This window comes from Schistocerca piceifrons, chromosome 3, assembly GCF_021461385.2.
Source record: "Schistocerca piceifrons isolate TAMUIC-IGC-003096 chromosome 3, iqSchPice1.1, whole genome shotgun sequence".
NCBI classification, from domain to species: Eukaryota; Metazoa; Arthropoda; class Insecta; order Orthoptera; family Acrididae; genus Schistocerca; species Schistocerca piceifrons.
The window spans coordinates 66,961,983-67,106,161 of record NC_060140.1 but is presented as its reverse complement, the minus strand read 5'-3'; the positions used below and the strand labels follow the sequence as shown (position 1 = coordinate 67,106,161).

The window sequence follows — 144,179 nt, the reverse complement described above, 5'->3', positions numbered from 1 at the left end:
TACTAACAGTTAACTCGTCGAATGTGTACTTGGCAGGGTATGGACACCCAAATAGATCTGATGACGTCACAGTGTTACGCAAGTGCGGAAAATCAGTCCGCTTCGCCACAAAAATTCGCAAACACTATGGCAACGTGTGCACATAGACTTTGCGGGAACTTTTTGGAACACTCGTTGGTTGATTGTGTTGGACTCTTATAGCAAGTTTCCTTTTACAGTGCCAATGAACTCGACAACCTCACGTCCTTTATTCGGCGTTTTGCCTCGGAGGTTTGCCTGAAGTTATAGTGTCGGACAACGGACCTCAGTTCACGTCAAAAGAATTTGAAACAATCTGTGGACGCAATGGCATACAGCATCTAGCTAGTGCACCGTTCCATCCACAGTCAAACGGCGAAGCAGAACATTTTGTCAGAATTTTCAAGCAGCAGACGCCCAACTTCCTCACAAACCACATCGCGATCAATCACTGGAACTGTTTCTCGCCTCCTGTCGTTCGCATCCATTAGATGAACCATCGCTCCACGGTCGCCGCAATCGGACACTGCTCTACCTGCTCCAGCCTCTTCAGCATCCGACGTCGAATAAAGGCGGCAAGTGTCGCTTCGCGCCGCCTGCTATTGTGTTTTTTAGGGTCTTCAGCTGCAGCAGACGGCGGGCGCGAGGCGAGCTCCTTCGTCGACCTCGTGCTGGCATGTATCTCATTTCAGGCCCAGACGGACTGCGGCGCCGACATCACAATAAAATTCGCCACTCTGATGTACACGCTGATACTTCCCCCAGATTCACGGATCCTGAGGACAGCGCGACTTCCAACCTACTAGTTGCCTACTGGCTACCGACAGATGCACCCCTGTGTCCAGCAAAAACTGTGCTTCCAGCCTCTTACAACACCCATTGCACATTCCACCTCTGCATACGTACTTGATGCATCTAGTTTTAAGTGCAACACGTTTCCGCTGATTTTTGGTTCTCTCGTGCGTTTAAAGGCTTCTTCCTTCCTTCATGTTCACCCCTATCACCGTTACCATAATACTGATGCTGGTACGTACCCCATTTACTCCAGTAACGCTGGTGGCACTGCATCTGGATTCGCTGTGCAAGCCCACAGCTGTAACACCTCGCATTCACAGAGAATTCACCACGCGTGTCACCCACACCCACTGACACATCACTCCCTTCGCCTTCCATCCTCACCCTGACAGACGCAGACCTGTGCACTTACGTTTGACATATAAAGTGACAAGCCTCTTAAAAAGGCATTGAGTGCCCTTTACTCGGTCTCCTGAAGCAAAACTTAATTTTTTTCATGTCAGTTACCCAGCTCATATTCCAAAGATTCACTTTTCTTATTCTGTCAGCAAAATCCTCTGCGCCTTCCCCTTGCCTCTCCCAGAAGAACTTGGCAATGTTTTGCTTCTTCTACGTCTGCAGAAGCCCCTGTTTCAACTACTCATTCGTCTTCACCTTCCTCAGTACTTCTGTGTAACACAAAAAAGTTTTTGCCTCTCCTGCCAGGCATTATTTTGCTATCTACAACACATGGCTATCCTACAAACGAACAAAATCACCGACGTCGTCAGTTCTCCCACGAACGCCATGACATCCTCAGTGGACCTTCCAGAAAAGGGACTGACTAGGCTTGTGTCAGATGGATCTACTACAAGGTTTCGAGCCTGGAGCAGCGGTGTTCCCTCATTCTTATCCGCAAACTTGTTCTGCATATCAGTATTATCATTCACACAAAATATAAATATGTAACAATTAACAAACTGAAACACGAGTAGTGAATTATACTTTACATCTGATGATCATTCATGTAGATTCCTATATTGATTTGCAGCATGACCTAAATGGTGGGACATAAAACAAGTTGCACATACTGATTAAGCACATGGCACAGAATGCCCAAAGTAGGTTACACTGCGAACATCTGACATGTTCCAAAAAGTACTTCTTGACGTTGCCCTGAAACGCAGAATTAGCAACCAATTCGTCTGTCATAAACAAAGTAACACTCAAGTGACAATGACACTCTCTACTTGACTCTATGTCTGCCACGATTACCAATGGTAACCAAAAGTTTTTGCTCTCACTGCACTGTGTTGGCACTGCAAGCTGCGATCGAGACGTCGCGCTGCATGGACCAAGCACCCTCTACTGTCTACTATAGACGACGCCACCAGTTCGATTTGTAACAGACTCTATGGGTGGCTACCTTTGTCAGAATGTAGAATGGCTAAGAGTTGCTGGTTGATGAAGGCTCAGAGAAAAGCGGCTGTGCAAATCAGAATTTTACAATTTTCTTGTAAAACAGCACTGCGTCGATATGGGGAGACTAGCACAGCACCACCCCAGAGGCCCAGAAGCTGGCCAGGTGGCTGCTATCGACCGAACAGCTGGCTGTAACACATGTTCACTGCCTACTTTGCTGATACCTGCACCTGGTGGCAGCAGTAGCTTCACGTGGAGATGGACAGGAATCTTAGAGTGGTAACCAACTCCGTGATGAATGGCTGAATCTGGGTGGCCAAAGCGTGTAGTGAGTGGGCGCCCCAGTCGCATTGTGAGAAGGTGGCTGCTCTGCCTGGCATGCGACCCGCTGCCACTGGGCATGAGATTGGCTGCTGCTGGAGTGAGTATAGCAGGCCCACTAAACAATGGTCTGAATGAAGCCTTAGTGCACAAGACTGTTTACTGCAACAGAGACTCGAACCCATTGCTTCTGCTGGCAGCTCCATATCATCTCGTCTGGTGTAGCGCCTTCATCCCAGGACACTGTTGAGTTTCGAATGAATCTGCCACAAAATCGACAGCTGTTTATTCCAGATATGAGTGCACCTTTTGTGTAAATGCTCCGCTTCTGGTCACATACTGGGCCACTCCACCGAAACCACGATGCTGGAGACGTCCAAATGATGTCACGCCATATTCAAGCACCTTCTCACAGACTTCGACCTTGAAGTGGTGAAACAGTGATGTGAAGAGGAAAGAAGAAGCAACAGCCACAGATAAACCGAGACCAGGAAGACATTTTGTTCTGACAGAGAAGGACATGGAACATTGTGCAGGATGGTTGAAAAATCGTATGAAGTTAGAGGAAGGAATTACTTGTTGGTTCTTAAATGCTAACAGCAGTCCAGCTAACACGATGACTGCGTGCAGGGCGTATAAAAGAATCGGTACAATGGTCGATTAGATCCTCATAAGCCACATATTTCTGTTTTCGGTGCTAAGCGAATCTTAAAGTGGTGTAAAGAACGGACAGTGGATGACTGGAAATGAGTGGTTTCGAGTAATGTATCGTGATTTCCCATATGGCACTTCCAATGGAAAGGTTTGGGTCTGTTTAATACCTGGAGGACGTTACCTGTCATGTGTAGTGGCAACAGTGAAGTACAGCGGAGGTGGTATTAAGATATGGAGGTGTTTTCAGTGGTTAGGGTTTGGCCGCTTACTGAGGCGATGATTGTTCACAACCTAACGACAGGCGCCATCTCAACAAGCAGCATCTGTGAGGCATGGGCTGTGGACAAAGATATTCCTGAAAAGGTCTAGCCCCTCCATAGTCCCGACCTTAAACCAACGGAAGACGTTTGGGATGAGGTAGAACGTCTAATTCACTCCAGACCACCTCTAAATTTCAAGTTTCGAATCTTGAGGAAGAATGGGCTGCCTTCCCTTCACAAACATTCAGACACCTCATTGAAAGTGTTCCCAGAAAAGTTGGAACGGTTATCAGTGCCAAGGGTGGAATCATTTCATAAGAAAATTAACCAACAAATACCTGCATAGTTTTGTGTCTGATATTCCAGACGATATTAAGTTTACAATAGCAAACGGTAACTTTTCGAAATGGTTGCTTATTGTCGACATCCCGTACCACCAAAATATATATCTGAATAGCTCCAATGTGCCTGTTGTGGCTGTCATCAGCCTTTGTTCCATAGCATTATTTGATGCGGAAGAACAGTGGCAGATGACATTACACACTTGCAATCAGGCAAAAGGTCCACCTGTCACCGCCACACTCCGCCGTTACTCCATGACACTCTCACCTTAAGTTGAGGTACCCTGTGTTGTGATGGTGGCCTGTGACGCCATTGTTATGGCGTCTACCAGAGCACATGTCGGAACTTAGGAGAGGTGCAGTGTATCAAAGTGAATAGCGTGTACTCTGACAAATTGTCAGTTCTGTTCAGATGAAAAGCACGTTTATTATATGCTGACTGAAGCAGAGCAAGGTAGGTACAGAGGAAGTAAAAATGCAGAAAATAAATAAGAAACACTACAAACGTGCCAAAATAAAAATAGTACAGAATGTTGGTATTAAATGTAGCAAATAATTCCATTTGAATTCATCTTTTTCATCATCTTCTTAAATGGCGACCATTGTAGAGTTATGGGACAACTCTTCCAAAAGTGATCCCTGACCTTTTTAATAAACCATTACTCAGATGAAGAAATCCAATGGATTTAATTTAAATCATTAATACTACATAACAGTATGTACACAATTTAATCTAATATCAATGACTGCAAAACTAAGTACTTCTGTTTCTTTTTATTCTATGCAGTGACAGAACCTTGCAGTGTGTTTCTGGCGGCTGACCAGCTATGAGAATGAACATTAGCTCAGAGGGGAACGGTGTGCATCCCATAAAAATGCACCTGCTAAAAGCCAGGTTTTCTTTGAGGTACGCGCTGCGAACTGAACACTGTCAGATGCAAATCCCCAGGTGATCGTCATGGGAGTGGCAGACCGAGAGCGCCCAGCACACATAGTGAGAGGAATATCTGTCTTCTGCCCTACTCAAAAGAGAGTATTGGTTAATCACAGCAGTTTTGTTAGGAGAAGGGAAATTGTTCCAGTTGTTATCAAATTTTCATTGGTCAGAACTCGAATAGTATACTTCTAGGGCCTCCCGAGATTCCGGTGCTGGCGGAATCGGTTGGATTTTGTGGAGAAGAGAAACAAGGCACTTGGTCTCAGGACACGATATAATACAGACTTCATCTCAGATCTCCACGGGAAGAAGACTTCGTCTTGGGACTACAGAAGGAGGACTCTTCAGTACTGCAAATGGGGATGTCTTCGCTTTAGATCTCTTCACCGAAGCTGGACTAAGAATTCTCAGCCAATAGTGCAGGCATCCTATGGATCTGCATATCACCAGAGAGGTTACAATGGACCGCATTTGCCCATGTCGTATCCAGGGGACCACAAAGTATCGTTCTTCTGAAGTAATCCATAAGCCAGCTAGTTGAACTCAGTATACACTTAGGTGAGGAAGTGGTACTTGCACGTACCTTTCTCGGCCTTTTCTTTAACCTATGAGCTTATTCAACAATCATCAGGTTTTTTATTATTCCTATTTCAAATTCATCCACCTGTGCCAAGCCCTTGCATACATGTTTTTACACCCTCGCCCTTGTACCCTGTGTTGTTTATTCAGTAGGTAGAATCACATTAATGCATCTAGCAACATATCAGTTTGTTACAGTGACCTTTAGTTTCATGTAGTAGCTTGATGGAAGGTCTTAAAATTATATCTATGGTATCCACATATTGTATGTTTAATTGGGCCACCTCTATTTTGATGCACATGTTTAATTAATTATCTGTTTCGTGACTTTGCTTGTTTATTTCACATGGTTCATGAGGAGCTATCTGTTTATTGTACAGATCACTAGGTGCAGTCTCTTTTAGGGCCTCAGGGGTGTGCCATATGCTCAGCAGACACCTTGCAATCTATATCACACTTGCTTATAGTAAAAAGTCCCTTGCTTGTTTGTGACGTCCGTGATGGTAGTCTTTTTCCTTGTCCTCCTTTACCAAGTATATTTTCTTGAAGAATGTTCTGCAGCAGTTTAGACTGTTTCCGTTCCTCAACACATGGTCGAGATATTGCAGTTTTCTAGGTTTCGGTCTTTTTTTTTTCATTCTTCATTTAGGGGAGAATGTCGATGCAAGTAGCTTTATTTGTCCATTCCAGTCTTAGCATTGTCCTGTACAGCCAAATTTCAAATGCCTGATGAATTTGCTCTCCGTATTGGTCAACGACCAGGTCTCAGCTCCATAGAAAAGAGTGGGAAATAAATAAGAAAGTAAAAGTCTTCACTTTGTTTCGGTCGACTGGTTGTAGCTCTTGAGCGCGTTAGACATAATAAAAATGAGGTCCTTGGATTCCTCAATAGGGTCTTTAATTACTTACGAGTAAACCTATTGCATGCTACTATTATTTCCCAGATAATTCCCTTTGCTTACTTGTTCAAGTGGCAGTTTGGCAGGTCTTTCATCCCGATAACCATTCTTTCGATTTCTAGGCCATAAGGCTCACTACTTTTGTTGGTTCGGGTTACAAGATGTTGTAGACTATTCAAGCTGTCAGCAGATATTAATCTTCGTCAGCGTGGCGGATATTGTTCGCCTTGTCCCCATTCGAGACGATTTCGTCTTCAGATTTTCCAAGTCGATGTGGTTTTAAAGTTATCGATGTATTTCGATGGATTCTTAATTACTAGTGATTAAAACATCATCTTTTAGCTGAAAATAAGTATCCATAAGTATCCGAAATAATGTATATGGACCTTGTGCTTCGACTGATCTTTGTCTCAATGGCTTCAAAATGCTCTTGAAAGATAGTTAAAAAACCTCAGCAATAAGTACGCTCGTACTAGGTTTGATGGAACTAGCTCAAGGACGTTAATTCACCACATAACACTCTCTATCACTGCCTTTACGAAATCGTTCTGACTTTCAATAAATATTGATAATAATTGGCAAAATTTCTAAAGCAAAAGCTCAAATTACGTGATCAGACCTGATAGGGTGAAGCTTGTGTGAAACAGATGGGTTAATTCTAAACAACGCTGTAGCTTCCCTGGCGGAGTGAAAATTCATTCCGGAAGCAATTTTGTCTTCTAGTCGAAAGTGTCTTTCGTATTGTACACAGTTTTTATCACTCCAATGTTCAGACTGATGAAGTCAGGAAAAACAGATCAGATGTACAGCGGGAGTCTATAGTTGGTTCTACAAAAGTTGCGCAGTTTTGAACAGAATAACATCACAGCGCTTCGCAGGGGAGGTAGATATATTCGAATATTGTTTAAGCGCACTCAAATGAGTGGATAATACGAAACACTTGTGCGTAAGAGTAGTGAGGACTACAAACAGGTGTTATCGTCGAATCCGTCTCTATGGCTTGTTGGGTTAGCTCACTTGACCATCCGTCCGTTACGTGTGACACTGATTCTGATCATAGAAAATGTGTGACAGACAATGTTTCACAGTACACCGGAATAAGGTCGGTTATGTAAGTATTTATTACCTCCTGTATGACTACAATCTCTCCATCTCAAGTGGTTGCAGATAACATTTATCACAGAATGCTGTCGACGTGTCGGCGTCGCGGCGATAAGCTACCTGAATTTAACTGAAGTGTCACTTACTGTGATCTGTTATATCTTGATCTTTTGGAGCTTGTTCCTAATTGACTGTGTTGACTGTCTTACTTTATAAAGACCTGATGAGATGAAAATAAATTACATAAGGTCCCCATGAAGAATGTGACGTTACGTAATCATATCATTTCAGCTTCGTGTTCTGTAATCAACGACAAGATAAAATCTGGAGAACAGCGGGAAAAAGCCAGATTCTCCTTGAAATGTTATACAGTTACTGTGTGATTACTACGAGCCTCCGAAAGAAAATTACAGTAGGAAACTTAATTCAGCTGCAATGGTAAAACTTCAATGTTCGAGGTTATTATAAGACAGTCATTAATTGGTGAAGATAATCTGTAAAATGTCATGAAATTATCGTCTGGTTAGATTCTTTGACCCTGCACAATTTCGTCCATTACCCATCCTTTTCTCTTTGTTTGGTACTAACTTGTCATTTGAATTCTTCATGTTTGCGCAGCAGCTTCTCTTTCTCAAAAGATTTCTACGATTTTCCTGTGTACGATTCATATTTTACGCTATAGTTATGCATATATCTACAGGTTGTATTTTTCCTCCGGCTGTATCCACATGGCACGGTAAAATTAATCTTTCAAGTGCCTCTAACGCCTTCTGATTGCTACATCTCAACTTGTTATATTCTCTGCTTTCATCAATAAACTTAATATCTATGTGTTTTCAAGGATTTATGATGAACCTTGTCCGTTTACCTAGTTTTCTCTCCTGCTGCCTTCAGTTATGACACGTCACAAAACTACCAACATATGATTTACTGTACTTCCTTCCCCTATTTGAATTAGTCATTGTCAAAAGTGTCCACCGAATTTCTCAACAATTTCTGTTTAAACTTATCGCGTTCTCGTCTCATTAATGACAGAGTGATAAGTATGTTAGCAGTTACAAGGAGAGACAGAGAAACCTGTTGGGACGAGGACGTGGCTGTGAGCTAACGATAATGAGAGCAGGAAATGTCGCTAAATGCTTGTTAGGTCCGAAGAATGAACCCATGTGTAATATCAAATGACCTCGATGGGTTATCGTGTACGAGATTAGAGTATTGTGAACAGTTAAGTAGTATTTCTGTTGGCTCTTATGTACTATGAACTTGTGGTACATCTGCACCTGAAGGAGAGGAACCTACAGAGTTGCTTGGGAGTGTAAAACGCGTGAATAAGTCACTCGGAACTTTCTCTCTCATTATACATAAACAGTCGCAAAAACTTCGAGCGTTCGCTGCTATAAGCTCACAACTGAAGGCTCTTGTAAACAGAGGTCATTATTACTTGGCGATTTAAACCGAACTGAATTCACGTGAAAGAGCTTGTGGAGGCCCAGTTTCGCTCCTTTCTTTTATGAATGAGTGCATAGTGTTTCCTTCGATGTATGTTTGTCGTGACTACGGAAGAGTTAGAACTGAAACTACAAATAAGTAAGAGCAAATACTCCCCCGTATTGAATTCATAAAATACTCATTGTAGGAAATGCAAGAAGCATTACTGGATGTTCTGAATATACGATAGAAGACGCCAAAACAGCCCTACGAATAGAAAAAAAGCCATAATTCAACCGTCATCCCATAAAGAAGACCGTGATAATTTCAACAGCTACAGAGGTACAAGCCCCCTAGTGGCTCAGCAAAACTTGTGCTAAAATACTAACAAAGCATATAGAGAAGTATTGTCGAACGGAGTCTTTACAGAGAAAACAAGCAGTACAAAAGCGAAGAGAGTACAGTCAGCAGATATGTTTTGTTTATTGACTTTGTTCAGGAGTAACTTTCTATATACATAAATGATCTGGCGGGAAGTGTGGTCAGCAATTGTGGTTCTTTGCTGGAAATGGTGTCATGTACGGGAAGTTGTCTAAGTTGAGTGACTGTAGGAGGATACAAGATGAATTAGACAAAATTTTTAGTTGGTGTAATGAATGACGGCTAGCTCTGAACGTAGAAAAAACGTAATTTTGGGCAAGTGTGCTTGAACTCTAAAGGAAACAGCATACAGAACGCTGGTGCGACCTATTCTTCAGTACTGTTTGAGTGTTTGGTGTCCGTACGAGGTCGGATTGAAGGAGGACATCAACACAATCCAGAGACGAGATTTGTTACCGGTAGGTTCGAACAACACGTAAGTGTTACGGAGATGTTTTTATAACTCAAATAGGATTCCGTGGAGAGAAGCCGACGTTATTTTAGAACAACACAATTCCGAAAATATATAGACTGCCTTTTGAAACTGACTGCAGAATGATTCTTACTGTCGCTAATAGACATTCCGCGTAAGGACCACGAAGATAATATACAAGAAATTTGGACTCATGCGGACGCATACAGACGTTTTTCGCTCACTACATTTGTGAGTGGAAGAGGGAAGGAACTTTCACGTAATGGTACAGGGTACCTTCCGCTACGCACCGTACAGTGGCTTCTGGAGTAGCTATCTTCTTGCTACGATCTGCTATGAAAGAGAATGATATAACGGTTAGAAAAGTTTGCGTTATTTTGCGTCTATAGCGACGTAATAGTTTGCAAAATAATTTGTTTAGTGAAGACCAAGTAATCTTCGCAGAAAACCTTCCTAAAATTCACACACAAAAAAACAAAAATAGAGTTCAAAAGTAGTAATTTTAAAATTTAAAGTCGTGATCTACAGAGGAAAATATTCAGCCACATCAAAGACAAAGAGTAAGTAATACGATAACGTAACAAGCATTTGGGATGCCTAATTTTTTAAGACGAGGTGGATCATCTATAATATATATTACGCATATTTGAGCAGACAGTCGGGTGCTGTTTTGTAGAGCTATTAAGAGAAAATGACAGGAAACAAAATACAGTAAAATTACGCAAATTTCTAGATATACATTTTCTCATGTACAAAAGTGAAAGCTGGACACTCTTCAAAGCATGAAAATGAAAAAATTACCCAGCAGATATGAAATTTTTAAAGTGTACCAAAGGATACAGCTTGACACATCATATTAGAACACATAAGGTAACAACGGGGAAACTGTAATTAGAAGAAGAGAAAATATATGGTAAACATTATTCCGTAGAAATCCAACGAATGGATGGTTCTTGACTAAACAAAAAATTTCTGTAATCAAGGATGTAAAGCCGTAGAACATCAAAAATCTCTATGGGAAGGTAAAGAGCGTTCGGACAGTCATTAAAGAAGGAGAACATACGTTCAATTCTTCTGAGTTGTCTTATTACTATCAAATCTCACAGGTGTTTCCTATGATTTCATTGATATGGCTGCTAAATGTTCACAGGACTGATCTTTCCTTTACATGAGGTTGTTGCGTTATCGAATTGTAGCCTCTCTTTTGAAGTATATTTTCCTATAAGAACAGAACATAGAATTTACATGCATGACACAGGTTCTATGACAGGTCACATGGGAAGTTGCAGCAGCAGTCCATCTGGACACTTGTAACTAATTTCTTGTGATTATTCTAGTATAGTTCGTATTTCTTTACTTCCAATCTGTCTAGAAGCGTTGTGCTGGTTCTTTACGGGTGTATTCAACTTAAATGTTAGACTTGGGTAGTGGTTAGCATTTTTCCACTACTTTTCCTTCTTGAACTGCTCTCTACACACATTCCCGATGAAACTAAACTCCATCCGAGCAGGCCATGGAGGCCCAACGATACCGACCGGCCGCCGTGTTATCCTTAGCCTACAGGCGTCACTGGATTGCATGTTGTCAGCACAACTCCCACCCACTCCCACCTCCCCCAGCCGTAAGTCAGTTCACGAGATCGGAGTAGCCGCTATATTTCAGTCAAATAGCCACACAGTTTGCCTCACAAGGGCTGAGTGCACCCTGCTAGCCAACAGCCCTCGGCAGACCTGATAGCAATGTAATATTTGGCCGTGCACATAGGCGTGTCCTCTTCACGGCGCTTTACTGTGTCAAAGTATGAAAAAGTAATGAGACAAAGTGATAACCAAATCGTTAAATAGCAGCAATGAAAATAACTGAAAGAACAACTACATGATCTACTATTAAAGAAATTTTGTAAATATTAGAAAAGTTTGCCAGACTGCTGTTCTTCACGAGATGTGAAGGGCTTATTTCAATAGTGGTACAAGTCCACTACCTCCACTTTTCTGTCTATAATGCTTCTGAAATTAATGAGCCAAATAAACAGAAAGAAAGGTTCATCTCTAGCAAGAAGCCATATGCTTGAATATTTCTGATATCTCAACTGCAGATTTCTCAACGCTTATTTAACTTTAGGACTCTGTATCTCAATATGAACAAAAATGTACCACTATTGAAATAAGCCCTTCATATGCTCTAAAAAATTACAGACTGTTCTTGGATGGCACAACACGCAAGGTCGACTACGAAACTTCCCTTGCTAGTGGAAAGGTCTTTCACGTAAATTTCTTTCATCACTTACTAAACATGCTAGCTATCCTGTCAGTGTAATTATTCTGTTAAACAATACTTTACTAACAGTGATTTGAAAATATTTTTTCGACACTATAATGTACATTCTTTAAAATTATCTATTGTCGACGTAAATTTTCAACAATTTGTTCAGTCATTTCTCTCCAGTATTTACTTAACTTCTACCACTATGAGTACTGCGTGGGGTAGCCGCGCAGTGTGAGGTGCCTTGTCACGGACCGCGCGGCTCCCCCTGTCGGAGGTTCGAGTCCTCCCTGGGGCAGGGGTGTGTGTGTTTTCCCTCGCATAAGTTCGTTTAAGTTAGATTAAGTAGTGCGTATGCTTAGGGATGACCTTAGCAGTCTGGTCCCACAAAACGTTACCACAAAATTTTAAATTCCCACTATGAGTACCACAGTTTTGGTGCTTGGCAAATCATTATTTTGTTAATCTGCATATTAACACTTTTCATCACTCTCGTCTGTTGTGGACTGAGCCCCAGGCAGGCCATCACAAGCAACCAGGTGATAGGCGGGCCAAGCAGGAGAAAGCTCTGCAGCCGGGCGCTCTAGCATCCTTCAGTGTGGTATTCTATTGTCGATGGTGGAATGTGTTGCCAAAATATTGATTCAAAAGGCGTCTTTTCCGCAGCTGGGTACGTGACGGGACCCCACCTGCTGTCACAACGCGCCCTCTCACAGGAGGTACAAATGCTTGCATCTCAGCCAGTGTCATCAATCCTCCGGTGCCGTGCATTTGGCAGGAGCAGTCCCCGCTCAAGGCATCGGTCGGATATACAGCTTAGCTACTCCGACCTCGTCGAGTGACGACTTCACCAGCTGGGCACAGCCGCTGACGTGCGAGCTGTCAGCTAGCCATGATAGTTCCAGTCATTAAATTGGATCTGCCTAGTCGCCCACAAGCTGCTATCGCTTGGCACTCCTGCCAGAGTGCCGGCGGTTTCGAACGACAGCCCGAACTGGCCGTAAGACATCAAGCCGACAAGAAGACTTGCATTGGTAGGGTCACTGCCACGTGCCGGACGCCGATGTCTCAGCACACTGCCGGTGATGGCACTTGCTGCCCACCAGGCGTTGAGGCGAAGCAATAGATGTTGCCCATAGTGAATCTCACAGAAGCTTTCTTGCTACATGCAATGACTTTTACCTAAGAAAACACCCTTATGTTCGCACTTTAATAAGACAGTCATCAAGCTATGCATATGAAGTGAAGAATGATCGAATATTACATACGTTGCTATGAATTCTTAGTGATGTTTCTAAAAGCCCAATCATTGTGAAACTTTTTTAAAGAGTGTAGTTAACAATAATATAAATAATGGCTATTTATGTAAAGTAGCTTTTGTAATATTAAAAATTATTAACAATACGGAATTTATGACTTTCTTCGAGAAATAATTTCCTGACATATTAATATGTCATGTGTACGAGTCAGTGAACGATGTTAGCTAAACGTTTAGTATTTCAATAATGGAGTAAACAACATTTTGATGAAAACACTGAAAGTTTACGTAATAATTTCAGTACCAGGTTCTTGCTGATATTTCTACTGGACCGTACAATTTTCATTTGTTTTCTTGTCTGAGTGAATGAGGAAATGAATGCAGCGTGTATCTGAACCATAAATCGTTCATATTGTAAATGATAAGTATGAATGGGACTGGGAATGAGGCTATGCAACTGTGATGTGAGTCGTATATATGAGGGAAAATGATAATTATGAATTTGCCAGTTTCCAGTAGTTTAGAAATGTAAAATATACTTCAGTTCCGTCTCAGGATTAATGATACGGATAATCTGTTTCCATTTGCTAATTGCATTCGCTTTTTAAAATGTGTCTTTTACCATTTCGTGTTAACTGGTTTCTGAATACCGATCAGCCCAAGGAGGCAAAATACCGGGCTTAGTAAATGAAAATATGAAAATGACTGGATCTGCGCTACTGTGGCAATCAACAAAGAAATCTTTCGCGTACTTTCGTACTGGGATAGGAATTTTGTGTGAGTGTCGAGATGGGTCCGTGATCAGCTCTTGTGGCGTGGGGTAAAATAGGCCGGAGCTCTAGAAATTATGGTTAAAATTTATTAATGCTCTCCAGAGGACCGAGGCGTTTCCATATGGCTTTGTTAACATGTGCTTGATTTTCTTGGGATTTCAACTTTAATTGGTCTCACTTGCTCCACATAACCTCTACGCAGGCTTCCTACAGGTCCACAAAGTTTGGGAAGTTATACATACATCTGATGATTACTTCAATTGCCAAGGTACTCACCTAGAACCCCAGACGTTTCTGATGTCATGTTTGTGTAGCAGCTTCTCGTATATCTTTTAATACAGTCTGTGTATTACTCGAGGGGTCTGTCTGAAAGTTGGCATTTCACACTGACTGTCAAATGTTGTTCTTATTTTTCCACATCCAATTCGGCTATCACTCAAACTCTAGCAACATCACTGGGTTACGATTTATCATGCGTAATTCGCTTCCTGCACTCCCGCAATGAAGAGGCAGGCATGTGCTTCCGTTAGACGTCAGTAGACGTTTTTTATATTGTGTTCACAACAAAATGTAGTCGTTAAACCATTATTCAGATTTCCGGCACTGACGTTGGTTACTATAGTGTTATATGGTAGACTTAGAGAATGTGCAGGAGGTTCCTAATTCTTCTCGTTTGCATAATTATTATTACAGCTTTGTTTGAAGGATCTGTTGGTTGTAACGTCATAGCCAATGGCGAATGTTTCTGGAAGGAAGTCTGTCTGATCGCAAGCTCTTACTGTTACTCATGCGGAGTACACAAACAGACAGAATGTTAGGAGGTGCTTGCTTTTGACTGGGTGGTGGTTCGAAGCAACATCTAAATACCAGTTTATGATGGTAGGCTTGATGGAGGCTCTGCCCTCTAGAGTGCTGTCGCATTTTTTGTAGATGTACACATCTCAGAATGGGAGCCAGACTTAATTTTCCATCTCCATGGTAAAGAAGTTGTTCTTATGAATGATGTATGACAACAAACGTGACTCAGCTACCACTGGTGACAAAGGTGAACTCGTACTAAACCTGTCACAATGTTTGATAAATTCTCCGTTGTATTTAAGGTATCTCTACCACAAGCATGATTGGAGCAGGTCAGACACACTTGGAGCAATTTTATCGCCAGTAATCTCTACACAACAAGTTATTGGCATGTTAGTAAATAAAGATTTGATGTTGACTAATATATTAGTCGCGGATATCTTCAAGGTGTGTTGCATTTCGATAAAATCTTGTGAATCTTTCACAACAGTGTCCATTTTTCTGAAAAGATGATTCAGTTTCCTTTATAACTGACAAGCTAAAAAGCACGTTGGAGGGTCAATCCCATTCACTCTGGGTCTCAGTGACATCCTTCTTCGTGAATCTTCAGTACATTCGTATATTCGAAGCGACGAAGGTAGATATAGGATTGGACTAATTGTAATGGAGCTATCGTTTTTGTATTTTAATAACAGATTTTCACTTCTCTTACATTCTTGTTCAGCAGATCACAGAGTATGAGGTATAACCGTAACAGGCTTCTGTACAAGTACCTCTTAACACTCCTAGAATGAAAAAGCATGTAATTAGCCATACATTAAACATTCTACGTACGTTCAGAAATATCTAGTGTAGGTGGACTGAACTATAATCAAATAAGGTCTTGCTTGCAATATCGTGTTGTTTGATGTTCTGTGTCACACCGACTGTGGTGCCTTGTAACACTATCTGGCTAAATCATACATGGTTAGTGCACAATGGAAATTGCCACTGCTTACAATTTATGAATGACTCTCAAAGGTGAGGCGTTACTCCTTACAAGTACTTGGCAACCAGAATTTATTCTGTAACGCACCAGAATACCCGAACGTCTGTATAGAGAATGGTTTTTAGAGCAGGCATAATGGTATGTAAGATAATTACGAGAAATCAAGTGTTACATGTCAAGATTCTTGACTAAAAACTGTTCACTAAACACTGTAGGATTCTATGGAAGAATACTAATAAATAAGAACCTGTCAAATATGTAGCCGAAGGTTATTATCAAAGACCGCAGCATGGAGCGTACAAACTGTACAGGAAGTATATTCTTATCATAGAGACTTGTGCAATGCACTTCGTATCTACAGTAGTGGCAATGAATTATACAGTGCAGTACAGCAGCATTTACAAATCGTCTCACTCACAAGCTAGGCCTCCTACAATCATGATGGTCTTTTCCAATTGCCCCAATTGCCAAGCCTGAAATCATGAAATGAACTGTACAACCTCAATTACCAACATCTTATTTGTTCAGAAGTGGCTCTAAGCACTATGGGACTTAACATCTGAGGTTATCAGTCCCCTAGACTTAGAACTACTTAAACCTAACCAACCTAAGGAGATCACGCACATCCATGCCTGAAGCAGGATTCGAACCTGCGATCGCAGCAGCAGCGAGGTTCCAGACTGAAGCGCCTAGAACCGATCGGCCACATCTTATTTGTTGTTACAATGGCAGTCATACATGGATGTCTGAAAGAACAAACGTTATAATAATAATAAGTATTACAATTTATTGACAAAATGATGATAGCACTGACATTCACTATGTTCGTCTCATTGATCTTGTCGCGGGAATCCTGGTAAGCTGCAAGCAATGTGGAGGTGGAAACTGTGGAATATGTAGGTTTGGATCGGTCCTGAAAGCATGCACACACAGCCAAAATGGTGAAGGCAACCGCTCGCGATAAGCAGGAAATCCCGTTTAGAGTCATGGTCCGGCATAATTTTAATGTGTCATCAACAAGTGTAATTACCACGCCTAATACAGCTGATGTCCAAAATATTTACAATTGCGACAAAATTTCATAAGATCATATTTGTTGTCATGCTGTTTAGTGCTGTGCGTGGCCTGATCTTCAGTCGAGAAGTACTCAACAGTTGCTGAAACTTCCGCGTGAGGATGTGGTTTCAACAAGATAATGCATGATGCTACATGGATAACAACAACATAGACCTACGTCTTAAGGCAGGAAGCGCAGGTGCTGCCCCACGGCAAACACGGTCGCCTTATCTCACATGCGATGTAGTTACATTGAACCCCAGTAATATGAACTGACCGTATCCGAGCTGAATGTAAAAGAAGCACCAGGATTGCTTGGAACGGTACTGTAAAATCTTGTACGTCTTCGTATTGCATGAACTGAGAATGTCGACCATCACTTGCTATGACCTTAAGCTTTTGCTACAAGTTAGTAGTTTTGGATCTGAATAAGAAGTTGAATATTCATTTCCAGTCATTAGCAAGTAACCTCAATATACTATGATAAGGACCCTATGCATCAGATTTTGGATATTGTGGGGATTGCAACGGATATGAATAAGAAGCTGAATATTCATTTCCAGTCATTAGCAAGTAATCGCTATATACTATGTTAAGGATACTATGAATCATATTCCTGACATTTTGGTGGTTGCAACAGATCAACACGATCAGAAAAAAAGGATTTTCTTTACTCTTTACGCTGACTTTTGTTTTGCGTCCTTGCTACCTGTTTTGTTGCCAAATACCATCATCACATCATACTATAATTAAAAAATATCACGGTCCATAGTTTAAAAAATTCTATAACTCAGATTACGAAATATTTTTCCTCTTTGATAGGAAAAGCACGGTATTCAGCGCAGCATGAAAATATGGGTAGGCCCTTATCCCTACTGTGCAATAGCCAAGCTCCCTTCCCATGTAGGGGTGGCGTGTACTAAAAGCAAAGGTCAGTGATATGCTGTAAATAGATGTAAACTACAGCCAGAAGTGATAAGAGTAGCCTAGACCGTAGACGACTAGAAAACTGTGGACTGGTCTTATGAATCCCTGTTTCATTTGGTAAAAGCTGATGGTAGAGTTCTGGCCATGGGCTCACCTCGTAAACGAGGCACTTTGCTGGTCGCTTGTGGTTCTACAATGATGTGGGCTGTGTTTACATGGAACAGACTGAATTCCCTAGTCCAATTGAACCTATCTTTGGTTAGAAATGGCTATGTTTGGCTGCAGCCATTTCAGTACTTCATGTTCTCAAAGAACGATGGAATCATTAAATTTTTATGGATGACAGTTGGTCATATCACCGAGTCGCAACTGTTAGCGAACGTTTTGAAGAATATTTTGGACAATTTGAGCCAATGATTTGGCCACCCAGATCACCCAGCTTGAATTCCATCGAAAATTTATGGGACATAATCGAGAGATCAGTTCGTGCACTAAATCCTGCACCGGCAACACTTTGGCAGTTATGGATAGCTATAGAGACAGAGTGGCTCAGTATTTCTGCAGGGGACTGCCAATGATTTGTTGAGTCCATTCCATAAGCACTTGCTGCAATATACTGTGTAAAACGAGATCCAACATGATATTAAGAGGTATCGAGTGACTTTTGATGATGAAAGTGATGATATTTGGTTTGTGGGGCGCTCAACTGCGCGTTTACCTTTACACAGTCCAATCTCGTCACTTTCACGGGTGATGAACAAACGATGCGGACAACACAAACACCCAGTCCCCGAGCGGATAAAATCCCCGACCAGGCCAGGCATCGAACCCGTGATTTCGAGGCAGCAATGCTAGCGACTTTTTTTTTAAACTAATTTTGATCTACACTCCTGGAAATGGAAAAAAGAACACATTGACACCGGTGTGTCAGACCCACCATACTTGCTCCGGACACTGCGAGAGGGCTGTACAAGCAATGATCACACGCACGGCACAGCGGACACACCAGGAACCGCGGTGTTGGCCGTCGAATGGCGCTACCTGCGCAGCATTTGTGCACCGCCGCCGTTAGTGTCAGCCAGTTTGCCGTGGCATACGGAGCCCCTTCGCAGTCTTTAACACTGGTAGCATGCCGCGACAGCGTGGACGTGAACCGTATGTGCAGTTGACGGACTTTGAGCGAGGGCGTATAGTGGGCATGCGGGAGGCCGGGTGGACGTACCGCCGAATTGCTCAACACGTGGGGCGTGAGGTCTCCACAGTACAACGATGTTGTCGCCAGTGGTCGGCGGAAGGTGCACGTGCCCGTCGACCTGGGACCGGACCGCAGCGACGCACGGATGCACGCCAAGACCGTAGGATCCTACGCAGTGCCGTAGGGGACCGCACCGCCACTTCCCAGCAAATTAGTGACACTGGGGTATCGGCGAGGACCATTCGCAACCGTCTCCATGAAGCTGGGCTACGGTCCCGCACACCGTTAGGCCGTCTTCCGCTCACGCCCCAACATCGTGCAGCCCGCCTCCAGTGGTGTCGCGACAGGCGTGAATGGAGGGACGAATGGAGACGTGTCGTCTTCAGCGATGAGAGTCGCTTCTGCCTTGGTGCCAATGATGGTCGTATGCGTGTTTGGCGCCGTGCAGGTGAGCGCCACAATCAGGACTGCATACGACCGAGGCACACAGGGCCAACACCCGGCATCATGGTGTGGGGAGCGATCTCCTACACTGGCCGTACACCACTGGTGATCGTCGAGGGGACACTGAATAGTGCACGGTACATCCCAACCGTCATCGAACCCATCGTTCTACCATTCCTAGACCGGCAAGGGAACTTGCTGTTCCAACAGGACAATGCACGTCCGCATGTATCCCGTGCCACCCAACGTGCTCTAGAAGGTGTAAGTCAACTACCCTGGCCAGCAAGATATCCGGATCTGTCCCCCATTGAGCATGTTTGGGACTGGATGAAGCGTCGTCTCACGCGGTCTGCACGTCCAGCACGAACGCTGGTCCAACTGAGGCGCCAGGTGGAAATGGCATGGCAAGCCGTTCCACAGGACTACATCCAGCATCTCTACGGTCGTCTCCATGGGAGAATAGCAGCCTGCATTGCTGCGAAAGGTGGATATACACTGTACTAGTGCCGACATTGTGCATGCTCTGTTGCCTGTGTCTATGTGCCTGTGGTTCTGTCAGTGTGATCATGTGATGTATCTGACCCCAGGAATGTGTCAATAAAGGTTCCCCTTTCTTGGGACAATGAAATCACGGTGTTCTTATTTCAATTTCCAGGAGTGTATATTGTTCGTTGAATTTGTTTGTGGCAGATGTCCGATGACACCTGTTCAGGTTGTTCGTTGATCGTTCACTCAGTTATTTTATTAGAGAGGGTAGATAAACCCTCTGACCGAACACGATGGGCTACCGTGCCGGTAAATGATTATGAAGGACGCACAACACTCAGTCTTCTGCCGGGAATCGAATCCGCGCCCTCCGCATGATTGCCGGTAAAGTTCGTTATGGCTCATTGCATTTGCTCATACCGGACGTCACATTACATTGTTGAAGTTCGTTGTTGATCGTTTTACTCAGGGTTTTTTTTTATTTTATTTTATTTTTTTTTATTACAGAGAGCATCCAGCTCTCTAACCGGACACGCTGAGCTACCGTGCCGGCAACCACTAGACCACGAGCTGCGAAACTAGAAAACTTTTATCACTGCAGTGTATACATAGTCTACAAGGTATGACTGCCGCTATAACTTCAGTACGGATGCACAACAGGGCCAGAGCATCTTGCGGGAATACGGGACGCACTGCGAGCAAGTAGGTGAACGAATAGAGGGTGTCACCAGCGAGTGTAAAGTAAAAATTTGGGTCGGGCAGAAGCACGTTCATATGGCAGAGGCGGCTAAGGCAACCGCCAACCCTGAACTTGAGATGTGGGTTAGAGATCCGGTCCGCCACAAATTTTCAACTTTCACTATCGAATTATTTCAACGCTCAATTGCAGCTGGACTTGGTCTCTTCTTGGAAACTAGGTATTTACGGCAACTGTATCAAAAAAAGTCTGATGTCTGTTCTGTCGGTCATTTACAAAAGGGTAGCTATCACACATATGTTAAGTATGCAGTGTACTTGCAATATGTGCTAAGAACCGAAATTATTCGTGCAGAAATGACGTCCAGCTTCGAAAGGGAACAACGACACGGTGTGCCTACTTACTACTCTTCAACTATCAGTTGACGAGCTTTGGTCGTATTTCCAGTTTCATGTTTAATCCAGCAATGTTCATGTGTACAATGTTTCTCTAGGGTGCACCTCATCGCAGTTCCTCAATGTCGTGTCCTATTTCACGTGGACACTACTAGGTTGCACAGGAAACTGAAAATGTGGCAAAAATCGTTTGCTGATAGTTTCAGAGTGATACCAACCCACACTGTTGCACTACCCGCTCTGACTACTGAATATCTTTGCTGTCTAAATAATTTTGGTTTTTAGCATATAACACTATTATTATAATCAACACACGCATTATTAGATGATTCGTGGTCAGATGGCCATTTTATAGTAGTATATACCACATACAAACGGTCAATCGAAACATATGAACCATTAATTGTGGCAATACTGGCTACGTTTGGCAATCCTGACTATATGGAATAATTATTTATTTGTATTTGCTGCTACCACTACCTTTTGTTTTACTTCTAATTTAACATTATGCAACGCGTTTCGAACATGGTCTGCCCATCTTTAGGTTTCTGTGAATACAAATAATTGTCCTACACTAGACGAACATAAAAATTTTTGTTTGTTGTTTGCTGCTAGAGGTGTATTTGGGTTATTTGGAAGGAGAAGCGTGCACTGGATGGCCAGAAATTGATATCAAAAACTCAAAACTCTTCAGGCTTGTTAATACAGTTCTAATGCAATAGATTTAAGGTGTGTCTATGCAAACAAACGACGACCAGGCTGTCAATACCGTGAATATCGCAGTAAAATCCGATAACCGATAATCACACATGACTGCCATGATGTATTAAGTGTACGGTGTTAACATATATATATATATATATATCGAGTTTGAGAACTGCTCAGCAACGGTAATGGGTACCTATGTTTTAAGGTTACACTCTTTACCGTGCGTATTCTGTCGTGGAGAGAAAATACTCTGTAAACGTTACGTAAAGAGATTTTTTAGTCATTTTGATCATAAGATGGCTTGATGATGATACTTGGTACGGAATCTGGTAGGCACTAAGAAAAATAAAAGGACTAATACAGACTAATACAGTTTTTTTCCATCCAACACAATGTTTGTCATTTTGAACGTATACCTTTGGGACAATTTACTTGTAAAATCTCATACTCCAAGAACCTGAAGATGAGTGTCTTTCCCCAAAAACTTTGTTACATGTTGTGTTGTATGTAGGCAGCATCAAAAAAGAGTATGAGATCAATATTCTGATTTATTTGATGCGGTACGGCAGGACTGTTTCGCCTTATCTCAGAGTACCACTACAGCTTCTCAGCCATTTGTGGGATCTGTCTCTCCCTATCGTTCTTACCCTCTACGGCTCCCTCTACTGCCATGGAAGTTGTTCACTGATGTATTTACATATTTCCTATCTTCCTGCCCTTCTTATCAGTAATCGTTGAAAATACCGCTTCAGTTGTAAATTACGTTATTTTCATTCGACCAGTTTCGGACTGTTATAAGCCCATCCTCAGGTGTCGTAGCTGAGCTGTGGTCCCCAAGCGTCGCGTGTACCAGGCGCGGTGTTCTGCCTATGAGCGCAGAACAGTGAGTCCATCAGTGTTTTCCACATTTCAGTTTCCACGCCGATTCTCCGGAGAAACTCTTCTTCTATTTTTCAACATAATTCCCTAACACCACATTTCAAAGGTACCGATTCGTTTCCTACGTACTTTCCCACACCCCACGGATCAGTTCTATACAAAATTTTGCATCAAACGTAGATTCTCAGAAATTTCTTCTTTAAATTAACGATGTTTTATAATAGCAGCCTTCATTTGGTAAGGAATGCCCTCTTTGTCTGCACCACTCTGTTCTTTGCATCATTCTTGCGTCGTTTGATATGTGTTATTTTGCTTCCAAGATAGCAGTCCTAATTCGCTTTGTCTGATTCGTGGTCCCCACATTGAGATGTTAAGTTTATGCTATTCTTATTCCAACTGTTCTACATGACTTTCCTATTCCTTCAGTTTCATCCCCATCCATACTCTATATTCATTAGGCTGTTCATTCCTCTCAACGAATATTGTAATTCTTTCTTCTTTCACTGAAGATAGCACTAAGAACATTGTTGCCTGCAATGACATAAATCCCGCGTTCTATACAATAATCAAAGGAGAGCTGTAATCTACGTTCTGCCTGCAGTAATCCAGATACTGTATTGATGGCACTCTGCCGGTCTTCCAGCAAACCTGGTGAATGAGAGCCTTCGTGCAGTCAAAGCTGTTATGTCTCTCCTCTCTAGAAACGTAATTTTCTTCCTCCTGCTGTAAATCCTTTTGGGTACAAAACCTCGGAGATATTAGCGGTTCCCGTGTTAATTCAGATCGTTCAGGGACGCTTCTTGTGACGAACGGACCGATCCATTCACAAGGTCGTTATAGGGATGAGTCGGAGTATTAAAGAGGTTTTAGATGCCCCCAGAGAACATCTTTACCTGCCGCCCTCGCTGCGTTTTGCTACAAACGTTCCATCGAGAAGGGAATACTTCATTGTGCCACTCACTAGAAAGAATCACAGAAAATCGGCAAGACACTTCTAATTGTAGACTCTTACAGTGAAGACCAATACACGTAATGTTTTTATGGATTTACTCCCAACATGCAAGCAATAAAGGAAAGAAAAGAAAAATTCGGAGTAGGAATTAAAATCCATGGAGAAGAAATAAAAACTTTGAGGTTCGCCGATGACATTGTAACTCTGTCAGAGACAGCAAAGGACTTGGAAGAGCAGTTGAACGGAAAGGACAGTGTCTTGAAAGGAGGATATAAGATGAACATCAACAAAAGCAAAACGAGGATAAGGGAATGTAATCGAATTAAATCGGTTGATGCTGAGGGAATTAGATAAGGAAATGAGACGCTTAAAGTAGTAAATGAGTTTTGCTATTTGGGGAGCAAAATAACTGATGATGGTCGAAGTAGAGAGTACATAAAATGTAGACTGGCAGTGGCAAGGAAAGTGTTTCTGAAGAAGAGAAATTTGTTAACATCGAGTATAGATTTAAATGTCAGGAAGTCGTTACTGAAAGTATTTGTATGGAGTGTAGCCATGTAGGGAAGTGAAACGTGGACCATAAATAGTTAAGACAAGAAGAGAATAGGAGCTTTCGAAACCTGGTGTTACAGAAGAATTCTGAAGATTAGATGGGTAGACCACATAACTAATGAGGAGGTATTTAAAAGAATTGGAGAGAAGAGAAATTTGTGACACAACTTGAATAGAAGAAGAGACCGCTTGGTAGGACATATTCTGAGGCATCAAGGAATCACCAATTTAGTACTGGAGGGCAGCGTGGAGCGTAAAAATCGTAGAGACAGACCAAGAGATGAATGTACTAAACAGATTCAGAAGGATGTAGGTTGCAGTAATCACTGGGAGATGAAGAAGCTTGCACAGGATAGAGTAGCATGGAGAGCTGCATCAGACCAATCTCTGGACTGAAGAGCACAACAACAACAACAACAACACCCTACATCCAACATTACCAATGGACTCGAATAAGTTCGGAAATGAAATATATTTAATGAAAAACTTTCTGCCTATGTTTCACTATCTGTGGACATAAGTAAGATACAGTAGGATATATACAGGTTGAGTTTGTGGTCAGGAATAAATAAATAGGTGAAAGTTGCCTATACTGTAACACCTCCTAATTTACACCACTATTATAAAATTTGTACCACTTGTACTGTACGAAATTTACTGGGGTCCGCGTGTACTATGTGCACACTGGAGCCATACTGTCAGTTTGGTGTGTCGAGCATCAGATCGTCTGAAGACAGCGTTGATTTTGTTGTAGTTTTCATATAACGTGTTGCGTACATTACGGATAGAATTGCTATTAGAAGGTAAATGATAACATAATTCATTATTTGTGGTTGAATAACCTCACTCAAGAATCTGTATTCGTTGTGGTTAGCTTGCTTGGAACTGACAAAGAGAAAATGGTGACGTTGCATATAATGTACCGCTGTAACTTTCCGATACCGTAAGTTTCAGATACAAGACATTTGCTCATATAATGAACTTGAAGATATGCATTTAACATTGTTAGGGCAGCACAATGTTTATAAATGATGTGGTGAATTTGCTAATGCGTTCTTTATGCTTTATGTGTGTTACAGTAATGCAAAAGAAAGGTGTTATGGGAAGTGGAGCACAGATGAACCGTATTTAATAGTAACAGTTTATCTAAACGTGAATCATGAAATAAATCAATGTTCGTGTCTATAAACAATGTGCCTAAGTTAACAACTAAGTGGTACACTGAAAATAAAACCAAAACCTCAAACGGACATTAAAAAGCATTTGACAGGAGTGAAGTGTTTTCCGATGAAGCTGAAAACGATTTACAAGAGTGTGCTCTTACGTCTGCAGAGAAGATGTTCGGTTTAAGGTCAGGCGTAAGAACATATCCGTGTGACATTGCAGAAAGGAATTGATAGCCCTGTTATTTCAGTGCATAAGAAACCTCGTCAGGCGAAATGTGGCCTAAGGATGTCCGACCAGAAAGTGTCGCCGAATCCAAGGGAACGAACGGAAATGATGAGAACTCCAAGCAAAACTCCAAGGCCTATATAAGAACCCGGCAAACTAAGGATAAGAGGAGTACCCTACGACAGTAAATTAATGGCAATAATAATAATAAAGTTAACAGAAGTAAAGGAGAACAAATCTAGAGCTACAACTTCACATGTTACAAACAAATGTATTTGAGACTGCGGGTAAGCCACTACAGAAACTCATTCGTAAAGAAGAGGAATCGTGTTGCAAATTGTGAGAGAATGATCGAATGGGTAAAACGATTAGATGGAACACTGAAAAATGTGAATTCGTGGAAACTGTGCAGGGATGGGGAAAGGAGTCTTCTGACTAGGTTCACGCGGTAAAATTTCCTCTCCTGTGCCAACCTCTTCATCTCGGAGTAGTAATTATCTGCCGGGTGTATTTAAATCTCTATTTTCCTCTACAGTTCTTACCTTCTACACCTCCCTACCGTATCATGGAAGGTATTCCGTGATGTCTTAACAGATGTACTATTATACTGTCCATTCTTGTTGTTAGTGTTTCCCATATATTCCATTCTTTGCCGATTCGCCGGGGACCCTCATGCTACCTTACTTTATCAGTCCACCTAATTTTCATCATTCTTCCGTAACACTACATCTCAAATTCTTTGATTCTCTTTTCTCTGGTATTTCCACAGTCCATGATTCACTACGGTACAATTCTGTGCTCCAAACGTACAGTCCTCGGAAATTTCTCCCTCGAACTAAGGCCTGTGTTTGATACCAGTAGATTTCTCTTGGCCAGGAATGCCCTTTTTGCCAGTGCTAGTCTACTTTTAATCTTCCTTGCTCCTTTCGCCATGGGTTATTTTGCTGCCTTGGTTGCAGAATTCTGATGATTTTCCTTGCTGTCCTCATTTCTGCTTCTTCCAGTTACTTTCATCTTTCTTCGATTTACTCTCAGTCCATATTCTGCACTCATTAGACTGTTCATTCCATTGAGCATAACCTGTAATTTTTTTCATTTTTCACCACTTTCACTGAGAATATCAATGTTATCAGCAAATATATCGTTGGTATCCTTTCACCTTGAATTTTAATCTCACTCTTGAACCTTTTATTTCCGTAACTGTTTCTTCGATGTACAGATCGAACAGTAGGGGCGAATGACTACATCCATGTATTACATCCTTTTTAACCTGAGCGCTTCTACCTTCGTCTCTCATTCATATAACTCTCTCTTGGTTGTTGTACATACTGTATGTTACTCGTCTTTCTCTACACCTTACCCCTATTTTTCCGAGAATTTCGAACATCTCGCACCATTTTACACTGTCGAAGGCTTTTTCTAGTTCAACATATCCTGTGGCCGTAACACTAGTTTTCTTCATTCTTCCTTCGATTACGAACCACAGTATCGGAAATGCCTCTCTGGTGCCATCACCTTCCCTAAAGCCAGACTGATCGTCATCTAACGCATCCTTAAATTTCCTTTCCATTCTTCTGTGTATTGTTCTGGTCAGAAAATTGGATGCATAAGTTGTTAAGCTCATCGTGCGATAATTCTAGCACTTGTCACCTCTTGCAGTATCATGTCCAAAGATGTAAACGGGTAAAGTTTTCGTGGGGCTCTCAGTTTTACTCGGGTGATTCAAATGAAAACAACATGATTATGGGCCAACGACGGCTGTTAACACACTTTGAAAACAGAGCTAGAGGCATGGGCTATTCCATTTCGGAAACTGTTAGGGATTAAATATATCGAGATCTACAGTGCCAAGAATGTGCCGAGAATAACAAATTTCCAGCATTACCTCTCATCATAGGCAACGCGATGGCCGACAGCCTTCACATAACGACCGAGGGCAGCGTAGAGTTGTAAGTGCAAGCAGACAAAGAATATTACCTGAGATAACCACAGAAATCAATTAGGGACGTCATACGAACGTATCGGCTAGGACAGTGTCTCAAAATTTGGAGTTAACAGGCTTAACAGCAGACGGCCGTCGCGAGTGCCTTTGCTAACAGCGTGACATCGACTACAGCCTCTTCTCTGGGCTCGTGACCATACAGATTGGACCCCTGACGATGAAAAACCGTGGACTGGTCAAATGAGTCCCGACTTGAGGTGGTAAGAGCCGTTGACAGGGTTCAAGTGTGGCCCAGACCCCACGAAGCCATGGACCCAATTTGTCAACAAGGCACTGCGCAAACTGGTGGTGGCTTCATAAGGGTGTGGGCTGTCTTTACATGGAACTCGCTGGGTCTCCTGGTCCATCTGAACCTCTCATTGACTATAAATGGTTATGTTCAGCTAATTGGAGAGCATTTGCAACCGTTCATGGACTTCATGTTCCAAAACAACTATGCGCCACGTCCTTGGGACACTCGTGTTCGCGATTCGTTTGAATAACATTCTGCACATTGATGCCTATGTTTGAGCCAGCCACATCACCTGAGATGATCCAATAGAAAATTTGTGCGACATATTCGAGACATGAGTTCATACCCTAAATCGTGCACCGAAAACACTTTCGCAATTACAGACGGCTCTAGAGGCAGCCGTGCTTACTACATCTGCAGGGGACTTGCAACTACTTCTTCATGTCACGTCGATTTGCTGGGCTAAGCAGGGCAAAAGGACGTCCACTACGATGTTAGTAGGTATTCCTTTACTTTTGTCACGTCATTGTCTTATAGTGCTTGCAAGTAGTGATTAATGAACTAAGCATAAAAAGGGAAATGGATAGGTTGAAGTTAGATATAGTGGGAATTAGTGACGTTCGGTGGCAGGAGGAACAAGACTTCTGGTCAGGTGACTACAGGATTATAAACACAAAATCAAATAGGGGTAATGCAGGAGTAGGTTTAATAATGAATAGGAAAATAGGAATGCGGGTAAGCTACTACAAACAGCATAGTGAACGCATTGTTGTGGCCAAGACAGATACGAAGCCTACACCTACTACAGTAGTACAAGTTTATATGCCAACTAGCTCTGCAGATGACGAAGAAATTGAAGAAATGTATGATGAAATAAAAGAAATTATTCAGATTGTAAAGGGAGACGAAAATTTAATAGCCATGGGTGACTGGAATTCGAGTGTAGGAAAAGGGAGAGAAGGAAACATAGTAGGTGAATATGGATTGGGGCTAAGAAATGAAAGAGGAAGCCGCCTGGTAGAATTTTGCACAGAGCACAACATAATCATAACCAACACTTAGTTTAAGAATCATGAAAGAGGGTTGTACACATGGAAGAACCCTGGAGATACTAAAAGGTATCAGATAGATTATATAATGGTAAGACAGAGGTTTAGGAACCAGGTTTTAAATTGTAAGACATTTCCAGGGGCAGATGTGGACTCTGACCACAATCTATTGGTTATGACCGGTAGATTAAAACTGAAGAAACTGCAAAAAGGTGGGAATTTAAGGAGATGGGACCTGGATAAACTGAAAGAACCAGAGGTTGTACAGAGTTTCAGGGAGAGCATAAGGGAACAATTGACAGGAATGGGGGAAAGAAATACAGTAGAAGAAGAATGGGTAGCTTTGAGGGATGAAGTAGTGAAGGCAGCAGACGATCAAGTAGGTAAAAAGACGAGGGCTAGTAGAAATCCTTGGGTAACAGAAGAAATATTGAATATAATTGATGAAAGGAGAAAATATAAAAATGCAGTAAATGAAGCAGGCAAAAAGGAATACAAACGTCTCAAAAATGAGATCGACAGGAAGTGCAAAATGGCTAAGCAGGGATAGATAGAGGACAAATGTAAGGATGTAGAGGAATATCTCACTAGGGGTAAGATAGATACTGCCTACAGGAAAATTAAAGAGACCTTTGGAGATAAGAGAACGACTTGTATGAATATCAAGAGCTCAGATGGAAACCCAGTTCTAAGCAACGAAGGGAAAGTGGAAAGGTGGAAGGAGTATATAGAGGGTCTATACAAGGGCGATGTACTTGAGGATAATATTATGGAAATGGAAGAGGTGTAGATGAAGATGAAATGGGAGATATGATACTGCGTGAAGAGTTTGACAGAGCACTGAAAGACCTGAGTCGAAACAAGGCCCCCGGAGTAGACAACATTCCATTGGAACTACTGACGGCCTTGGGAGAGCCAGTCCTGACAAAACTCTACCATCTGGTGAGCAAGATGTATGAAACAGGCTTCAAGAAGAATATAATAATTCCAATCCCAAAGAAAGCAGGTGTTGACGGATGTGAAAATTACCGAACTATCAGTTTAATAAGTCACAGCTGCTAAATACTAACACGAATTCTTTACAGACGAATGGAAAAACTAGTAGAAGCCAACCTCGGGGAAGATCAGTTTGGATTCCGTAGAAATGTTGGAACATGTGAGGCAATACTGACCCAAGGAGTTATCTTAGAAGAAAGATTAAGGAAAGGCAAACCTACGTTTCTAGCATTTGTAGACTTAGAGAAAGCTTTTGACAATGTTGACTGGAATACTCTCTTTCAAATTCTAAAGGTGGCAGGGGTAAAATACAGGGAGCGAAAGGCTATTTACAATTTGTACAGAAACCAGATGGCACTTATAAGAGTCGAGGGACATGAAAGGGAAGCAGTGGTTGGGAAGGGAGTAAGAAAGGGTTGTAGCCTCTCCCCGATGTTGATCAATCTGTATAATGAGCAAGCAGTAAAGGAAACAAAAGGAAAATTCGGAGTAGGTATTAAAATTCATGGAGAAGAAATAAAAACTTTGAGGTTCGCCGATGACATTGTAATTCTGTCAGAGACAGCATAGGACTTGGAAGAGCAGTTGAATGGAATGGACAGTGTCTTGAAAGGAGGATATAAGATGAACATCAACAAAAGCAAAACAAGGATAATGGAATGTAGTCTAATTAAGTCAGGTGATGCTGAGGGAATTAGATTAGGAAATGAGGCACTTAAAGTAGTAAAGGAATTTTGCTATTTGCGGAGCAAAATAACTGATGATGGTCGAAGTAGAGAGGATATAAAATGTAGGCTGGCAATGGCAAGGAAAGCGTTTCTGAAGAAGAGAAATTTGTTAACATCCAGTGTTGATTTAAGTGTCAGGAAGTCATTTCTGAAAGTATTCGTATGGAGTGTAGCCATGTATGGAAGTGAAACATGGACGATAACTAGTTTGGACAAGAAGAGAATAGAAGCTTTCGAAATGTGGTGCTAGAGAAGAATTCTGAAGATTAGATGGGTAGATCACATAACTAATGGGGAAGTATTGAATAGGATTGGGGAGAAGAGAAGTTTGTGGCACAACTTGACCAGAAGAAGGGATCGGTTGGTAGGACATGTTCTGAGGCATCAAGGGATCACCAATTTAGTATTGGAGGGCAGCGTGGAGGGTAAAAGTCGTAGAGGGAGACCAAGAGATGAATACACTAAGCAGATTCAGAAGGATGTAGGTTGCAGTAGGTACTGGGAGATGAAAAAGGTTGCACAGGATAGAGTAGCATGGAGAGCTGCATCAAACCAGTCTCAGGACTGAACACCATAACAACAACAACAGGGCATATCTTTCAGCTCAAGGACATAGCTTTCAAGGTTGGTTCAATTTATGCACCCACTGATACAAATTGCGAAACCAGGTTACTAATTTGTACCACTTGCAAGTGCTTAGATAATACAATACAGGGTCTTTATTTTTTTCAGGATTTCCTTTCTTTAAACAAAATGCCATAATTAACATCTTATAGTTGACAATAACATCCTTTAAATAATTCTATATCTTTCTGATTAGGCCATTAAATAAAATCTCAAAAGTTGTACATTTAGGCAACCCTTCCCTATGTAATAGTTTTTCAAGAAATCCATAGGTACTTGTGCAAATGCAAATGAAAGGAAAATGAAATCAAAACTACAATTCCAGTACCTAAAACTTACTTTAAACGAATTCCAGGTATATCATAGTAATTCAGGGATTACATACAAAGCGATGTGAGCTGTGTCAACAAATTTTTAATTTCAGTGAGTATGCCATAATCCAATAAATGTTCCAAAGATTTTGATATGTCAGACACAGCTTATATGATGTTAACATCCCAATGCAAATATGAGTATTTCGTCCAAAACTGAACTCCAAACGTCATATGTAAAACTCAGTAATGGAAGGAACTCCCAGAAATGATAAACTAAACACTTCTCTAAAATATCTCAGGTGTCTACATCAAATTAACTAGTGAAGGGTAAATTCGTATGCGGGTCGGAAATATTATCCACTAGGGGCTTGTTATTGTGTTGTGCATCATTTCATCATGCCACATCATCATTTCATTTCTTTAAACCTGCTAGGATAATTAACAAGACAAAGATGAAAATTAAACACAAAGGTACAGGAAGGAATGTGTTGAAATGAACAACTAATAAAACCTGGATGATAAAGAAAATTCTTAAAACAAGTAACAATAAAGGCATTTTCTTTTACTGGAAAATTTAACTGGTTTCAACTATAAAGACTAAACAAAACACGAAAAAAGTACTTTCGGTTACTTTTTTTCGGTAATAGCTTAGTCATGTGAGCTTTTTATAGCTGGATTCAAAGCTGACTTCACTTTTCTCTGTTACGTCCACTTCTGTGATAAAGTGCCTGCTTTACAAACAAAACAAAAAACATCATAGAGGGTATAATTTGTATCAATACTAATTCAATTATTGATTACGATGTTTTGTTGAGACATAAACATGGAAACCTACCTTCCTCATGGATAAGGCCAAGACAATGTTATATCTATTGCTGCAGACTCGAGAAATCCTTTTCACAGCTAATAGCACTATTTATAAAACAAGGTAAGACTCGTTCTGAAGAAGGGCTCATTCTGAAGGAGGGCTTATTCTGAAGAAGGGCTCATTCTGATAACAGCTTCAGAGTTCTCCACGAATAAGTCAGCTGCTAACGGGGATACGGCAGAAACCATCGCTACACCGTCTGTCTCTTCTTAGTATTTTCCTTGATATCTGGAGTATATCGAAGACAAACATAGCTCAACAAGGTCGCACATATCCGGCGGGACATGGTCCTGCAGCTTGCGAACAGCTTCGTCTACTGGTACGTTTCTTCGTATTCTACAAGAGCGTGTCCAGCCAGACATATCCGAGCTCGCTGAGCTACGTTTGTTTGGACATACATCAAGTGGGAGGAAAAACAATAGGAGCTGACAGGCGGTGCAGCCAAAGAGTCTGCGCTTCCCCTGGTAGCAGCCATGTCGTCTTGAAAGTAACTGTACCTTGTTCCGCAGAACACGATGCTGGATCAGGCAGGTGGACGATACTTGGCTATATGGCCTCAGGTACTTGCCAGGCAGTCGCATTTAATAAAGTGGTAAAACAGAGAAGCCATCAAAATACTAAAACACCCTAAAACGATGGAGAGAGGATGGATAAAGTCTTGCCCCCATCCTGGCTCGCAGCCCTGAAGGGTTCTACAGGCGACACCAACAGCACGTGACGCAAGCACTACCGGCGAGTAATAACAAAATATAACTGACTTCCCCTGCTAAAACACACCAGTAGACTCAGAAGTAGGACGTTGTCACCGTGGCCGCAACGTTGGTTTCTCCAGTATATACATACACTCCTGCAAATGGAAAAAAGAACACATTGACACCGGTGTGTCAGACCCACCATACTTGCTCCGGACACTGCGAGAGGGCTGTACAAGCAATGATCACACGCACGGCACAGCGGACGCACCAGGAACCGCGGTGTTGGCCGTCGAATGGCGCTAGCTGCGCAGCATTTGTGCACCGCCGCCGTCAGTGTCAACCAGTATGCCGTGGCATACGGAGCTCCATCGCAGTCTTTAACACTGGTAGCATGCCGCGACAGCGTGGACGTGAACCGTATGTGCAGTTGACGGACTTTGAGCGAGGGCGTATAGTGGGCATGCGGGAGGCCGGGTGGACGTACCGCCGAATTGCTCAACACGTGGGGCGTGAGGTCTCCACAGTACATCGATGTTGTCGCCAGTGGTCGGCGGAAGGTGCACGTGCCCGTCGACCTGGGACCGGACCGCAGCGACGCACGGATGCACGCCAAGACCGTAGGATCCTACGCAGTGCCGTAGGGGACCGCACCGCACCGCCACTTCCCAGCAAATTAGGGACACTGTTGCTCCTGGGGTATCGGCGAGGACCATTCGCAACCGTCTCCATGAAGCTGGGCTACGGTCCCGCACACCGTTAGGCCGTCTTCCGCTCACGCCCCAACATCGTGCAGCCCGCCTCCAGTGGTGTCGCGACAGGCGTGAATGGAGGGACGAATGGAGACGTGTCGTCTTCAGCGATGAGAGTCGCTTCTGCCTTGGTGCCAATGATGGTCGTATGCGTGTTTGGCGCCGTGCAGGTGAGCGCCACAATCAGGACTGCATACGACCGAGGCACACAGGGCCCACACCCGGCATCATGGTGTGGGGAGCGATCTCCTACACTGGCCGTACACCACTGGTGATCGTCGAGGGGACACTGAATAGTGCACGGTACATCCAAACCATCATCGAACCCATTGTTCTACCATTCCTAGACCGGCAAGGGAACTTGCTGTTCCAACAGGACAATGCACGTCCGCATGTATCCCGTGCCACCCAACGTGCTCTAGAAGGTGTAAGTCAACTACCCTGGCCAGCAAGATCTCCGGATCTGTCCCCCATTGAGCATGTTTGGGACTGGATGAAGCGTCGTCTCACGCGGTCTGCACGTCCAGCACGAACGCTGGTCCAGCTGAGGGGCCAGGTGGAAATGGCATGGCAAGCCGTTCCACAGGACTACATCCAGCATCTCTACGATCGTCTCCATGGGAGAATAGCAGCCTACATTGCTGCGAAAGGTGGATATACACTGTACTAGTGTCGACATTGTGCATGCTCTGTTGCCTGTGTCTATGTGCCTGTGGTTCTGTCAGTGTGATCATGTGATGTATCTGACCCCAGGAATGTGTCAATAAAGTTTCCCCTTCCGGGGACAATGAATTCACGGTGTTCTTATTTCAATTTCCAGGAGTGTATATTTTTTGCAAGTCTTCAAGAAATGTTTCTACACTTTGTTGTGTATTTTGAAAACAGCAGTACATGATTTAACGGCTAGGTCAACAATGTTTATCATGTTAATATAATATGTAAAATAATACTAACGGAACGAGATGCTTTAAGCCTTATTCTACCCCAACAGGCGACATAAAATCGGAAGGAAGCTGTGATGAGTTGCGTTGCTTACAGTAATTAATAATTTGATGAAGATTTGCAGCTACGATGTGTCAATCATCATTCGACTCTATTACAGAATAGGTAAGTATTGCAGTTACACAGGACAAATTCCATTTCATTTTCTACCAGTTTTCCGTTGTAAAGATGTCATCGAAGTATTTTTGCGCATTCTCAGAAACTGATACACCACACTCTGCATCGTTACAGAGGTGATATGTAAATCCTTAATCATTCACCGGTCAGCCTGTAGGAACATAAACCTCTCGTTACAGCCAATTGTACGAGTATATATCCAGGAAGTTAGGTGATGGCAAAAATGTGTTAAATCACTTCGCCAAAGGCGGTGCATAGCTCAGGGCTATACACAAAAACTGTCTTTTCTCCTGTAGAGAGAAGCTCGCATTTTATTATTGACAACAATAGTGCACAGAATACAGTAGCTCTAAAGCAACATAAACGACATCATTGAAAGGAATACGCCATAGTACTCTATACACTATATTTAATTCACAACACAATTCGTTTTAGGCAAATATTTATTTGCAGCTTTACTCATTTCCCGTATCATTTTCCCGTCACCCATTAAGTTAAATATAACTCACCACCTTAAGCAACACATGTCCTTGCTTGGTGCTAATGACACAGGTGTTTTATACACTAGACTAAGAGGGCGAACCAGTGTTAGGAATTTTTGGTCGCATCCTCTGCTTGTTCCTGAGGGAAGCGTGGGACACTGCAGAACGCTGGAAGTTCCAAGTCGCACATTGCTGCATGGCTGATGGTAGACTGCGGAGCAAGATGAAAATAGGAGAGCCTACTCAAACTTCTTCGTCATAAGAAGCGACGACGCCACCACGCGTAACACCAATTGAACTAATTTATTTAGGTATAATGCACTAGATTAAGTTCGCCACCTCTAAAGTAGTACAATGACGCAAAACAGTTAGGACCCGTATCACCATCACATTCACCGAGTACCCATTCCACTGTAGTAAAAGAATTGTTAGTGTCATCTGATCGCAATGATGATAATGTAACTGCTACTGGTGCTTTTCCAAGAAAAGCGAAAACCACCATGTGATGAGATTTTCTATTTTCAGTATGCCTGCGACAGACAGAATCCAAAATGACAATAGGAGAGTAACCAAACCGAGCTAAAGGCAGAGTCTGCACAGATGGCCTCGAATACATGCAGTTTCATCTTAATTTAGTTGCTGATAATTTCACATTAACGCTGCGTTAGGCTAACAGAACTTTAGTATGAGAATTATCGGACTGTAAATGTTAGAACATACTAGTTTTTAATTACGTAAAACTATATTTGGCGTTGAAAATGACTCGGAAACTGTCCTTAACTTGACTTTTAGACTATCTCCATACCTCGTGAATTTTGTAAAGTCTTGTGACAGGTGGTAGTCAGTACCGAATGTAGACATCTGGTGGTCGTTTGATTTGGGGGAAAGGGACCAAGCGGCAAGGTCATCCTCCATCGGCACAGGTGAGGATGGGGAAGGAAGTCGGGCATATCCTTCCCTACAGTTGCGTGAAACGATTTGGGGAAATCAGGGAAAGCACAAATCAGGATGGCTGGACGAGGGTTTGAACCACTGTCCTCCCGATTACGTGTTCAGTGTGCTAACCACTGTGCCACCTCTTCGGTAAGACATCTGTAAAAAATTCGTTGTTTTAGGGGGTAACTCGCCTTTGCTGCATGTTCCCACACAGTAATTTCTAAAACAACATAGAGCTCATTCTCTTTCGAAATTTAATATCTGTAAGTCCTTCAATAGCCATCTGCAAGCGACAGGAAAGCATGAATGGAATGAGGCTGTTCTATGGTAGCCTCTCATAACATTTTCATTCAAAACAACAATAATAGTCTGGTGCAATTATTATGCCTCAGTATTCTGAAATGTTTATTTTCGCACCACATTATAGAACAAGTGCTATGACACAGGAGGAGGAGATGAATTATACGCGTATAAGAAATCTTATTTACTTGTACACTACTTTCGAGCGAAGAAAAGTATCTTAGTTCCTTTTTGTGTGCTGCATAAATTTCAGTATCGTCCCATCTTACTGTATGAGAAGAATTTTTCTTGGGATCTAAATAGAGTGTACATTGATTAATTGCTTGCTCTATTAGACCAGTGACTGGAGTCTCACATTTGCAACGCAAAGACCATGCAGAAATTTGTGGTGTCACCGCCAGACACCACACTTGCTAGGTGGTAGATTAAATCGGCCGCGGTCCATTTAGTACATGTCGGACCCGCGTGTCGCCACTGTGTAATCGCAGACCTAGCGCCACCACAAGGCAGGTCTCGTGATATGAACAAGCACTCGCCCCAGTTGTACGGACGACCTAGCTAGCGACTAGATGTACGAAGCCTTTCTCTCTCATTAGCCGAGAGACAGAATAGCCTTCACCTAAGTTAATGGCTACCAACTAGCAAGGCGCCATTAGCCTTACAGTGATTGTAATTAAAGTCTCCTGTGTATAGTCAAGAGCGATGTACCACAATGATTGATTAAAGATAAGTATTAATCCAGCTACGTACTTTTCTTCATAGCATTAATTACGTAGCCTGTTCCAGACTTGACGCCCGTCGGCGTGTGTGCACGCGTGCCTTTCCTTCGGCTACCTCCAGTGGCGTAACAGTCTTGTTACGTCACTACAGATTGGCGACGAGTCTACAAAGGATCTTGTGTTTTACTTTGCCCTAATTTATTTGTGTCATGGCTTCGCCACATTCTCCAGATGTACTGTCCGAATTTTATCGCTTGCAGAATCAGCAGACGCAGGCGTTATTGGATGCTCTTGGACAACTCGTCCAGGGTCAACGTGCCATTCAAACCGATGCGGCCGCCGCCGCTTCACCGCTACCGCAGCCACAACTCGCAGTTGCACCGCCTTTTAGGCACTACGACCCGAACCACGAGACTTGGCAGGAATGGTCCCGCCAGTTTGCCTTCCACCTCGCCGCCTACAGAATTCAAGGTAATGAGCGGCAGCCGTTTTTTCTTTCTTGTGTCAGTGTGTCCACCTACCGTGTGATAGTGAAATTGTTTCCCCGACGCGACGTAGCAACTCTGTCCTACGAGGAAATTTTGTCTGCTTTAGATGCCTATTTCAAAGAAACAGTTAATGTGGTTGCAAAACGGTATACGTTTTTTCGTACAAAACGTACGGCCGGTCAAACTAATAGGGAGTGGGTAGCAACATTGCAAGGACTTCCTAGGGAGTGTTCTTTTGACTGTGACTGTGGTCTTTCTTATTCAGATACAATGGTACGTGATGCAATTGCACAGAACGTTTCTGATGTTCGCATACGGGAGCAAATATTGAAACTAGTTAATCCCTCCCTTCAACAAGTGATCGACATATTAGATAGACAAGACACACTTGACTGTGCTCGGGAATCTTTTGAAACTTCGCCAGCAGTGTGTAACATTAACCGGCCCGCCGGGCGAGCTGCGCGGCCCGGTCAACTGCCCTCGCGCAAACAAACGCAGCTGCCGCCGCGTTATAAACCAGGTGTGCCGCGCCAGCCCACACATGCAGTGAAATCGTGCTCGCGGTGTGCTACTAGACATTCGCGTGAACATTGCCCGTCACGCCAAGCTATTTGCTTTCTCTGCAATAGGAAAGGACATGTTCAAAGTGTTTGCCAGAAAAAGCTCCGATCAGACAATCACAATCATTCCAGGCCCTTTGCTTCGCGCCGGAATCGAACCAAGGACACTCAGGATCGTGGACCTTCGCCCATGGACATTCATGTAGTTAATTCCGATTCGTCCAGTGCCACTTTCTCTAACAGTGACTGTGTTCGTCCCACAAAAACTGTGCGTCGACGTCGCCGGAAATCACGTCAATTAGCAAGTGATTCTGTACCGGTGTCTATTCCTATTGCACAACACAGTCGCTCTTGTCGTCAGCAGGACAATAAACTTTTTGTGGACTTAGACTTTGAAGGCAAAGTGATACCATTCCAGCTCGATACCGGAGCTGCAGTTTCATTGCTCAATCACGACACGTACAAACAACTGGGCACCCCTCCGTTGCGTGCCACAAATGTTCAGTTAAAAAGTTATTCCGGACAGACAATTCCTGTGTTAGGACAGTGCACTCTTTTTGCAACATATAAAGGACAATCAAAACTTGTGTCATTTTACGTTCTTCGTTCTTCTACTGCAGTGAACTTTTTTGGTTTAGATTTATTTCAGTTGTTTAACATGTCTATTGTAAATAAGATCCTATCAGTCAACCAGACTGTGCCTTCAGACAGTGTTTCTCGTTTATGTGACGAATTTGCAGACATTTTTGCACCGGGCTTAGGTTGCGCTAAAAACTATGAAGCACATTTAGAAGTGAAGGTCAACGCGCAACCGAAATTTTTCAGAACGCGCAATGTTCCCCACGCATTGCGTGATGAGGTCGCAAGAACATTAAACGATCTAGAATCACAGGGTGTAATTGAACGTGTGCAAGCTGCTCTCTGGGCCTCACCCTTAGTAATTTTGCCAAAACCTTCCGGCAAATTGAGACTTTGCGTGGACTTCAAGGCCACAGTGAATCCACAACTAGTGACTGCTACTTTTCCTTTGCCCCGCCCGGAAGATCTTTTTGCTAAACTGTGCCCGGGAAAATATTTTTCGAAGTTGGATCTAGCCGATGCGTACTTGCAAATACCTGTGGACGACGAATCCCAGCGCGTATTGGTGGTTAACACGCATCTTGGATTGTACAGGTTCAAAAGACTGCCGTTCGGGTGTGCATCCGCCCCTGCATTGTTTCAGCAGTATTTACAAACTATTTGTGCGTCGGTCCCTACTGCAGCAAACTATCTGGACGATATAGTGATCTCCGGACAGACAGAAGATCATCTTGCGAACCTACGAACGTCATTTCAGGTCTTGCGACACAATGGTCTTCGCTTGAGGAAGGACAAATGTGTTTTTTGCTCGTGACTTACCATACCTGGGCCATGTCATCAATGCCCAAGGCATACATCCGAGTCCAGAGCACCTCCGTGCCATACAAGATTTACCTTCCCCTCGCAATGTGAAACAGCTACAGAGTGTGTTGGGTAAAATTAACTATCACAAATATATGCGCAATGCCTCTTCCATTTCAGCTCCGCTTCATCGCTTACGCCGTAAAGGTGTTCCGTTCGTCTGGACGACGGAATGCGAACGCGCCTTTCGCCAGTTGAAATCGGCGTTGCTTTCTAATACTTGCCTCACGCCTTTCGATCCCCAGAAACCCCTTTTGTTGATGGTAGATGCATCGGATTTCGGGATCGGTGCTGTGCTTGCGCACAATGTTGGTTCCCATGATCGCCCTATTGCCTTTGCGTCCAAATTGCTCTCGTCTGCGCAAAGAAATTACTCGCAGATAGAGAAAGAAGCTTTGGCTCTCGTGTTTGGTGTTACTAAGTTCCATGATTTCTTGTATGGTCGTCACTTCACCATCATCACAGACCACAAACCTTTGACATCGCTTTTTCATCCGCACAAGCCTGTACCTCCGCGTACAGCGCAGAAATTCATTCGCTGGTCTATTTTCCTCTCGCAGAACCACTACGATATCTTGTATCGGTCCACGGCTAAGCACGGAAACGCCGATGCGTTGTCCCGTTTGCCGGTTGCTGAGGATAAAGCATTCGATTCTTCCGAACTTGCTTGCCTGTTCATTGATTCGGAAACCGATGAAGTGGTCGAATCGTTTCCGATTGATTTTCGTCGTGTAGCTACAGCCACCGCTGCTGACCCTGTCCTTGCTACTGTTTTGCGTTTTGTTGCTACGCAATGGCCTTTTTCAAAGTCTCGGATCGAGGATCCGTTGGTTCGCCGATTTTTTGCTCCCAAGGAGAGACTTTTTGTTCGACGTGGTGTTTTGTTATTGCGTTCTGATAATGATCAGTCAAGAGTCGTGGTCCCACGTTCGTTACAGTCCTCTGTCTTACGGCTTCTTCACCAAGGACATTGGGGTATAGTGCGAACGAAGCACTGCACTTGGTTCGGAATCGATGCTGCGATTACGAATATGTGTTCTTCTTGCATGGCGTGTGCCGAACAACAATCCGCACCGCCGCGGAAAGTCTTTGCATGGCCAAAAGCCACTTACCCTTGGCAACGCTTGCACATTGATTTTGCTGGTCCATTCTGGACTGCTCGATGGTTGGTTCTGGTCGACGCCTTCAGTAATTTTCCATTTGTTGTCCGGATGTCTTCCACGACGTCCTCCGCCACCATCCAAGCGTTGTCTGCTATCTTTTGTATTGAAGGTCTTCCGCAGACTATTGTTTCCGACAATGGCCCACAATTCATGTCCGCAGAATTTCAGTCATTCTGCCAGGCCAATGGTATTCAACATCTGACATCCGCGCCGTTTTCGCCTCAGTCAAACGGTGCCGCTGAACGATTGGTCCGGACTTTCAAGTCACAGATGTTGAAATTGAAAGAGTCGCATTCTCGGGAGGACGCATTGTTGCTCTTTTTGTCTTCGTATCGCTCTCAGCCTCGAGATGGTCGCTCGCCGGCTGAGTTGCTCCATGGTCGTCCTCATCGCACCTTGATGTCTTTGCTGCATCCGCCGCTTCAGTTTCCTGTGCAGCGGCAGACTCCTGCTTTTGCTCCAGGCGACGTTGTATTTTATCGCAACTATCGAGGTTCACGGCGTTGGCTCACAGGGCGCATTCTTCGCTGCCTCGGCCGCGCGATGTATTTGGTTTTGGGGGCCTCTGGTGAGGTGCGTCGGCATCTCAATCAGCTGCGCCTCTGTCGTCGCACGGGTTCTGCCGCTCCCCGTCTGCTTTCAGCGACGGTGCCGTCCGGTCAGCGCCCTGGGTTCCCATCTACTGGCTCGCCTCATCCCCAGGTGTTACCGACGATGCCTTCCATTTTGCCCCATGGCGGCGCTCCGCCGCAGCAGCCGCCGCCGCCGCCGCAGCCGCCGGTACTCCCGCCGGCGCCGCCCGCATTCGACGCTTCGCTGCAGCCGCCAAGCGCCTCCCAGGGTCACGCGCCGCCGATCGCTTCCCGTGACCAGCTGTCCTCCGCCATGGAACTCCCGCCCGCTCCGGACCACATGACGTCATCGCGCGTCGGCTACCCCGACGCAATGGAGGTCGACCCTTCGGCCCCTCCTGTTTCTTTACGGGCGCATACACCGCATGTTGACGTGCACCCTGGACTAGGTTTTCAGGCGTTTCCTAGCTCCCCTCGGACCGAATGGCCGGGTGCGGGTGGCACAGCCTCGCCTGTTGTTAGGCTCCCCACCTCAACGCATACGTCAACATGGGGTCCTCCCCACGGCGGGTGGAAGCCTTATCTCACGACCGTTCGCCGATTTGCGGGGGAGGAATGTGGTGTCACCGCCAGACAGCACACTTGCTAGGTGGTAGATTAAATCGGCCGCGGTCCATTTAGTACATGTCGGACCCGCGTGTCGCCACTGTGTAATCGCAGACCTAGCGCCACCACAAGGCAGGTCTCGTGATACGAACAAGCACTCGCCCCAGTTGTACGGACGACCTAGCTAGCGACTAGATGTACGAAGCCTTTCTCTCTCATTAGCCGAGAGACAGAATAGCCTTCAGCTAAGTTAATGGCTACCAACTAGCAAGGCGCCATTAGCCTTACAGTGATTGTAATTAAAGTCTCCTGTGTATAGTCAAGAGCGATGTACCACAATGATTGATTAAAGATAAGTATTAATCCAGCTACGTACTTTTCTTCATAGCATTAATTACGTAGCCTGTTCCAGACTTGACGCCCGTCGGCGTGTGTGCACGCGTGCCTTTCCTTCGGCTACCTCCAGTGGCGTAACAGTCTTGTTACGTCACTACAAAATTGATGTTCGCATCTTACATTAAGAGCAAAGATAATTTCTTCGCCTTTAAATTTTGGAGTCTAACGCAATATTCCATCGTCAGTCGGCGTAAACAGATCCCGGTGGCATTGTAAACTTCACTTGCTACAAGTCGTGACGATAAGATCACGGAGTCTGGGATAAATACGAGAATCCTGAAAACAGTAGAAATATACGTTTTAAGTTTCTGCCGCAATAAAATGCTTCACTATGAAATTTAGTGCGACTTTCATTGTTTCATTTCTTTTAAGTCTGAATGTTATTCATCATATTAACACACTTTGTTTCAGATATCATTAAGTACCTCCGAAGCTTTTAGTTTTTCAATTAATATTTTTGAGTTCCTCTGTTCAGTAATAAATGGCCCCCTATGCAAACGGTGCTTTACATAAAAACATATCTGTTCAGTGCTGGAGCCATTTATTCTATGTCAGCCAAGTTCGTTTTTACCGACATGGTTGGCCCATGGGTTGTATGCTGTCATTAACTGATTTGGTAGTAGAGGAGATAAAATCTAAGGTAACTCTTGTTAGCACCAGCGCTGGGCCACTGTGTACAGCATTAGACAAGTCTTTGGTCATTGCAGTGGCCATACATGAGACGACGGGTGAATTTTTGGTTATCAGTGTGACTGCCATAAGAAGTGTTGGTGTCAACACTGTTCCATATCGACATAAGGTGGGCGGCTACTGTTGCCACTGGGACAGGCAGCTGCACTTTGCAGAGAGAGGTGGAACCGGCCGTCGAAAGTAGAAGCACCCAGAAAGTTTGTGCTGGAGTGTGGGTGTCTGGAGACAAAGCTGAAAGGATGGGGAGCGGTAAGGAAGTTGGCCTCAGGGCTCGTTCCTGGTTTATGCTTTTTCATGCGTATGTTCTGGTTTATTTTGATGCTTCTATTGTTTAAAAAATTGGGTTGTATTTGGTTAAGAGTCTATGTCTGTACAACCCCCAGCAACTTTCACTCACATCACCTTTCTCAACCACAACTGATAGCATTCGTTCTGAGTTGTGTTGGGACACTGCTAGTACCAGAATTAAGGTATTGGTATTTTGGTTATGTACCCTATTTTGACGTGAAGTGTTTTAGATGTGGTCCAAGATCTGCTGGCTGAGAAAGGATGAGCTGACATACGAAGTGGCCACTCATGGGAAGGCCTTACTGGTAGTGTCTCTGACTTAACCATTGGGAAAACTCCATGATTAACATCACTGGAGTAGCAGGACGTGTATAAAAAGTTTGCCGCCATACCGTCGGCATTGATTGAGACTGAAACATTTCTCAAGATTTTCAATGGTGAGGCTCAATTCACGCACAATTAAGAACGTTGCAGTGTAAGTTGACTCACTGTATGTACCAGTTGAGTTTGAAAGTACTGACTAAGGAGCAGATATCAATGAGATGGAAGAAGTTCATGGTAGGATTGTTCAACTAGATTTATAATGAAGTGATACTTCCTCAAATACACTACTGGCCATTAAAGTTGCCACATCAAGAAGAAATGCAGATCATAAACGGGTATTCATTGGAGAAATATATTATACTAGAACTGACATGTGATTACATTTTCAGCAATTTGGGTGCATAGGTCCTGAGAAATCAGTACCCAGAACAACCACCTCTGGCCGTAATAACGTCCTTTATACCCCTGGGCATTGAGTCAAACAGAGCGCGAATGGTGTGTACAGGTACAGCTGCCCATGCAGCCTCAACACGTTAGTACAGCTCATCAAGAGTAGTGACTGGCGTACTGCGACGAGCCACTTGCTCGGCCGCCATTGACCAGACGTTTTCAGTTGGTGAGATATCTGGAGAATGTGCTGGCCAGGACAGTAGTCGAGCATTTTCTGTATCCAGAAAGGTCCGTACAGGACCTGCAACATGCGGTCGTGCATTATCCTGCTGACATGTATGTTTTCGCAGGGATGCCGTCAATGCGAACAAGAGGCGACCGAGACGAGTAACCAATGGCGCCCCATACCATCACGCCAGATGATACGCCAATATGGTGATGAAGAATACACGCTTCCAACATGCGTTCACCACGATGTCGCGAAACACGGATGCGACCATCATGAAGCTGTAAACAGAGCCTGGATTCATCCGAAAAAATGACGTTTTTACTTTCGTGCATCCAGGTTCGTCTTTGCGTACACCATCGCAGGCGCTCCTGTCTGTGATGCAGCGTCAAGGGTAACCGCAGCCATGGTCTCCGAGCTGATAGTCCATACTGCTGCAAACGTCGTCGAACTTTTCGTGCAGATGGTTGTTGTCTTGCAAACGTCGCCATCTGTTGCCTCAGGGATCGAGACGTGGCTGCACGATCCGTTACAGCCATGCGGATAAGATGCCTGTCATCTCGACTGCTAGTGACACGAGGCCGTTAGGATCCAGCACGGCGTCCCGTATTACCCTCCTGAACCGATTCCATATTCTGCTAACAGCCATTGGATGTCGACTAAGGCGAGGAGCAATGTCGCGATACGACAAACCGCAATCGCGATAGGCTACAACCCGACCTTTATCAAAGTCGGAAACGTGATGGTACGCATTCCTCCTCCTTACACGAAAATCACAGCAACGTCTCACCAGGTAACGCCGGTCAACTGCTTTTTGTGTATGAGAAATCGGTTGGAAACTTTCATCATGTCAGCACGTTGTAGGTGTCGCCACCGGGGCCAACCTTGTGTGAATCCTCTGAAAAGCTAATCATTTGCATATCACAGCATCATCTTCCTGTCGGTTAAATTTCGCGTCTGTAGCACGTCATTTCGTGGTGTAGCAATTTTAATGGCCAGTAGTGTAGTTACTTACAATGTAGTACGATAAAGCCAGACATGGTGCAGGAAGAGAATTGTAGCCAAAGGACGGAAATAAGAGTCTCAAGTGGTGAGACTGGACCATGGAGTGAACAGTTCATCCGGTTACCCTCATCTTCTATTAGAGATGGTGAAAGAATGAGAATTTTCTACAGATTCAATTCTGGAAACGGTATTGTTTTGAAACTACCTGGTATCATTATACGTACAGGAGGACGCGTTTGCAATAGAAGAGATCGATATTATTAGCTGTGCGGTTTGTTAGAGCGTGGTGTGCGATGTTCGTTGGGTCACTGCTCTAGGCAACAACAAAAAAGCGCTAGGACGAGCTGGCACTTAAGCACACCGAGACTTTTGTACCGTCTATTCCTCTATCGTAGTTATTGGCATTTCGTCTTGTAGTGTTAACTTCGGTTTTTTACAGTGTTATCGCACTTTCTTGAGCTTTGGGAAGATTAGTAATATCGTGCTGTATTTGAATTGCAGCTTTCTTAGCAGCTTGTCCAGCAGGCTCTCCAGTGAGTGAATAAACGTACCAGTCGTCAAGCGCAGCACTGTGTTTAGGTGATAAGCGCTGTGCTGTCTGGGCAGGTTACAGTCTGGCAGCAGGACCTGCGATGGCACAATCAACTTCAGTCAAAGCCGTGCCATCGTAGATAGCAACGGAAAAGACTTCGGTGCTACTGCCAAATGCGACTTGCTTTCACCGATGAGTGCCCCATGGGATGGTTGCTGTCTCATGCGATGGGACACTCGTCGAGATAGTCTGACATACCGAACGCAAGCGGCAGTTTCTCTTGGTGTCAGCGGTGGGCTACTGTAGTAACATCTGAGAGGTCTTCAGTGCGTCTCTGGGGCCATACCTGGCGCAATGGTTAAGAAAGTTTGGGTGTCTATTTGTTTGGCCCAGGAAGTGCCTGTATCACCGCAGTTCCGTATAGATGGGGGACGGGCTGCTGCTGTCGCCATCGGGGGAGTTATCTGTGATGGAACAGTGTAGGCTGGGAAAGAGAAATCAGCCAGGGAATGTAAGCTCGACAGCGGAGATCGAACTGGAAGCGTGGAGAGCAGCAAGGCAGATGGCCAACACTCGCCGTGTCATCTGTCAACACGAGGCTTTGTTCTGCTTGGAACAGCAGGCAGTGTTTGCCTTCGTAAGTCCAAGGGACACAGCGAAGCGAGGAGAAAGTCAGTACTAATTAAACTGAGGTTTCCTTTGCGGCAAATGGAAGACAGTCTGTAGTGGAGACTCGAGCTATATAAAGTAATATGTTGCCGACTACAATATTACACATATGCAGACATGGTGCTGTAAGAGGATAGTAATCAGTCATTACTAGGTGGTAATAAGCGTCCCTGACATAGAGAAAAATGTGAATGAGTTGAACACAAGTAAGTCGCCAGGTCCGGATGGGATTCCAGTCACAAAGTACACAGCATCCGCCCCTTACTTAGTTTGCATTTGTCGGGAGTCTCTCACCCAGCACAAAGCCCCAAACGACTGGGAAACAGCACGGGTGACTCTTGTATGTAAAAAGGATGAAAGAACGGAATCGCAAAATTACCGACCAATATCCTTACGAACGGTTTGCTGAAGAATTCTTGCACATATTCTCAGTTGGAATATAATAAAATGAATGAGCACGGTTTTAGAAGGCGTAGGTCATGCGAAACACAACTTGTCTTCCCTTCACTTATTATATTCACTAAGGTGAAAAAGGTCATAGGATGACGATACGCACATGTACAGATGACAGCAGTATCACGTACACAAGGTATAAAAGGACAGTGCGTGACCGACCGGTCATTTGTAGCCAGGTGATTCGCGTGATAAGGTTTCCGACGTGATTCTGGCCGCACAGATGTGAATTAACAAACTTTGAAGGCTGAATGGTGTTTGGAGATAGACGCATAGAACTTTATATTTCGGACATTGATAGGAAATTCAATATTCCGAGATCTTCAGTGTCAAAAGAACGCCGAGAATACTAAATTTCAAGCATTACCTCTCACCACGGGCAACGCAGTGGCCGACTGCCTTCACTTAACGAGCGAGAGCAGCAGTGTTTGGGTAGAGTTGTCAGTGCTCACACACAAGCAACACTGCGTGAAATAAGCGCCGAAATGAATGTGGGACGTATCCGTTAGGACAATGCGGAGAGATATGGCGTTAAATGGCCTATGGCAGCTGGCGACCTACGCGAGTGCCTTTTCTATCACAACGACATTGCCTGCGGCGCCTCTCCTGGATTCGTGACCATATCGTTGGATCCAGAGACAACTCGAAAGCCGTGGCCTTTTTCAGATGAGTCCCGATGTAAGTTGGTGAGAGCTAGGGTTCAGCTGTGGCACATACTGCACGAGGACATGGATCGAAGTTGTCAACAAGGTACTGTGTAAGCTGGTGGTGGCTCCATAATGATGTAGACTGTGTTTGCGTGGAATGGACTCGGCCCTCTTGTCCAACTGCTACTTGGAGACTACTTGTAGCCATCCACGGACTTCATATTCCCAGACAGTGATGGAACTTTTATGGATGACAGTGCGCTTTGTCACCGGGCCACAACCGTTCGCAGTTGGCTCGAAGAGAGTTGTGGACAGTTATATGGAATGATTTGCCGTTTAGATCACCCGATTTATGGAACGTAATCCTGAGATCAGTACGTGTACAAACTCTTGCACCAAAAACACTTCGGTAATTATGGACACCTACGGAGGCAACTTGTCTCAATATTTCTGCATGGGACTTCGATCGACTTTTTGAGTCCATGACACGTCCAGTTGGTGCACTCCATCTGGCAAAAGGAGGTCGACACAATATTAAGAGTGATCTCATGACATCTGTCACTACAGGGTACTATGACTTATGGTTCAGGGACAGCACGGAGATTCCATATTTACAGATATCCGAAAAGCATTTGACATAGTGCCCCGTTGCAGACTGTACATATTTCAATAATTTGAACACCTATTAAGTACATTGTTCTTGACGGCGAGTGTTCATCAGAGACAATGATACCGTCAGGAGTGCCCTATGGAAGTGTGATAGGACCGCTATTATTTTCTTTATACGCATATGATCTGTCGGAAGAATGGGCAGCAATCGTCGGATATTTTCTGACGATGCTATGGTGCACGGGAATGTATTGTCGTTGAGTGACTGTATAAGAACACAAGATGCCTTATACAAGATTTCTACACTGGTGTCCTAAATTAAAGCAACAGATAACTAATTTCCGCATCATTTGTGTAACAATCAACACATGTCCGTTCGATCTTGTTCTGCACGGAAGATGGCATTCCAGTAAACAAAAAACCAAGCCAGCGTTGACGTCGGGGCACTCATCAAACGCGGTAGTATTTGTCAGGTACACTAGCTGTGTACACATTCACAGAGGGTGCAGCATGGCACAGGAAGACACCTACCAGACTCTCTGCAGTGGAGAGCCCTTGGAAGAATGGGAGCAGGACAGTCGCAAACTGACATGGCTCGATCCTTTAATGTGAATCGTTCTGTTGTTTCTCGGATGTGGCGATAGTTTGTGGAGACCGAAACTGTATCACAAAGATCATGGCAGGGCCGACCACTCCGACATCAGAAACACACGACCCTTATTTCCCTGTAAGGAGACGACGTGGCAGCGTTGGTACAGCACGGCAACTGGCATCTTACCTCGCAGCCTCCACTGGACGTGTAGTATCGAGGCAAACTGTGTATAGAAGGCTCCGGCACAATGGCCTTTATTCTCTGAGACTGGTTGTGTGTGTACCTCTGACCCATCTTCACAGAATGGAACGTCTAGAGTGAGCTCGTCAACATGCCACCTGGACTGTCGAACTGTGGGCCAATGTTCTTTACACAGATGAGTCCCGATTTGATCTGGAAAGTGATTCTCGACGGATTGGAATATGAATGGAACTTGGAACACGGGTCCCAAATATTGTGGGAAGAGACCGATATCGAGGAGGATCCCTAGTTGTGTCGGCAGGGATTATGCTGACGACTCGAACAGCTCTTCATGAAATTGTACTACTGTCAGGTATAGTGATGAAATCTTGTGACCTCATCTATTTTTGTTACCAAGCGCTGTGGGCCCAAACTTCCTACTGATGGACAACAATGTTCACAAAGGTGATTGATGTTTTTTTGGAAAAGGAAGATATTACACTCATGGCGTGGCCTGCTCGCTGTTCCGACGAATCCCATTGCGCATGCCTGGGATGCACCGCGGAGACTTCCTCCACCACGTCAGCATCCACCAACAACGCCCCAAGTGTTGCGAGCAGCTCTGCGGGAAGAATGGGCGTTATTGCCACACCATGAGACGATATCATCACTTACTGCATGCCCCGTCGTTTTCAGGCCTGTATTGCTGCCAGAGGTGGCCACACACTGAACTGAGCGCATTAATCTGTTGTCGGAATGTTTGTGTAAATCCGTTAAGTTGGAAAAAAACGAAGAACATTTTTGTCTACCGTTATGCATGTTTAAGTTGTTTATGTTCAGTATTCTTTACACTGTTTCTACAGTACTATCACGGTTTGTGCTCTTCTGTGGCAAACTAATCGCAACCTTGAAAATTTTCCGTTTGTTGCTTCAATTTTGGACATCATTGTAGTTGGTGTAACGAATGATGGCTAGCTCTATGTTTAGGAGAATGTAAGTTTCTGAAGCTGAGTAGGAAAAAAGCACCAGTAACATAGTGACACTTCTTAAATATCTGGAAGTAACGTTGTGAAGCGGTATGAAATGGAACGAGTATACGAGGAGTGTGGCAGTGAAGGCGGATAGTAGTTTCGGTTTATTTGGAGGCTTTTGAGAAAGTGTGGTTCATCCTAAAGAGATCACCTATTTTTGAATACTACTCGAGTGTTTGGGATTTGCAACAGGCCACATTAACCGAAGACATCGAAGTAATTCAGAGGTGGCATGTTCCATACTGTTGATGTTCGGAGAACATGCTGGCCACTCTATTCGAGCGATGTCGTTATCCTGAATAAAGTCATGCACAATATGTGCACAATGGGCGAGCGAATATTCGTCCATGAAGACAAATGCCTCGAAAATATGCTGCCGATATGGTTGCGTTATCGGGCGGAGAATGATATTCACGCATCCTACAGCCGTTACGGCGCCTTCCACGACCACCAGTGGCTTACGTCGGCCCCACATAATGCCACCCCAAAACAACAGGGAACCTCCACTTTGCTGCACTCGCTGGACGGTGTGTATAAGGTGTTCAGCCTGACCGGGTTGCCTCCAAACACGTCTCTGACGATTGCCTAGTTCGAGGCATATGCGACACTCATGTGTGAAGAGAACGTGGCGCCGTTTCTGAGAGGTCCATTCGGCATGTTGTTGGGCCCATCTATACCTCGCTGCATGGTGTCGTCTCTGCAAAGATGGACCTCGCCATGGATTTCGGGAGTGAAGTTGCGTATCATTCAGCCTACTGCGCACAGTTTGAGTCTTAACCGACGTCCTGTGGCTGCACGAAAAGCATTATTCAACATGGTGGTGTTGCTGTCAGGGTTCCTCAGAGCCATAATCCGTAGGTAGCAGTCATCCACTGCAGTAGTAGCCCTTGGGAGGCCTGAGCGAGGCATGTCATCGACAGTATCTGTCTCTCTGTATGTCCTCCATGTCCAAACGACATCGCTTTGGTTCACTCCTAGATGCTTGAACACTTGCCTTGTTGAGAGACCTTCCTGACACAAAGCAACAATGCGGACGCGATCGAACAGCGGTATCGACCGTCTAGCCATGGCTGAACTACAGACAACACGAACCGTGTACCTCCTTACTGGTGGAATGACTGGAACTGATCGGCTGTCGGACCCCTCTGTCTATTAGGCGCTGCTCATGCATGGTTGTTTACATCCTCGGGCGGGTTTAGTGACATATTTGTTATCAAGTGAAGTCCTGTGTAATCTCATATATTCTTCATAACTTTTCCATTCTGGACCATCAACAATTGTTGACCTATCACATTTATTACTCTCCTTTAGTTTTTGTTGATTACGAAGCTGTTGCTGCACTTCATCCTTTTCCATTTAAACTGAAACCTTATTTCGATTTACGTTCATGAAAGCATGGAAAGATCCTCAAAAGTCCTGCAGGTATTCTACCATTAACATTACTAACAACTTCCATAATTAATTGTGAGAGGATCTCTCTGGTACGGTATGATGTTTTAGTACAATTTATCTTCGTTCAGTACCTCTAAATGATCAGATAACTTCGGACACCATCCACCATCGAAACCGATCTTGTAATTGCTTTCTTTATGAGTGCTCTGTTATTAACGCAAACAAGTATTTTCAGAAACAATGAAAATCGATCCTAATCAGATTTGGGAAAACCTCCTCGTTTCAACAGACACTTTAATTCACTCATCATTAGTAACGTCAGCTCATGATCACGTGAAGAATCAGTGGAATTACGCAACTGCCGTTTTTCAGTGTGATGTACAATAGTAATGACTGCGTCAGTTTCTCCGTTGTTTAAGAGCAGCTGGGGCGACCTTCAGTCTCACACAGAACGTGTCGAATGAAGGACAAATTCTCTTTAAATGCAATGGGACTTTAGATTTTGTAATATTTCTGATGTTCAGAAATGTTCTTCTACGCGTTCACGTTCGAACTAATCCATATTAATTCACATTCGTATCATTCAGCTTCTGAGACATTTACTGCAAACTGACAGGGATGTGGTAATACTATTTTATCAGGCAGATTATAGTGGTTGTCAGTGAAAGAGGTATGTAAACCATGTGGCGTTTGGTAGTTGCAGAGTGTTTAAAACTGGTGCTTCCCCATAGTTTCTGCATGTAATCATCATGTATGAAATCGCTGCTGTCCTGTTTTAAAATACGGGCTTCCAATAAAACTTACAGCAGTAACACAGGAGGATAATGGGACATCGATATGATTGTAGAGAAACAGATGCAACTTCTAAGTATTGCACTGTGATTTATTTTTGTTGGTAGCCCTAATTATAACTGGACAGCTAAGCTTTTTACTGTTTTTATATACAGGGTGTTAAAAAAGGTACGGTCAAATTTCAAGAAAAATTTCTCACACACAAATAAAGAAAATATGTTATGTGGACATGTGTCTGGAAACGCTTATTATCCATGTTAGAGCTCATTTTATTACTTCTCTTCAAATCACATTAATCATGGAATGGAAACACACAGCAACAGAACGTACCAGCGTGACTTCAAACACTTTGTTACAGGAGATGTTCAAAATGTCCTCCGTTAGCGAGGATACATGTATCCACCCTCCGTCGCATGGAATCCCTGATACGCTGATGCAGCCCTGGAGAATGGCGTATTGTATCAGAGCTGTCCACAATACGAGCACGAAGAGTCTCTACATTTGGTACCGGGGTTGCGTAGACAAGAGCTTTCAAATACCCCCATAATTGAAAGTCAAGAGGGTTGAGGTCAGGAGAGCGTGGAGGCCATGGAATTGGTCCGCCTCTACCAATCCATCGGTCACCGAATCTGTTGTTAAGAAGCGTACGAAAACTTCGACTGAAATGTGCAGGAGCTCCATCGTGCATGAACCACATGTTGTGTCATAAAGGCACATGTTCTATCCCGTATGAAATCATGATAACGAGCTCTATTGAGCGTAGGTGGAAGTTCAAATGGTTCAAATGGCTCTGAGCACTATGAGACTCAACTTCTGAGGTCATTAGTCCCCTAGAACTTAGAACTACTTAAACCTAACTAACCTAAAGACATCACACACATCCATGTCCGAGGCAGGATTCGAACCTGCGACCGTAGCGGTCGCGCGGTTCCAGACTGTAGCGCCTAGAACCGCTCGGCCACCCCGGCCGGCGTAGGTGGAAGAACATGGGGCCCCATCAAGACATCACCAACAATGTCTGCCCAAACGTTCACAGAAAATCTGTGTTGATGACGTGATTGCACAACTGCTTGCGGATTCTCGTCAGCCCACACTTGGTGATTGTGAAAATTTACAATTTGATCACGTTGGAATGAAGCCTCATCCGTAAAGAGATTTGCACTGAAATGAGCATTGACACATTGTTGGATGAACCATTCGCACAAGTGTACCCGTGGAGGCCAATCAGCTGCTGATAGTGCCTGCACACGCTGTACATGGTACGGAAACAACTGGTTCTCCCGTAGCACTCTCCATACAGTGACGTGGTCAATGTTACCTTGTACAGCAGCAACTTCTCTGACGCTGGCTTTACGGTTATCGTCAACTGCACGAAGAATTGCCTCGTCCATAGCAGGTGTCCTCGTCGTTCTAGGTCTTCCCCAGTCGCGAGTCATAGGCTGGAATGTTCCGTGCTCCCTAAGACGCTGATCAATTGCTTCGAACGTCTTCCAGTCGGGACACTTTCGTTCTGGAATTCTGTCTCGACACATACAGCGCCACGGCTACTGCCCCATACTAATCCATACATCAAATGGACATCTTCCATTTCCGCATTTGTAAACATTGCACTGACTGCAAAACCACGTTCGTGATGAACAGTAACCTGTTGATGCGAGGTACAGATGTGCTTGATGCTAGTACTGTAGAGCAATGAGTCGCATGTCAACACAAGCACCGAAGTCAACATTACCTTCTTTCAATTGGGCCAACTGGCGGTGAATCGAGGAAGTACAGTACATACTGATGAAACTAAAAAGAGCTCTAACATGGAAATTAAGCGTTTCCGGGCACATGTCCCCATAACATCTTTTCTTTATTTGTGTGTGAGGAATGTTTCCTGAAAGTTTGGCCGTACCTTTTTGTAACACCCTGTAGATGTGCTTTGAATTCAACAGTACGGAATAAGCGCTAAACACATGTTCTAGAGTAATACGTACTTTTGTTTTTGTCACTGTTCGTCACACTTGCAAGGAAACTACTTCCACTACATCCTTTTTAACTTTCTGACTGTGCACGTTTTACATTGAACACCTTTTGCAAATTAGCACAGAAGACCAGCCTGTGACCACACGTAAGAAGCATGTAATTTGCGATATCTAGTTCCGTTGCTGTCTTGATAAAACCCGTATCTCAAGTGAAACCAGTTTTCTACATCGTTGTACCTTGACTCAGAGATAACCAAACGCTCGCTGTGCCCTGCTCACAACCAGACGGCAGCACAGGCCTGGTCGAACCCACAGGAAACGCGCAGTGGCCGTTGTGAACTGTAAGTAGTCAGTAATGGCGACATTGAGTTTTTCCCCTTCGAGCACCGAGCGGGAAGGTTCTTGTTTATTTCACTTGTCGCAGCGCCGCTTGTGTGCAGCTTTTCTCGTTACCACCTTGTGTTCATCTACTTGCAGTGGCAGTCGGCCGCTCCGCTATGGCTACCATGGTATCCACGTGTATTCTACGAAAAGGTACTGTGAGCTTTACTTACAATAAAACAACGCGACGCGTGCAGCCCGGGTCTCTAGAAATGCACGATTAACTTGTCAACGGAAAACCAAGCCAACGTTGACGTTGGGGCACTCATCAAACGCGGTACTATTTGTCAGGTACACTAGCTGTGTACACATTCACAGACGGCGCAGCATGGCACAGGAAGACACCTACCAGACTCTCAGCAGTGGAGAGCCCTTGGAAGAATAGGAGCAGGACAGTCGCAAACTGATATGGCTCGATCCTTTAATGTGAATCGTTCTGTTGTTTCTCGGATGTGGCGATAGTTTGTGGAGACCGAAACTGTATCACAAAGATCATGGCAGGGCCGACCACTCCGACATCAGAAACACACGACCCTTATTTCCCTGTAAGGAGACGACGTTGCCGCGTTGGTACAGCACGGCCACCAGCATCTGACCCCGCAGCATCCACTGGACATATAGTATCGAGGCAAACTGTTTACAGAAGGCTCCGGCACAATGGCCTTTATTGACTGAGACTTGCTGTGTGTGAACCTCTGATGCGTCTTCACGGAACGGAACGTCTAGACCGAACTCGTCAACATGCCACTTGGACTATCGAACAGTGGGCCAATGTTCTTTTCAGAGATGAGTCCCGATTTGGTCTGGAGAGTGATTCTCGACGGATTCGAATGTGGAGGGAACTTGGAGCACGGGTCCCAAACATTGTGGGAAGAGACCGATATCGAGGAGAATCCCTAGTTGTGTCGGCAGGGATTATGCTGACTACACGAACAGCTCTTCATGAAATTGTACGCGTGAATCGGCAAAGTTTGTCAGGTATAGTGACGAGATCTTGTGACCTGATGCATTTTTGTTGCGAGGCGCAGTGGGCCCAGACTTCCTATTGATGGACAACAATGTTCACAAAGGTGATTGATGTTTTCTTGGAAGAGGAAAATATTGCACTCATGGCGTGGCCTGCTCGCTGTTCCATTCCATGCTGCATGCCTGGGATGCACTGCGGAGACTTGTTGCACCACGGCAGCATCCACTAACAACGCCCCAAGGGTTGCGAGCAGCTCTGCAGGAAGAATGGGCGTTATTGCCACACCATGAGACGATATCATCACTTACTGCATGCCCCGTCGTTTTCAGGCCTGTATTACTGCCAGAGGTGGCCATACACTGAACTGAGCGCATTAATCTGTTGTCGGAATGTTTGTGTAAATCCGTTAAGTTGGAAAAAAACGAAGAACATTTTTGTCTACCGTTATGCATGTTGAAGTTGTTTATTTTCTGTATTCTTTACACTGTTTTTACAATACTATCACGGTTTGTGCTCTTCTGTGGCAAACTAATCGCAACCTTGAAAATTTTCCGTTTGTTGCTTCAATTTTGGACATCATTGTAGTTGGTGTGACGAATGATGGCTAGCTCTATGTTTAGGAAAATGTAAGTTTCTGAAGCTGAGTAGGAAAAAGGCACCAGTAACATAGTGACACTTCTTAAATATCTGGGAGTAACGTTGTGAAGCGGTATGAAATGGAACGAGTATACGAGGAGTGTGGCAGTGAAGGCGGATAGTAGTTTCGGTTTATTTGGAGGCTTTTGAGAAAGTGTGGTTCATCCTAAAGAGATCACCTATTTTTGAATACTACTCGAGTGTTTGGGATTTGCAACAGGCCACATTAACCGAAGACATCGAAGTAATTCAGAGGTGGCATGTTCCATACTGTTGATGTTCGGAGAACATGCTGGCCACTCTATTCGAGCGATGTCGTTATCCTGAATAAAGTCATGCACAATATGTGCACAATGGGCGAGCGAATATTCGTCCATGAAGACAAATGCCTCGAAAATATGCTGCCGATGTGGTTGCGTTATCGGGCGGAGAATGATATTCACGCATCCTACAGCCGTTACGGCGCCTTCCACGACCACCAGCGGCTTACGTCGGCCCCACATAATGCCACCCCAAAACAACAGGGAACCTCCACTTTGCTGCACTCGCTGGACGGTGTGTATAAGGTGTTCAGCCTGACCGGGTTGCCTCCAAACACGTCTCTGACGATTGCCTAGTTCGAAGCATATGCGACACTCATGTGTGAAGAGAACGTGGCGCCGTTTCTGAGAGGTCCATTCGGCATGTTGTTGGGCCCATCTATACCGCGCTGCATGGTGTCGTCTCTGCAAAGATGGACCTCGCCATGGATTTCGGGAGTGAAGTTGTGTATCATTCAGCCTACTGCGCACAGTTTGAGTCTTAACCGACGCCCTGTGGCTGCACGAAAAGCATTATTCAACATGGTGGTGTTGCTGTCAGGGTTCCTCAGAGCCATAATCCGTAGGTAGCAGTCATCCACTGCAGTAGTAGCCCTTGGGAGGCCTGAGCGAGGCATGTCATCGACAGTATCTGTCTCTCTGTATGTCCTCCATGTCCAAACGACATCGCTTTGGTTCACTCCTAGATGCCTGAACACTTGCCTTGTTGAGAGACCTTCCTGACACAAAGCAACAATGCGGACGCGATCGAACAGCGGTATCGACCGTCTAGCCATGGTTGAACTACAGACAACACGAACCGTGTACCTCCTTACTGGTGGAATGACTGGAACTGATCGGCTGTCGGACCCCTCTGTCTATTAGGCGCTGCTCATGCATGGTTGTTTACATCCTCGGGCGGGTTTAGTAACATATTTGTTATCAAGTGAAGTCCTGTGTAATCTCATATATTCTTCATAACTTTTCCATTCTGGACCATCAACAATTGTTGACCTATCACATTTATTACTCTCCTTTAGTTTTTGTTGATTACGAAGCTGTTGCTGCACTTCATCCTTTTCCATTTAAACTGAAACCTTATTTCGATTTACGTTCATGAAAGCATGGAAAGATCCTCAAAAGTCCTGCAGGTATTCTACCATTAACATTACTAACATCTTCCATAATTAATTGTGAGAGGATCTCTCTGGTACGGTATGACGTTTTAGTACAATTTATCTTCGTTCAGTACCTCTAAATGATCAGATAACTTCGGACACCATCCACCATCGAAACCGGTCTTGTAATTGCTTTCTTTATGAGTGCTCTGTTATGAACGCAAACAAGTATTTTCAGAAACAATGAAAATCGATCCTAATCAGATTTGGGAAAACCTCCTCGTTTCAACAGACACTTTAATTCACTCATCATTAGTAACGTCAGCTCATGATCACGTGAAGAATCAGTGGAATTACGCAACTGCCGTTTTTCAGTGTGATGTACAATAGTAATGACTGCGTCAGTTTCTCCGTTGTTTAAGAGCAGCTGGGGCGACCTTCAGTCTCACACAGAACGTGTCGAATGAAGGACAAATTCTCTTTAAATGCAATGGGACTTTAGATTTTGTAATATTTCTGATGTTCAGAAATGTTCTTCTACGCGTTCACGTTCGAACTAATCCATATTAATTCACATTCGTATCATTCAGCTTCTGAGACATTTACTGCAAACTGACAGGGATGTGGTAATACTATTTTATCAGGCAGATTATAGTGGTTGTCAGTGAAAGAAGTACGTAAACCATGTGGCGTTTGGTAGTTGCAGAGTGTTTAAAATTGGTGCTTCTCCATAGTTTCTGCATGTAATCATCATGTATGAAATCGCTGCTGTCCTGTTTTAAAATACGGGCTTCCAATAAAACTTACAGCAGTAACACAGGAGGATAATGGGACATCGATATGATTGTAGAGAAACAGATGCAACTTCTAAGTATTGCTCTGTGATTTATTTTTGTTGGTAGCCCTAATTATGACTGGACAGCTAAGCTTTTTACTGTTTTTATATACAGGGTGTTAAAAAAGGTACGGTCAAATTTCAAGAAAAATTTCTCACACACAAATAAAGAAAATATGTTATGTGGACATGTGTCTGGAAACGCTTATTATCCATGTTAGTGCTCATTTTATTACTTCTCTTCAAATCACATTAATCATGGAATGGAAACACACAGCAACAGAACGTACCAGCGTGACTTGAAACACTTTGTTACAGGAAATGTTCAAAATGTCCTCCGTTAGCGAGGATACATGTATCCACCCTCCGTCGCATGGAATCCCTGATACGCTGATGCACCCCTGGAGAATGGCGTATTGTATCAGAGCTGTCCACAATACGAGCACGAAGAGTCTCTACATTTGGTACCGGGGTTGCGTAGACAAGAGCTTTCAAATACCCCCATAATTGAAAGTCAAGAGGGTTGAGGTCAGGAGAGCGTGGAGGCCATGGAATTGGTCCGCCTCTACCAATCCATCGGTCACCGAATCTATTGTTAAGAAGCGTACGAACACTTCGACTGAAATGTGCAGGAGCTCCATCGTGCATGAACCACATGTTGTGTCGTAAAGGCACATGTTCTATCCCGTATGAAATCATGATAACGAGCTCTATTGAGCGTAGGTGGAAGTTCAAATGATTCAAATGGCTCTGAGCACTATGAGACTCAACTTCTGAGGTCATTAGTCCCCTAGAACTTAGAACTACTTAAACCTAACTAACCTAAAGACATCACACACATCCATGTCCGAGGCAGGATTCGAACCTGCGACCGTAGCGGTCGCGCGGTTCCAGACTGTAGCGCCTAGAACCGCTGGGCCACCCCGGCCGGCGTAGGTGGAAGAACATGCCCAATCAAGACATCACCAACAATGCCTGCCCAAACGTTCACAGAAAATCTGTGTTGATGACGTGATTGCACAACTGCTTGCGGATTCTCGTCAGCCCACACTTGGTGATTGTGAAAATTTACAATTTGATCACGTTGGAATGAAGCCTCATCCGTAAAGAGATTTGCACTGAAATGAGCATTGACACATTGTTGGATGAACCATTCGCACAAGTGTACCCGTGGAGGCCAATCAGCTGCTGACAATGCCTGCACACGCTGTACATGGTACGGAAACAACTGGTTCTCCCGTAGCACTCTCCATACAGTGACGTGGTCAACGTTACCTTGTACAGCAGCAACTTCTCTGACGCTGGGTTTACGGTTATCGTCAACTGCACGAAGAATTGCCTCGTCCATAGCAGGTGTCCTCGTCGTTCTTGGTCTTCCCCAGTCGCGAGTCATAGGCTGGAATGTTCCGTGCTCCCTAAGACGCCGATCAATTGCTTCGAACGTCTTCCAGTCGGGACACTTTCGTTCTGGAACTCTGTCTCGACACATACAGCGCCACGGCTATTGCCCCATGCTAATCCATACATCAAATGGGCATCTTCCATTTCCGCATTTGTAAACATTGCACTGACTGCAAAACCACGTTCGTGATGAACAGTAACCTGTTGATGCGAGGTACAGATGTGCTTGATGTACTGTAGAGCAATGAGTCGCATGTCAACACAAGCACCGAAGTCAACATTACCTTCTTTCAATTGGGCCAACTGGCGGTGAATCGAGGAAGTACAGTACATACTGATGAAACTAAAATGAGCTCTAAGATGGAAATTAAGCGTTTCCGGGCACATGTCCCCATAACATCTTTTCTTTATTTGTGTGTGAGGAATGTTTCCTGAAAGTTTGGCCGTACCTTTTTGTAACACCCTGTAGATGTGCTTTGAATTCAACAGTACGGAATAAGCGCTAAACACATGTTCTAGAGTAATACGTACTTTTGTTTTTGTCACTGTTCGTCACACTTGCAAGGAAACTACTTCCACTACATCCTTTTTAACTTTCTGACTGTGCACGTTTTACATTGAACACCTTTTGCAAATTAGCACAGAAGACCAGCCTGTGACCACACGTAAGAGGCATGTAATTTGCGATATCTAGTTCCGTTGCTGTCTTGATAAAACCCGTATCTCAAGTGAAACCAGTTTTCTACATCGTTGTACCTTGACTCAGAGATAACCAAACGCTCGCTGTTCCCTGCTCACAACCAGACGGCAGCACAGGCCTGGTCGAACCCACAGGAAACGCGCAGTGGCCGTTGTGAACTGTAAGTAGTCAGTAATGGCGACATTGAGTTTTTCCCCTTCGAGCACCGAGCGGGAAGGTTCTTGTTTATTTCACTTGTCGCAGCGCCGCTTGTGTGCAGCTTTTCTCGTTACCGCCTTGTGTTCATCTACTTGCAGTGGCAGTCGGCCGCTCCGCTATGGCTACCATGGTATCCACGTGTATTCTACGAAAAGGTACTGTGAGCTTTACTTACAATAAAACAACGCGACGCGTGCAGCCCGGGTCTCTAGAAATGCACGATTAACTTGTCTATACAATTCATGTGAACCCTGACCAGGTCCACATCGCTTATTTTGACGCAGACGAGTTCTTGTTTTACGTAAGATTTACAGATCCCCTTCACGTTGAAAGATTACTGTCACGACGTGGTTCTCAAGACCCGTTCAAGCATCGGGTAGTATGGTGTCACTCGTGTATGCTGAAATTGACGATACCAATGTTCCAGTGTTCAACCTTCCGCCGGAGGTCGATGACATCTTTCTAAAGGTCGTATTGAATCATTGTCGTGAACGCTGGTCTACGCAACACAGATTACAGTGTTGTACTGGAATTCGTTCGGTGGAAATGCATGTCAAACGCAATATTCCATCGCATTTACATGTGTGTGGTTTCCGCGTTCGTGTCATGTATACTGGTCAAGAGCGATCCTGCTTCCTATGTAATGAAATTGTATACTTTTGGTCTAATTGCCACCGGAGCGTTTTCGTATTAAAGCCGTCATTAAAACAGCGTCACAAATTGACGGATGTTCCTACCACTCCCGACGTCGGACCTACTTCTGCTCAGATCATAATGAACAAAAAGTCAGTGCTGACAATCGAGTAAATGAATTTCCGCCTCCACCTCCGCGACAGTTTCAGAATGATATTGCCCCCAGGATAGAACCTGTAACAGTGACAAACAAGAGACGCCGCACTCAAGATGTGAGTAGGGATTTGGCTGTGCCTTCTGCCCCGACCTCGTTCGAATCGATTGTTTCTACTGCTCCTCTCCATGCTACGATAACTCCAATCCATGATACGGTGAGTGGCGAAGACGTTATCCCCAGCATCCCTCCTGCTCGCGAAGTGGCTCCTCCTCAATTGCCTGTGTGTGTGTGTGAGTGTGTGTGTGTGTGTGTGTGTGTGTGGAGACGGAGCCCCCCTTCGTCTCTGTGTCCTCCGTTGTAGTCTGAGACGATGTAATGTCCTCCTGCTCCTTCGTCTTCAGACGCCGACGGTTTCCCGAATTTGACGCCTACAGAAACTCCTGTGGAGAATAAAATTAGCGACCAAGTATCACCTGTTGCTTTCGTAGTTCCACAGAATGCTTCCGCCTCAGTGACTGGACCTGCATTATATGTCCCTCGTTCTAACGGGCACGAAGCTGTGCCTACGTCCCCTTCCACACCTCAATCAACAGATGCTGCCATGCCACGTAGCCGACAGAAGCAGCGTATACAACCTGAATGTGTGGTGGCACGTAAGAAATCTAAGAAAAAAGATTGCAATGACGTTGGTTCTGGTCCACCGATGTCTAATTCATCTCTGGACACCGCAATGGACCTTCATGCTCAGTAGTGTACCTAATTGTGCTCGATACGTCTCGTACATCCCTGTATAGCTGTGATCAATGACCCAAGCCTACACATGCCGATTCTTAAATGTAAATCGTATGGAATCAGAACTGCGATTGGCTTCGTTGCGACAGTTCATTTATTATTCATGTGCGGGAATAGTGTTCTTACAGGAGGTGTTTTTTAGGAATTTCTCCTTACCTCGTTTTCGTATGATCTTTAATGTAGCGCCCGAATATTCTTTGGCGGTGGCACTCCTTATTGCTAAGGTGTAAATGTTGAATTCTGTCAGGGGCATAGGTTGTCAATGTTTTAATCTTACCTTGGTTCTTTTATATGCCCCTTCTCGCACTGGACGCCCAGTAGATCGTTAGCGATTTTACAAACAAGAAATTGTTTACTATTGCGTAAGAGTCCTCTGGGTATTCTGTTGCGTGACGATTTTTAACTGTGTATTGCGTTCTGCATGTCAATCTCCACATTTTAATTTCTCTCGTGAATTACATCAATTCGCCCTGGCCGCTCCTTACGCCTGAAAAACGTCTGGATACGTAAATACCCGACGTTAGTTAAATTTACTCACTTTACTGCGACTTCTAGTAGCAGGTTAGATAGGTTTTACTTATCAGACTGCCTGAGCGATACTATTCTTGATGTTGAAGTCATCACAGCTTCCTTTACTACTTCCTGTGCTGTGACTGCAATTCTCAGTCTTGAACGACAGCCAAAAGAATGGTTCAAATGGGTCTAAATACTATGGGGCGTAACATCTGAGGTCACCAGACCCCTAGACTTAGAACTACTTAAAACTAACTAACCTAAGTACATCTCACACATCCATGCCCGAGGCAGGATTCGAACCTGCGACCGCAGCAGCAGCGCGGTTCCGGACTGAAGCTCCTAGAACCACTCGGCCACAGCGGCCGTCCGACCGACAACCAATCAAATTATTTCGCACTCCATGGATGTTAAACGTCGCCCACTGAGCTGACCCCTCTCTCGATGAAGTGGTACGAGCCGTGTGGGAGCGTACTCTACGGTCCGCTGGGAAATACTCTTCCACCCTTGACCGGTGGACACAGCTAGGAAAAGCGAGGCTCAGGCAAATTTTGATACTTTTCTGTGGTGCCAAAGCGTGAAACTTTCGGAGAACTTATGAATATTACTGTTCCATCCTGCGTGAACTTTATGCTGCCTCAGATCACGCTCTTCGGCGAATTGCGGATGGTTGGCGTTTAAAGCCAGAATTATTGACCATGAAGAGAATGCGAATGGAAGGTTTGAATATCCGATCCAAGGCGCACTCATTGATAACGGAAGAACTGACTTCCTTATATCATTTGCTTCGGCATCAGACACGTCGCCGACGCGCTTGTACTCATTCACTCAAGAGAAATAACGGACGTATCGTATCGGAGCAAGCTGATATAGTGCGTATTTATTTATCTATTTATTGCTCCGTGGGACCACATTAAGGAGAAGTCTCCATGGTCATGGAACGAGTCAATATATGAAATCATAACACGATTGTAGAAACAAATAAAATGAGATATAAAAACATATTCAGGCGACTACGTCGTAAGTTTAAATAAAGAAAATCAACATTGTAACACTGGAATTTGCTTAATTTTTTAGCTGTTCCAGGAGCTCCTCGACAGAATAGAAGGAGTTAGCTATGAGGAAACTTTTCAGTTTAGACTTAAAAGTGTTTGGGCTACTGCTAAGATTTTTCAGTTGTTGTGGTAGCTTATTGAAACTGGATGCAACAGAATACTGCACTCCTTTCTGCACAAGAGTCAAGGAAGTGCATTCCACATGCAGATTTGATTTCTGCCTAGTATTAACTGAGTGAAAGCTTCTAACTCTTGGGAATAAGCTAATATTGCTAACAACAGACATTAAAGAAAATATATACGGTGAGGGCAATGTCAAAATTCCCAGACTATTGAATAGGGGTCGACAAGAGGTTTTCCAACTTACACCACACATAGCTCGAACAGCATATTTTTGAGCCAAAAATACCTTTTTGGAATCAGAAGAATTACCCCAAAAAATAATACCATATGACATAAGCGTATGAAAATATGCGAAGTAGACTCCTTTTCGTGTTGAAATGTCACTTATTTCAGATACTGTATCTTACACCAGTACTATGTACATATCTACGATAACGGTGAATCCCGTTAAACATTTTACGACCCACCAGTCAGCATCATGGATACGACAATTACACCTTAACATAACGCAGCCGCTGTGACGGAGCAGTTCTAGGCGCTTCAGTCTGGAACCACGTGACCACTACGGTTGCAGGTTCGAATCCTGCCTCGGGCATGGATGTGTGTGATGTCCTTAGGTTAGTTAGGTTGGAGTAGTTCTAAGTTCTAGGGGACTGATGACCTCAGATGATAAGTCCCATAGTGCTCAGAGCCATTTGAACCATTTGAGGAAGTTTACAAACTTATAGTCAGATCGCCTTCTCAAAAGTCCCCAGGTCTGGATGGACTTCCCAAGGAATTTTATGTGTGCTTTTGGCAGTTGTTGAGTGCTACCTTTACGTCAGTTTTGAATAAAGTGTTACAGGGTAGAAAAGTGCCGACCTAGTTCAATGTGGGAAAACTTGTTTTAATCCCGAAGCGCCCTGGAGCGGCAGCCCCTAATAGCTTTCGCCAAATTACTTTGTTAAACTTTGATTATAAGACCTTGGTGAGGGCAGTTAATAGTAGCATGTCAACTCTGATGGAGACGATTGTTGAAAACATCAAAGCTGCGTACCTGGTCATACCATTCTTAACCGCACAGTGAAGTGTCGGGACGTGGTTTCGGTTGCTGCTGTAATGTCCGTACCTCGTACTCTTGCTTTTCTAGACTTTGATAAGGCATCTGATCGTGTTGAACCTTTTGATTCGGATTCTGAAGACTGTTGGTTTTATTATTGACACACAGCGAGTGCTCTCAAATCTGAAACTTCCTGGCAGATTAAAACAGTGTGTAGAGCACTTGCCCGCGAAACTGTGTGTAGAGCACTTGCCCGCGAAAGGCAAAGGTCGTGAGTTCGAGTCTCGGTCCGGCACACAGTTTTAATCTGCTAGGAAGTTTCATATCAGCGCACAGGTTCGCAGGAGAGCTTCTGTAACGTTTGGAAGATAGGAGACGAGGTACTGACAGAAATGAAGCTGTGAGGACGGGGCGTGAGTCGTGGTTGGGTAGCTCAGTTGGTAGAGCACTTGCCCGCGAAATGCAAAGGTTCCGAGTTCGAGTCTCGGTCCGGTACACAGTTTTAATCTGCCAGGAAGTTTCATATCGGCGCACACTCCGCTGCAGGGTGAAAATCTCATTCTGCTCTCAAATCTGTTTACGGGTATTCCAGCTCCGTTGGTTGTTATGCAGTGGATCGGCATACGTCTCTCGGTATCATGAGCGATCATTGTCCACTCAAAATGGCGACGCTCAACTTATCCACGTGCGCAAGTTTGTGGCAGTATATGTTTGCAACATCATTGTCTTGCAGCATCTCTCTCTCTCTCTCTCTCTCCCTCTCACCCTTAAAACTATGGTAAAAAATCAAATAATAATAATTTTGGGTCTCGTCAAATGATTATGTAATTTATAAACTTGCTTAACGTGTGTTCTGAAGTACTGTATTTGTCGATATGATTTTACCAATTCTGTACTCCTGTTTTTAACATTGTAATATTCCTTTGTCACATTGTGCATAGACGTACTCATTACGATGAAGTATTCCCTTTGTCACTATGTACGATCACGTGGTACCGTCCACACACATTAGCACTAGGTTGCCTTATGAGACGTTGTCCTGTCTCCTTGTATTGTTTGTTTCGAAAGAAAGGCACCCATTCAATTTAGCAATGCGTGCGCCAATTACCTTTTTGAGCGTTTTCCAAATGTCGAGCTTGAAATAGCAGCTTGACTAAATTGAGTTTCACTGAATCAGCTCAATCTTCGTTGGACTTTCAAGTTATAAACCGTACGAATGGGAAGCACATGTGCCCCCACGAGCTTAGTCTATAAGTCGATGTTCATTAACGTTTTGTCTCTGGTTATCGCGTATGTGTGTTCCATATTTTAGTCTGTGTCCTATAATGAAATATTTCACAGTTGGAAATTTTTGCCGTCGTCACTAAAGACTTTTCCGAGATAGATTGCGTTACCAGGGATCAATGTTTGACTGTTTGGAGAACAAATCAGGCAATGCATGTGCGAACATTACGGAAGGCGAACTACTCGCTGTTGAGAGAAATGTCGTTACACGTATTGACAAATGCATTGAGGTTGACCGACATGATTATGAGCATTTATTGCATTAATGTGGTATTTACAGGTAATCACGCTGTCACAGCATGCGTTGCCAAATGGTTCAAATGGCTCTGAGCACTATGCGACTTAAATTCTGAGGTCATGAGTCGCCTAGACCTTAGAACTAATTAAACCTAACTAACCTAAGGATATCACACACATCCGTGCCCGAGGCAGGATTCGAACCTGCGACCGTAGCGGTCGCTCGGTTCCAGACTGTAGCTCCTAGAACTGGACGGCCACTCCGGCCGGCATGCGTTCTCAGAAATGATAAGTTCACAAAGGTACATGTATCACATTGGAACAACCGAAATAAAATGGTCAAACGTACCTACGTTCTGTATTTTAATTTAAGAAACCTACTTGTTACCAACTGTTCGTCTAAAATTTTGAGCCGTATGTTTGTGACTATTACAGCGCCATCTATCACAAAGCCAAGAAAGTGGTCCAACTAAAACATTCATATTTCTTTAAGTACTACACGAATGTTTAATAAAAAATGGGGATTCCTATTTTAAAAAAACGCACTTGATATCCGTTTGACCTACGGCAGCGCCACCTAGCAGGCCAACCATAGCGCCATCTGGTTTCCCCCTTCTTTCTTTGCAAAGTTATCGTTTGACGCTTATTTCGTGAGATATTTGGCCCGGTCACTATCAGTGGACCACCCTGTATACAGTGGCAACAGTATGCCGAGGATACTGTATTTCAGGCATTACCTCTCACTAAGAACAACGAAGTGACCGATGGCCTTCATTTTATGAGCGAGAGCATCACCGTTTGCGCATAGTTGCCAGTGATTACACGCAAGCAACACTGCGTGAAATAATCACAGAAATCACTGTGCGACGTACGACGAACGTATCCGTTAGGACAGTGTGGTGAAATCTGGTGTCAGTGGGGTATGACAGCAGACGACCCACGCGAGTACCTTTGCTAAGATCATGTCACCGCCTGCAGCACCCCTCCTGAGCTCGTGACCATATCGGTCGGACGCTCGACGACTGGAAACCCGTGGACTGGTCAGATGAGTCACGATTTTAGCTGGTTACCGATGGTGGTAGGGTCCGACAGAGCCATGGATCCAAGTTGTCAACAAAACACTGGGAATGTTTGTTGTTGCTCCATAGTGGTGTGGTGTAAGCCGATCATTGACTGTAAATAGTTATATTCGATTACACTGAAACAATTTGCAGCCATTCATGGACTTAACGTTCCCAAACAACCATGGAACTGTCACATGAATCCCATCGAACAATTATCAGATAGTTCGCGCACGAAATCCTGCTCCGGCAAATCTTCCGCAAATATGGACGGCTGTAGAGGCGCTAGAGCTCACAATTTCTCAATGGGACATCCAACGACTTGTTGAATCCCTGCCACGTCGATTTTCTGCTTTACGACGGACAAAAAGAAGCCCCTACACGACATTATGGGGTATCCAAGTGTGTATCTGGTTAGTAGCTTGCAACATGAGTCTCATTCCTTCGGTACTGTAAATCGTAGCTGACAGTTTTCTTTGGCACTCAAATACGTTTCCATGATAAACTGCTCAACCACTGCTAATGAAGTGTTTCCTTTTGATAACGGTAGACGCAGAATAAGGAAGTAGATCAAGGTTGATAAACAGACGGGCGCTAATATCTCACAACAAACAATTAAACAATAATAAGACCGAATTTATTTTTATTTTGTCAGTCTTCGCACACTTTGCTGATGTCAAGTTGTGTGCACTATCTCTATGCCGCTAATGAATTTTGTCTTCTGCATTTTAGAGATACATACGTGTGTCATAGACTCAATCAAAATTTTGTGATTGCGTTGTACTGCTCGGCTTCTTTTAAAGTTGCAAACTGTTAAAGTCGATGTTATATCCTTCGTAACTTATTTTACTGTTTATATGCGTGTTTAATACTGATCATATTGAGGTACATTACACACGCCGTAAGGTTATCTAACAGTTGCTTAGTTTATGAATCAATTTACTGCCTTTCCTAGCTTCAGGGTCATTAATTTCTCTTTGCGGTTTGTTATTTCGAGTTTTGTGTTTGAGATAGATTATGTGAGTGTGTGCATGTGCGCGTATTATGTGCTCTATCGATAAAGCTGTACGCAAGTTTTACTCAACTTCGGCTAATCAACTTGGTGACTTAACACAAAGGAATTTATAACGTTACCAAAATTTCAGTGACTACCTTCAGAAAAAGCCCCATTACAATAAAATTTATATTGCATACTGCCATGTTTCTCTCTTTGAGAAACATTTTTCAAGTTACCGTCGCTGCCGTTCGACTGATCATCTATGTGTTAATTTTTTTATACCTTGGCCCTTAATTGTAATTCATTTCCCACATTTCACTTTGGTTTTCTGTCCTCTTTTCTGCTTGAATAATATGGCAGATAAGCTGCAGCCCTGACTAATATTTTCTCAATTATTGTTTCCCTTTCATGTTCTATTGCTCTTATAACCACAGTTGTTTCAGTACATGTTGTGCAAAACCTTTTACTTAATGTGGAATAACAATTAACACAGAATCAATCAGAGTACAATGTTTCGGTGCTCATTATTTCATCATGTTCCGTAAATGGTAAGTATTCTGTGTTATCTTATTTCTTTAAATTTCATTAGCTTTTCAGCAAGGTTATTTGGTTCTTCACTTCGCGCATTTGGAGTATGTTATTTCATTATCATTTCATTCGGCAGAATTTGTAGAAATTATAATTCTAAATATCCAGCTACACTATTAGTGCATGAGCCAACGCTACTAATCACTTCTTCGTAGCAAATCCGAACTTTCACTGAAATCATAAATGAATTTTCTTTGCACTGTTTGTTCCCAGTACACCACTTGTCGACCATGTATACGCTATTAGCGACAGCATGGCTGCTGGCGGCCTCAGAATACGCGGCGGTAATGGCTATCTCAAGGGATTCCGTAACAACGCCGCCAAACATCATCTTCATAGTGGCTGATGATCTGGTAAGTACCACACTTTCACTCTCGAGCCTTCAGTTTCGCACAACGAAGCTGAACAGCGTTTGAATTCTTAGGTGACGGACGAGTAATTATGTGAACTCACCATTTTATTCATAGCTATCATTTTTCCTTTTCTCCCATAGTCCAAGTTTCACTACCGTGCGATACTGCATTCCAAAAGAAGATTCTCAGAAATTTCTTTCTCAAATTAAAGGCTCTGTTTGATGTTAGTAGACTTCTCTTGGTCAGAAATGCTCTTTTTTCTACTTCTATTCTACTTTTTTATGTCTTGCTTCGTCCGTCATGGGTTGTTTTGCTGCCTAGGTAGCAAAATTCCTTAACTTTTTCTACTTCGTGGTTATCAACCCTGATGTTAAGTTTCTCGGTTTTCTCATTTCTGCTTTCTCCTTACATTCGTCTTTCTTGGATTTACTCTCAGTCATTTTCTCTACTCGTTAGACTAATCACTCCATTCAGAATATCCTACTGGACATGAATTCTTCTCCATTTTAACTGACGACAGCAATATTATCGGCGAATCTTATCACTGATAGCCATTCACCTTGAATTAATTTCGCTCTTGAACCTTTCTTTTACTCTCGTAATTGCTTCTTCGTTGTTCAAATTCAGCAATAGGTGTGAGAACTCCATTCCTGTCTTACACTCTTTGAATCCTTGCACCTCGTTCTTGATCTTCCACTAGTACTTTTCCCTCTTCGCTGTTGTACATATTACCCGTCGTTCCCTACAGCTTAGCCATATTTTCCTCAGAATTTCGAACATCTTGCACCATTTTACGTTGTCGAACGCTTCCAGGTCGACAAAATTGACGAACCTGTCTTGATATGTCTTCAATATTTCCATTATTGTCAACCGCAACGTCAGAATTGCCTCTCTAGTGCTTTTACCTTTCATAAAGCAAAACAGACCGTCATCCAACATATTCTCATCTTTATTTTCCAGTCTCGTGCACATTATTCTCGTCAGCAACTTGGATGTATGAGCTGTTAAGCTGATTGTACAATAATTCTCGCACTTGTCAGTTATTGCAATCTTCGTAATTGTGTAGATGATGTTTTTCCGAAAATCAGACGGTGTTAGCCAAAGAAACTGGTATAGGCATGCGCACTCAAACAAAGAGATACGTAAACAGGCATAATACGGCGCTGTGGACGGCATCGCCTATATAAGACAATAAGTGTCTTAGAACCGTTACTGCTGTTACAATGACAGGTTATCAAAATTTTGGTGAGTTTGGACGTGGTGTTACAGTCGGCGCACGAGCGATAGGATACAACACCCTCCAAATAGCCGTATAGTGTGGATTTCCCCGTACGACCATTTCACGAGTTTACCGTAAATATCAGGAAACAGGTAAAACATCAAATCAGCAACATCGTTGCAGCTGGGAAAAGATCCTACAAGAACGGGACCAAAGACGACTAAAGAGAATCGATGAACGTGACAGAAGACAAGCCTTCCGCAAGTTACTGCGGATTTCAATGCTGGGCCATCAACAAGTGTCAGCGTGGGAACCATTTCGCAAAACATCATCGATATGGGCTTTCAGAGCCGAAAGTCCACTTGTGTACCCTTGATGAATTCACGAGGCAAAGCTTTACGCCTCGCCTGGGTCCATCAGTTGATGACTGGAAACATGTTGCCTGGTCGGACAAGTCTCGTTTCAGTTTGTATCGAGCAGATGGACGTTTACGGGTATGGAAACAACCTCGCCAATCCATGGACCCTGCTTGTCAGCAGGGGACTGTTCAAGCTGGTGGAGGCTCTGTAATGGTTTGGGGCGTGCGGGGAGTGTGCAGTTGGAGTAATATGCTACCCCTGATACCTATAGATACAGGAAAACTCTTCTGAGTTTAAACACTTCTGCTGGCCACCAAGCTCCCCAGACATGAACATTATTGAGCATATCTGGGATGCCTTGCAACGTGCTGTTCAGAAGAGATCCCCAACCTCTCTTACTCTTACGGATTTATGGAGAGCTCTGCAGGATTCTTGGCGTCAGTTCCCTCCAGAACTACTTCCAACACTAGTCTAGTCCATGCCACGCCGTGTTGCAACACTTCAGCGGGCTCGCGGCGGTCCTACGCGATATCAGGCAGGTGTACCACTTTCTTTGTTTCCTCAGTGTACATTCTGTACACCAATGTGAATAGCTTTTTTGTTGACACTTCTCTCAATGATTTTAGAAATTATGATGGAAGGTTATCTATCCCTTCGGCCTTATTCGATCTCAAGTCTTCCAAGGCTCCTTCAGATGCTGATTCTAATAAATGCCCCATCTCTGTGGTATCGACTCCTGTTTGTGCTTCTATCACGTCATCGGACAAGTCTTCCCCCTCATCTAGGCCTTCAATGTACTCATTCCACCTATCCGCTCTCTCCTCTGTATTTAACAGTGGAATTCCAGTAACGCCTTTAATGTTACCACACTTGCTTTTAATTTCATCGAAATGCGTCATGACTTTTTGGTGCAGTCCTTCCGAGACTAATTTTTCTTTCGATTTCTTCACATTAACATGCAGCCATTTCGCCTTGGCTTCCCTGCAATTCCCAGTTACTTTATTCCTATGTGACTTGTATTTCTGCCTTCGTGAATGCCCTTAAACATTTTTGTACTTCCTTCTTTCATCGACCTACTCAAGTATTTCTTCTGTTACCCATGGTTACTTCGCAGCTACCTTCTTTGTGCCTATGTTTTTCTTCTAAGCTGCTGTGATTGCCATTTTTAGAGACGTCCATTCCTCTTCATCTGAACTGCCTATTGAATTATTCCTTATCACTCTATAGCCTCAGAGAACCTCGAGCATATCTATTCATTCGTTAGTATATCCGCTTCCCACTTCTTTGCACATTGATTCTTTCTGACTACTCGCTCAAACTTCAGCCTGATCTTCGTCACTACTAAATAATGATCATAATGATCTGAGTCTATATTGCCGCTGGGTATGCCTTACAGTCCGATATCTGATTCCGGCATCTCCTCCTGACCGTGGTGTAATCCAACTGAGTGTTCGTTATTACTATCTCAAATTTATTGTAGAACTCAATTAGTCTCTTCTTGTCTCATTCCTAGTACTAAGATCATATTCTTCCATGACCCTTCTTTCTAGTTCTTCCCTCACAATTATATTTCATTCCATCACGACTATTAGATTTTCATCACCTTTACGTGTTGAATTATCCATTGAATATCCTCATTTACTTTCTCCATCTCTTTATCTTCGGCGTGCAACGTAGTCACGTATACCTGAACTGTTGTTGACGGTGTTGGTGTGCACTCGATTGTTATGAGAGCAACCCTTTCACCGAACTGTACACGGTAACTTACTGTCTGCCCCATCTTCCTATATATAACGAAGCCTACTCTCATTATACTATTTTCTGCAGACGGTTATATTGGCCTATACTCATGTGACCAGAAATCCTTGTCTTCTTAGCATTTCACTTCACTGAGCACTGCTATACGTAGACTGAACTCATGCACTTCCATTTTCTCATTTTCTAGCTTCCTTACCTCTGAAATCCCACGCTCCGACCCGTTGAATGTTATCCTTTCATTGGTTATGTAGTCTTTTTCTGCTGAACACCTGCCCCTTAGCAGTTTCCTCCCGAAGATCCGAATGGGGGATGTGTCTGGAGTCCTTTGCCAAAGGAGAGATTATCATGGCGATTTTTCAGTTACAGGCTACATGATGTCGTCACATATGATGTGCCTTTAATGCAGTAGCTTCCATTGCCATCTGCATCCTCACGGCATTGATCACTGCTGGTTCTTCCGCCTTTGGGGGCAGCTTCCCACGGCAAGGACAAGAGTGTGCCCTGAACCTCTGTTCGAACTTCCACCCTCTTTGGCAAGGGCGTTTGCTGAATAAGGATGACTTCTTATGGCGGAAGTCTTCGGCCGCCATTACAGATAATTTTTATTCAGAAATTAAGCGGGTGGAGGGGGTGGGGATGTTCGAACACGTGACAGAGAACCTTTTGATTAGGAAGGAGAGACGCTACCCCTAGACCACGGGTGCACCCTCCTGCAGCTAACTTTCTTTAAAACAATCAGATAAACACGGATATTGCAATATGTGCACAATATCTGTTGTGCGTATTTCTGCCTATATAAATTTAGCACAGTAGACACTTCTGACAATGTGCATTATTGTGTCTGTCACAGCCAATGCGTTTCAGGAGTATTTGATTTACCCAGGCTAGTTAATTCTCGCTTTTCCTCAGTAACGCCTAACACTGAGTACCCCACACCTGAAACAACAACAACAACAACAAAATACACAGTTAATAGCATGTCCACCATGGTAACCCTTCGTTAATAAATCTTTGTGTATGCTACATTCTTGTGTGATCTTCCTTTTTATTGTCGAGCACCTTAGCTTTTCTGCATAGCGGCTTATATGAAATGTTTACAGTGTTTTCCCTTGGTGTTTACTGTGAAGAACATCCCCATAAAATAGATATTTTTCGCTTCGTATCAGCAGCGTGGCAGAACCGGGGCTCTTGTCTCTCTGTTTCGAGCCCACTTACTCTCTTATGCTATTTTGTTTTGTTCATTATCTTCCGTTTTCAGTTTACATGATTATTACTATATACTATTTAGAGAATGTACTTAGACATTTTAGTTTACAAGCTTTCCAATAAATATCTATTGATTTCTTGCCCTCTATCCCTATCACTCAGTGGAACATTCGGCATAGCCGCTTCAATATTGTTTTTCTTCTATACTTAGAATTTATCTGATTAATTTCTGTGTTAGTATTTATATTTTCCTTTTACTGAATAACAGGCACTGTTCATAATTACAATTTCATTTTTTTACTTAGTTTCTCGTGAACTCCTTAGTACAAGAATTATTATGAGTATCTGCAACGTGTACTTCAACTTATGATCGTCTTTCTGGACTGTAGTTGTTCGTAACGTTTCTGCCACTTACGTTAATCTCTCTACAACCATAACGGTGTTCGTGTTTCCTTCGAAGTGTTCTATGTAAACGCTGCATCTACTAACAAGAATCTGAGTCTGTTTAGATACCTTGCTTACCATTTCTGTTTCTCAAATGTCACAGCGTTTGCTTGGAACCTGTTGTTGATGGCAGAGGACACTTTTTATAGTTTCGACTCGCAATCAGTCGCTTTTCTCGCTGTTCATTGCCACCATACTCGGACAGCGTTGAATTTTATTTGAGCCCTAAACATTCAGTAAGAAACCTGTAGAATGTTACTACAATAGTGTAAAGTTGCGTAACATTTTTTGCTGAACAGTAAGTTGTTTATCTCATCCACAGACTTTTTTGGGTAAGCACTGATTGAGATGTAGCTCAATTATTATTTTATTGACACCTGGTATACATTCCATCCAACAAGAAACTAATTACTTCAATGTCTGACGATTAAAAGCAATTATGAAAAGAGGTACAGAACACAAAACAGCAGATAACAGATCGTAATAACACTCAATGTCAAATGTCAAAAAGTACAGTTCTCCTGAGTCACTGAATGTAGATATTCACTATTTTTTATGATGTAAAACTAAGTCATTAAAAGACGGAAACATTGCTTTTTTTTATACGAATCTCTTCCAGGGCTGGAATGACGTTAGTTTCCACGGCTCCGATCAGATTCCTACGCCCAACATCGACGCCTTGGCATACCACGGCGTCATCCTCAACAGTCATTACGTGCAGCCTGTGTGTACACCTTCGAGATCAGCTCTCATGACTGGGAAGTACCCTATCCGCACAGGTCAGTACTATGAATGAAATGGTTCCAGTGCATGACAATTTCTTTCGATTGCGGTAGATGTTATGAACCTATTCGTGACGACGATGTCACCTTAGCCATTTATAAATTATGATTTATGAGTCTTAATCACGCATTTCCTCCCAAAAACCAACGACATCAACAGTCAGCCAGAAACGTTCTCTGAGTTATGACCAAGTACTTGCTGAATCATTCCATTTTTCATATTTCCTTTCATCATAAACATGTTCCTTTATGTGGCCCTGGGAGGGTGTATGGGAAAGCTGAATTTGATGAAAGGACGTAACAATTAGAAATGGATAATTAGATCTTTTACTAACTGAAAACTGAGATTTACTTGCAGAGATACATTAACATCGACTTGCGGAGCAAATAACTGTGTTTTCAAAGAGGCACAGTTACCTTTCGGACACTGTTCTTCAGTATATCTGTATTATTAATATCATCAGTAATTTGGCATTCACTGCTAGCTTAAGAGCTCCTCCAGACTTTCCTGTGCTCTGGGATCTTTAACGATTCTGTACCATGTTGATCCTGTAAATTTCATAAAATCATATATTTATCGAATGAATTTTTTGTTCCATCTATTATCAAGTCACCTAACTCCATATACATCTCAACTCCATTTTTAATACAGGCATAGTTATGCCTTCAATTCCAGTCTATTCTCTGATCAATGTATTTGTTTGCTAATTTGCTCTAATAATTCTTGACTTGCAGCTCTCCGTTCCTAGCTATGCAACTTTCCGCTTTGGAAATCCAAGTCCCATGCTTAAAAGTTAAAACTGGTAATAAATATTGGATATAAACTTTTTGGTCAAATAGATAAATGTCTTGGTTTTCAAACGTCAATTTAGTCCTCGGTGCTGCTGTTAGGTTCCGAATGCCCTCAATTAAAAAGGGTGGCCTCTTGCGGGGTGGCCAGCAATAGTTTGAAAAACATGTAAAGGTTTGCAGGGTAGGTTGTGCTGAGAAGTAATAGTTGAGGAAAAATTAAATAGGTCGCGCCGTTTCCTCGTTAATTAGCATTGAAGTTAGCCAATCAGGCCATCGCGTGTGAAAATTCATGCGCCACGCCAGAGACGCTGACGCCAAACTTCTTTGTTTGGTTTCCTGAAGGAGAACAGGAAAGCGCAACAAAAATTGGACGTTGGAGGACAGCAAGGATCGAGCCGGAGCCAAAGACTGAGCAGTCTCGTGCGCTATTATAACTGGTTCCTGTATGTCAGATACAGTTTCCTTAACTGACGCTCTCTCATTTCGCAGTGTCATACCAACCTGATAAATTTTCCTGGAAGCTGATGTACCCAGTAAAATTGTTGTACGGCTTGAATGAAAACTTCTTTCTCGAATGCACTCGGTATATATTTTGCTGAAACATAATAATAATCTCTGAATCTCATATAAAATAATAATTCATTCTAATAGTTCCATACTACAATTTCGTTTACAAACTGTAAGTGGTTCTTTGAGCTATACCAACGTTTAAGGCAGGTTGTGTCGTAGACTGATGTAAAAAGAAGTACAACATTTTCCTTTTCTTTTACAGTGTTCATATCTAAGCCTGTGTCTGCCTTCCTTCTGCACTCCGCTGAAGCCTCATGCGGAGAAGTAAATCACAATTCACCTGCTGCAACACACCACATGATATGGCTTTCCTACACTATGTACTACGTTGAAGTAATTACGAAGGTATTGTTAACGTTGTGTGAGCAGTCTGTGTGGCCAGCTAGATTTAACGTTGTGTTTTGTTCAAATGGGATTTTAAGGCATTTTTCACACAGATTCAATTGATTAACAGGTTTGGACATTATAGTGTGAAAACGTGCGTATTCAAGCGATTCTCAGTGTCAGATCGATACTGGTGGTGAAATAAGAGAAATTCACTTAGGAATTTTTCATCCGTTTATGGATTACGAGCCTGAGAAACACTGACCATTGATGAAAATTGTGAAACACAAAAACATCTGCCAGAATTAAACAGATAAGTCTTAATGATACTTAAAGCAGCAAATGAATCGGTTCAAACAATAAAATGGAAGAATAGTATGAAGGCTTTCACGACCGATGACATATCTTCTGATAAACCTTCCGGGATGTAAGGTCGTGGTCCATGAAACTCTTCAGCTCCTAACGTTTCGTCCAGAGCTGCGCTGGACATCTTCAGGGGGGTGTTTCTCCTCCGGTGGGTCTTGCCGACTGACGGGTCGGACGTCTGAGAGCGACTTATATATCGTAGAAAGTGGGTGTGACCAGAGTTACGGGACGAAACGTTAGGAGTTGAAGAGTTTCATGGACCACGACCTTACATCCCGGAAGGTTTACCAGAAGAAAATGGAAGAATTTCGATGTCCAAAAAGAAAATGTCAGAGAGATGACCACTACTAGAATGTAAAAGTCTGATCAGCGGATTTGGTTAGTAAATGTAACATAACAGTTTGAAGCTAGTGTTATGGAAAAGCTCTCTTCAAATCTCACACTTAAATACAGGGATTATTAGAATACGACGAATATAGTGCGAAAAGAGGACAAAGTGGCTGAATGGCCTTTGATTATCGCCTCCAAGCGAAAGGTATTCCTTGGTACTACACACATCAAAAAAATTTTGCATCACCCCAGTGCACAGAACTCCTGAAGATAGACATTGACTGGATATTATATCACAGACACAGGTCTTTTGACTGTTCAGAGATGTCACTAAACCCGCCAAAAGATGTAAACAACTATGCATGAGCAGCGCCTATTAGACAGAGGAGATCCGGCAGCTGGTCAGTTCCAGTCATTCCACCAGGAAGGAGGTGCATGGCTCGTGTTGTCTGTAGTTCAACCATGCCTACACGGTCAGTACCGTGGTTCGATAGCATCCACATTGTTATTTTCTGCCAGGAAGGGCTCTCAACACGGGAAGTGTCCAGGCGTCTCGGAGTGAACGAAAGCGATGGAGGAGATACAGAGAGATTGGAACAGTCGATGACATGCCTCGCTCAGACCTCCCAAGGGCTACATACTACTGCAGTGGATGACCACTACTTACGGATTATGGCTCGGAGGAACCGTGATAGCAACGCCACCATGTTGAATAATGCTTTTCGTGCAGCCACAGGACGTCGTGTTACGACTCAAACTGTACACAATAGGCTCCATGATGCTCAACTTGACTCCCGACGTCCATGGGGAGGTCGATGTTTGCAACCACGGAACCATGCAGCGCGGTACAGATGGGTCCAACAAAATGCCGAATGGACAACTCAGGATTGGCATCAAGTTCTCTTCACCGATGAGTGTCGCATATGCTTCCAACCAGACAATCGTCGGAGACGTTTTTGGAGGCAATCCGGTCAAGTTGAACGCCTTACACATAGTGTCCAGCGAGTGCAGCAAGATGGAGGTTCCCAGTTGTTTTGGGGTGGCATTGTGTGGGGCCGACGTACGCCACTGGTGGTCATGGAAGGCGCCGTAATGGCTGTACGATACGATAGTGAACCAAATTGGTAGCATACTGGCGAGGCCTTCGTCTTCATGGACGACAATTCACGCCCCCATCGTGCGCATCTTGTGAATGACGTGACCCACAACCGCTCTGTGGGATCTACATCGAATCACCGATGAGGAGTGGGACAATCTGGGCAAACAGCGCCTTGACGAGGCATGCATCAATGCAAAAAAAACGTGCTACTGGTTATTAGAGGTACCGGTGTGTACAGCAGTCTGAGCCGCCAGCTCTGAAGGTCTCGCTGTATGGTGGTACAACATTACATGCGTGGTTTTCACGTGCAATAAAAAGTGCGGAAATGATGTTTATGTTGATCTCTATTCAGATTTTCTATACAGGTTCCGGAAGTCACGGAACCGAGATGATACAAATCTGTATTTGATGTGTTTATATTCGAACTGCCACTACAGAGCAAAATCCAGAACGGAGGGAAATTTGATCGGCATGTGTTTATTTTTGTCTTGCTTTCTCGTGAGAAACTTACCTGCTTTTGTGTTGGCCTGCACTTCCTGTGGATTTGTGTTTGTCAAATGGTTCAAATGGCTCTGAGCACTATGGGACTTGACAGCTGTGGTCATCAGTCCCCTAGAACTTAGAACTACTTAAACCTAACTAACCTAAGGACATCACACACATCCATGCCCGAGGCAGGATTCGAACCTGCGACCGTAGCAGTCGCGCGGTTCCGGACTGAGCGCCTAGAACCGTGAGACCACCGCGGCCGGCGTGCGTTTGTCGAAGACTACACTGAAATATGGATGTCGTTATGTTAGTCGAAGAGTACACTGAAATATGCATATCGTTGTGTTAGATAAACTAAGGCGATAAAAGCGTAGCAAACGCGCAGGAACAAACCACTAGTCAAGAGAACACGAAAACACTATTCGTAGTTAGAAGTCTAATTGTAACGGTTGCAGCTATCATACGTATACGTAATGTGACTACGTTGAGCATCATATGGTATGCTGAAACTCGGTTATTTGTGACGAAACCGATAATTTAGACTCAGAAGTAGGTGCCAGTCCTACAAAACAATAATAGCTTAATGTAATGAAAACAAAATGATTTCCGAAAACTCTATAATAAAAATTAATATCATTGTCTCCATAAAGAAGACATACTCAGCATTCACACTAACTAACAAGAATTTTCTTTTGTACTGAATATATTGCAATAATTCTCCACATTGGAAGACTGTACATCTGCTAAACCATTGTCGAGAAATGGTCGTCTGTCAACAGGTATGCAGGGGCAGCCCATTTCTCCCGCTCAGCTTCGCGCGCTGCCCGAGGGCAAGATCCTGCCGCAGTACCTCAAGGACCTGGGCTACGTCACCAGAGCTGTGGGCAAGTGGCACCTCGGCCACCACTCAAAGAAGTACACGCCAACGTACCGCGGGTTCGACTCACACCTCGGCTACTGGAGTGGTCTGGTTGGCTACTATGACTTCATAATCCAATCTGGAGTAAGTCTGTATACGTATCGGGGAAGAGTCCCAGTGACATTTTACTCTTGCAACTGGGAATGGTGGTAGCAAGAAGTAACACGTAAGGTAAACTTCCGAACGCCTGGCCAACTTTTGGTACTCATATCTGGAAAAAAATCTGCTGTCGACCAGGTCAAACCTAACAATCATAGAGTGGGAAATGGATGCGACTAGAGGAGAGACGGTGATGATATGTAAGAAACGCAATTGAAAATTGGAGTATGAAGATGACTGAACAGTACAGAAAGAAATGTTACGGGATTACGACGCGTCTAACGCCTTCAGGAAGTGTTTCGTTGTGGGAACGTGTTGGCATGTAAAATGATAAGGACTAAGACATACGTTCCTTTCTCCATGTAATAACAGTTTCGAATAAACGAAGATCTAGGCCAAAACAATACCACAAGAGTCAGAATTCAGTGTTATTTCAACCAAATATTAGATTTCTAATAGGTCTACATTAATCACTGTTATTATTTATCGAAAAGTACAATAAATAAAACGAATAAGTCACATCAAGCAGTTCAGTGTATTCCTGATTTCGTTAATGTATTTATCAATTAGGTTTTATTTCCCCGGTTTGCTTTATAGCTGGATCACGTAGTGATGGTTTTTGATCAGTATAGCAGACAGAGCTCTGTATAAACATTAGATCAACATCAGAGCAGGCGGAGGCGTCTTGGACATCTCACGCTTTAATGCCAAGTGTAAAACCCGGAACGAAGCAGGACCATATCTGTATTGCCAGACATTAACGCTGTACCACAGTGAGACAAACGTCAGGTTGTCATGGGGTATACCACACGTTTGAATACGCAAATCAGCAGCATTTCAGCGAAATCGCATGCGATAAGTAGCACTAACATCGTCGTCATTCTAAACATAGGGAAAGATTACGCAGCGGATATCTCATTCAGATATCGCATTTGAGTGTTGATTTTAGAGACCATGTTATGCCAAGTCAAACGAAGACATGCCTACCAAGACGTGTCTCCATTCGAGAGCATCAGGATCGTACTATGTAAGGACTGCGGGTAACGGATCAGAGACGTAGCCGTTAGCGTAGGTCCGGTTGGTGCCGCTGTCATGTTATCATGGAATTGATGGGTTCAGGAGAACCCTATTGAACGCCATGCGTGATTCCAACGCATCATTTGGGTTGTCCTTCCTTTCCATCAATGAACAATCGCTTAGTAGTGCGAAGTCACCAGGACCAGATGGCAGACCTAGAAAAATCCCGCCTTATATCGTTGGGGCAACGAAGGATACCCATCAACTGGAAAAAAACACAGTTATTCGAGTTTTCAAGAAAGGTCGTAAAAAAGAAGCATACAGTTATAGAGCTTTATTGTTCTCGTCAGTGTGTTGTGGAATTACGGGCAAAGTTTTATTCTCGAGAATTATGACTTTTTTGGAGAACGAAATTCTCATCTTTCAAAATGAATATGGGTTCTGCAAACAAAACCTGCGAAACTCAGTTTGTTCTGTTTCTCCATGAGATCCACAGCGCAGTAGACAACGGTGCTCGGGTTGATGCCGTGTTCCTTGAGTTCATGAGGGCGTCTGACATAGTCTTGAACTACCGTTTAGTGATAAAAATACGAGCTTATCGAGTATCGCAGCAGATTTGCTACTGGATTCGATACATCCTTGCAGACAGAGCTCAACTCACTGCTCTTAACGGAACAAAATGGGCAGATGTAAAGGTAATTTCCGAAGTACCCCAACGAAGTGAAATAGGACCGTTACTGTTTACAATACATGTAAATGATCTAGTAAAAAGCATGGATGATGCGGTTGTCTATAACAAAGTAGCAACGCCAGAAGAGAGTAGTGATCTTCAGAATTGCGGAGGATTGATGAATGGTACAGACTCTGGCTGTCGACCCTGAACGTAAATAAATGTAATATATTGCTCACGCACAGGAAAAGAAAGCAACTACTTTACGACAACACTATTGATGAGAAACTGATGGAAACCGTATCCATCGTAAAATATCTAGAAGTATCTATTCAGATTGACCTTAAGTGGAATCACCACATGAAACAATCAGTATCAAAAGCCATTGCCAGACTGAGATTTATAGAAAGAAACTTAAACAAATATAGTTCATCGACGAAGGAAGTGGCTTATGTGGCACTTGTTTGACCGATATCGGAGTATTTTTCATCAATATGTGATCGTTACCAGGTAGGATTGACAGAAGGGGTAGAGAAGATCCAACGAAGAGCAGCTCATTTCGTCACGGGATCATTTAGTCGACGTGAGAGCGTTACCGACATGCTCAAGAAACCCCAGTGGAAATTTAGAAATTCGTGGTAAGTTCCTATGGGACCAAACTGCTGAGGTCGTCAGTCCCTAGGTTTACACACTACTTAATCTGACTTAAACTGACTTACGCTAAGGACCACACAAACACCCATGCCCGAGCGAGGACTCGGACCTCTGACGAAACGCCGGTGGCAGAGGCACTGTGCACCACGGAGAGGTTTACTAATGAAATTTGGAGAGAGGACTATCCGGGAAGATTCGGAAAAGATACACTACTGGCCATTAAAATTGCTACACCACGAAGATGGCGTGCTACAGACGCAAAATTTAACCGACAGGAAGAAGACGCTGTGATATGCAAATGATTAGCTCTTCCGAGCATTCACACATGGTTGGCGCCGGTGGCGACACGAACAACGTGCTGGTATGAGGAAAGTTTCCAACCGATTTCTCATACACAAACAGCAGTTGACCGGCGTTGCCTGGCGAAACGTTGTTGTGATGCCTCGTGTAAGGAGGACAAATGCGTACTATCATGTTTCAAACTTTGATGAAGGTCGGATTGTAGCCTATCGCGATTGCGGTTTATCGTATCGCAACATTGCTGCTCTCGTCGGTCGAGATCCAATGACTGTTAGCAGAATATGGAATCGGTGGGTTCAGGAGGGTACTACGGAACGCAGTGCTGGATCCCAACTAGCAGTCGAGACGACAGGCATCTTATCCGCGTGGCTGTAGCGGATCGTGCAGATGGGTAGATCACGTAACTAATGAGGACGTACTGAATATAATTGCGGAGAAGAGGACTTTATGGATGGCACAACTCGACTAGAAGAGGGGATCGGTTGGTAGGACACGTTTTGAGTGATCAGGGCATCACCAGTTAGGTACTGGATGGCAGCGTGGAGGGTAAAGGGATGAATACAGTAAGCAGATTGAGAAGGACTTAGGTTGCAGTACTTACTTGGAGATGAAGAAGCTTGCACAGGATAGAATAGCATGGAGAGCTGCATCAAAGCAGTCTCTGGACTGAAGACCACAACAACAACAATATCTTTTGTTGGATCTTAATGATTAGTGTCACATGTTTCTCCTAATGCCTTTAGTTCCTTTCCTTTCACAGCAGCATTTTTGTGTAACCTGTGACCTTCATCGGCTCTAATAATGTCTTCCTTTACTTCGTATTTCGTGCAGTTGTCGTGAAATGCATTAACATGTAAATAGCCGTTCGAAACTCTTTTCCTACTTACTGACAATAGTTTTTTCTGATGTCGATTCGAGAGCGAGGAATGATTCGTCTGCGGCACTGAGGATTTCCTCTTCTTCCATTCTCTTACTCCTAGCGGCCGTAATTATTTTCTTATTATTACTCTACATATTATTGGGACTGAAGACCACAACATCGACAACAGAATACTCTAATTATTGGACTGAAGGTCACAACAATAGCAACAGTATAACCATGGCAGCACGCAAATTGCCTACCATTATAGACGTTTCGGTAATACTTCCATCGTTAGCCCGAAAGCCAACGAGGACGTCCTGATGGACGCAAATAAATCGCTCCCTTTGATCAGTACGACAACGACTGCACTGTTGACCACATCCCCTCGACACGCTTTGCATTCCTCCCACTGCTGCTTCAACCACCCGTCGTGTGTACGTGGTTATTGCACGTTGACGCAGTTTTCTATATCAAACCTGCAGAGAATTTATGATTGGTGCAGCCACTGGCAGTAGACTCTGAACGTAAATAAATGTAAGATATTGCGCATACATAGGAAAATAAATCCACTACTCTACAGCTACACTATTGATGGCATACAGCCGGAGACATGGTCTGCCGTAAAATATTTAGGCGTAACTATCCAGAGTAACCTTAAGTGGAATGATCATATAAAACAGATAGTGGGAAAACCAGACACCAGAGTCAGATTCATCGGAAGAATCTTAAGGAAATGTAACTCATCCGCAAAAGAAGTGGCTTACAAGGCGCTTGTTCGCCCGATTCTTGTGTATTGTTCATCTGTCTGGGATCCTTATCAGGTAAGACTGATAGAGGAGGTAGAGGATATATAACGAAGAGGGGCGCGTTTCGTCACGGGATCCTTTAACTGGCGAGAGAGACTTACGGAGATGCTAAACAAATTCCAATGACAGACGTTGCAAGAGAGTCGTTGTGCATCACGGAGAGAGTTACTATCGAAATTTCGGGACAGCACTTTTCAGGAGGCCAACAGTATTGCCGCCATGGTAACACCGATTCACGTCAGTTAAGCGCTGTCGGGCTGGGCACTCAGCCCTTGTGATTTATAACTGAGGAGCTACTTGATTTAGAAGTAGCGGATCAGGTCTCGGAAACTGATATACGGCCGGGAGAGCGGTGTGCTGACCACACGCCCCTCCATATCCGCATCCATTGACGTCTATGGACTGAGGATGACCAGTCGGTACCGCTGGTCCTTCGTTGCCTGTTCGGGAGGGTTTACTTTCCAGGAATAGTCAGACAACATATTACTTCCCACCACATACATCTGGCGTGTTGACCACGAGGAGAAAATCCGAGAAATTAGAGCCAATACAGAGGCTTACCGACAATCATTCTTCACAGTGTTGGAGAGATCAGATAGTGATACCGAAAGTATCCTCTGCCACACCCATTATGTGGCTTGTCTAATATGGAGTAGATATAGACGTAGATTTACCATAGGTGGTATTCAAATTACTGTGACTGACCCGTGTATCTCCCAAACATTCATAGAAACTGGTTCCTATTTGGTATGACAATTCTTCGAATGTACGTCACTGTGATGCTACGAATAGGTGTTACTGTAACTTGTTGTAGTAAGACGTCTGGAACACTTCAATACTAGAATTTCCTCGTGAGAAACGTGATCGCCAGCGCTTTTTACTGACGCTTTTCCGTGATATCATTGCAGAACATGAGCGGCTACGACATGCGAGACAACATGCGGACGGCGTGGGAGTACTCTGGCCGCTACGTGACGGACGTGTTCACGGAGGAGGCGGAGAGGCTGATAGCTGAGCACGACACTGGGAGGCCGCTCTTCCTTTACCTGGCGCACCTCGGCTGCCACGCCGGAGTGGCCGCCAAGTGGCTGGACGCTCCGCAGCAGGTGGTCAATGCCTTCGGCCACGTCTCGGACCCCAACCGCCGGCTCTACGCAGGTACGCCCACTCTCCTCTCCATCCCAACCTTATCTCACCTGTTCAGGGCGCCGGCAAGCTAATACGGTTTTGGAAATACCACTGGTAGACGGTGGATAGCTGCCCCTCCGGTCGCCATCCGTTCCGAAGTCTGACAGCATTTCTGTATCCCACATACCCGCGTCTGGCGTTGTCCCATGTGGAAATGTGAGAAAGTTTTGAAGATGTTTACGAATAGTACAACTGAGGTGGAATGTGGGTACCAGTGCAGTATTCTCCTAGTCGAATGTGGGAAACTGCCTAAAAACCACATCCAGACTGGCCGACACACTAACCCTCCACGTTAATCAGGCGGAAGGATACGATCCGAATCCCACAAGATGCGTGCTAATGCGCGCTGCTATCCAGGCAGATCGCTGTGTGCCTACTCTCATAACGTCCTATTCTCAACAGGGTTACATACGAAAGCTTTCTGAAATAAAAAACATATATTTTGTTTATTCATTTATTTTGTTAGTCGGCCAACATGTATCACGTTAGCTTACCATAGTTATGACAGTAGTTATCGGTATTCCTTCATTCAAGCTCTATGTGTAGAAGTGCCTTCATCTCACCCTTTTGTGTCGAGCTGTTCTAGGCGCTTCAGTCCTGAACCACGCGGCTGCTACGGTCGCATGTTCGAATAGTGCCTCGGGCTTGGATGTGTGTGATGTCCTTAGGTTAGTTCACATCTGACCTCAGATGTTAAGTACCATAGTGCTTAGAGCCATTTGAACCAATTTCAACCTTTTGCAGCAGCTCGTTTCTCGTCTCATAAAGTCCCAAACGTCACTGTAGCTGCTTTGAAGGTATTTCAGTTTTGTGTGGTTTTTGTTTGCTTACTTATCTACTCTAGGTTTAAGTATTGAGGTATTTAGGGTTCGAAACTATAAAACCGAAAATATCTTTAGTTGGAAAATGACGTAGACTATTTATAAGGAGTCTCCACACTCACTGCTGTGCGATATTAATTTTTATTTCTTTCCTTTCACTACAGATGTGTTACGGCTGTTATCGAGTGACGTATGCATTGTCAAGGTGGAATGACATATATGTAATATCATTGGCAGCTGCATTTTAATTGTTTTACTCTATTTGGTTTATGAGTTATAATTTTTCTTACAGTAATTTGATGAATCAGCAGGTACGGTGCCGTACGACTATGCATTAGGAGCTATGGAACACAAATGAATCTTAGTCCATATGGTGTCATTCATTCTTCTCGTACGACCATACAATCGATTGCTGCGTTTGGAAATTGTGTCTGTAGCTTTTTTTTCTATTTTAGAATACATTTGACGTTTCGACTTTTTTTATACACATGGCATTCTTTTTCATAATTTGGGCGCAATGTGGGCTTACCCCGCAATATTTTTGTCTCCTTCATTTATGTTTATGCAAGTAAACGTCTCTGAGAGAGGGTAAGAGTTCTAGGTCCACTGATCTGTAAGGATACATTTTGGTCTTTGCGAGTTAGCACTTCTTGCTGCAAATGAGTTGCGTAGTCTGGAAGGTAATTTAAATTTAGTTAGTTTTTGCTTTCAAGGCTCCATTACGTAGTAGGCTAGATATTTAAAGCACATTCAAGAGATTCATTGTTTCGTATATCGTGATTAGATTGATTGAATTAACCTTGATATTCGATATTACTGCCCTTTTTTCAAAACAAAATAGCAAGTCAGTTCACTTGTGGCACGTCTTTCAGTACAATAATTTGCTCTGCTACTACCTCACAGTCTTTAGTCTTTAAGCGTGTATCTGTAACAACTAGACTGAAAGGTGCGCCTGTTTAAGTATTAGCAATAATCACTTTTCCAAGGAGTGATGTGCAAGCCCTGATGTTACATCGATATGCAAAACGAAAACTACAATGCCCATGAAAAGATAATTGATGCTAACTGGCTCACCATAATGCCTCAAGAATACTTACACAGCACTAAATATCATATAACCGAGCACCACAGATAATAATGGACCTACATGGCTCAGTATAGTATAGACTACATGATTAAACAGATTCGTGAAAGCAACAGGTAATCCCAACTGGTGTTAGCTTTACACCTGTAGCGATGGTCAGAGCAAGGGGGCTGTCTTCCCAAGCATGAGTTCATCTATTTACAGTGAAGGTAATAGCTAACATCTAAGGGCCATTCGACAGGACTCACACGCTTTTGATACATATTAGGTTGATGCAAAAGTTCGTAACATTCTCGTTTTACTTGTTTTTCCGGTTGCTATAGGGATAAATTTATCGATTTTCTCTAGTTGTACTTGACTGTTGCTATTTGAGTTCACATATCGTCATATTGTCATCTGGAGATAGTGAGTGGAACTGTGGACGCTAGAAAATGAAGTGCCAAATGGAGAAATCGGATCATTTACCGCATATCCTTCTGTTAGAGTTCAACAGAGAGATGACAGCAGCGGAGACAGCGTGAAACATTTACGCCGTGTATGAGAATAATGCCATTGGACAGAGCATGAGAAGAAAATGGCTTTCTCGTTTCAGGGAGGATATTTTTGACATTCGACTCTCTCCACGTTCAGGAAGATCTTCAAAGTTTGATGAAGATCATTTTAACGCATTAATTCACAATTATGCACTTCATTGTACTCAATAACTTGCTAATGTGATGAATTATGATCATCCCACAATAATGCGACATTTGAATGCATTGAGGAACGTTAAAAAATTGGGTGTATGGATACCGCACGCTCTGAGTCAAAATCACATAAATCAGCTGGTGGCCGTTTGTGCATCTCTGCTTGCTCGTCATAAACCGGATCGTGAACAGAACCGGCCATTGCTATCCTCTACCGTTACTGGTGACGAGAAATGGTGTCTTTATGCTGACATAAGGAAAAGAAAGGAGTGGCTGAGTACAAACAGCAACTCCCCGTCCAAGGATCTGAACGCATCTACTAAATGTAATATCATACATGTGGTGGAGCAGTGACCGTTTAGTGTACCAGGAATTGCTTCCGAGAGTTGTAACCATCACTGATGATATTTATTGTCGACAACTGAGACGTCATGCAGACACAATCCAAGAACAACGAGCAGGAAGACTGAATGAATTGATCCTAGTCCACGGTATCGACCGCCAGCAAAAACACTATAGGTAACAGGAGTCGGATTGGGAAGTCACTCCACACCCACCTTATTGACCTGATGTTACATCGTCGGATTTTCACCTTTCTTGCTCTCTATCGAGAACTTCCTTTCCGAACGAAAAATGCGCTGCGAACGTATCTGAAGGAATTCTTCCCGTCAAAGCCACGTGATTTCTACGTTCGCGGAATCGTAAATGTTGGCAATGCAAGGGGACGGCGTAGGTTATCTTCAGTCAGAAAGATTCCCAACAATTAGTAATAAAATGGTATTTATTAAATATGAAGAAATACTCAACTTAAATAATGCTTCTTTTTGTGAAATGTCCGACACAAGTAGACGTTTGAAATTATTACAAGTTCTCTAAAATATTAAAGTCCAGTCACTGTGACTCTCAGTTATGCCTACGGAGAGTCCAGAGCTGGCCTACAATGCCGGAGTCTTTGAGACGAGGCACGAACACTGCAGCTTGTAGACTCGCCAGTAACTGGAGACTACGCGTTCGTCCGCCGTTGCTCGGTGTTCCGGTATTTAACGAGCCATCGAGCAATTGCTTTCCGCAAACGTGATGGCAGCTGTAGCCCCTGGCTTTCCTCAGTATTGTTCGTACTGCCAATCCATACAGCTGCTGCGCTTTGAGTGTTTCGAACGCGGTTTATCGATTGTGTTGCAGTACTCTCTGGTGTCGTGAGTACCGTCGCTACAGAGAAGTTACCACAGCGTATCTGTTGTATTTATTAAACTTACGGAAAATCGCTACGAAATTTTGCACACGTAGCAACCTGATGTCAACAATCATTAACCCACGTCGTCTTACCTTGTTTGAAGACCGAAAATAACTTACACGCAGAGGTAACGGGCCAAAATCTGTCGTTTCACTCCAACCTTGCTTCACAATACAGAATGTATTGAGAATACGTTTCTTTTGAACCACTCTTCGCCTAACATCATGTTAACCTGATAAATACAGCCAATGTTCAGTACACTTAAGCAAAACATGACTGAAAGAAATAGTCTAGCTAGAAGTGACTGAGCAAAATACGTTATGTTAACAACGAATATATTGCTCCTCAAAAACACAGACACAAATTACAAGTTGACAATGTATGCATATTCAGCATTACTAAACAAGCTTAGAGCGTGGGGAGCAACAATACGATGTCTGTTAGCAAGACGACCTACTCTTTCTCATACCCGCCCGGTTAGCCGTTCGATATAACGCACGGCTTTCCGGACTGGGAAGGCGCGCCTGGTCCCCGGCACGAATCCGCCCGGCGGCCTTGTGTCGAGGTCCGGTGAGCAGGCCAGTCTGTGGACGGTTTTTAGGCGGTTTTCCATCTGCCTCGGCGAATGCGGGCTGGATATCCTTATTCCGCCTCAATGTTATTATTTTCTTAAGCTCCCACATATACTGTGCAGTCACTGGATGATGATGTTGATGATGATGTTGGTTTGTAGGGCGCTCAACATCGTGGACATCAGCGCCCGTACAGGTTTGAATCTTTCCATTTACAGTCTAGTCACTATACGAATGATGATTAGATGATGAGGACAACACAGACACCCAGTCCCCGGACGGAGAAATTCCGCGACCCGGCCGGGAATCGAACCCGGGACCTCGTGATCCAGAAGCAGCAACGCTAGCCACTAGACCACGAGCTGCGGACTGCAGGCACTCGAGAGAGTGTGGTTCTTGTAGAAGAAGTGATCCAAATTTGGGCTACCATTTACTGTCTGAGACGTAACTCAACTTACGTTGGAAATTAGTTCATGAACGTTACAGTAAACAATACTTTCAAGTAGCCTGCTTTAACCCATTAAAGAAAATGTCACACAATCTCACTTTTTTTAAATTCTGGATTTAAAAAAATGCTAGGATAGCACTCCTGTCGAGGTTTGTGATTTGGGATAATCACGGGTGTAAGAGTTTTTAGCAACACCACAATTATTCCAGAATGAGATTTCACTCTGCAGCGGAGTGTGCGCTGATATGAAACTTCCTGGCAGATTAAAACTGTGTGCCCGACCGAGACTCGAACTCGGGACCTTTTCCAGTTTAGTGGAAGGCTGGTGGCACTGGTGGCGTAGTTTCCAGTGGCTGCTAAAGTGGCGGCGATGCAATAATGGCAGTACTGTTAGCCTCGTCCTGCTACAGATCATCTTGGCGTCAGAAAACTATACTTTTACTGGGCCAGACACATGCCATGATAATAGTATCACCTAATGCAGCATCCGAGGCCGGTAAATACTGCTCTCAAGCTCCTCTGGCCACAAAACTCCAAGAATATGAGCCAAAATAATCCGCTGCTGCTAGTGAGATGTTAACCACAGCACTACTCAGCCCACACCCCTACCAATCACAACGGACGAGTTCCCACTTGCGTGTCAACCACACCTTTTCCACTACGCCAGGCTGCTTCCGCAGGTGCGTGGCTTCCTCCGTCTTTTACATTCAACCCTACGTTCCCTAACTATGGACCAAGTCGTTTACAGTACATTATATAACAATCATTCCAGTAGTCACTAAAATCCACGGGCACAGTTAAACAACTTCGTTCAGAATGTTCATATAACTAAAACATAAATACGTGGTCAAAGAATTTCCATGACAGTTAGGGCCTGCAACACTCTACATATGCAACACCACAAATTGACTTATAAATATCGATACAGATACAAAATAGGTCGAAACACTTGTTACAATGTGACTTGAAGATTTCGCTTGACCAAAACTGGTTGTTTACAGCACAGTAGCGTATTGTTGTCACAACATACCGTAACAGAGATTGCCATAGAGTCTAACTCAGGTCTTTTGTAGTAAACGTAATTGTCCACATTCCAGTCAATTCATGTGCCACATAGCCTTTTTATGTTTCATTTCCCGAATATGTGTTTGGCAAGTTCTGCTTGCATGACCGACGAAGCGAACAGAACCTCTGGATGGACGAAAAGGAGCATGGTAAGGAATGTGAGCTATATGGCTCTTCGTTAGCTGTACGTACCAAACAATTCAATGTACTTATATGTGATAAAAATGTGTTACTTTAAATACAACTTAGCAGCTACATACACCCATTCCAGAATTTCTGAAGTTCTCTAGGGGTGTGCAGTCCCTAAATTAAGGAGTGTTACATGAAGCAGAGCTCTGGTCTTGTGTGGCGAGATGGAGGCCAGACTTACACTTGACATTTTCCTAGAAAGTATCTAGACTCATTGTATTGATTTGAGAAGTCGTGTAAAAACCCAACCGAGCAAGCTTCGGCCGGAAATTGGACCACAGTACTTCAATGATAGGGAGCAATGTCTTAGTGCTGTATCTCACTCACTGACTTCGAAGGTATTTGATACGAATATCTAGCAGGTAACAATGTTTCAAGAAATATCATACATGTCCAGACCAACCACCGAACATTTCATCTGTTGGCAGCCGTGATGTCAAAGGTGGACGAGTCGGTTGGACGTGTGGCGGCGGCGCTGCAGCAGCGCGGCATGCTGGAGAACTCCATCATTGTCTTCATTGCCGATAATGGCGCCCCTTCGTCAGGCCAGTACAACAACTGGGGCTCCAACTATCCACTGAGAGGGGTGAGTCTAAATTCCAATAAATGGTAAGAACAACCTCCATCAAGCTTTTCTCAAAACAGATGGAACGCTTCTCGTATACACTTCATGAACGGATGAAGACAACGTTCGTTTTATAATATTTATATGAAGGCAAGGCAAAATAAAAGTACAATTTCTCTAAAAGAAACCTTTTATTGGGAAATAGCCGTGTGAGTAACTACTTTATACGATATAATCACCATCATACTCATATTGACTCGGTACAGTTCTTAACAGATTTCCTAATATCGTCCTGAAGTACAGTTTGTGCCTTCGTGCTCGCTCATTCTTCATGGTATGGCGAGTTCCTTACCTGTTAGACTTGTAGTATCCTTGGTATTTGTTCTGTCAACAGTGTGAGCTACTTCAAACCTTAGGGGGGCCTAGTTGTAATTACTGATTCAAAGGGAACCATACAAACCTGTAGATAAACTGGAAAAATGAAATCCTCTGCACATAAACAATTTTTGTTAACCGTTATTACTCCCCGACTTCGCATTTACTCTGACTGATCAGATGATATTGCGTGTAAAACCTCCTTGCACTAACCCCTTCTGATGAAAAATTCAAGAAAGTCAAGGAATAATCCACTTGCTCAGAATGTAGTTAATCAAATACAACTTGTGAAAAAATCAGTAATTCAGGCATCATAATTAAAGGCACCAGAGCATCACAGAAAAATCTTCACGTAACACATCACACTGCTTATCCATTTTAATTAAAACTTTCTAAGCTACTTAATCACATCCAACAGCAATTAATGATAACACTCTCTGTATATCCTCTTAAATCACACAAGGTTGCACCAACAATCCCTGACTACCTATGATGTTCAGCAATCACAATCAAATTTCGGTTGACTAATTTTCTAGCTAGTATTAGAACATTAAACTAATTATGACATAACGGATCAGATTTCAAATTTTTTATGGTTATTTGATGAGTTTGTGCTCACATTAATTTTTCAGCACAGTTTCATCGGCAACGGTTTTAAAGATGACAAGGAGATGATGCTATTTGGCAGTTAATTGGTAAACTGCCACGCAACATGTTTTATAATGTACTATGAACATTCCAATAGTCAATATGGACGATCCTTTAACGCTGCATCATAGCTGCAGACAGTATTCAGTACTGTTAATGACTTCTTCTCTTCCTTTCTTTTTAATATGGTGAGGTGGACTTGTTGGTTCCTGCAGCACTGAGAACTCTTTTTAGCTGGCTTGCACAATGCGGAAGTTTACTTAAACGGACCAGAAGGGGTCATAAATTGGTTCAGCGCTTAAAGCTGTTCACCAGAGCAGGTAGGAAATGCAGAATTAGCTACGTCCCATCTCAGATCAGCAGGTCACTCAGGGTGATCTATATTGTAGTATTGTGTGAGACACTTCAAGAAATCCATTTTGAAAGACAACATGTGAAGCCAGGTGCAGCCACCAGAATGTGTGAGACTGCCTATTTCCCTGCTGTCGCGCAATAAATGAATGTTCATTTGAATTCCTAGTAACGAACACTCAGAGTGGGTCACAATAACTATTTCTCTAGAAGGCACATTTTCCAGTGGCGATCTATGGTGAGAAGTCTGTCACAGACTGGGAGACTTTTTTGTTTCCTCCCAACAGCACATCACCATATAGGTTAACCACAGCAAATTCGTGAGAATTGGAGTTTCTTAAACTTATTTATAAACTTAGTACTGATCGGAACTCGCTAGGCCTAATGCAGTTGCCCAGCAAGATTCCTACATTGACAGAAACAGCCAAGTCTCAAAGACTTGAGTCAGGCAACAGTTGCTACTACACCACATAGGAGTGGTACTGATGAAACAGTGGGAATACAAGATTAGTTAACTTCAGCCAGGGTTTAACAGCACAATTTTAACTTTCACACTGGGTCAGTTGCTTCCACCACGCACTTTGGCAAGTCTACTGATACACTTATCTTTCATATATCCACCCACCTGCATCAAGGCTAGATTTCAGAATTACAATCGTTTAGTTAACTTATTAAATGTTTCCATACTCATTTTAGTGGATAATTCATTAGTTTATGGTAAAGGAACAATGCTTATAGCGACTGCTAGTTTCTTTTATAGTCAGAAGAGCTGCTTCATTAATGTACCCACATGTAGTGTGTTATCCATCCTTGGAGCTTCCCTTCCCTGGGGATCACCAGGTATTGGGCTTGTAGATCTCAACCTCCATCTGACACTTGTCTTTTGAAATTTTTTGCTATAGGCAACGAACGATATATCCACTTCATGTTCAGCCCTTTACTACACTGTTCATATGCCCTCTGCTCACCAGTGATTACTGTGTGGCTGAGAATCTTTCCTTCTTCCTCCTCGGAACGCCTTAAATGTGACTATCCATTTTCAAATTTTTCTCTTGTGTTCATACATCAGAAGACGTGGTATCCAAAGAGAACTAACCTCACGATGTTTTAGAAATTCATGGACGTTTCTAATGCTGGACAACTGTTAGTGCTCAGATTACCGACAATATCGTAAATGCTTCTACGACGATAATCAGGAACCATTTGTGCAGTTGTCTGAATTCCCTACCCTCTTTTGAAGTGGATGGCCCCCTCAGACGCTCTTCGTTGCAAGCTAATACACGCTCACCTTTAAAAGAACTTAATCACTTCCAAGTGTTTCGTTATTGAAGATACATGTCACTATACTGCAGCTGAATTCTGTGAGTAATCTTCGCATAATATGTTTGTTCAGAATACAGAAAATGGATCTCTCATTTAGATTTTGATTCATGCAAGCAAAAGAGCTCTCATAATAAAATTCTCTGAAAATCACTACAAAAGGTGCTATTCACTGAAACAACAGAGCTAATGGACAAGAGCAAATAAAATTAAAGAATGCCAGCTGGAGTCAAAGCTGTAAATCCACTGAGAAGAAAAAAATATAGCTTTCATTCATTGAGTTGCTCTTGTACAACATATTACGTAATGTAGTAACACACAAAAATTGTATCCTTTTCTATATTCTGTTCGCTGTTTATTTCTTAGATTATGTGTGTGTTTTTTCTATTTAAGAAGTGGAATATCGAGTTTTAGTGTCTATAAAGTACAGGTTACGGCAATCTGTAGTGCTGTTATCATTTATTTCTTAGTTTTGAAGATCCAACAACCGTTCGCTTCCGCCTAGTCGGCCAGTCAGATTCCAGATGTCGCCTGCTATGCACCAACAGAGCAGCGAGTTACTTGTTTAGCGTTTTCCGGGCTCGTGATCCGTGAACACCTGAAGGCAATTTCGGCTAGGACCAGCCATCTTGAGGCTACTGCCTCACGGTGGCGAACTGAGCGGGACGCCTTAGGTGCCGCTAATGTCGCCCACAGTCTCTGCTGCCGAGGCATCGCCCAGTGTAACTCACGGTGGATCTGTCCTCACAACAGGCTGAGTGGCGGGAGGTAACGCGTTCGCATTGCTCCTGTGAGATGGTCAGTGTGGAGGCTGACTGCTTGGGCTCGCACATTCACCCTCTGAGTGGACAGGTGCCCGCTTCTTCACCAGGATCCGAGCAGGCGCATGGGGGTGACGGATTTGCTAGTTTCGGAATCTCCAACCTTAGGCACGTTGTGGAGAGTCTTAGGAAAACACCGTTCGGTGCCAGAAAGCTATTCAATGTGCACCTTCTATGTCTGCTGGAGAGCTCATCTGCAATGTGGAGGAGGCCTTGCCTGCGGCTCTCGAGCGTGCAGGATGGAGTAATCTGCAAGTTGTGGTTCATGTCAGCTCCAATGACGCCTGTTGCTCGGGACCTGAGGCCATCCAGAGTTCTTACAGACGGCTGACGGAAGTGGTGAAGACTGATGGCCTCGTGTGTGGAATGCAAGCAGAGCTCGCAATTTGCGACACTGTTTCCAGAGTTTCTTCGGGATCCATTGGTTTAGAGGAAAAGCCTTCGTCGTCTCAGTGTCGGTCTTGGATGCAGATCTCTGTACATGCGTCGACAGATGGAGAATTGTAGAATTCCCCGTGGTATATTCAGGGCTGCACCGCACTAAAGAAGCAGCTTCTCGGGTAGCAGAGCAACTGTAAAGTTCACATGATTCTTTTAAGGCTAGGAGGAAATTTGAGGTACTCTGATGCATAATCGCCAGTCGATACGTAGCTAGTGAAAACAGACCACGTTCAGTGTAAAGACACTTTGACTGTGAAAAGTTTTTCAGTACATTTTTTAAGCACTCGTAAAAAATTCTCCAATTTACTTCCCTCCTCACACTCTAGTTATTCTTGGGGCCGATCGCTGGCTGAAATCCGAAGTAGAAAGTCCTAAAATACACTGTAAGGCAATAAGTACGACACACCCCGAAGCAATTATCCGAATGAGATAAAAATCGGTAGATGCGACGTACATGTTCAGGCAAACGTATGATTACAACTTCTGAAAAATTGGATGGTTTAGTCAGGAGAAAGAGCTTCACAAACTGAAAAAGTCAGAATGGTGTTGGTCAACGTCTGGCAACTATGCAAGCCGTTATTCGGCTTGGCATTGATTGATATAATTGCTGGGTGTCTTCTCATGGATATTGTGCTGAATTCTGTCCAAGTACCCATTAGATGGTGGATGGAACTCCCCGTAATGCTTCAAACGTTCCCAATCGGGGCGATGTGCGGCGACCTTTCTGTCCAAGGTAGGGTTCGACAGGCACAAAGACCAGAAAAAGAAACAGTCACCGTTTGCGGGCGGGCATTATCTTGTTGAAATGCAAGCCGAGGAAGGCATGCCATGAAAGGCAACAAAACCGGGAATAGGATAGCGTCTACGTACCGCTGTACTGTAACGGTGACGGGGATGACAACTAATTGGGTCTTGCTGTGAAACGAATTGGCACCACAGACCATCACTACTGGTTGTCAGGGTAACAGTCACATTGGTATCCCATCGTTGCCTGACTGTCTGGAGAGTCTCGACACACGTCTTCTCTGGCCATCAGGGCTCAGTTCGAAGCGGGACTGATCACTAAATTATATTCCAGTTAATTTCTTGACCACCATGACCACCGAAGAAGTGAAACAGGATAGGGAATGACTATTAGCGGTACAATACAACATCCTTCATGGTTTGCGCAGTAGCTATATTCAGTAGTTTGCTAAACCTAAGGCTGAACGCATCTTTCGCACGATGTCTCATTGCCAGGTAATTTAACACGGAGATACTTGGAAAACACGTAGAAATAAATGTTGCAGAAGGTAACGAAATAAATATACGATGAGACGAACAGAAATGAGAGTTTTATTCAAAGACAGAAATTACACTGAACTCACCACTATTCATTGTGGTCCCCTGCACATATCAAATGGCGTGGGATGGTTCTTTATAAGATGTGTGATTACCATGGACAACACTACATGTTCGGCGAACTGCTCCCATGCTGAGAGTTGGTAAGGAGTTATTGTCATAGGGCGTTCCATTCTTCCACCAGTGCGGTTCAAACTGTTTGATTGTCTTTGGTGCATGTCGATATACTGCAATAAATATCCCCATCGCGTGCCACATGTGGTCGACGGGATATAAGTCGCGGGAACTGGCAGGCAAGTTCATTCGCCAAATACCGTCTCGTTTCAAGAGCCTCTCCTACTACTTCTCCTCCTCTTCCTCCTCCTCCTCAAGCACTGTTTGATACAGTCACGCATTCTTGTCCCTAATAGTGAAGGTGTGGCCGAATTCACCACTGAGAAGATGGACATAGAGGAACACAGTGTCACTATGACGTTGAGTGGTGAGTCTACCATGTTCAAAGATAATCTCGCATGTTCCAGTGCCAACACTGTACCTCGTCTAGAACACGATGAGTACACATACTTGAGCAACCTCCATAGGCTACAGTACCGTTCTATACAGATCTGGGACCAGTGAATTAACAACTGCGAATTCGTTTTTGATGTAAGAGAGCCAGGAATTCATATTCAGGAAGAGCAGAAAACACAGCTCACCCTCTACGCCACAAGCTAAACAAACTGCTTCACTGAGGACAACTGGTACCCCGAAGGAATTCGAGGGAGCTACAGACAACAAAGATAGTCCGTAACCTAAATTTCGCTTAGAATACGAACTCCTAAATTACAAGCCCTAAAGTTTCTTGCAACCCATTCGAATTTATCATCCGCTTTTACTACTATCTCCCAGCTGAATGTATCAACGTGACCGCCATCGATCAGAATATACACATACGACTCCAAAACAAGAAAGGGGACTGGCTTCGCTTACTTCTGACGTGATGCACTATTTTTGGCTATGCTTAAGGTTCCAACGGAACCCAGCATGTTCACTGACGAAATTCCGGAAATCAAGTACGAACTTAGGTACGGGCCATATCAGTCCAATAACATCCTTGCTGTCTTGGGTTTAAGGAATGAGCTTGAAAATCTTTCTTCATTTCAGTTGTACAAGGTGCATCGTGATTTTCCAATTGTATCAGTGAGATGTAAAATGTCTAGGTGGTACACGTGATAATGAATAATACATTTGTCAATAATCAATTGCCTGGCTACGCACCAGTGTCAAAGGACAGTTAATAAATAAATCAAAACATCATAGGAATCAAACGCGCAGGCAATGTGGCCTGTTTATGTGAACACTATCCTTTGTTGTTTGCTACTTTTTTCTGGTTTACCTTGCTATAGTTTAAACTATGAAAGATCCCCTTAGAAAAATTATGAATGACTGTGCTGGTAAACTTCTGCGTTCTTTGATTTTCAAACAGCTGAGCAAAACTCAACGTACTCAAACAGTTTTCTCTTTACTTATTCTGATCATCACTAAACTGGCACACAATAATTTTAGTGCAACGCAATCTGACTTTCAATAGCCCCTACAAAATAATGGCCCCGACTAACAGAACCCTATACCTTTCGTGAATCACTTACCTCGCCGGCCGAAGTGGCCGTGCGGTTCTAGGCGCTGCAGTCTGGAACCGCGAGACCACTACGGTCGCAGGTTCGAATCCTGCCTCGGGCATGGATGTGTGTGATGTCCTTAGGTTAGTTAGGTTTAACTAGTTTTAAGTTCTAGGGGACTAATGACCTCAGAAGTTGAGTCCCATAGTGCTCAGAGCGATTTGAACCCAATCACTTACCCCACAAGAATTTTCGTTACTCGAACTACTCAATACAGCGAGCGACAACACTGCCAGCTAAATAAAAGGTTCTAACTACTGAGGGCACCAACTACTGATAGGTCTAGTTAGCAAAGGAAAGATTGTGACAGAGAACAAACAAGGTCAACAATGTTCAAAAGTCAATTCATGACAACCATCTTTACAAATTTCCTTTTTCTGGCAGACACACGGCCAGATCGTCTGCTTACAGTAACCTATCAAAACTCTTGCATTACTCTCTCCCCACATCCACCACTGCTGGGTGCTCACCTCCAACTGCACAACGCTACGCGCTGTTCACATCCAACTGCCCAACACTACACAAGCGAATATTCCAACACTGAGTCCAACCAGCCACAGACTGCACACAGCACAGTCAGTGATTTTCATACAGAGCGTTACCAACATAAAAACCTAAACAGCCTACGTACGACTAGTCTTGCTTGCTAATTATTCCCAGCCAGTTTTAAAATTATCATTTATTATTCTATAAAATTTCCTTTCAAAATTACTTTTAACACGTTTTCTATTACTCAGCCAGAAGGTTTAATAATTTTGGAGTGTTTGCAGTTCACGAAAACACGCTGTATACTGCCAGTGTGTGTTCAACATTTGCCGGCCTGCTCACATCTTTGCACGTTTACAGTGCGCACATTTCTGATAGCGAATTTCCTTTTATAGTGGTTAATTCAGGTGAAATGACTGTTTATTTTTGTTATAAGAGAAATAAATCTAACATGCCGAAATGAAACTTTTTTGCGTTTGTTTGACGCGGACATCACTGCTGCTTTCGTGCTTTATACTGAATGTGAGTGACATAAAAAGTGCACCGCCCCTCAAATATCTCGAAAAAAAAAAAAAAGCAAAACAAAAGAAAATGAATGCCAGGAAGCTACTGCTTGTTCAAGAAGAGTCGCGTGTAATACATGACGTCACCTGCATCTGACCAGTAATGTGAAGGTGTTGGTAAAGTTACGAAAGGGAAAAGTGTATGGAGAAAAAAGTGTTCATGGTGTTTTGGTTGAAATTTTACTCTTTTTGAACGTTTCAAAATATATTACGGTGCTGTATGCCAAATACATTATGGGTGAGGCTGTCATACAGATGTTATTTTAGGAAACAGGGAGGAGATCTGATAAAAGGAATTTGCACGTCTCTATTTACAATACACTGTAAAGATGTTTTAATGGTAGCCATAAATGAGTGGTGTATCGACTCGTGCTACACCTTGTGTTTAGATTGCATTGGTTTTCCTTTTCTTCCCCTGACATGTTTGTCTGATATGTTGTCTGTCATTAAGTGGCTGCTTGGTTGTCTTTTCTCTCTGCTATCGATATCAGCCTTTTTGAGTCCGGGAAACTGCTATGGAGGAAGTGAGATGTCTGACCGGTGGTAACCTCGTGTGGCGGCGCGGAAGTAGGGGCGTGCGCTCAGAGAGAGTCTGGTGGAGACGGGAGGAGGTGTGGCTCGCCAGCGCGGACCAGAGGTGGTCGGTTGTACCGAGTCGCCACGTGATGTACGTCGGTTGTGTGTAACGAGCGGGTTCAGTTGACGGAAGAGCTCCCCGCGGGTTGGTTGTATACAGAATCGCCCCACGAGTGGTTGCTGTTCATTTCACCTTGGTGGTACGTTAACAAGCTTCTTTAAGTCCTCCTTTTCAACACTGGAGTTTAAAAGGAGACACCTAACATGAAGGAGCGGTCACTACCCGTCAACGTTGCGGAGAAGATGTGAACTCCGGTGACAGAGCGTGCTGTCGCGTGACCGTGGCGTGTTGGGTACGCTGGCGACTCGTGTGGATGTGTGGATCCTTGCCATCGGAGGTCGTGTAGTGCCCGTTCGAGCATAATTGCAAGTTAAGTTAGTGGAAGGTTTAATCATTAAGTAATAAGTTTGCGTAACCAGTGTCTCTTCTGCCTTGTGGCCTCTGGCGATCGATTGTCTACATAGCAGACAACGTCACGCTCTTTGCGAATGATGATGTTGTATACAGAGAAGTGACAGCGCTTGAAAATTGTGGCGAAATACAGGAAGACGTGTAGAGGATCGACGCTTGGTACAGGGAGTGGTATAAACAAGTGTAACATACTACGAACACATAGATGGAATCTCCCTTCATTGCTTGATTACATTATTGCAGAACAATCAGTGCAAGCAGGTACTTCCATAAAATATCTACAAGTATGCGCACGAGCAGTTTCAACTGGAACGACCACATTAAATTAATCACGTATAAGGCAGATGTCAGACTGAGATTCACTGAGAGAATCCTTAAGAAATATAGTTCATCAATAGAGGAAGTAGCTTATAAAACAACATTCGACCAAAACTTTAATATAGTTGGTCAGTCTGCGATCCCCATCAGATAGCATTGGTAGAGGAAACATCGAAGATCCAATCAACAACAGAGTGTCTCCTTACAAGTTTATTTAGCAAACGCAAAAGCGTCACGGAGACGGTCAGTCAACTCCAGTGGCACACGCTTCAAAAGAGGCGTTCTGAATCACCGTTTGATGATGATGTTTGGTTTGTAGGCGCTCAATTGCGCGGTCATCAGCACCCGTAGAGTCCCAATCTTTACACGGTCCCATTTAGCCACTTTCACGAATGATGTTGATGCAATGATGAGGATAACACAAACACCCAGTCTCCAGGCAGAGAAAATCCCCAAGTCGACCGGGAATCGAACCCAGGACCCCGCGATCCAGAGGCAGCAACGCTAGCCACAAGACCACGATATGCGGACTGAGTCACCGTAAGGTCTAATGTTCCCCAAAGAATCAACGAACAGATTGCTTGTTCCTACAAATACGTCGCGAAATGACCATGAAGGTCAAATTAGAGAGATTCGGCTCGACGCAGGAGCAATCGTTCTTCACGCGTACTATTAGCGACTGAACAGAAAAAAGGTGGAATTCACAGTGAGACGCCCTGATAAACCTGCAGGACAGGACAGGTACTTTAAGTAGTGGAAAGGGGCCAAAATAAGCGGCTGTCAGTTACACTCGAACATAGAAACTTTTATTTGATCAAACATTTCAAGACCCAAGAAAAAAAACACAGCTTTAATTTTGGAACTTAATTAGCGGCTGAATGTGCCGTAGAATCTCATGTCTTAAGGGCAAGACCACTTTAATTTAAAAAAGGCTGAAAGCCAATAGCTTAAAGCTCAACCAAAATCAGAGACATAACGGGCTAAGCCTTTTCTTACAACAGATCCTTAATTAGGCTGAAGGCCCAAAGAATCAGACACTATAAGAGCAAATACTTAAGACTCAATAACATTAATTTTTGAAATGCCAATGGCTTTACTTAAAACTGTTGTTAAATTAGGCTGAAGGCCCAAACCATCTAACCATTTAACACCTTAAGAGCAGAACAACTTTAATTCAAAAATGTTCAAATGTGTGTGAAATCTTATGGGACTTACACACTACTTAACCTAAACTATCCTAAGGACAAACACACACACACACCCATGCCCGAGGGAGGACTCGAACCTCCGCTGGGCGCTGATGACCCCGCTGTTTAGCGCCCGTAAACCTCAAACACACACACTCGAACCTCCGCCGGGACCAGCCGCACAGTCCATGACTGCAGCGGCTAGACCGCTCGGCTAATCCCGCGCCGCAACTTTAATTCAAAATCGGATGAAGGCCCCAAGAATCTGACACTTTAAGAGCAAGACAACTTAAATTCAAAATCGGCTGAAGACCAAACAATTAGGACTAATTAACATTAGTTTTAAAAATGCCAAAGGGCTTACGTAAAACAGTTCTTAAATTAGGCTGAATGCCCAAACCATCTGACGCCATAAGGGCAAAACAACCTTAATATAAAAATCTGCTAGGAGCCATACTAGTACAAAGAACAAGAACATACAAGAAAAGGCAGTAAAACCAAGGGAGGTCAGAAGTTCCGATGGTCGGCCTGGAATTCAAACACTAACGTTCGCTTAGGTGAGACTGGCAGTCGGCCCAACCATTGTCGATCCGACGACAACCCTACCGACAGACAATCAACGGACCCACCGACAAGACAACCTCCGCTTCACCCGACCAGATTCACAACAGGGAGTTCAATGGAAGAACGTAGAAGGTATTGGCGCCCACAACCAATTATACATTGAGCTGTCAAGCTACACACTGTGCTGGACAGCGACAACACGATGAGGAAAACACACTGCCTGAATTTACGTCAACGGCCAGGGCAGATAACCGGAACGTTAACGGCCACAAGGCAGAAGATTCTGCTGGTGCACTTAAATTCAAAATAACCAAGCACGGTTAAACTCCACCGGAGGGTGGCTAAAATTTGTCAACGTGAAAACACACGTTCTTGCTCGCGGGAATATCCCAACAACCGACAACGAACTCCAAATGACACAATGTGAACAGTCGTGACTTGCTAGTAGATTAAGTCAAAACTCAACTTTCATGTCCAATATCGGTGAGCCACGAACCTCGTAGCAATGGGAACAGCACTACACACTCCAGCACCGCATAGAGGCTGCCAGCGGGCCCTGCCAAACCACGCGCCACGGAGATTTCCTCGCTGCTTCACGCCAACCGACCAACAACCCGCACACAGCCAACCCGGTAACTATAAGCGCTAGGCCAAAGATAGTCCAAGGTACGAATATCGATACACGCCGCTGCTGCCACCCGCAGAAAGAGAGGATAACAGCATAATCGCGATAACCGCGGGAGGCTAAACACAGAATAGCAACCGAGGTTTAATCCAACACATAGCATGAGCCAGCCACAGGTCAAACAGTGGTGCACATTGACGGAAAAATATCACAATATGAAGAATGAGTTGGGTGGTATAAACGAAAATTGGTAAGCGTGTAACTACATCTGTAATATGACTGACGTCTGTCCAAGTTCCGCAACAGGCGTCTAAGAGTGGCTCTAGTAAGGCGACTGTGAGGATTCAAATCAGGTTTGCTTTAAATAAATGCTGTAATGGTCGTGCGTTAGTTACCCTATGGGACTGGATATGGTGAGTTGATGTTAGTCAAGAATGCCTTTAAGGCCACAAAGACCTCTCTGAGTTTGATCGATGTCGTGTAATAGAAGCTGCATGATCCGTCTGCTGTACTGCAGAAGGGCTTAGTTGGAATGTAGCAACTGGCTGCTGGCAGTGGTGGTCACGACGGTCGCAAGGAGACAGGCCTGCGAACTGTCACGTGGCAGTACATCTACATCTACATTCATACTCTGCAAGCCACCCAACGGTGTGAGGCGGAGGGCACTTTACGTGCCACGGTCATTACCTCCCTTTCCTGTTCCAGTCGCGTATGGTTCGCGGGAAGGACGACTGCCGGAAAGCCTTCATGCGCGCTCGAATCTCTCTAATTTTACATTCGTGATCTCTTCGGGAGGTATAAGTAGAGGGAAGCAATACATTCGATACCTCATCCAGAAACACACCGTCTCGAAACCTGGACAACAAGGTACACCGCGATGCAGAGCGCCTCTCTTGCAGAGTCTGCCACATGAGTTTGCTAAACATCTTCGTAACGCTATCACGCTTACCAAATAACCCTGTGACGAAACGCGCCAATCTTCTTTGGATCTTCTCTATCTCCTCTGTCAACCCGCCGTGGTACGGATCCCACACTGACGAGCAATACTCAAGTATAGGTCGAACGAGTGTTTTGTAAGCCACCTCTTTTGTTGAGGGACTACAGTTTCTAAGGACTCTCCCAATGAATCTCAACCTGGCACCCGCATTACCAACAATTAGTATTATATGATCATTCCACTTTGAATCGTTCTGTACGCATACTCCGAGATATTTTACGGAAGTAACTGCTACCAGTGTTTGTTCTGCTATCATATAATCATACAATAAAGGATCCTTCTTTCTATGTATTCGCAATATTTTACATCTGGCTATGTTAAGGGTCAGTTACCACTCCCTGCACCAAGTGCCTATCCGCTGCAGATCTTCCTGCATTTCGCTGCAATTTTCTAATGCTGCAACTTCTCTGTATACTACAGCATCATCCGCGAAATGCCACATGGAACTTCTGACACTATGTACTAGGTCATTTATATATATTGTGAAAAGCAATGGTCCCATAACACTCCACTGTGGTACGCCAGAGGTTACTTTAACTTCTGTAGACGTCTGTCCATTGAGAACAACATGCTGTGTTCTGTTTGCTAAAAACTCTTCAATCCAGCCACGCAGCAGGTCTGATATTCCGTAGGCTGTTACTTTGTTTATCAGGTGACAGTGCGGAACTGTATCGAAAGCTTTCCGGAAGTCAAGGAAAATGGCATCTACCTGGGAGCCTGTATCTGATATTTTCTGGGTCTCTGGCAGTACCGAGGGGGAAGACTGTCGTTCTCTACGTATGGCTCAAGCGCAACGTACTGCATCTGCAGCAGCAATCTGAACAGTAGTTGGCACCATAGTAACACAACGAACTGTCACATATTGGTAACTTCAAAGACAGCTGAGAGCCAAATGCACTGTAGCGTGCATTCCTCTGACCCCAAACCACCGCCATTTGCGACTTCAGTGGTGTCAAGCGAGAGCTCATTCTAGAGAAGAGTGGACGTCTAAATGGCTCTGAGCACTATGGGACTTAATTTCTGTGGTCATCAGTCCCCGATAACTTAGAACTACGTAAACCTAACTAACCTAAGGACATCACACGCATCCATGCCCGAGGCAGGTTTCGAACCTGCGAGCGTAGTTCAAAAATGGTTCAAATGGCTCTGAACACCATGAGACTTAACATCTATGGTCATCAGTCCCCTATAACTTAGAACCACTTAAACCTAACTAACCTAAGGACACCACACAACACCTAGTCATCACGAGGCTGAGAAAATCCCTGACCCCGCCTGGAATCGAACCCGGGAACCCGGGCGTGGGAAGCGAGAACGCTACCGCACGACCACGAGCTGCGGACACGAGCGAGCGTAGTGGTCGCGCGGTTCCAGACTGTAGCGCCTAGAACCGGTCAGCCACCCCGGCCGGCAGTGGACGTCTGTTGCGCTTTCTGATGAAATCTGGTTCTGCCTCGGTGGCAGTGATGGCTGTGTGTTGACTAAAAGAAGGCCAGTTGTGGGCCTGCAATCGTTCTTTCTGAGTCCTAGACACACTGGACCCACGCCTTGGGAGCCATTCCGCATGATAGCAGGAGCACTCTCGTGGTTGGACCACACACCCTGATTACAAGTTTGAACGTCATTCTGGTGGTTCGCTCTGTTGTGGTTCCATTCATGAATAGCATTCCAGTGTGTGTTCTCCAACAGGATAACGCTCGCCCACGTATTGCTGTTGTAACACAACGATTTCTAGTGGCGACGTCTTGCCTTGGCCTGCTCGATTATCAGATCTGTCTCCAATCGACCATCTTTGGGCAGCATCGGAGGACACCTCCTGCATCCTCCACAAGTAGTACTAACCGTCCTTGAATTGACCGAACAAGTGCAACAGGCATGAAACCCTGTCCCTCAAACTTACGACACATGCTACAGCACGATCCATGCACGTTTGCACACTTGCATTCACCACTTTGGCGGTTACACCGATTATTGATATACCATCATTTCAGATTTGACCTATGGTCTTGCAATGTTAATCACTTCAATATGTTACCTAGACAAAGGTATTCATGACATTTCGTTACTCTATGATAATTATAATTATTTTTTTCCTTTTGAATTCATTATGGGAGTGACAGTGATCAATGTGTTACAAATATTTACTATAAGAACAGTCTTGATCACGATTTATTTATTAAGGTGACCGGTTTCGACCACTACTGTGGTCACCTTCAGACCAGATTCAATGGTCAAGACTGTTTTTATAGTAAATAATTATTTTTTCGTTTGGCTTTTTCTGTCAGTGAACATTAGATATAGATGCAGGTGTTCATTTGTGATTTTGAGACGGTCTAGGAAAGAACGGTTGATGGCTGTTGTTGCTGTAGAGGCCCAGAGTCATGGAGAAGTACAGCGCGACTTGATCTGTGTTGCAGATTAAGAACACCCTGTGGGAAGGCGGAGTGAGAGGAGTCGCTGCCGTCTGGAGCCCGCTGCTGGACAACACGCCCAGGGTGTCCAACCAGCTGATGCACGTCACAGACTGGCTGCCCACGCTATACGCAGCAGCAGGTAATTCAAGTTTGAAAAGGTCTATGTTAGGGGACGATACCTGTGGAGTGGGGCGACGGACGAAATGTAGGTAGAGAGAATGTGGTTGAGCAGAGAAGAACAGGAAGAACGATACACAAAATTAAATCATTGTTTATTCATTAGCCTTCTCCCAATCACAAGTTTTACTCACTCCATTGGCTGAACTAGATATAAGGAATTACCAGTATAACTACAGTTAGATAGATTTCACTACAGAGATAGTCTGGTGTTGTCTTTCGGACCTTTATTTCGTACACTGCTTGGGTAAAGACGGGAAATGAAGGAGTACATTAAATATTAGGAATTTTCCCCACAGCGTGCGATCACGCTTTCTAGCGATACGAATAGTTTAACATGGTGCTCTATCATTTTTCGTTTGCTCATCCAGCAAAAAATAAATAAAAATAAAAAATGAAAGGCACTATGTCCTGTTATTCTGCACATTACAATTGTCAAGTCATAAACACACAACAATATGTTATAGCTGTTGTTAAATTATCATAAACGATTCACAATGCGTTGAAAGATAACATCGAAAGCAGACACACCTATAAGCGTATAACAACAACACAGAGAAACAATTAAATGTTATAAGGTGCCGCATGTGTTTTTCTGATTGGTAGCCTGGTCAAATAGTGATCTTACTCTGTATTTATGGCTGAAAATAGGCAAAAATACCAGAAAAAGTAACTAACTGACTCCTTTCGAACAGTCCTCGGAAGACCAAACAGTACCAACCACCGCTGTGTCGTCCTCAATCGACAGGGATCACTGGATTCGGATATAATGGGGCAAGTGGTCGGCACGCCGCTCTCCCCGCCGTTGTTAGTTTTCTTAACCAGGGCCGCTATTTCCCCCATCAAGTAACTCGTCAATTGGTCTCATAAGGGCGGAGTGCACCTCGCTTGCTAACAGCACTCGGCAGACCCGGACGGTCACCCATCCAAGTGCTAGCCAAATCCGATAGCGCTTAACTACGGTGATCTGACGGGAACCAGTATTAGTACTGCGGCAAGGCTGTTGGCAAAATTCCACAGTAATACCTTGAATCACTGTCTCCTATTTTCCTACACCATGAGTGCAATGGCCACACTGTGGTTAATTAAATTGGGAGGAATTTCTGCCCTGAAAACAAGTAAAACCATTTCTTCTGCCTAACACAACTGAAACAAGCATCACCGTATGGCCTTATGGAGACAAATACAATGTATAGCCGTACCTCAAATAATTCTCAATTTATTGCCTGATGCATATGGAAATCGACCTTTGGGGACCAAAGTAAAAGATTGAATAGAAACTTTTGGCTTTATTAACAGCTACTTTTACGTGAAGGAAATTTGAATTAATGCTGCTGTCCATTACGAAATGAAGACTTGACAACAACGTAGTTGACAATATTGACACATACACAATCGTTACGGTTACTACAAGCCACACCACAAGTTGGGAAACCGGGCCAAATTTCTAATAGTTTACTGTCGAGTTGAGATTTTCACACACAAATTTTTTATTCATATCTTACAGGAAATAACAGTACGGCAACAAACAACCTTTTAAACACGCCGCTAACGGCAATGAAGCCATTTACAGCAAGGCAATAGTTTAAAAATTTCTTTTAAAAACGGCAATCCAGTCATTTATAGCACAATTGAAAATTTCTTTTTTTTTAAATAAAAAAAATATAGAAGCTAATAGTACGGCAATAACAGCCTTTCAAAAGACGCCGCTAACGGCAATCTGGTAATTTATAGCAATACAACAGTAAAAAAATTTAAAGAACATTAGTAAACAGGCAACTAAAGTAAATACAGAACTTTGCTAATAAAGTACGGTGAGGTAGTGTAGCTACCAACACCGCCATTAAAAAAAAAATTAAAGGTCTCAGCAAGCACACGATTAGTGGCAATAAAGGAATAGAGGAATTTAAATAAATTTTTAAACAATGGTGCCCTGGAATATCATTAGAACATAACAGGTATGATGGACTCTTGTAAGGCGGCCACAAATCACACACTCAGGGATGCTCAGGCTAGGCAGAATACTGACCAATTTAAATACGCCCGTAAACGCAATTGCTACTTTCAGGGTGGTCACTGCACCGACTTTTAGCCAGCGAAAACTTGTAATAATATGGCTTATCTTCCTGACCGAATTAGAGCTAACATCGTGCAAGGAAACATTACACCACACAGTCCTGAATGAGCGACCACATAATCAACCGACAAGAAGCATGAATTTACTCATAACACATGACAGAACAGCGAAAAATCTGCCAAAACTACACCTCCCATCGGACAGTAACGAGAGGAGGAGTAAGATGACTGTCTTCGATTACACCGGTGTCGGGGACAGGAAACCCGATCGCCGGAGGCCACAAGGCAGAAGAGACACTGGTTACGAAGACTTTTTAGTTAATGTCTAAACCTTCCACTAACTTAACTTGCAATTATGCTCGAACAGGCAGTACACGACCTCCTATGGCAAGGATCCACACATGAGACCGCGAACGCGTCGCCCGTGTAACCAGCACGCCACGGTCACGCGACAACACGCTCTGTCACCGGAGTTCACGTCTTCTCTGCAACGTTGACGGCTAGTGACCGCTCCTTCATGTAGTATCTCCCTTTTAAACTTCAGTGTTGAAACGGAGGACTTAAAGGAGGTTGTTGACGTCCCACCAAGCTGAAATGAACAGTAACTACTCGTGGGGCGATTCTGTATACAACCAACTCCACCCACTCTCACACACAACCGACATACATCACGTGGCGACTCGGTACAACCGACCACGCCTGGCCCGCGCTGGCGAGTCACACTGCCCTGCCGTGTCCACCAGACTCTCTCTGCGCGCACAACGCTCCTACTTCCGCGCCACCACACGAGGTTACAACCGGTCAAAGATCTCACTTCCTCCATAGCTGGTTCCCGGAAGCAAAAACGCAGATATCAATAGCAGAGGGAAAAGACAACCAAGCAGCCACATAATGACAGACAACATATGAAACAAACATGTCATGGGAAGAGAAGGAAGACCAATGCAATTTGAACACAAGGTGTAGCACGAGTCGATACACGGCTCAAAAATTATCAGCACGGGGGTGCCACTGTGGGAAAAAGGGAAAGGCTATTTATTATAAGACTGCGTGTGGGCGAACATGCTGAGGACAAACAACAGGAGAGAAAGTTCTATTACTCATCCACAGAGACAAATTTACAATTTCGTTAACCGATTTGCTTGGGACAAGGGCAGAGCCAGAGAAAAATACGTTGGTGTCCAAAATTAAAGTAACATAGAAATTTTGCAATGTTGGTTTTTTTTTCCACAAAACAGTATAATCAGTCGACAGTAAAGCAGAAACAATATGAAGAATATAGAACATAAATAACTGCAACATGCATAGCGATAGACAAAAATGTCCTTCGTTTTTTCCAAGTTAATGGTTTTACACACACGTTCCGATAAGTGGTTAATGCACTCAGTGTAGGGCGTGACCATCTCTGGCAGAAATACAGGCCTGACTAGCGACGGCGTATGCTATGTATGATGTCATCAACCTCATTTTGAGACAATAACGCCCATCATTCCTTCAGCGCTGCTAGAAAGTGTTGGGGAATGGTTGGTGAAAGTTGGCGTGATGCATCCCGTCTCCCAGTGCATCCCAGATTCCAGACATGCACTATAGGATTCAGATCTGGAGAGCCAGCAGGCCACACCTTGTGTGCAATAAGTTCCCTTTCCAAGAAAACATCGACCTCGTGTGCTCTATGAGATCGAGAAATATCGTCCATCAGTACGAAGTAGTGGCTCACAACTGCTCACAACAACCGCTAATGAGGTCCCACGATCTCGTCACGATACCTGACGGCTGTTAAACCTTACGGATTTAACCGTACAGTTTCACGAAAAGGTGTTCAAATGGCCAACGTAATCACTGCCTACACCATTAATGACCATCCTCGATATCAGCCTCTTTCCAGAATGGTTGGGTGCCGAAAGCGCGTTCCACGTTCTCTCCAGATGCGAATCGGACTCATCTGTGAAAGGAACGACCGTCAAAGTGGCATGTTGACCACTGAAGAGACCGAGCGAGGTGGCGCAGTGGTTAGCACACTGGACTCGCATTCGGGAGGACGAAGGTTCAATCCCGTCTCCAGCCATCCTGATTTAGGTTTTCCGTGATTTCCCTAAATCGTTTAAGGCGAATGCCGGGATGGTTCCTTTGAAAGGGCACGGCCGATTTCCTTCCCAATCCTTACCTAACCCGAGCTTGCGCTCCGTCTCTAATGACCTCGTTGTCGACGGACCGTTAAACACTAACCACCACCACCACCACCACCACCACCACCACTGAAGACGTTCTCTTTCGTAAAGACGTGTCAGAGGTACACATATAGAAGGACTCCAACAATGAAGACCACTCTGCCGATTCCTTCTTTACACCATTTTCCTTGCTACAACAGGACCTGTGGATGCTGTGAGGTCAGATGCCAGTTGTCGTGCTGTACTAAGGCGGTACCGTGGTGCCCCTGCAGTCAAACAACGATTCTCTCTTTCTGATGTTACACGTGGTCGGCCCCGCCTTGGTCTTCGGGATACAGTTTCGATCTCTGTGAACGGTCACCACTGCCGAAAAACAACAGAACGATTCACGTTAAGCCATCAGGCCACATCGTCTTGTGACTGTCCTGGTTCCATTCTTCACATTTGTCTCCACCGTGGACAGCCTGGTAAGGCGTCTTCTCTGTACCATACTGCACCGTCTGTGACTGTGCACACAGCGGTTGTGGATGTGGGACTACCCGGCGTACACTATCCAGTTTGACAGGTGCCCTGACGTCATCATTGGCGTGCTTGTTGACAAAAATGCCGTCTTCTGTGCAGGTCACGATCGTACGGACATCTGCTGACAGTTTGTAAAATTACAGCGTGAATTAGACGCAGGACGGGAAATAATGGTTCGTTGGTTTAATTTTGGACACCAATGTAGATATCTGTTACAGTTATTGAAGCGAGAGAACCAGCATACTGGTCAGCTTCAACAGGACGGTGTAAATAATTCATCTTACGACACACATGGTAAAGATTTCTGCAATTCGGAAAGATTTTGGTACAAAGGATTGTAACTACGAACAACTCCGATCGCGACCTAATTAGCAGCACGCCAGCAAGCGTCTCACCTACATTGCCTCGTAGTACAGCTGCACAGCGCGTCCCCACCGCATCTCCAACGCACGCGTCCACACTGTGGCTCGTCCCGCCTGGAACTGACTCCCTTTCGCTCTTCAGTATCCAGCGAGAGGACACACTTCCTGGCGCACGTTGCTGCCAGTCAGGGGCCCAGCTTCCGGGCTCAGTCGGCTTGCGTCTCAGAACACGCCTTACGGATCCCCTGTTCACTTGTTTTCACTGCCAGATTTGCTGAAAAAATATCTAATCTTCTATCGGGAACTTCCAGCAACCAATGGAAACATTCGCCCACGAATTCGGCTGGGAAAGAGCGTTCCACCTACGAGCTCCAAGTCACGTACACCAAAGAGAGACGGCTGTTGGGTCTCTGCCACCATTTGTTTCCTTGTTCCTCGGTTCAGCCCTTCAGCCCTCCCCCCCCCCCCCCCACTTGCTATTGTACTGTGCATTTCAAACGTTTCAGCCCTCTTATCCTCTGCTTGGAGAGGATAGAAAATTCGCGTTAGCCCACAGTCAAACTGACAGAATGAATTTCACGCAAGGGAGAGATTGTTCTTGAAGTAGAATCTGCTGATCATAAAGGAAATGTCAGCCATTGGTCCGAGTAGAATTCAATAAATATGGCGTATAAAAATGGTAAAATAGCGTACCTAGTTGAAAGGATGTACTCTAATAAAAGGTATACTCAAAGAGATGTATGTGTTTCAATATGTAACATACTTTTTTTAAAAAAATAAAGCGAGAGCCACCTATGACAGATCACGAATGCTGAGATACAATCATTTAAAAAAGGCATCGAACCTATTCCGCAGAAGTCATAGCTTAGAAACTATATTAAACGACCAATATACACTACTGGCCATTAAAATTACTACACCACGAAGATGACGTGCTACAATCGCGACATTTAACCAGCAAGAAGAAAATGTTGTGATATGCAAATTATTAGCTTTTCAGAGCATTCACACAAGGTTGGTGCCGGTGGCGACACCTACAACGTGCTGACATGAGGAAAGTTTCCAACCGATTTCTCATACACAAACAGCAGCTGACCAGCGTTGCCTGGTGAAACGTTGTTGTCATGCCTCGTCTAAGGGGGAAAAATGCGTACCATCACGTTTCCGACTTTGATAAAGGTCGGATTGTAGCCCATAACGATTGTGGTTTATCGTATCGCGACAATGCTGCTCGCGTTGGTCGAGATACAATGACTGTTAGCAGAATATGGAATCGGTGGGTTCAGGAGGGTAATACGGAGCGCCATGCTGGATCCCAACGGCCTAGTGCCACTAGCAGTCGAGATGTCAGGCATCTTATCCGCACGGCTGTAAAGGATCGTGCAGCCACATCTCGATCCCTGAGTCAACAGATGGGGACTTTTACAAGACAACAACCATATGCACGAACAGTTCGACGCCGTTTGCAACAGCATAGACTATCATCTCGGAGATCATGGCTGCGGTTACCCTCGACGCTGCATCACAGACAGGAGCGCCTGCCAGGGTGTACTCAACGACCTATCTTGGTAGACGAATGGCAAAACGTAATTTTTTTGGATGAATGCAGGTTCCGTTTACAGCATCATGATCGTCGCATCCGTGTTTGGCGACATCGCGGTGAACGCATATTGGAAGCGTGTAATCGTCATCGCCATACTGGCGTATCACCAGGCGTGGTGGTATGGGATGCCACTGGCTACACGTCTCGGTCACATCTTGTTCGCATTGACGGCACTTTGAACAGTGGACGTTTCGTTTCAGATGTGCTACGACCCGTGGCTCAACCCTTCATTGGATCCCTGCGAAACCCTTCATTTCAGCGGGATAATGCACGACTGCATGTTGCAGGTCCTTTACGGGCCTTTCTGGATACAGAAGATGTTCGACTGCTGCCCTGGCCAGCACATTCTCCAGATCTCTCACCAATTGAAAAAGTCTGGCCAATGGTGGCCGAGCAACTGGCTCGTCACAATACGCCAGTCACTACTCTTGATGAATTGTGGTATCGTGTTGAAGCTGCATGGCATGGGCAGCTGTACCTGTTAACTCAATGACCAGGCGTATCAAGGCCGTTATTACGGCGAGAGGTGGTTGTTCTGGGAACTGATTTCTCAGGGTCTATGCACCCAAATTGCGTGAAAATGTAATCACATGTCAGTTCTAGTATAAAGTATTTGTCCAATGAATATCCGATTATCATCTGCATTTCATTTGGTGCAGCAATTTTAATGGCCAGTAGTGTATTATTGCAGGTGGTAGTGACAGCGTATCGGTCGGCTTATCTTGACACGCCGAACCACTTCACGTATATAACCAACTGTCCTGAAAATGTTGATAGTGCGATGCACTTACCTGAGCCACCTCTCGTTGATTAGAACGTCTCCTCATGTTTCCGAGAACGGCCACAGGAGGCCAAGTGCAATAATATCGTGGTGGGGTATCACATATTTTGCAAATGGAGCAAAGTAGGCCTAATGCGTTTGCTAGAAAAACACAAGAGACAAAGGAATTTTCATTTTCATCTCTTGTCGTTACTGTCCACTCTACATTCCTCCAAATCCCCATCTACTCTCGGTTTAGTGAGATACGCGTTCAGTAAAGAATTGGCCACCAGAAATACTGAAGAGCTTGACGGGAACGCAGATGCTGCGCTGCGATGGCAACAAGGATGATCGTCCAACGTCCAGGTGGCCGAGCGGTTCTAGGTGCTTCAGTCCGGAACCGCGCTGCTGCTACGGTCGCAAGTTCGAATCCTGCCTCGGGCATGGATGCGTGTGATGTCCTTAGGTTAGTTAAGTTTAAGTAGTTCTAAGTCAAGGGAACTGATGACCTCATATGGTAAGTCCCATAGTGGTTACAGCCATTTTTGAACCCATCGTGATGGATTGGTCATGCAATACGATTTCAGTGCTAAGACAGTATATGTATGCCATCAGTAAGCAACTGAAAATTTTGGGGTCAGAAAATTCGGCGGTTAAACCTGTGACTGAGCAATGTATCTCAGTAGGTGAGACATTGGATCACCAATAGACTAACCCGACTGCTCGTTTTCCATCTTTTTCCTAATTAAGCGCAAGCAACTGATCAGATGACTCCTTCAGTAAACGAACGGTATATTTTTGTCATTACTATTTTTCAATTAATAAACTTTCTAATGATGTGGATGTCCATCACGTGCTAACCTATAACAGTCCATTCTGAACCATATTCATAATACTGAAAATAGATATATGCGTAATTGAATAAATGAAATTTCTATTATCTTTTACACCTCAGCACCTATTTATGCGGTTCTGGCGCTACAGTCTGGAACCGCGCGACCGCTACGGTCGCAGGTTCGAATCCTGCCTCGGGCATGGATGTGTGTGTCGTCCTTAGGTTTAAGTAGTTCTAAGTTCTAGGGGACTTATGACCTCAGCAGTTGAGTCCCATAGTGCTCAGAGCCATTTGAACCATTTTGAACCTATTTATGACAAACTACACTGGTAAGCCAAAACACATTGACCATTGCCCATTCAGGCGTTGGATGCCGTCTGGTGGCGTTTCGGGAACGTGATGCAGTAAGAGAAGTACGTAAGCGGAGCAGAAACGCACGGGAGAACACCCTAGCTAATATATGGGCTGCAAATGGGGAAATCGGTTGCGGTAAGCGACTTCGACAAAGGGCGGTTTATTATTACGTAGAGGCTGTCAACGAATGTCTCGAAAACGGAGAAGCTGGCCGAATGTTCACGTGGTACTGTCCTGAGCATCTACGGAAAGAGGTAGGACAGTGAAACTACCACTAGGCGACTCTTCACAGAACGTGGGGTTCGGAGGCTTATCTGATGTGCAAAGTAGGATAGATGGTGATCTGTGGCATCTCTGCCGAAATAGCACAATGCTGGTGCATGCACAAACGTTTCGGAACACACCGCTCATTGTACATTGTTGAAAATGGAGCTCCGCAGCAGACCACCCCTGCGTGCTCACATGTTTACCAAACGATGTCGTCAGTTACGATTTTGGTGGGCACGGAACTATCGGGATTCGATTGTCGATCAATGAAAAAGTGTCGGCTCTTCGGGTGAGTCAAATTTTTGCTACACTGGGTCGACGGTCGTCTACACAGGCGCTGTCATCGAGGTAAACGACCGCTCGAAACGTGAATCGCGCCACGAACGCAGGCTCCTGGGAGCAGTACTATGCTATGGGAGACATTCTCCATAGCCTGCGTGGGACCTGTGGTAGTAATCTAAGACACGCTGACAGATGCAAACCACCTGCATCCTTTCGCGCTTGATCTCTTGTCCGACGACTATGTCACCTTTCGGCAGTATAGTTGTCCGTTCAAAAATGGTTCAAATGGCTCTGAGCACTATCGGACTTAACATCTAAGGTCATCAGTCCCCTATAACTTAGAACTACTTAAGCCTAACTAACCTAAGGACATCACACACATCCATTCCCGAGGTAGGATTCGAACCTGCGACCGTAGCACAGTTCCAGACTGAAGCACCTAGAAACGCTCGGCCACATCGGCCGGCTATAATTGTCCGTGTTTAAGAGCCATCACAACCGAGCAACATTGGTTTCAGGACCATTCTAATGCACTCACTTTGATGTCCCGGCGACCAAATCTGTCTGATATAAATCCTATGGAACCAACCTAGGTCGCTATAGGGCGCCATCACTGCGTATGCAAATCAGCGGCCCGTTATTTACGAGAATTACATGGGCCGTGTGACGCCATATACGTCCACAAACCTACTAATGTTCTGTCGTTTCCTGACACGCAGAATCATTAATCTATTTCTCTAATTCGCTTCGAAGACGGACAAGCAAGCTATTAAACAGGTGGTCATAATGTTTTGGCTCATCAGCGTATATTCACTGCAATTTACTCATCAGATTATATATATATATATATATATATATATATTATTTACACTTCAAGTTCCATAGGACCAAAATGAGGAGCAAATCTCCAAGGTCATGGAACGTGTCAGTACATGAACTTACAACATAAAATTAATAACAGATAAAAATAAATGTTCATCAACCTGAAAAAAGTCAATCCATAAGTTTCAGTAAACGCTATCAGCAATAGAATAAGAATCAACTTAATTTTTCAAGGAACACCGCGACAGAATAGAATGAGTGACCCATGGGGAAACTCTTCAGTTTCGATTTGAAAGCGCGTGGATTACTGCTAAGATTTTTGAATTCGAGTGGCAGCTTATTGAAAATGGAAGGAGCAGTACACTGCACACCTTTTCGCACAAGAGTTAAGGAAGTCCGATCCAAATGCCGGTTTCATTTCTACCGAGCATTAACCGAGTGAAAGTTGCTTATTCTTGGGAATAAACTAATATTGGTAGCAAGAAACGACAATAAGGAATTTACATATTGAGAGGCCAATGTCAAAATACCCAGACTCGTGAACAGAGGTCGACAAGAGGTTCGTGAACTCACGGCACTTATTGTCCGAACCGCGCGTTTCTTAGCCAAAAATATGCTTGTAGAATGGGAAGAGTTACCCCAAAATATAATACCATACGACGTAAGTGAATGAAAATAAGCAAAGTAGATTGATTTTCGTGTAGACGTATCACTCACTTTTGATACCGTTCGAATAGTAAAAATGGCAGTATTAAGTCTCTGAACAAGATCCTGAACGTTGCCTTTCCATGACAGCCCACTATCTATCTGATCACCTAGAAATTTGAACTGTTCAGTTTCACTAAACTTGTGCCCGTTCTGTGAAATTAAAACGTTATGGTTTGTTGAATTGTGTGTTAGAAACTGTAAAAACTGAGCCTTACTGTGATTTAACGTTAGTTTACTTTCTACAAGCCATGAACCGAGGTCATGTACTGCACTATTTGAAACCGAGTCAATGTTGCACACAACATCCTCTACTACCAAGCTATTGTCATCAGAAAACAGAAATAATTTAGAGTTACCCGTAATACTAGAGGGCATATCATTTATAAAAATAAGGAACAGAAGCGGCCCCAACACTGATACCTGGGGCACCCCGCCCCCCCCCCCCCCTCCACTTGACAGTACCCCACTCAAATCCCACATCACATTGTGAATAATGACCTTTAATGACCTTTTTCTGCCTGTTGCTAAAGTAAGAGGTGAACCAGTTATGATCTACTCCCCGTATTCCGTAACGGTCCAACTTCTGGAGCAATATTTTGTGATCAACACAATCAAATGCCTTAGTTAAATGAAAAAATACGCCAAGCGTTCGAAACTCTTTGTTTAGCCCATCCAGTATCTCACAGAGAAAAGAGAATATAGCATTTTCAGCTGTTAAACGACTTGTAAAGCCGAACTGTACATTTGATAGCGAATAGTATGATATAAAATGATCAATTATCCTTACATACACAACCTTTTCAATAACTTTTGCAAACAATGATGGCATAGAAATATGTCTAAAATTATCTACATTATCCCCTTTCCCTTTTAATAATGCGGCTTTACTACTGACTACTTTAATCGCTCAGGAAACTGACCATTCCTAAAGGAAACATTACAAATATGGCTAAATACAGGGCTAACATGTGCAGCACAGTCCTTTAATATTCTGCTAGACACTCCATCATAACCATGAGAGTCCTCAGTCTTCAGTGATTTAATTATTGACTCAATCTCCCTCTCGTCTGTATCACAGAGGAGTATTTCAGACATCAATCTCGGAAAGGCATTTGCCAAGAAAGTTATATGATTTCCTGTAGAAACTAAATTTTTATTTAATTCACCAGCAATGCTCAGAAAATGATTGTTAAATACTGTACATATATCTGATTTATCAGTAACAGAAATATTTTTTCTGCGAGCTGACTTTATATCGTCGACCTTGTGCTGCTGACCAGACACTTCCCAACTGACCATATGGTTTTAATTTTATCCTGTGAATTAGCTATTCTAATTGCATACAACATACTCTTTGCCTTCCTAATAACATTTTTAAGCACGTTAGAATAATGTTTGTAATGGGCTACTGTAGCTTTATTGTGACTACTTCTAACATTTTGATATAATTCCCGCTTTCTTTTACATGATACCCTTATCCCACTAGTCAGCGACCTGGGCTGTCCATTACTGACAGCACCCCGTTTAGAATGTTCTTATGGAAAGGAACTCTCAAAGAGCATGAGAAATGTCTTATGGAAAACATTGTATTTATCATCTATATTACCAGCACTATAAATATCTTGCCACTCTTGTTCCTTGACAAGTTTTATAAAACTCCCTATTGCTATTGGATTAACTTTCCTACATAGTTTCTAATTAAATATGACATTGGTATCAGTACAATAGCCTTCTATTGTTAAAATTTGTGCATCATGGTCTGGAAGGCCATTCACGCTATTACTAACAGAATGCCCATCTAGTATGAAGAATGAATAAAAATTTTGTCTATGACTGTGCTACTGTTCCCCTGCACCCTATTTGGAAATAACACAGTTTGTATCAAATCTACCGACATACTTTTCCTTGCACAATCATATACAAAATTAAAAATGAAGTCACCACTTATGACTACTTTCTGGTACTTCCTACAAAGTGAATCAATAACCCTCTCTAGCCTAAGCACAAATGCTCTGAAGTCGGAATTAGGCGACCTATAACCAACAACAATTGGAAGTTCAGTTTCACTAAATTCAACTAATGCTGCACAACTTTCAAATATCTGTACAGTGCAGTGTCGTGATACGTCTATGGACTCAAATGGAATTCACAGCAGTTTCAGAAGAACATTGTTCATAAAAGAACCTGAAGAGAAGAAAGTGAGATAAATGCAAAAAATTTCGTATGTTAGCTTTACAACTAATGCTTCCAAGTTTCTAATAACATGTACAGGTACATGACTGGAAAAATATTTAATATCTGATACATGCCGATTCGTTTCTCTTAAGAACGTTACAGTCTCCACAGAGACAACAGTGACGTTGCTCTTGACTATGGAAGTTAAAATCAGAACCATTTCATAAATTCTGTCTACATAGAGAAGGCATTTGACACTGTAAAGTAGCACATCATGTTATAATTGTAAGCATAGTGGGTACAAACTATCGGAAAAGATGGCTAGTGTCCAACATGTGCAAGAACCAAGAGGGAACGACAAAACGAAAGTCCAAGACAGAAGTTTTCTGATTATAAAGGGCGTAAGGCATGGCTACACTCTTTCGCTCTTTGTCAACCTGTAAGCCGAAGAAGGAAAGACGGAATTGCAACTAAGATTCAGAAGTGGGATTGAAATTTTGTGCGAATGGTACAAGAGACTAAGGTCGCTGATATATTTGCTATCCCATGAATATGATTGAATGAAGCCATCAGTCTAATGTGCATAAAATATGGATTGAGGGAAAACCGAAGAAAGAGCAAAGTAAAAGATAGGAAACTTGCTAGCTTTCGGATTTTATAGTTTGACGAGCTAGAGGAATGCGAAATAATCTAGGATGCTGCTGACCTCGGTGTGAAGTACTGCAATAGGAAACATCATGGGAGACAGGTAGAACATCTCAGGCTACACGTCAGCTATGACAGTATCGAAAATTTTATACACTGAGAGGCGTGGTTCTGTAGCGTCTTTCATTCGTTGGGTGTGTAAATGAGGTTATAAAGCAGTCAAAGAGGAACTAGACAGGAGGAGAGGGTCAGTGAATATGCCATCTGTTGGCCTGCCTACCTATTAACGACTGAGTCTTGGATTGGACATCTGCCTTCATTCTGATGTCTATCAGAATGAAGACCCATTTCTATCCACGTCGAATGTATCTTCCTCGTGGTCGGATGCAGAATCTTTATGCAATACGAATGCACTTCCCAACCTCCAAATACTGCGTTCACTCTGCCTCCGCGAGATAGTCACCCCAGACAGTTGATACCAGGCCGAGGTACAGTAACAACCCGTAGGCCGCCACGAACTGAAGAAATTAAGTCAGTCCAGCAGAAAAATAAATGGGTAAAACCGGCCAGGGCGTCGCAGCTAAACTGCAGAAGGCGGAAGAAGATAGTTATCAGCTGTCAGTCCACAGCCATACATTCACAATGAGGTGTGAAGAACGCACCACACCTACTGCACACAGTTGCATGTAAAACGGAACCCATCGAATGGTGGGATGAAATGGTACATTCCTCACCTACCTGCTCTATTATTGAGTTATTATCGTGACCAGACAAATCGGGCCTGAGATTATAATTTCAAGCAATTCTATGAAGTGGCCGGAAGTGTCTTCATTGCAGTCTACAATTTTACTCTGCAAAATTGTGGCAACTGCATGATGGAGGGTACATAAGAGCAAACATTTATTATGTAGAATATTAGGTTATACCTAAGGTGTTCAAAATGATTGGTACATTTTTTGTGCGCACGAGCAGCATTTACGGAAGAAACCAAAATAAATTTCAAGTCCCCCCGACCCCCTCCCAACGTGTATGCACATGTGACATTGTTCTGGAAGGTTCAAACCATTCTTTCGATCACGGCGTCAACGGTGTGCGATTCGTCACTGATGGTGAATTTGTTACCCCACATGACCTCTTCCATTACGTCGAATAAAGCATAGTCGCGAGTAGGCATATCCAGAGAATAGGGAGGATGCGGCATCACTGTAAACCCTAGTTCACACACAGTGGCAGTGGTCTAGCGAATTGCGTGTGGCAGAACATTGTCATGTTGGAGGAGAACGCCACAGCCCCATTCTTCATTAAGACATTGTTGATTGCGTTGGCGGCGTTGGTGCAGTGAACTGCAGTACTGATCGTTATTGAGAGTCGTATTGAAGAACTATGACTAGTCGACGGTGACCAGTCACTCAAAACACTCCGCTAGATCAGCACTGTACTGTTGCGTCATCCGTTGGCATATCTCCACACGCTTTTATTTCTCCGTAACAGCGGGGGAATGGGGCACCCAATATGCACAGACCATCATCTTCTAATCCTCATGTATCAGGTGTGGAGGGTTCCCTGTGGCAGACCTGTTGACTTCTGTAGTTCATCAAACATGACTGGTTTTGGCCCATCATCAGGTGTTTGCGAGGCTGGGCGTTGTTGGACACCCAACGCTATTGCGTTTTTCAGCACAGTCAGTGCAGTCTGTGAACACTCGTTAGACCTATACTTGAGTATTGCTCATCAGTGTGGGATCCGTACCAGGTCGGGTTGACGGAGGAGATAGAGAAGATCCAAAGAAGAGCGGCGCGTTTCGTCGCCGGGTTATTTGGTAACCGTGATAGCGTTACGGAGATGTTTAATAAACTCAAGTGGCAGACTCTGCAAGAGAGGCGCTCTGCATCGCGGTGTAGCTTGCTCGCCAGGTTTCGAGAGGGTGCGTTTCTGGATGAGGTATCGAATATATTGCTTCCCCCTACTTATACCTCCCGAAGAGATCACGAATGTAAAATTAGAGAGATTAGAGCGCGCACGGAGGCTTTCAGACAGTCGTTCTTCCCGCGAACCATACGCGACTGGAACAGGAAAGGGAGGTAATGACAGTGGCACGTAAAGTGCCCTCCGCCACACACCGTTGGGTGGCTTGCGGAGTATCAATGTAGATATAGATGTAGATATAGAACTATGATACCCAACGAAACAAGAATCTGCACTTGGCGCCTTTTCCCCACATGTAGCTACTAATCTCATGTCTATCTTTGCCCATACTCGTCTGCTACCATGTTGTGTTATCGATGTCCACCGACGTACTCGACAATTGGAACCAACTGCTGCTGTAGTGCGCCCCTATTGGAAGCAGTAACACCATCTAGCGACGGTAGACAGTACTATAGTCTTTCTTCACACGTATATCGACACACATTTCAGACTGTGCCTTGAAGCAGTTATAGAGAGAGTTCCAATCAGTACTGGGCGAAGAAAATACGAGGGTCGTTCAACAAATAATGCACCAAATTTTTGTTAAAAAGTCATTAATATACTTCAACAAACGTACTTGTTGGTGCTTCATATTTGATGTATTTTCTGTTCACCGGGAAAGTTTCGAACCGTTCTGGCAGATGACAGAGCAGTAGTACAGCGTCAAAATGGCGTCTATATAAGACTCACGTTACAAACAGCGTGCTGTTATTGGATACTTGTATGCGGAAAAAGAAACCGTGGAGAACACCCACTGACATTTACTTGCCGCGTATGACGATGCTGCAGTTGGTAGGAGCACAGTTGGGCGGTGGGTAAAGAAAGTTACAGCCTCAGGAAATGCAGAAACAGAGCTCCATGATCAGCCACGATCGGGACGACCTGTGACAGCCACTGCTACAGACATGCTGAATCGTGCCGACCGGCGCATCACAACTCGACAATTGGCTCTACAGTTGTCGGTCAGCATTGGTAGTGCATCTGCAATGATCGAGACACTTGGATACTCAAAGAGGTGCTCACGATGGGGTGCGTGAATGCTAACAGCGGACCACAAGATTCAAAGAAAGGCCATTTCATCTGGATTGTTGGAGGGGTTTGAGAGCGACGGAGAGGCCTCTCTGTCGCGGACCGTTATGGGGGACGAAAGCTGGGTGCACCACTTTGCGCCGGAAACAGAAAGGCAAATCATGGAGTTGCATCATCCCCATTCAACTCAAACGAAGGAAACAAACACCCTTAGCAGGAAAAGTCGTGATGACGGTCTTCTGGGACTGCAATGTCGCCATTCTCGTGGATGCGATGCCAAGAGGGTCAACCATCAATTCAGAGACTCTGAATAAACTCAAGAATCGTTTCCGATGTTTTAGGTCGGACAAGAATGCAGCATAAATCTTGCTCCAACACGATAACGCACGCCCACACACGTCTCAGAACCCGGGAACACATCGCCAAACGGAGTTAAACATCAGTGCCTCATCCACCCTGCAGTGCAGATCTGGCACCCTCCGACTTCCATCTCTTTGGGCCGCTTAAAGATTGTCTACGGGAAACACACTTTGAAGATGATGAGAGTGCCAGTCATGCAGTGAAAACATGGCAATGCCTAAAGCACAAGAGATTTTACCAGCAAGGAATGCTTGCTCTTCCACACCATTAGCATACGGTCGTAGAAGGTGGTGGAAACTACGTAGAAAAACAGGACATGGACAAGACGTGTTGACGTATATTGTCACCAAATTCTGACTCTTAACAATAAATCGGTTTTTGGGGAAAAAATTGAGATATTACTCATTGAAAGACGCTCGTAATGTAGTAACTTTAATCAGTGCCAATCGATTAAACGAAGATCCAATGGTTGCAAACGCTCTCGGATGAAAAGAGCGGCGAATTCAACACAACTTTATCACACAATGTACCACAACGGCTCTGGAACGTCCTCACTGTTTAGTCACCGTTGCGATTAGACATAGATGATTAGCGGCTCCGATCGTTGTCTACCGTCTTCATATCTACAATAAAAAAGTTGAATAAAACTGACAAATGTACAGGACGAATAAAGCTATTTGATTAAATGTATTAGAATAGCTTGGTTACAGAGTGCAGCATAAAATTCATCACCGTGTTTACCTACCTCAGCATTACCTAGAGACACATATAGCAATAATGTTGACGCGTTACGCGATAACTAAGGTAAAAGCCGGCCGGAGTGGCCGTGCGGTTATAGGCGCTTCAGTCTGGAACCGCGGGACCGCTACGGTCGCAGGTTCGTATCCTGCCTCGGGCATGGATGTGTGTGATGTCGTTAGGTTAGATTCGTTTAAGTAGCTCTAAGTTCTAGGGGACTTATGACCTCAGCACTTGAGTCCCATATTGCTCAGAGCCATTTTAACCATTTTGAACTAACGTAAATAAATCTGTTGCTTGCCGATAATAACCGAAACCGATAATCAACAAGTTAACAATAGATTTTTGGACAATGTGGTTGTAGAGAGAAGCTGCGATTAATATGATTAATCAATAATTCAAGAACAGTCGTAATCGCATATATTATTGTTATAATACCACCAACCGGTTTCAACCCGACGTAGGGATAATATTCCGGGCGTTTACAACATTGGTCGACTGCTGGTGGTGTCACTCCTGTCTACATAACGGCAGAAAACTATAGTTATGCCGTCGACCAATGGTGTAAGCGCCCAAAGATGACTCCTACGTCGGATTGAAACCGGTTGGCGGAATTATAACAATAATAAATGCGATTAAGACTGTTCTTGAGTTATTGATTAAAGTTTACAACAGTTGCTGCAACTCTCCAGAATAAACTTGCCTGTCCTTTTCTTGTGCCTATTTATAGCGTATACAGAAGATATACTTTACTTTTTAGGAGGCAATGCATCTTCCCTTCCGGAGGACCTGGACGGCGTGAATGAGTGGCCTCAGCTGGTGACTGGCTTCGGATCTCCGCGGTCAGAACTCCTGATCAACGTTGACGAAGTGGTTGGCAACGCCGCCATACGACTGGACGATTGGAAGCTCGTCAGAGGTGAGCAGACGTTTACCATCACGTGCCCTTACTCGTAACCTCGACTGTTCAGCACCGTCCGTCCCCTCACCAAGAACCTGCACACCACCTGTCAAGTCTCATACAGGATCTGCGAGTCAGTAGGGTGCACTCCTCAGCAGAGTTTGATGGATGTGAAGTAGCCTTTCTGGATCATCAAGACGCGCACTTCTAAGAACTTTACAAATACAATTAGGTAACAAAAGTCACTGGATACCTCCTAATATCTGTTCGGTTTCCTTTTGCACGGCGTATTGCAGCAGTCCGACGTGGTATGGACTCAACAAGTTGTTGGAAGTCCCTTGCAATAATAATGTGTCATGCTGCCTCTGAACCCCTCCGTAATTGCGATGGTTCAAATGGCTGTGAGCACTATGGGACTTAACATCTATGGTCGTCAGTCCCCTAGAATTTAGAACTACTTAAACCTGACTAACCTAAGGACATCACACAACACCCAGTCATCACCAGGCAGAGAAAATCCCTGACCCCGCCGGGAATCGAACCCGGGAACCCGGGCGCGGGAAGCGAGAACGCTACCGTACGACCACGAGCTGCGGACAATTGCAAAGATGTTTCTGATGCACGAAGTGGCCTCTCGATTGTCACCCATAAATATTCTGTGGGATTCATGTTGGAGCAGCGTCGGTGCAATGCCATCCACAAAATTTCCATCGTTATTTAGGACCACGAAGTACATGAACAACTGCAAATGGTCTCCAAGTAGCCTAATGTAACCATTAACAGTCAATCATCGATTGAGTTGGATCAGAGGATCTGAGTTCATTCCATGTAAACATAGCCCACACAATTATGGAGCCACAACCAACTTGCTCGGTGCCTTGTTGACAATTTGGGTATATGGCTCTTTGGGGTCTTTGCCACACTCGAAAGCCATCATAACCTTTTAACAATTCAAATTGGAACTCATGTGACTACGACACGGTTTTTCAGACGTCTAGGTTACAACCGACATAGTCACGGGCAAAGTGGAGGCCCTGCAGGCGATGTCGTGCTGTTAGCAAAGCCACTCACGTCGGTCATCTACTGCCTTAGCCCATTAAGACCACGTTTCGCCGCACTGTCGTAACGGAGCCGTAAGTGCCAACATCGACTTCTGCGGTTTTTGATTCAGTTTTGTTTGTCTGTTACCAATGACAAGTCTACGTTAACACCGCTGCTCTCGGTCGTTAAGTCAAGGCCGTCGGCGACTGCGTAGTCCGTGGTGAGAGGTAATGCCTGAAATTTGGTATTCTCGGCACACACTTGGCACTGTGGATCTCGGAATATTGAATTCACTAACGATTTTTCGAAGAGGAATGTGAGATTTGTGCAGCTCCAACGACCATTTCGTGGTCCGTACCTGTTAATTTCCTTGATGACGCTCTAATCACGTCGAAAACCTTTTACGTAAATCCCCTGAGTACAAATGACTTCCCCGCCAATGTACTCCAATTTCCTACCTTGTGTACGATATACTACCTTCATTTGTATATGTGCCTATCACTGTCCGATGACTGTTTGTCACTTTAGTGTAGTGTAGCTGAACATACCCGTAAATCTTTTCTCCCATATTTCTCTAATGTGTTTGTAGCTGAAACCTACACTGACCATGGTATACCACCTGCTTAATGGCGTGCTAGCTTTCGAACGCCACACAGCAACGATTCTACATGACTTCAGTTCGATAAATAGGTACGTAAGTAAATAGGTCGGTAGATTAGTTTATGGGAAGTACGTGGCATCAGTTACCTATGCGCAACCCACGCAATACCCTCACATTTTTGGCTGGTGGCCTGTGGGGACGGGGGTGGCGCCAGATAGCGTCTCAGATGTGCCATCGGCTTCAGGTCAGGCTGCTTTGGGGGCAAAGACATCAACGTCAGTTATTTACCCTTGACAGCTCTGGCACTGAAGCACATACACCTACACTGCTGGAAGGTGACATCGTCGTCGGGGAAAACGTCGAGCACGGAGGGTCAGAAACGTTGTTCAAGTTGTACATACTTGTTACGGTGCCATAGGTTACTACAATGAGTCTCAATGAAACCCAGATGAAAGTCCCTCATTTTGTAATAGTGCTATCTATGGCATTCGTCCGTTACACATTGGACGCTCTGAACAGCACCTACATGACAGCGAACTCAGAAGTGACCATCAAGCTGAAGTGATAAGAAAGGGTAATCATTCTATCGACGATATGGCCGCAAATGAATATGCAACTTTGACAGTTTGTTATGGCCCAGCGCCTGGGAACGTTCAATCGTACTCGGAGAAATTGCTCAGCTGCTCGGGCATTGCTAATGGGAGTATCTAAGGAAAATGGTTGAATGTCAGTTAAACAATGAGCAGGTGACAAGGTCCGCATCTCATCACACAACGTGGTAGATCGTGACCGGCCGTGCGGTTAAAGGCGCTGCAGTCTGGAACCGCAAGACCGCTACGGTCGCAGGTTCGAATCCTGCCTCGGGCATGGCTGTTTGTGATGTCCTCAGGTTAGTTAGCTTTAACTAGTTCTAAGTTCTAGGGGACTAATGACCTCAGCAGTTGAGTCCCATAGTGCTCAGATCCATTTGAACCATTTTAACCAAGATCGTGACCTTGTCCGCTCTATAAAGGACAGACGGCGATCCTTGTGCAGGTCTGATGACTGAGTACAACGCTAGTGCAGGGACAAGTGTTTCGTAGGACACCATTGGCCTTGTATTGTTGACAGTCAGGCTCCACAGCACGTGACCCTAGCGTAATGACCGAACGGCATTGTTAACGGTGCTTTCAGCCCCCAGGGGATCATAAAAAATGTTCAGATGTGTGTGAAATTTTATGGGAATTAACTGCTGAGGTCATGAGTCCCTAAGCTTACACACTACTTAACCTAAATTATCCTAAGGACAAACACACACACCCATGCCCGAGGGCAGACTCGAACCTCCTCCGGGACCAGCCGCACAGTCCATGACTGCAGCACCTTAGAGGGGATCATCGAGAATGGACCGCGGAGCAGTGTAAATGTGTCGACTGACTAGGTGATCCCCATCTTTATTACATCACATCCATGGTTGTGACGACTGCGCAGTGATTCAAGCGAACAGCCGCCTGATAAATGCACTGTACTTCGAATGCGTGCCAATGGGGGCAGTACAATTTTTTGGGGGACCTTTACCAGAGCCTCTAGGTGACCAGTGGTAGTAATCGAAGGCACCGTGAGTGCTACGGAGAACGAGAACACTATTTCGGACAATCTGCAAGCCTTCATGTTTGATGCCTTCCTCGACAGCGACGCCATCTTCGAGCTATAAAAATGTCCATGACACAAGGCCAGAACTGTAATACAGTTGTTTTAGCAGCGTGATGGGGAAACTCTTGTTGATGGCTTCGCCACCAAATTCGCCTGATTGGAACGTCATGTAATATTTCTCGCCAGGTGTGCACTCAGTTATTAGCAGTTCTTAAGGTCAGGGAATTTCGTGGCCTGTGCGTAGAAAACTGGTCTCACATATCTCTGGAAACCTACCAACGACTTCTCGGGATTATGCTATTCATCTCTGCTGTATTGTATCCCAAAGTCGGATCAGTACTTCATTATATAGCTAGGCATAATGTTTCGGCTCCTGAGCGTATTAGTAATTGCCCCTGTTTCACTTATATTCTTATTCCTTAAACTGCTGCTCTCGATTTCCTAATTTTGTATGACTGGGTATTGTAATACTACGTGCCACAGGCCGGCAGAACAGCGCTTCCGACACTGGCTACCAGGGGTCGACTGGCCGGGAGAACGCTGTCTACACCCCAGTCTACACTCCAGAGCAGGTGCTGTCCAGCGCCGCGGGCCGGGCCATCTCCAGCACGCTGGGCAACTCCACTCCAGCCGAGGTGATGCTGAGGCTCCGCGCAGAGGCCACCGTCTCCTGTCCTGACCGCCCCCAGCAGCCGCGGTGCGCCGTCGTCAACGGCAGCGACGTTTGCGTCTTCAACGTCAGCCGCGACCCGTGCGAGGCGGGCGACGGCGCGGCCTCCGAGGAGGTGCTGTCCATGCTGCTGGAGCGCCTGGAGGCGCTGTCGCAGCCAATTCTGCCCCAGCAGGACTCGACCACGTACCCCGGCCTGGCCGATCCCAGGCGCTGGAACAACACCTGGGTGCCATGGACCGACTGCCTCGTCGACGCTACGGACGAGGCCTGCAACGTTGTCGCAAACACCACAAGACTGAACAGCGTAGTATGACCGCGGAATCTACACGACGGCTGATGGCGTCACAGCCGATCTGTAACTGCCCGCAGTCATTGAGATTGAGTCTTCTTACAGATGCCTTGCCCTTACATAAAGTGGGATAGTGATAATATACAAAATTCCTGCAGACTGTAGAGAGCATAACTCAGTGCCGATACAGTTACAATAGTTGGACTCAGAAGCAAGGTTTCTGCCACTTCTCTGCCTCCACGCTTAATCTGATCTTAATTTCTCTATGCTACCCTCTAATCTCCCCCTATCATGCTCGGTCCCTCTCTTTTATTCTTCCTTCCTCTGCGTTTCAACGTGAAGTGAACTGCCGCTATCTGAAATTACTACAGTTTTGTAATCGAAAATCACAAAATTGAGGATGTTCTATAGTACTGATGCGTTTTGTTGACCAGTTTTAGACTTATATGGACGTCATCAGCCTGTCGCTGTCAAAAACAATGCAATACTGGTGAACAACCTGACAAACGTATTACACGTGGACGCCGAGGAGCAAACACAGAGTAAATGTCATCTTCGACCTCGGAGTGGCAACGTAACTGAAAATGTAACGGTGAACGGTAAATAAGTGGAACTAACTACAAAAATATATAAAACGGAATTATCATGTGTGTGTGTGTGTGGTGGTGGGGGGGGGGGGGGGGGAATCGCACTCGTATGTAAGGATAAGCTGGAAGAAAAGATAACGTTGGCCGAGAATTACGTTTCACGGACGAGAAGATCTACGTGTGGTAGAACAGCCAGACAGCTTTTCTTTTTCGGTGTTTACTCAAGATATCTGTGCTTTGTCACATTTATATATTTACTCTTTAACATGACCGCTTTCAATTGTGTTACCACTGCCCTGTCAATGATGACATTTACTGTACTCTCTGGTCGGACCTTACTCCCAATTTGTAATATATTTTTAGAGCTGATCACCAAGCAATACTGTACCCTCTTTGACGATGACCGTCAATTAATTGTGATGATGGTCTTGTAAGCTAAAAACCAGTCAGCCAAATAAATTAGAACTGTAGAAAACCCACAGTTTTAGCCTTTCATTTACAGTTATGAATTTGTTCTGCCAAGAACCAATGAAAGATTCAGTTAACACGAAATTACTACACAACGAACTGTGTCCTAAGGGATGATATCCAGCTCAACTCAAGATATATCTGAGACATAAGCCTTTTCGTTTCCTTTAAATACTTGTGGCATTTCATTGTTCGTATAGAATAATAAAATTATGTATGCATGTATGCCTGGTAGAAAATACACCACAAACGTTTACAGTCCAAATTTTGTTATATTCTTTCAGTACAAATGTCATGATATTACATACAATTTCATTGGTATCGATATTACATTTGTGTTTGTGTACGAGACCTTTCTGTACGATACTCAGAATTTTACCTACACACTGTATCAGGACTTCAGTACCAGACTTACGTGAACTGCAGGTGACCCAAATAGAATGAATTTTGATTAAGCAATGCACAAGGGATATTCGGAAAGTAAGGTCCGTACGGACGCGAAATGGAAACCACAGTGAAAATGTGATGAAGCTCTGCACACACGTGTTGGGCAGTGTCTCTAGTATGCCCGTCGATCGCGCCACGTCGCTCTTTTCAGTTCTGAGCACACAGTGATGACGTAGGGGTGCGTAGAACAATAGTGTATCCCGCCGAGGCTGAGGCCCTGGCGAAAGATTTCGCCTGATGGCATGCAGCGCACGTAAGATAACCGCCATGCGTTTCCTTCTCCATGGAGATTGTCGGCCTCGCTCTGATCACCCATCATAGGGACCATGACTGGCTCCCCTTGACAGTCATCTCTGCCCACACGAACCACTGGTTATGGGAACACAGACAACGAGGTGCAGACTAGCGTTGACAATTGACGGAAAGCACAGCCGGCTGCCTTCTATAACGAGGGTACTGCAAAGGCACAGCGGTACGACGAATGTCTAAGTCACAGCGGAGACTGCGTAGAGAAGTACGTGAAAGGTGTAGCCGACTTTTTGTAATAAAACATTTTTGATTTTTCATAGTTGTCTCCATTTCACGACCGATTGGGCCTTACTTTCTGAATAGTACTCGTATGATTCCTACCCCGTTAGTATTTATTTATTTATGTTGTTCAGTGAGGAAAATGTACCACAGCGAGCGTACAGTTCTTTTGCTTCGAAGCTTTCGGCGAATCTCACTAACTGCTGGGGTTGTTATCGGCCGACAATCTCGATCCAGCATCGACTACGGTTTCTTTGAGCTTGTTGCCGTGATTATCTGATACGATAAGACGAGCGATAACTGAAAAGGCTTCTTCGTATCTGTAAGAATGGTTTACTCAGTAGAAGACATCTTTCCTTAGGAGTGTTTTCTGCACTTCGCAGACACTTTCCAGAACATGTTTAAAGCGGCAATGTGTGATGTAATATCACCAGATATTATGGATTCTGTGTTATCCACTCTTTGCAGCATACCTCCACCCGGAACATATTCTGTGGAATGAGCTTTGGGACGGAGGTCACGTGATCCTCTGGAGGCATTGCAAGGAGTACGCCATTGAGAGTGTACACACATTGACCATGTAATATTTCATCAATATGCTTTCTCGATCCCAACGCTTTATGATGGTAGATTATCATAGAAGTTGGGATATTCCTATGTGACGCTATGAGACCTAACACAACCTGGCGTTAATTCTTCGAAAAACAGATTATCTGCTAAAACTTAGGTCGGTAAAGATCTTCAAAGAGTTCCTACTTACCACACACTACTCAACTGCTGTACACAGTATGCAGTACATCCTAGCGTGTGCAGTCACGCTGCATGATAGAGCCCCCCCCCCCCACCGCCCCCCCCCCCCCGGAATATTTCAGTGTTGATTAACTAGCTAACTGCCCACATTCAGCAAACCCTTCCCCATAGTCTATGCGGTAGTGTGTGGTTTGGAAGTAAGCCGGTAGGAACCCTGGTGGTGGATGAAGTTTTCAATGCTAATATTTGGACTGGAGTTGTAGGAGAGGTGGTCGCGTTTACTTTATGATCACAATATTTGAGCCAATGTTCTCCATTTAACTGCAAACCTCTCCGCAGTGGCTCATCAAGTGAAGGCATGTAAAAAGATTGTTGATGATCCATGCGTTGGTTGGGCTCATTGTTAACGTCGGCTGTGCCCTTGGTGCAATTCAAGAGCCATAGGCTGTACGTTGACACCTGTTATCACCCTCTACCTCCTCTCACCACCACCACCACCACTACCATCACCACCACTACCACAACCACCACCACCATCATCATCACCATAATACTACACAAACCTAACACCATACACTCATCCATCACACTAACCTGACTCTACAAATAAATATTAGACACTACTCTAATACATCCGTAAGGAAAGAGGACAATGTGCCTGGAGGATGGACACTCCTCCTGGCAGCTGAATGCACCCCCAGGGATATCCCAATTCTATGGTATATCTCAATTCTATGGTATAAATGGAACAGCACATGAGTGGTTTACATATACAGAATAGGAAGCAAAAAGTCTCTTTATATACTTCACGTGATTCAGAGGTGTTTGCCACTTCATCTAACTGGGGTGAAATTACATTACGTGTTCCACAAGTCTCGATCATGGGTCCCCTCCTGTTCTTGATAAATGTGAACGACCTCCCTTCTTATGTGAACAAGATGCTGAACTGACACTGTCTACTGATAATACAAACACAATTATTAATCCAGTAAAAGAAAATCCGATAGTAAATGATGCAAATAAGATCTTTGGAAAAGTAATAAATTGGTTTCCTGCGAATGGGCTTGCTCTGAACTTTGAAAAAACACAGTACATCCAATTGTCTGCTGCAAAAAGTATAATTCCTTCAATAAACATAACACATCAAAAAAAGTCTGTAGCCAGGGTAGAGCATACTAAAGCTTTGGGTGAACATATAGATGAGAATCTTAATTGGAAAATTCATATTTTGGATCTCGTAAAGCGACTAGGTTTCAGCAACTTTTGCAATCAGAATAACTGCCAATTTTGGCGATGTAGAAATTAGTAAGCTAACATACTTTGCATACTTCCACTCTCTAATGTCATACAGAATAATATTCTGGTGCAACTCATCACTTAGGCAAAAGGTATTCACTGCTCAGAAGAAAGTAGTTAGAATAATGTGTGGGGTTCATAGTCGCACATCTTGTAGGCATCTGTTTAAAAGGTTACGAATTCTCACAACTGTTTCACAGTAATGAAATTTTTTCTCAACATGGACCAGTTTAAAATCAACAGCGACATTCAAGATTACAATACCAGAAAAAAGAAAGACCTACACTATCCTTTACTTAATCTATCTTTGGCTCAGAAAGGGGTAAAATATGCTTGTATAAAACTTTTTGATAAATTACCAGATGAAATAAAATGTCTGACAGACAGCAGTAACAGTTTCAAAAACAAATTGAAATCATACCTCCTTGACAACTCTTCCTATACCATAGACGAATTCTTGAATATGAGTAAATAAATCTGGAGATATAATATATGCATTTTGTGCCGTTTAAGGGAACGGGATAGATAATAGAAATATTTAGGTATAACACTATAATGTAAAAAAAAACTTATTTCCTGTGCGCATTTCTTGTGCATTTGACAATTTCCACATCATAACGGTTTTTCCGTGCTATTGATCAATGGAACACATAATTAACTAACTCCCAGCAAACAACGCCCATGGAGGAAAGTTATGACCGAAATGGCGCAGTGGTTACCACACCGAACTCGCATTCAGGAGCACGACTGTTCAAATATGCAGCCGGACATCTAGATATCAGTTTTACGTAGTTTCCTTGAATCGCTACTAGCAAATGCCGGGATGGTCCCTTTGAACAAGGCACGGTCGATTTCTTCCCCATTCTTTCGTAATTCGAGCGTGTGCTCCGTCTTTAATGACTTCCTCTCACCCTTCGATTTTTGAGGAACATTGGCTAGAGCAGTCAGTTTCTGTGGTCAGAACGTACGGTTCTTGGGTTTTGTTATTTTCGGCTGCTGTCAAGAGTTGATCCTGAAAACGTCACTTGTCACCATGGCAGAGAAAGAGTTACGTATTCCCCGATGTCCCTAAGCAGCTTAAGGATATTAATTTATTACACAAGTGCCCAAATCTCATCCCACAGGAAACAGAACTGTTAGGTACAAGCGATGTAATTAATAAAATGCTCACCTAGATCCGTAATCAATTGCTGGCTCGAACTCTCGAGAAAATACTTCAATATGCTTGGTTTACGGCGAAATTGTCATCAGAAGCGAGATATTTCGCAGCGTTAACGAGGTTGCTTTGCCAAATGATATTCACACTAAAAAAGTGACTGTGGCATATGTGCCTTCACACGTTGCTCGTGGTGCTCCTAATTTTTATACTTTTAATGTATGTAGATATGACTCTGGGGAATGGAATGATTCTCCTGAAATATAAAAGCAAAAAATGAAAGCAGACAATGAAATCACAAAATTGATGTGTTTATCATTTTCAATTATTGTTAATTATATGGGGCTGTATAACATTAGTGATGATAAAATCTGATTTAATAACATTTGTGTAGCGCCCCTTTTCTTTTCTCCCAGTAACTCACCGAAAAATCTTAACACAAGTTTTAATAAAAAAATTAGTTCTAGCACTACTAAGGATGAGGAACCGGGGAATATGAATCACCCACAAGCTTCACTTTATGTTTGCATTTATTGCAACAAACCCAGTTAAAACACCTACAATTACGTGTTGAAATTGATTAGGTAGGTCACAGCTATACTGACAAAAATTTACACAAAACAGATTAAGGCTTACAAATTTTGAAATTTTAAATTCCATTAAAATGAGCGAGTAAACAGTTAAAGTGGAGAACATCTTGGTTCAGATTTGAGTGGTATGCAGTATAGCACTGAAACACTTTCCGACGAGATAAATCGTAGAACACGGAGAACTAAGCAAATTCACGTGTTACAGGGAACCGCATTAGTTAGTTTAATTTGCGAGTGATATACTTAAACACTAAATAAGACAGGATAAATCGAGCACCCATTAAAAGGAGCATATGCATTAAATCACGTAAATAGCACAAGAAATTTAAAGATATCATAAATATATATAAACAGGCTTCTAACACAAATCTGTTTCACTCTCAACAATTCAGCATATAAAAGGGATTACAAATTATTCTTAAAACCACCACTTTGGGATCACATTGGCCGTGTAAAATCAACTTAATAAACTCGACCACAATTACTCTCTAGAGCCATATAAAACTATCTTAAGATAAAAGGAATCCTAATGGACCAGCGCTGGCCTCAAGCTGGATTGAGGAATTAAACTCCTCCCTAAGGCTGAGGCAGGTAAAGAAAGGGTAAGATTTACCTCCACAAGGTGCTAAACTCATTAATTGAAGCGATTGGCTGAAGAACAAACAAGTCACGATAGAAATCGTAACATCCACCAGGAGCCGGGCAACTGTAAGGGCACATAGGAACAGCCCCGCTAATAAATCTTTGCAGATTACAGGCACGCACACTTCCAGAATAAGGGTAGAAAATAGAAGACCTTGTAGTCAGTCAAGAAATGAGAGGACTGGAATGAACTGAATAAAATTACTACATACACCCCAGATGACTGTTGCGAGTGCTGAGGCGCTTAACAGACCATTAGGATTACATAACGTGGAGTTGACCAGAACCCACAAAAGAGAACAGCGCATGTCAAAATCTCATTTCATAGGCAGAACAAGTTTTACATAATTTAAAGTATCAAATACTTATTCAACTAATTAACTAAATCCACATAGAAAACTGGATAAACAAGTTAGACAAATGCAAAATATTTCACATTTATGTTGGTTGCTTTACGGGCGTCGTGAGTGATATGGGACGTGCTGGTTATCGATTCAAACAAACCCAGGACTCAACCACTAAACAACCAAAATTCATTTCTAATACATTGGGCTGAATATTAGCACTGAAATGAAACCAACAGCGCCCAGCGGAAGAAACGGAAGAGAATACTAAAGTGTCTTCCAGGAGCAGTCAACAATAGTTACGATGAATAACTTCGGCAATACGGCCAGGTTATTGAAACACCGTTTTAGCGGAATGTGAATCTGGCCAAGCACTAAACAAAGCTGTATGATAGGTCTTACTTTGATTGATGCACACTTCGACGAATAGCTACAGGTACCGGGACACAGTCTTGCTTCCACACCGGCAACATAGACGAAACAGAACTGATAGAACTTCCATAAGTGAGTAGAAAATGAGTGACGGAAGAGATGATACACGCAGTGAGACACGAAAGCATTGGGTTGTAAATCACTTGATAATGTTCGTTTCACATGTCAGAGCAGAAACTATTTCAAAAATCAGGGCAACGACAACTCTGTCGCCCCTCACACAGATGCGATCATTTGCATATTCAAATAACGCATTATGATTCGATAATCACCTATGAACGTCAAAGATATTACTTAAAATACATTCTTGCATTAATGTCTTTCACTGTTTGCTACATTATGCGAGTTCAAATGTTTTATACTGTCAGCATACAAAAATATCAGCTTAATAGAACTGTGAAACTTACGTTCTGTACCAAAATGAACTAAAGAATTGCTTTAACACCACTAGACTACTTGTCAAATAAACAATGGTATAAATCTGCACATATCCGTAGTAATAAGGATAATTAAGGTGAAAGTGACTCAAGACAAATATTTACTTGCATCAGCATAAACAAGTAACACTAAACATTTACGCAAACTTAACCGGAACAGTAAAATTGAGACGATGTAAATCGTATCGCTTTGTAAACAGAAACAAGGAAAACAGAAGGAAGACACAGTGCCAATTCCTTACCGACCTCGTCCACGTCAATATGTACATAATACACAGTAGACGTATTCAAGATTAAGTCACGCTGTATTATTTTTTCCCTTGCCTTTTTCCAAAACTTTTTTTTTAATAGTGTAGTCAGACTCTCTACTGAAATGTACTCTCTGATACGTGCCCCTCTATCGCAGCATTTAGGTGGGTACTGTAGAAATCACCCATCAGATGCTGCTGAATGTACTAAAAGCTTAGATCTGACAGAACTATGATGAAAATCCTGATGGGGTGTGAAAAATTGACCGATAAAAAACGTGTCTGAAATAGGAAAAATCGCGAATTATCCAAAATAAACCTTAAAATTTCCTTCTCTACCTAAAACAATATAATACAAAGAAAACTGACACGTGGAAAGCCCTCTCCTTCTTTAAAAACTTTGGTTTCAAAATTTTTGTGACACAAATTATAAATAGCAGTACGTATTTCAGAGTAAACATGTGTCGAAAACTATATTATAATGGCTTTGTACTTGAAAGTGATGTAAAGGTGCACGGAAATGAAACTGTGACACGACTCGTGAGATGCATTTACAGTCTTCGTATTAAAAATGTGTTAAAATGTTCAAATTACGGAGCATAGACTTCAATTGTACGAACATCAACGTGTGTACGACGAAGTGTTCCCTGGACGGTGGTAGGACTACAACCGTTATGGGCGGGCGAACTGTTACTTGAGAAATCTGCTGGTGATGGTGCAGCAAACCTACATTATGTAGGTTTTGCCGTATGGACCAGTTCTGACTTCTTCCTCGCGTCGTTCGGCCACACCCGCCGTATTCCATGGAGGGGCGTTTATGGGACACCAGACAAGTATGGGCGTGCAGTCGCACGGACTAGCACCGCAGGTGCCAGCTTATTCCTGTTAACTAACGCGCTGGCAACATTGCAGTTCTGGCGGGGGGACCCAAACAAGACGGCTTAACAGAAAGGAAAGTCGGACAGTACTGTTTAGCTGTCGCAAAAGAATGTACCCCATTGCGGTGGAAAAGTAATAACCACTTCCATAAATGAAGGATGGACACTAAATTAAATGTAATAAAGACTAAGTAATCAAGAATGACGAAAATTAATATAAATAAAAATTTATAAATAAGACAGTAAACACAAAATATCCATATGTGACTATGAAATGTACAAATTGTGATTTGTGAGCTAATATTATGAAGATTTATCGTGAATTATCAATAAGGGCTAACCTGCGCCCAGTCAAAAACACAAAAAACTTAAAACTCCACAACATCCAACTACTGTGTTACGTGGCATTTAAGTAAACGACGTTTTCCACTCAGTGTTTATGATAAAGAAAGATGATGGTGTCGAAATAGTAAAGCAGTATTACGCAGGAAAAAAGTCATGAAACACATACTGAACGCGGTCGTTTTATTTCACGTTTGTGCAGAATAAAACTGAAAGGTGTACGGTTCAAGTTATGGGCGAGGCGTTAAGGCGAGTAAACGTCTTTACCTGCTGTCGGCGGGGCCTTTTCTGACATCACAGCTTGGCGGTGTCTCGACTGCCAACGAGCAGACACCCTCTAAAGGAATGTAAACAACAACGAGAAAAGGAAGGAATGTAAACAACAACGAGCAAAGGGAGCTCTAAAATGAAATGTCACTTAATTCTTATTTAGCCTTCAAGGAGTACGTTTTACTTCTTTTTTATATTGTATCTGCTCTAAGTTACTAAGTAATTGTAATTGTACACCCACAGAAACAAATACAAGACAGTCAATGATGAAATGTTGACATCACTTCGTAATTATGGTAGATATTGTTTTCCCTTCCACCAACAACAGCTAGAAAGAGACAGGTTTGGTTCATATGGCTCTGAGCACTATGGGACTTAACTTCTGAGGTCATCAGTCCCCTAGAACTTAGAACTACTTAAACCTAACTAACCTAATGACATCACAAACATCCATTCCCGAGGCAGGATTCGAACCTGCGACCGTAGCGGTCGCGCGGTTCCAGACTGTAGCGCCTAGAACCGCTCGGCCACCTCGGCCGGCCAGAGACAGATTTAAATCCATCCAGGGCCACGTACTGTTCTACGGAGATAGTGCTTTGCAGGACCTCCATGTAAAGAAGATAATTAACGGTGACTGAGTTACTTTAAAGTTGAATTAACGCACGATACGTCGGGTGAAATATCAGATGTGAGTGTTCCGACTGAGGTCCAAACACGTAAGAAGAGGGTCGGAATCAGTTCACAATCATCATCCACTGGTCCAGCAGTAAAGGATTAAATTCCTGGGCCATGTTAGACGCACAGTAACATTTCATACTGTAAGACTGTATATGAATTACATGTATAAAATGTCATAATGTACAGTGGCGGTCAAAATAATAGAGCCACCTGGCAAAGGTTTGGAATAAAGTGCACATTTATTACTTGACATGTTTGAACTATGATGGAAACCATTACAACCGAGTCACATTGTACTATAGTCAGTTATATCGATAACACAACACAAAATAATCAGTAATAATCGATAATATTCAAAAGAATACCAGACCACAGGGTCACAAAAATAGAGCCAATTGAAACAAATATATTGTACTTGATCTCAGTCTTATGAAACGTACAGGAACAGTCTTTTTTGCATAGGACTGCATTAGTACTTCGTGGGGTAACCCTTATTTTTGAGGATTGCCCTGCACCTCTTACCCATAGAGTCTACTAAACGCCTGCATTCGTCACTACTGATCGCATACCAGGCTCTCTGGATTTCTTCCCACAGTTTTTCTGACGATGTAGCTTTTGAGCGGTCAATTCTCTTGTCTAAGATCTCCCATAAGTTCTCAATGGGTGATGCGTCAGGGGACTGAGGTGGCCACTCTAATACTTCGATATTGTGCTCTTGAACAAACTGCCTGCCTTATGATCCTTGCAGTATGCTTTGGATCGTTATCGTGCTGAAATTTCCATTTCAGCGGCATTTCCTCTTCAGCATAAGGCAGCATCACATTTGCCAAGATGTCTTTGTACATTTCTGCGTTCATTATGCCGTTGATACGGTGTATTGGACCAATGCCGTACCACGAAAAACATCCCCATACCATAACACTTCCGCCACCGTATTTCACAGTTTTTAAAGTGTACTTGGGATTAAATTCCTGGTTTGGTGGGCGGCGCACATAGACTTTTCCGTCTGAGGCAAACCTATTAAACTTGGATTCATCGGACCAAAGGATGTTCCTCCACCAAGTATTAGGTTTTTGTTCATTTCTCCGGGCAAAGGCTAACCTTTTCCGAACATTAGCTTGTGAAACATGTGGCTTCTTTCTTGCAATGCGCCCATTCAATTTTGCAGATCTCAGTCGTCTTTGAATCGTTGAGGTTGATGGTTGAACATCATGTTCGTCGCTAAACAAAATGGCTTTCAGTCGTGGTGTTGACAAAAATGGGTCTTTCTTCACTTCCCTAGTGATGAGTCTGTCTACGCGAGGAGTAGTTACACGAGGTCGCCCCCTGTTCTCCACCTGCGGCCTTGTTTGTTTTGACCGTCTCATGGCGTTCTGGACTCGTTTTCGCGAAACGTGCAAGACATTGGCTATTTTATTCATGGACATCCCACTTTTGAACATCCGGAACATTACTATACGCTCATCTTCACTGGTATGCTTTGCTCTGCCCATCTAGACGAATGTAAACAAAACCACACGTCAATTTACATACAAAACAACTGCATAAAAATCAATTTAAAGGCACATGTGTAAAGCCGCTCTATTATTTTGACCCATACGATTCTTACCTTTATGCCTCTTTTCACACGTCTAGCTCAAACGCTTCCTTTCGGACGACTAAAGATAGCAGCAACGTCTTCTCTGATGTTGTCTACAAGGGACTGACAACACGGCGCTCGTGGCGATTTCGCGAACTAATAGATATCCTAGTTCTTAATCTCGTCAATAGAGGTGGCTCTATTATTTCGACCGCCACTGTATATACTGCATACTGTCCTCGAAGGAAGTAAAGTTATTGACGCCAGTTTCCAGTGAGGACGGAAATAACGTATCTAAACATAAAGAAAAAACAGTCGTCATTTTCCCTGTTTGTTTGGACGATAAAATTTATTATCTTATAAGAGCTCACGCTAAATTGCACATAGTAATGATAACCAAGAAACATACTATGTGTAAGCAGCAAATTGAAGATTAGACTGCATTTATTTTTTAAATAGATTTTTCTGTCTGAGGTGAGCTGTTGAGAGCGATAGTTGTACCGAGAAGACATAACAATACTCTGTAAGAAAAATGCTTACGTGGAAAATATAAGTGCAAGTGTCGTTAAAAGAAAAAGTTTTTTACTTAGTTCTCTATGAAAGTATAAAAGAGTCACAGCACATCGGAACACAAAATCACCCCCGATCGCTGAATCCAGGCTACACGGACCAGAATGAACTTGCAGGAACTGAAATACTACGGAATGCAGATTGAAAAGCCCATCTTCACTATTTTCAAACACATCGACACCAATATTTATCCAGAAAAGACATGAACGTTACACTGTGTATACAAAAGGTTATTGTAAAAATTTTATCTAATTTTTCTTTCAGTTTCTGTGAGGGCCACATTAAAACTACGTAATCACTTAACATTATTTTTATGGAAATCTTTGCGCTACAAAGAACAAATGGTAATCTGCGTTCATTTGCTTTTCGTCTGCCTATTCCGCTCTATCGTAGTATTGCTGTCAATTATAAGTAGTCGGTGCTGTGCTATTGTTTCTTCTAAAGATATTTGACATTCATCATGTCAGATCCGACGTTTTAACTCTAGAAAAAAGCGTACACCACCATTTGTCTTCTCTCGATAGCGTAAAGCTTCACTGTGTAAAAGTAAAATATTTAGCTTTGCCTGTCAAACACGATTGTGTGGAATATTCCAGGTACAAATAACTCATAATGTCCACTTAACCAGTGTAAATATGGAAATCCTATTACTGTGTTGCTGTCAAGTAACATACACTTCGACGGTAGACACCTTTGAATATTTCATTCTATCATGTCTGTTTTCTGTGTTGTAGTTTCGATAAACGTGTTCGCAAAATAGACAAACTTTAATTTCATGAAAACAAGTTGATCATCTTTTTACAAAATAAGATAAAACTATCAGAAAAAAACTGAATTTCCAGTTTCATCATCGTTTACTAGGAATCTCCAAATCTCTAAGGTAGTTCCAGTAATATTTCATATCTTCATCGCCTCTGCGAATGTAAAAACGTGTAATTTTCATATTGTACCTTTATAAAAAATTCAGATCGTACGTTACTAGTTTCCATGGCATGATTTAGATACCTTAAAAATTTCACTCAATGCTTATAAATTTCCTTTCTCCTGATGATTGTGAAAGCAGTTATTATAGGAGTTTAATAACAAAACTCTAAGTTATTAAATGGCTGCTGTATTACTGCAGATCCTGCACAGCATTATTATTATAATTAATATTGTTATTGGCGGCAGTGGGCAGATACAAACATTGCCAGCCTCCTTCCAGTTCCTGTCAGATCAGACGTTAGGAGTGAAACAGTCTCGTAATTTACAAACAGTACGTATTGTGCATACATTTTAATTTGGTTGTTTTTTAATGTGGATGTAGTCCGTCGCTATGAATCGAGTGGTGCAGAAGA

The 144,179-nt window shown here is 43.6% G+C and overlaps 1 protein-coding gene across 2 annotated transcripts; it reads left to right on the top strand.

Moving 5' to 3' along the window:
* Window positions 1-60,610: 60,610 nt before the first annotated feature.
* LOC124789527 (arylsulfatase B-like) lies at window positions 60,611-131,230 on the top strand. Of its 2 annotated transcripts, none has more exons than XM_047256921.1 (9): window positions 60,611-60,671; window positions 69,402-69,541; window positions 75,147-75,306; window positions 80,059-80,282; window positions 85,515-85,764; window positions 92,322-92,479; window positions 107,619-107,754; window positions 126,224-126,382; window positions 130,122-131,230. In XM_047256921.1, the coding sequence occupies exons 2-9, from the start codon at window positions 69,419-69,421 to the stop codon at window positions 130,622-130,624; spliced, it is 1,713 nt and encodes a 570-aa protein (XP_047112877.1). In that variant the 5' UTR covers window positions 60,611-60,671; window positions 69,402-69,418; the 3' UTR covers window positions 130,625-131,230. The 2 variants fall into 2 exon arrangements, with proteins under 2 accessions (XP_047112877.1, XP_047112876.1); XM_047256920.1 differs by lacking the exon at window positions 60,611-60,671 and adding an exon at window positions 60,736-60,864.
* The last annotated feature ends 12,949 nt before the right edge of the window (window positions 131,231-144,179 follow it).

What these genes read in the sequence shown, in the direction of transcription:
- LOC124789527 (XM_047256920.1), top strand. Translation starts at nt 60,828, where the DNA reads ATGGCTACCATGGTATCCACGTGTATTCTACGAAAAG. An exon ending in ACTTCATAATCCAATCTGGA is followed by an intron (nt 80,283 to 85,514) that starts GTAAGTCTGTAT and finishes ATATCATTGCAG; the next exon opens with AACATGAGCGGCTACGACAT. An exon ending in CGATTGGAAGCTCGTCAGAG is followed by an intron (nt 126,383 to 130,121) that starts GTGAGCAGACGT and finishes TACGTGCCACAG; the next exon opens with GCCGGCAGAACAGCGCTTCC.